The sequence below is a fragment of the Coregonus clupeaformis genome, chromosome 4 (assembly GCF_020615455.1).
Source record: "Coregonus clupeaformis isolate EN_2021a chromosome 4, ASM2061545v1, whole genome shotgun sequence".
Classification (NCBI taxonomy): Eukaryota; Metazoa; Chordata; class Actinopteri; order Salmoniformes; family Salmonidae; genus Coregonus; species Coregonus clupeaformis.
The window spans coordinates 23459608-23603786 of NC_059195.1; the positions used below are offsets into that span (position 1 = coordinate 23459608).

Consider the following 144179-nt stretch of genomic DNA (forward strand, 5'->3'; position numbering starts at 1 on the left):
GAACCGGCGCAGGATATACTGGACCGTGGAGGCGCACTGGAGGTCTGGAGCGTAAAGCTGGCACAACCCGTCCTGGCTGGATGCCCACTTTCGCACGGCACGTGCGGGGCGCTGGCACAGGGCGCACTGGGCTGTGAATGCGCACTGGCGACACAGTGCGTAGGGCTGGCGCAGGATATACTGGACCGAGGAGGCGTACTGGAGACCAGGAGCGTTGACCCGGCACAACCCGTCCTGGCTGGATGCCCACTTTCGCACGGCACGTGCGGGGCGCTGGCACAGGACGCACTGGGCTGTGAAGGCGCACTGGCGACACAGTGCGTATCTCCGCATAACCTGGTTCCTCAATGAACACACGCTCCTTACAGCGAGTGCGGGTAGTTGGCTCTGGTCTGCCCCCTGGCTCCGCCAACCACCCTGTGTGCCCCCCAAATTTTTTTTCTTGTGGCTGTCTCTCGGGCTTCCTTCGCCGTTGGCACCGTTGATCCTCTCCTGCCTGGGCTTCTTCCTTCGCCCAGGGTCCTTTACCAGCAAAAATCTCCTCCCAAGACCAAAGTGTCTTCCCCACCTGTGTCCAGGGTGTTTGCTCCTCCTGGGCACACTGCTTGGTCCGTTGGTGGTGGGATCTTCTGTCACGTTCGTTGATAGAAGGATCAGACCAAGGTGCAGCGTGGTATGTGTACATGTTTAATTAAATAATAAACACTTGACAAAATAATGAAAGCAACGTAACGTGAAGTTCTAAAGGCTACACATCAAACAAGCCTAAACAGAAACAAGATCCCACAACTAAAGGTAGGCAAAATGACAACGATCTACAGCTGCCTCTGATTGGGAACCACACCCGGCCAACATAGAAATACAATAACTAGAATGTCAACATTCACACCCTGACCAAACTACCTAGAGAATAACAGGGTTCTCAAGGTCAGGGCGTGACATGTTCAATCCATGTCGTCAATGAGCTGAGCGGTTGGAAAAACGACTGTGGGCTAAATGTGAATCATGTAAAGAGGTTATAATGCATTGTAATTATACTTTATCATAATTACACAACTTGACTCTGTGTTGGCCTACAGTAATAATATATACAGTTTAGAGAAGAAAAGATGCACTGCCAAAGTCTCAGAGCCTAAATTTACCACAGCTTTCAGTTCTTAAATGACCCAAGTCCATCCAACTTTAATGCACTGCTTATTTATTATGCTACCATTTGGAACAAGTCCTGCATGGGGAAAGCACCAGCTATTTTAGAACATTTCAAAGGGAATGGATGTTGTGGGCAAGGGGAGGGAAATATAAGCTGTTCCTCATTAGAGTTTATGGGAGGAACTTGACTTTGAGATTCGCTATGGAAATCAAGTGATCCTCCATTGTTGGGATGGTGGAAGGATCAAATGCATTATTATTAGAATATTGAAAGGGTATGGGAGACAGAGAAGGGAAGAGTGGCACAGTTTGAGGTCATGTGGAATAGAGTCATGCAGGCGCTGGAGATGGAGGTGGTGGGAGCATGTGGGTCTGGGCAGGGGTGATGTCATTGATGTTTGTGTGGGTCTGTCTTTTGTCTGTGTATGTTAATATTGTTTGGAAAAATTTAATAAAATCATACCAAAACAAATAAATAGTTTCTCTATGGTCCGTTCGCTTCCCAGAGAGCTCTCTCCAGCGGGGTTGCCAGTTGTGGTGAAGTCCCCAACTTTAAATTGAATTACATTTATCAGTAAATGTAAACATAATTCATAAATTAGAAAATGCCTTTTGTGTATCATTTGGTGTTTTATAAAAGCTGTTTTTTTTCACTAAGGATTTCCCAAAAGACTAAAAGAAAGACTGCAACATTTCCAGTGAGAGGAATTAATGTTGCTAATGGCAACCAGGTGTCCAGGGGCTGGTCCTGTATAGCCAACCTGGACTCAGGGGTAGATGTAACATTGTAAAGGTAAATCCGGAACACTACTTTGAGTATGATATGTTACGTTTCGTATGGTATGTAGCAATTTGTGGATGTCCATCATCCATTTCGTATGATATGTTACTAATTACAATTTTTACAATATGTTACGAATTGCAATTCGTACAATGTTACAATTTTGAAAAATGTATGATATTGTAATGACCCAGCTGGGTCATAAAGTAAAAGAGAGACGGGCACCAGGTGTACAGGCAGAACACAGGTTTATTCCTGAATGGGCTATTGTTCAGGCCACAGCCCACGTCGCTAAACCTCGAACGTACACAAATATAACATGTCAAGTTAAGGGTCCCGAACAGAAGAGAGAGAGATGAGACCGTAACCCCTATTTAAGCATTCCAAAACCCCGCGGGATTACCCATCATACCCCCCCAACCTTTCCATCTGTCCTGGCATATTTAACCCCTGCTAGCACCCATGAGAACGATAACACACCCACGAACACAGAACACAATACCGGGTCGTTACATAGCCCCCCCCTTTCTAAACCCTAGCCCCTAGGGTTACAAAACAAAATCCTTAAAACGACCCGGAGGTCGCATCAGTCTCTTGTGCCTCCCCTTGACTCGCACTGGTGGACCCCCAGAACACTCATCTGCCCCAATGTCATTTCCAGCGCCCTCCGAAGAGGCAGCCCCCGTCCCAGGCTCAGGTTGCGCTAGAGTCTCCTCGCTAGACTGTCCCTGTGTGCTCACATCAGAGTCCTCACTTCCATTCCCTACCTTTTTCCTCCCTTTGTAGGGCGCCACCACCTTCCTGCTCCGTGGGGGAACCTCCACCCGGTACGTCACCTCCCCCACTCTCTCTATCACCAGGCACGGCCCCACCCAGGCACTGTCCAGCTTTGGGCACCGCCCCTTCTTGCGCGTGGGGTTGTGAAGCCACACGCATTCTCCCGCTCCAAAGTGCCTCCCCCTAGCGCGTGAGTCATAGTGGCGCTTTTGGCGCATTCCTGCATTCTCGAGTTGCTCTCTTGCGAAGGTGTGAGACGCTTCTAACCGGTTCTGCAGACGACGAACATAGTTCGGGCCAGGCAAAACCCCGTCGTCGTTATCAGGAGGGTGGCCAAACATCAGTTCGGCTGGGGTGCGCAACTCACGACCTAACATTAGTAGCGCTGGGGAGCACGCAGTCGATTCTTGAACAGCCGACCTACATGCCATAAGAATAAACGGTAAGTGGGTGTCCCAATCTCTCTGGTGTTTTGAGGTAACGATAGCCATCTGTTGTGCTAATGTTCTGTTAAATCTTTCCACCAGCCCATCACTCTGGGGGTGAAGCGGAGTAGTGCGCGTCTTCTCCGCGCCTAACCGTCTACACAACTCTGAGAACACCCGTGACTCAAAGTTTCTCCCCTGGTCGCTGTGTATAGACTGTGGCACCCCAAGCCGACTGATTATTCCCCCTACCAACGCATCAGCTACTGTTTCTGCCTCCTGGTCTGGGAGAGCGTAAGCCTCTGGCCACCTGTTACCGCTGTCTGTGGTTGGAAACGGTCCAACTATGTCTACCCCCAGTCTCTCCATGGGCTCCCCTACTGGGAATTGTTGTAGGAGGGCGTGTGACTGACCTGGAGGTCCTTTCTTAGCAGCACACTCGTCGCACTGCCTGCAAAAGTCCTCCACATCCCTCCTGTGCCTGGCCCAATAGAAGCCTTTACGTACGCGCTTTAACGTTTTGGAGACCCCAAAATGCCCTGCGCCTACTCCCCCGTGAAGCTGCTGTAACACGCTCCCTTGCAGCCTTTTGGGAACCACTACCTGCCACGTAATTTCTCCAGTAGCTGGCTTTTTCCACCCCCTCTGGAGCACTCCCTCAGCCACTCTAAGGACTGAGAATTTAGCCCACAGTCCTTTGGTGACTGGTGATAGAGGGGCTACTTCCCCCACGGCGGTCGTCTTTCTCCTTCCACCCACCCCAGCACAGGACGCAGCTCTGCGTCCTCCTCCTGGCGACGCCTCCACTCCCCGACGTCCACAGCCTCAAGCTCAGGGCACTCTGTCACCCTCAGCTGACTCACCGTGGCGGTGACTCCCTCCTCCATGCACAGTTCCCTCTCTCGCTCCACCCGTTTGGCGCAGTACCCACAGCCGTCCTCAGCACACGGGCGGCGGGACAAGGCGTCTGCATTGCTGTGGCGAAGGCCGGCCCTGTGCTCCACCTGGAAGTCGTAGGGTTGCAGCTCCTCCAACCAGCGGCCGATCTGACCCTCTGGCTCCTTGAAGGAGAGAAGCCACTGCAAGGCGGAGTGATCCGTCCGCACCACAAACGGCAGGCCCCCCAGGTAGTACTTGAAATGGCGTACTGCTGCCACGACAGCCAAAAGCTCTCCTTGTCACGCAGTAGCGTTTTTCAGCCTTATCAAAAGTTCTGCTGTAATAAGCTACTATGTGCTCCCCGTCAGAACCACGCTGAGCCAGCACAGCCCCCAAGCCCTCATTGGTTGCGTCTGTGTCCAGGATAAACGGACGGTTCGGGTCTGGTGAGGACAGGACAGGGGCCTCCACCAGGGCACGTTTGAGGGCCTCAAACGCCCGCTGGTGCTCTTCGGTCCACTGAAAAACAGTGTCCTTCTTGAGAAGGTGGTTCAAAGGAGCTGCTATCCCCGCAAACCCTTTCACAAACCTACGATAGTAGGATGCCAGACCCAGGAAGCTCTTAACCTATTTTTTCCCCCTTGGAACTGGCCACCCCCTCAGGCGAGAGGGGCACCTGCCAGTAGCCACTACGCAGATCAAGGGAAGAGAACCACGAGGACCCTCTGACGTGGTCTAGCGACTCATCGATCCTCGGTATGGGGTAAGAGTCTTTAGTGGTGACAGAATTTAGGCCCCTGTGGTCCGCACAAAACCTAAGTTTACCCCCTTTCTTAGGCACCATGACGACCGGCGCGGACCATGGGCTATCTGACGGCTCAATGAAATCAGCCCGCAACATGTCAGCAATAGCTGTGGCTGCTGCTTCCCTCTTGGCAAGGGGAATGCGACGGGGCCGAATTTTAATGGGTTGGTTGTCCCCAGTGTCGATGTCGTGCTGAACCAGGTGCGTTTGCCCTACCTCATCTTCCCCCCAAGTGAAGCTATCTTTAAAGTCAAACAGCAGCTGCTTTAACTGTCTCTGTTGTCTCTCATCCAGACCTTGACAGTTTTTCAGCCACACAGCCTCAACGGCGTCGATAACTTCCTCCTTCCTTCCATCGGGCTGATGGGGTGAAGGAGCCAGTGTGTTTTGGGCTACTGGGCTGCCTGTGCTTGCACCATTATGGGGAGTGAAGGTCGTTGCCGCCGGAGACAGCTGCTGGGATGGCACAACGACCAAGGGAGCAGCCGGGACGACCAGTGGAGTTTTGGCAAGCTTGGAGGAAGACGGAGGGACAGCCCTGCCCCCTGCTGGCCCTCCCGAAGGCGACATTCCCACTGTGGCCCCCCCCCCCGACAGCCTCAAAGTGCCCGAAGCTAAATCCAACTGAGACCCACAGTTTTTCAAAAAGTCCATTCCCAGTATACAGGGGTCCTGTACCGCTGCTACCCACACCGGACACCCCACAGTTCTCCCCCCCACAGTCACAGACAACCGACACTTCCCTAACATGGGGCTAGCTCTCCTGTGACAGTCCGTAGCTGGACAAGGGTCGGCTCCACCCGCACCCCAACAGGTAGTATGTCTGGTCTCACCAGGGTTACTGTAGAGCCCGTGTCGACCAGGGCCAAACATTCCACCCCCTCTACCTTGACGATGACATTGCAGAAGTCCCCAATGGTGGTACGTCCCACCACAACTACCGGACTAGGAAACACGGTGGCAGCTACACCCTGGGGAAGCAGGTCCCCACCCTCTTGCCTGCGCTGGTGGGTACCTCTTCTGCTTACTGTGGGTTCGGGGGCGGAAGGGTGGGCCTGCACTGCCCCCTGCGCGAGAACCCGCTGTCGTTTCCCTGGTGATGGGAGAATCTGCCACACTCCCGCTGAATGTGGCCAGGCTGGCCACAACCCCAGCAGACAATGGGAGTTGAGCTGACACTGCGATGTTGTCTGGATCCCCTCTCAATGACAAGCGAAGCGGTCTTGACTAACCCGCCCAACTCGTCGACCCACTCTGGTTTGGTAACCCCCGGCAACCCGGCCGCCGCTGCTCTCACCTCTGGTTGACTGGCAACCTCCACTCTCACTCCCTCACCCCAGATCAGCTCCCTCTTCCTGGCTATCTCCACTGCAGCCCGCAGAGATGCTGGGTCCGACATCTGAACATGCTTACCCAGTTCGGTTGGGGAGAGCGTTCTAATAAAACTGTCCCGTGCCAGCTCGTCTTGCACCCCAATCAGCATAGTTGCATAAGCCCGCCTGGTCAGGCTCAGAATACCACTTGCCAATGGCTTTAATGATTCCCCCTGAAGTCTCTTTTTGTTACTCAGTTCAATCCGCAGCATGTTGGGCTGTGCATCGCTGCCGAAACGGCCCCCCAATGCCTCCACTAGCGCACCGTAGTCGCCCCTCTCGTCGGGGCTAGGCGTTGCAGGCATTCCGACGCCTCCTCTGCCAGGCTCAGGGCAAGCTGTAACCCTTTCGTCTCGTCAGACCACCTCCCGGCTCTAGCCAACAACTCGAATTGAGTGAAAAAATCGTCCCATTTACCTTGTCCATTGAAGTTTGGAAGTTTAGCCGCTACCGTGGCTAATGGCAATAGGGCGCTGCCATCTCTGTTTACATAAGGAGGCCCAGCCATTTCCGCACGCGGTGACGTCGATATCTCCGTCGCCGTGACGTCTGTTCTGGTCGAGCGGTTTGAAGGAAAACCCGCCCGTTCTGCCATCTTGCTGACTGACAATTTAACTTCCGCCATGTGGCTCTCCAGCTCTTCTACCGCCGTCGTCGCCTGACCCTCCCGACCGGGTACACCCGAGCCCACAACGGACACTTTGTCCGACTCTTCCTTAATTTTCCGCCTCGCCCCGATCATCATGACCGTAGATGCGAATCACGCTAAAGCTAACCACGGCCTATACTGAAACAGCTAACTCGCCTAATCTCGATCTATCCCGTCGTTCGAAAGCCCTTCTGACACCAATGTAATGACCCAGCTGGGTCATAAAGTAAAAGAGAGACGGGCACCAGGTGTACAGGCAGAACACAGGTTTATTCCTGAATGGGCTATTGTTCAGGCCACAGCCCACGCCGCTAAACCTCGAACGTACACAAATATAACATGTCAAGTTAAGGGTCCCGAACAGAAGAGAGAGAGATGAGACCGTAACCCCTATTTAAGCATTCCAAAACCCAGCGGGATTACCCATCATACCCCCCCAACCTTTCCATCTGTCCTGGCATATTTAACCTATGCTAGCACCCATGAGAACGATAACACACCCACGAACACAGAACACAATACCGGGTCGTTACAATATGTTACAATTCCAATTTGTTGTGACTAATGTTAGCTAGGTGGCTAACGTTAGCTAGGCTAGGGGTTAGGGGTTAGGGTTCAGGTTAGGAGTTAGGTTAAATGGTTAAGGTAAGGGGAAGGGTTAGCTAACATGCTAAGTAGTTTCAACGTAGCTAAAAAGTAGTAAGTAGTTGAAAAGTTACTAATGAGCAAAAATGCTAAAGTTGTCCATGATGAGATTCAAACACATTTACATGTACATTTACGTCATTTAGCAGATGCTCTTATCCAGAGCGACTTACAAATTGGTTAATTCACCTTATAGCCAGTGGGATAACCACTTTACAATGTTTTTTTATTTTTTTTATTTTTTTTTGGGTGGGGTGGGGTAAGGGGGGGTAGAAGGATTACTTTATCCTATCCCAGGTATTCCTTAAAGAGGTGGGGTTTCAAATGTCTCCGGAAGGTGGTGAGTGACTCCGCTGTCCTGGCGTCGCAACCTTTAGATTGTTAGATGTTCATGTTATATGCTCTGACTAACCACTCTCCTTTCGTGTTTGCCTTATGTCTTATGTAACCATACCAAACATAACATATTATAGAAATGTATTTTCTCGTAGATTTACATTTACTATGTTACGTCTAGTCTATGAGACCAGGCTGGTATAGCGCCACTGGGCCAGCGAGGAGAGTCGGAGTCAGGGCAGGGTAAAGGTGTCAACATTACTGGGATAGCTTCTGTAGTTTAGTTTGGGGAATCGGGAGAAGGGAGAGGGAGACGCATTTCCCATACAGAAGAGCCACTCTGTGCAGGTTTTCCTCTTGAATCCGGAGGAGGCTTGCTATGCGTAAAACTCTCTACTTTTTAGTTTGATTATTTTGATAGTTGGAATTAACTATCTTTTTAAACAATGGTCAGGTTCGAGAATAAAATAACACGGATTTATTTTCGAGATAGTGCTGTATATCTGTTAACTTGTGGATGTTAAAATGCCGCGTACACTTGGAGTTTATAAATGGTATGAATTTTTTTTCCAGAAGGGGCAAAGTCAGCGTCTTTTCCTAATTTGTGTTGTGATTTGGAGTGCTGAAGTTTGGAAATTTGGAATAACGGTTTCTAAATACTCGGAATGTTTTTCAGGAATTGCTGACTCCGTCAATGGGTGCCTGGTTTGGATATTTTAGAACCTCTCTGGTGAGTCTCTCATGCGGTTCTCAGGTTGATAGCAGGCTGGTGAAGTGGGGTTTGGGTTTGGCTGGTGTTCCACTGCGAAAAGTAAAGGCATGCTTTGAAACACAATAATAAACTGTTGGCCTCTCTCGTGCATTCTCTTTTTTACTGCGCTGGACTTTATTTCTTATTTATTGAAAATAAATGCTCTAAAGACGCACACAGGTCCCATGTCCACTATTGGATATTCTTCTCTCTTTCGGGTTGTTTATTGTAACTAACAGTTTACCATAATGCGGGGAGCGTTTGTCCTGGGTCTGTCCCTGCTCTGTCTGCTAGCGTGGGCAGGACACGCCGACAAACAGGCCCACCTCATACGGTTGCCCTTGCGCGGACGCACCAGACTCAATACTGGGCGCCTGCAGCTCAGCGCAGCGGGCAGAGACCGCACCGTCGGCGTGGGAGGAACCCGCCCAGGAGCCGGCTCCCCCTCCGTGCCATCCGGGCTCAGCGCCAGGCGCGGGGAGGACATGCAGGCAGACCAGGTCTCTGTTCCTCAGGCCAGGACTGGGTCTGGACAGGGCAGGAGAGGCGGAGCACTGGCAGCAGGGAGGAGGGTAGCTGGGCAGATGGCTCCCCTCCAGTCTGGCATGTTTCAGGATGAAGCCACTCCCGGGGCGAGGGCCAGACAGACTCGCATGCCAAGCAGCGCAGGCTCACCTAACCTCCTGGCGAGCTTTGCGGGGAAAAACCGTGTCCTGGTGATTTCTGCCCCGCACGACTCAGATGGTTACTACCGGCTGATGATGACACTGCTGAAGCCAGACGTGTACTGTGAACTGGCAGAGCGGCACGTGCAGCAGATCGTGATATTCCACCAGGAGGGGGAGATGGGTGGGAAGGTGAGGCGGATCACCAGCGAGGGGAAGGTGATGGAGGAACCTTTGGACACAATGCTTATCCCCCGCCTCATGACCTTCCTCAAACTGGAGAAAGGTAGGCTTGGCCCATCTGGAAACATTCCTTAGCCCTACTCCTTCAGTGTTAGCAGATCTGAGAGAATCCCTGTGGGGGGCTAGATTGAACCATCACCATGTTGGTTGCACCTGTCCTAGCCCATTCAGATCTGTCAACACCTGCTTGGTGTTAGGAATGGGGGTTATGGGGGTGCATGGTGTGATGTTGGCTATTTGCATGTTTGCTGCATGTTTTATGCTGACAAAGCAGTGAAAATGAATTTGTGAGGGCAATAACATCAATCTGAGTCTTTACAGGTAAGTTTGGGATGCTTACAGCATGCTTGGTGAGTTTGTCTCCTTTCTGCATGTTGCTTGTGGCCAAAGCCATATTAGCTAGTCTACTTTACTCAGTAAATTAAATCTGTCACCCTGTCCTGTCCAGGTAAGTTCGGGATGGTGCTCCTGAGGAAAACCCTGCAAGTGGAGGAGAGGTACCCCTATCCAGTCAGGCTGGAGGCCATGTACGAGGTCATCGACCAGGCACCAATGAGGAAGCTGGAGAAGATCCGACAGAAGGGATTCGTCCAGAAGTGTAAAGGGGCGGGAGTAGAGGGCCAGGTGGATGAGGGGGGCGGAGACTCAGGGATGGAAGTTGAAACAGGTGGACAGGTAGACCCGCCCCCAGAGAGGAAGCCGCAGGCGAGGAAGCCAATGAGGAGACCCACGACAACCACCACCATTGCCACGAGGTCGACGACAACGAGGCCAACGACAACTACCACAACGACAACTTCGATAACAACAAGACCCACAACGACCACGACAAAAGCCACCACGGCAACAACGAAAGCGACAACCACACCAAAGCCCACAATGACCACGACTAGACGGACTACAACAACCACAACTAAACGTCCTATGACCACACGACAGACCACCACCACTACCACCAGAACCCAGAGACCCACAAAAGCCCACACCACCCCTCACTGGCTGCCTGCCACTAGGACCACGCCTGAGGCCTATAACCGCAGAGACAAGGAGAGAGACAGGGTGAGGTACCCACCCAAGACCACCACGTCTGGGGACAACCGAACAGACAAGGAGGGGAAGGATTACAATGGCCGTAAGCAGGCCGGAGTGATACCCACCCAGCACAAACCCACCAAGGGCAAACCTACCAAGAGGAAGAATGGGAAGGTATGCAGTTGACTTATTACATTTCACTTATTACATTGATGTTTAGACAGAATGTTGCTGTATGTTGTTCTCTGTTGAATCTGTTGCATCAGGCTTGATTTTGGTGTTCAATAAAGTCCTCTCCTCTCCTATTCTCTCCTTTTCTCTTTCCTCCCCTCCCCTCCTCTCTTCTCTTCTCTTCTATTCTCTTCTCTTCTCTTCTCTTCTCTTCTCTTCTCTTCTCTTCTCTTCTCTTCTCTTCTCTTCTCTTCTCTTCTCTTCTCTTCTCTTCTCTTCTCTTCTCTTCTCTTCTCTTCTCTTCTCTTCTCTTCTCTTCTCTTCTCTCCTCTCTCCAGGTGTTGAATAATGAGTATGAGGAGAATTATGAATCAAGCCGGCCCACCGCCAGCAACCCAGAGACACAGACAGAGGTCAACACAGAGGTCAGCCCAGCCAAGAGGGGCAAGGGAAAACACGACAACACTGAGAAGAAAAAGAAAAAGAACGGCAAACTGGAAAAGGCCACCAAGAGGGACAAGGCAGAGAGGAGAGGAGCGAAGGTGGGGAAGGAGGGAAAAAACAACGGGAAGAAGAACGGAAAGAAGGTGTCGAAGAATCACAAGAAAGAGGAGTACCACAAACCCACCAAGAAGCCTCCACCTCCTAAGGGTTCCCTGGCTTCCTTTCTGGACTACTTTGAGAACAGGAGACGACTTGTGGTAAGTACCAGTGTTTTGCAGCCTGTCTAGATTCTTATCATAGCAGTGTTACCGAGGCCGGGGGGTGTAATACAGACCTCATCCTCTCCCTCCCCGCTGTCTAATGTAAACACAATCTCCACAGCAGTGTGTGTGAGTGTGTGTGTGTAACCCAGTCTAACCCAGTCTCTCTCTGTGTGTGTGTCTCCAGATCATAACGGCCCCCAGTGAGGAGAGCACTATGTATGTGCAGCAGAGGGATGAGTACCTGGAGACGGTGTGTGAGATGGCCATCAGGAAAGTCTCCATCATCACCATCTTTGGCTCTCTCACCAACTCCACAATGAAGATAGACCACTACCAGCTGGGTATGTACATATCTCTACTAACACACTATTACAGGAAAAGGTTAAGTGACTTTGGGTCCTTGAAAAGCTCTATATAAATATAATGTATTATTATTATTATTATTATTATTATTATTATTATTATTACTACACGTAGCCTGTGCAGGACAGAACAGGGTTAACACTACCAGCAGGGTATATACACTGTCACAGGATTTCCCAAAGGATGGGTTGGGAACGGGCTCCACTGGGTCAGTCAAGGCCACATAGATTTCTCATGTACATACAGGTCCTCGCACAAATGAGTTAGGGCTCGATTCAGTCCATATCAGCTATAGCACACTTGAAATTAAAAGGTAATTTCTGATTCAGCCTACATATGGATCGTTTACCGTAAATGCAGTGTCCGAGAAGGCGGGAACATTGCCTTTAGATTTCAATCACGCTATAGCACTGAACTTCGGCGATACGGATTGAACAGAGCCCTTAAGGTACAGTAGGTGTCCTGTATTGCTGTTACTGTCCTGTCCTGATTTTACCCCTGCTGTCCTAAACTCCTCTGATAGAACAGAAGGCTAGCAGGTGTCTGTAGTGAGTCTGCAGCAAACAATAAGAGAGGCTCAAACAATAACACTGTGAACACTGTGAATATGATGACACTACCATTGCCAAAGACACACATTGGTGAGACACAATGTGGTGACAGTGCCAAAGCCAGACATGAAAGTTAATGGTGCACAAAGGCTTTCACTATAACACACAGATTACCGTGAGGATGGTGACATTCAGTAGTGACAATTCAACGGCTCAGACACGAGACGTATGTGGCAGGGTCTACAGACAATCACGGACTACAAAAAGAAAACCAGCCACGTCGCCGACACCGACGTCTCGCTTCCAAACAAGCTAAACACCTTCTTCGCCCGCTTTGAGGATAACACAGTGCCACTGACGAGGCCCACTACCAAGGGCTGTGGCCTCTCCTTCTCCATGGCCGATGTGATTAAGACATTTAAGCATGTTAACCCCCGCAAGGTTGCCGGCCCAGACGGCATCCCTAGCCGCATCCTCAGAGCATGCTCAGACCAGCTGGCTGGTGTGTTTATGGACATATTCAATCTCTCCCTTTCCCAGTCTGCTGTTCCCACATGCTTCAAGATGGCCACCATTGTTCCTATATCCAAGAAAGCAAAGGTAACTGAACTAAATGACTATCGCCCTGTAGCACTCACCTCTGTCATCATGAAGTGCTTTGAGAGACTAGTTGAGGACCATATCACCTCTACCTTACCTGTCACCCTAGACCCACTTCAATTTGCTTACCGCCCCAATAGATCCACAGACGATGCAATCACCATCACACTGCACACTGCCCTATCCCATCTGGACAAGTAAGAATGCTGTTCATTGACTATAGCTCAGTATTCAACACCATAGTACCCTCCAAGCTCATCATTAAGCTCGAGGCCCTGGGTCTGAACCTCGCCCTGTGCAACTGGCTCCTGGACTTCCTGGTGAGTACAGCCCCCTCCTGTACTCCCTGTTAACCCATGACTGCGTGGCCAAGCACGCCTCCAACTCAATCATCAAGTTTGCAGACAACACAACAGTAGTAGGCTTGATTACCAACAATGACGAGACCGCCTACAGGGAGGAGGTGAGGGCTCTGGGAGTGTGGTGCCAGGAAAATAACCTCTCACTCAATATAAACAAAACAAAGGAGATGATCGTGGACTTCAGGAAACAGCAGAGGGTGCACCCCCCTATCCACATCGACAGGACCGCAGTGTAGAAGGTGGAAAGCTTCAAGTTCCTTGGCGTACACATCACCGACAAACTGAAATGGTCCACCCACGCAGACAGTGTGGTGAAGAGGGCGCAACAGAGCCTCTTCAACCTCAGGAGGCTGAAAAAATTCGGCTTGGCACCTAAAACCCTCACAAACTTTTACAGATGCACAATTGAGAGCATCCTGTCGGGCTGTATCACCACCTGGTACGGCAACTGCACCGCCCACAACCACAGGACTCTCCAGAGGGTGGTGCAGTCTGCACAACGCATTACCGGGGGCAAACTACCCGCCCTCCAAGACACATTCAGCACCCGATGTCACAGGAAGGCCAAAAAGATCATCAAGGACATCAACCACCCGAGCCACTGCCTGTTCACCCCGCTATCATCCAGAATGCGAGGTCAGTACAGGTGCATCAAAGCTGGGACCTAGAGAATGAAAAACAGCTTCTATCTCAAGGCCATCAGACTGTTAAATAGCCATCACTAGCACATTAGAGGCTGCTGCTGCCTATTGAAATTACTGGCCACTTTAAGAAATGGAACACTAGTCACTTTAATAATAGTTTACATATCTTGCACTACATTTTAGTCATTTAGTCACTACTCATCTCATATGTGTATAATGCATTCTATTCTATAATATTCTACTGTATCTTAGTCCATGCCGCTCTGTCATTGCTTGTCCATATATGTATATATTCTTAAATCCCATTCCTTACTAGTTTTGTGTGCATTGGGTATATGTTGTGAAATTGTTAGATATTACTTGTTAGATATTACTGCACTGTCGGAGCTAGAAGCACAAGCATTTCGCTACACCCGCTATAACATCTGCTAAACACGTGTATATGACAAATACAATTTGAATTTATTTGATTTGACACTGCCAATAAATATGGGGAGTTGGGGACACAGTGCCAAAGACCGAGAAGGCAGGTCCTCACAGATGAAGGTTAGCAAGGTTTACAAAACATAAAAGCTAACTTACTGCCCTTCTCTAGAGCTCAGCTGGTGTTTTGTCTGAACGGGGTTGTGTTCAAAAAACGGAAAACGTGAAGGAGGTGCTTAAACTGCTTTGCCACGAGTGCTTTGCGCATGTGCCCACACGGATCGGAAGAGGGGCTTTGTGTTCATGAGAGTCTTTCCATAGAGGGGTCATATTCATTTATAGGCCAAACCGTTCGGACGCTACAGACGTTTTCATGAGAAGACCGATTTTCGAGATGTCTCCTGGTCTGAGAAACACCGCTGTAGGTTTGCCACCTTCCACCGCCGATGCGGAAGGCCGACACCGGGGGATGCGGAAGGCCGACACCGGGGGATGCGGAAGGCCGACACCGGGGGATGCGGAAGGCCGACACCGGGGGATGCGGAAGGCCGACACCGGGGGATGCGGAAGGCCGACACCGGGGGATGCGGAAGGCCGACACCGGGGGATGCGGAAGGCCGACACCGGGGGATGCGGAAGGCCGACACCGGGGGATGCGGTGGATTAAGACGCAGCCCATGCATATCTCTAACGTAAACATACAGATTTTGATGTGGATTTATTTATGTATTATGCCTCGAGCGAAGCGTGGGGGGGCCTCAAGCAGAGAAATAATTGTAATATTTTATATATTTTTTTACGCCCAGCTCATGAGGCCCCTTGATAATGTGAGGCCTGAGGCAATTGCCTCTTCTGCCTGATGGTTAGTCCGCCAGTGTGTGTGTGTATGGTGGGGGGTGATCCCGGCTGAATATCTTCCTTGTTTATCATCGTAGAAATGGCGAAAGTCTGCTTCCTCTGTAGCTAATGTGTAAGCTGGAGAGAGTTAGGTCACCTCTCTCTCTCTCACACACACACACACAAACACACAGCTCACCTCACATGGCTTATCTTCAAGAGGAATTAGAGACTCCCTTTTGTTGATTTTCTTCGAAGCTACTTATTCAGATGGCTCAAGATTACAAATGCGTGTTATGAGATTTGTGTTGTAAATTGGGCTTGGCGAGCGACAATATTTGTAGAGTTTTATGGAGATTTGAATCCTAACCTCCAGCCTGTAGTTAGGATGTGCTAATGTCAGCCCTACTGTATAAAACTTTATTAGTCTCTCTGATTCTACACAACGACAGGGTTCCACAGACAGAATGCCAGAAAGAGTTTTGAGGTGATGTCACACCCCACCCACGTTACGAACCAGACGGTAGTTAGTCTTATGTTCCGAGCATTGCTCCAAGGGTTAATGTGTGTGTGTTCGTGTGTGCGTGTGTGTGCTTGCGTGTATAAATGGTCCTTTCACAGCTGTATGCTGGAAAAAGGTTCCCGTGTTGGATGATATCATCCTTACCTTTGAGTGTAATGCAGACTTTGAGGCATTGGTCAGTTTGTGTGTGTGTGTTTGTGTACAGGGTGCTGTGATTAAGGGCTATAACTGTGGGCTGTGTAAGTGGTAGCTACAGCCCCAGCTAGCACATAATGTTCTAAGAACCATATGTTTCTTAGAGTGTGGTTATCCTATAGTTATTTTGCATACAACCTTGCCACAATGTTCTGGGAATGGTGCAGGATACTCAGCTAGCACATAACGTTTCTTAGGTGGGAATTTCAGTACTTCAGCATAAGGTTTCCTACAAGTTTCATCATGGTTCTATTTAAAGTAATGTTCTCAAATTGTTTAAAGAATGTTAGGAAACAACATTCTTCTGTGTGAATTTCAGTACTTCAGCATAACTTTTTTATGCAGGTTTCCTCATGGTTCTATTTAAAGTCATGTTCTCAGAACATTAAGAAAACTTTCCATAAAAACCACAAGAAAACATTAGTAACATTCAAAGAACATTCTAAGAATGTTATTTAAAAACATATACCTGTACATTCCGTTCTAAGTGTCAACAAAACTCTCTCTATAATAATATGCCATTTAGCAGACGCTTTTATCCAAAGCGACTTACAGTCATGCGTGCATACATTTTTACGTATGGGTGGTCCCGGGGATTGAACCCACTACCCTGGCATTACAAGCACCATGCTCTACCAATTGAGCTACAGAGGACCAACACATGGCCTTCTCCCCCATTGAAGCTTGTGCTTCGTTTTCGTGAAGATCTCAGCTAACCAGTCTATAAAGTAAATAATAAATAGTAACGAATAAAGAATAAATATTTTATTTGCCATTTTATTCAAATAAAGTACGATAAAAAATAAAAATCAACTAGAAAAATACATTGGTTATTTTATTACATTGGAGTAGATTCAGACTACCTCGCTGTGTGTGTGATTGCATGTGTGATTGCATTGCATGCATCCTCGTCTGACCATGTGTTCTCGCATACCCCGAGAGCATCTGGTCAGAGGGGTGGTGGCACAGGAATCCTCATCTCTCCCAAGTGGACATTCTCAATTTTTCCCCTAACCCATCTGTCTATCTCCTCATTTGAATTCCATGCTGTCACAGTCACTAGCCCATTTAAGCTTAATATCCTTGTCATCTATCGCCCTCCAGGTTCCCTTGGAGAGTTCATCAATGAGCTTGACGCCTTGATAAGTTCCTTTCCTGAGGATGGCTCACCCCTCACAGTTTTGGGGGATTTCAACCTCCCTACGTCTACATTTGACTCATTTCTCTCTGCCTCCTTCTTTCCACTCCTCTCCTCTTTTGACCTCACCCTCTCACCATCCCCCCCTACTCACAAGGCAGGCAATACGCTTGACCTCATCTTTACTAGATGCTGCTCTTCTACTAATCTCACTGCAACTCCCCTTCATGTCTCCGACCACTACTTTGTTTCCTTTTCTCTCTCGCTCTCCTCCAACACTACTCACTCTGCCCCTACACAGATGGTAATGCGCCGCCGCAACCTTCGCTCTCTCTCTCCCACTACTCTCTCCTCTTCCATTCTATCATCTCTTCCCTCTGCTCAATCCTTCTCCCTCCAATCTCCTGATTCTGCCTCCTCAACCCTCCTCTCCTCCCTTTCTGCATCCTTTGACTCTCTGTGTCCCCTATCCTCCCGGCCGGCTCGGTCCTCCCCCTCCAGCTCCGTGGCTTGATGACTCATTGCGAGCTCACAGAACAGAGCTCCGGGCAGCGGAGCGGAAATGGAAGAAAACTAAACTCCCTGCCGACCTGGCATCTTTTCACTCCCTCCTCTCTACATTTTCTTCATCTGTTTCTGCTGCTAAGGCCACTTTCTACCACTCTAAATTCCAAGCATCTGCCTCTAACCCTAGGAAGCTCTTTGCCACATTCTCCTCCCTGCTGAATCCTCCCCCACCCACCCCCTCTCTCTCTGTGGATGACTTCGGTCAACCACTTTGAAAAGAAGGTTGACGACATCCGATCCTCGTTTGTTAAGTCTAATGACACTGCTGGTCCTACTCACACTGCCCTACCCTATGCTTTGACTTCTTTCTCCCCTCTCTCTTCAGATAAAATCCTGCGACTTGTGACTGCAGGCCGCCCAACAACCTGCCCGCTTGACCCCATCCCCTCCTCTCTTCTCCAGACCATCTCCGGTGACCTTCTCCCCTACCTCACCTCGCTGATCAACTCATCCTTGACCGCTGGCTATGTCCCTTCCGTCTTCAAGAGAGCGAGAGTTGCACCCCTTCTCAAAAAACCAACACTCGATCCCACTGATGTCAACAACTACAGACCAGTATCCCTTCTTTCTTTTCTTTCCAAAACTATTGAGCGTGCCGTCTTTAGCCAACTCTCTTGCTATCTCTCTCAGAATGACCTTCTTGATCCAAACCAGTCAGGTTTCAGGACTGGTCATTCAACTGAGACTGCTCTTCTCTGTGTCACGGAGGCTCTCCGCACTGCTAAAGCTAACTCTCTCTCCTCTGCTCTTGTCCTTCTAGACCTGTCTGCTGCCTTTGATACTGTGAACCATCAGATCCTCCTCTCCACCCTCTCCGAGCTGGGCATCTCCGGCGCGGCTCACTCCTGGATTGCGTCCTACCTGACCGGTCGCTCCTACCAAGTGGCGTGGCGAGAAGCTGTCTCCGCACCACGTGCTCTCACCACTGGTGTCCCCCAGGGCTCAGTTCTAGGCCCTCTCCTATTCTCCCTATACACCAAGTCACTTGGCTCTGTCATATCCTCACATGGCCTCTCCTATCATTGCTACGCTGACGATACACAACTAATCTTCTCCTTTCCCCCCTTCTGATAACCAGGTGGCGAATCGCATCTCTGCATGTCTGGCAGACATATCAGTATGGATGACGGATCACCACCTCAAGCTGAACCCTGGCAAGACGGAGCTGCTCTTCCTCCCGGGGAAGGACTGCCCGTTCCATGATCTCGCCATCACGGTTGACAACTCCGTTGTGTCCTCCTCCCAGAGTGCGAAGAGCCTTGGCGTGACCCTGGACAACACCCTGTCGTTCTCCGCTAACATCAAGGCGGTGACCCGATCCTGCAGGTTCATGCTCTACAACATTCGGAGAGTACGACCCTGCCTTACACAGGAAGCGGCACAGGTCCTAATCCAGGCACTTGTCATCTCCCGTCTGGATTACTGCAACTCGCTGTTGGCTGGGCTCACTGCCTGTGCCATTAAACCCCTACAACTCATCCAGAATGCCGCAGCCCGTCTGGTGTTCAACCTTCCCAAGTTCTCTCACGTCACCCCGCTCCTCCGCACACTCCACTGGCTTCCAGTTGAAGTTCGCATCTGTTACAAGACCATGGTGCTTGCCTATGGAGCTGTGAGGGGATCGGCACCTCTGTACCTTCAGGCTCTGATCAGTCCCTACACCCAAACGAGGGCATTGCGTTCATCTACCTCTGGCCTGCTGGCTCCCCTTCCTCTGCGGAAGCATAGTTCCCGCTCAGCCCAGTCAAAACTGTTCGCTGCTCTGGCACCCCAATGGTGGAACAAGCTCCCTCACGACGCCAGGACAGCGGAGTCACTCACCACCTTCCGGAGACATTTGAAACCCCACCTCTTTAAGGAATACCTGGGATAGGATAAAGTAATCCTTCTACCCCCAAAAAAAAAAAAAAACTATATAAAAAAAAAAAAAAAAAAAAAAACTATTGTAAGGTGGTTTTCCCACTGGCTATAGGGTGAATGCACCAATTTGTAAGTCGCTCTGGATAAGAGCGTCTGCTAAATGACGTAAATGTAAATGTAATGTGTCTCTGTCTGTCTCATCTCTTGAGGTCCTGCTTTATAGTTCTCTATCCTCGATGTATCTTGTTAAGTGTGTCCAGGTTTGTTGGCCGTGCCCACTAATTGTCCACAGCTGATCTTAATGAGTTCTTCTTTCCTTTGAAATTGGATCCGTTTGAATAGACAAAAATTAACAGCTTTGTATGAGTTAAAGAAACATGGCATGCTAGCTCCATCCTGGTGGCGCAGTGGACTATTTCCATAGACAGAGAACAGAAGATCATAGGTTTGAATCTCACTGATGCTTTGCCTCAATAAAATAGAAATGTGTTTGCCTGATTAATGCATTTCCATGTGTCCTATCTGTGCTTGGAGTTCAAAACAGTTAACCTAAGCTAGGAGTGTTATTAAAAGTCTTATTGAAACATGTTCTCAGAACATCATTTGAATTACCTTCAAATAACCTATAATTTTCGTCCTCAGAACGGTAAGAAAACTTCCCAAGAAAACGTTCAGGGAACCATAGTGAAATGTTCTCAGAACCTCCCTGCATCCTAAAAAGTCAGGAAACTTATGGCTTCATTCCCAGTACCAATGGGAAAACAAAAACGTACGTTCCCACAACTTCCAAGGAACCAAATGTGCTAGCTTGGGTAGCTCCTCTTAGCCATGTGATCAAGCCATCTCCCTGCCTGAGTATATTCCTGTTCAGGATAGATAGATGGATCACCGCTTTGCCTTAGAAACCATGGAGCTAGATACAGTATATGTAATCCATAGGAAGACACCATTTGTTTTCTGTAGAAAGGGGGATAGATGTAGATTGAAAACATCTTCAAATATATTGCTGTATGCTTTCAAAGGGTTACCAGTTCTGTTTATATTATAAAGCAGTAACATACTGTATTTCAGACATTTGGAGTCCCTATCATCTCTATAAAATCAGGAAACATTCGTTTTAAAAAACCTCCTTGGTGTGGAGACTGATGGGTTTCCAGTCAAAACATACAGTAAGTCAACAAATGGCCTCCGTCATTCCCTCATGTTGAAGAGAGCTGTGGTCTTTTGGGTGGGATTCCAGTCAAAACAAAAGAAAACAGAGAGAGATCTGGAATGTAGTCAGAGATGCAAACAGGACTGCCTCAACAAACATTTTTTTTTTTAGAAGGAATAACCATGTTGAAAGGGAGCAAGACATTCTGAAGATTTGAAGGAAATAAAAATAAAACAAACAATCTAGATTGGCTTCTTCCGCCTCACTCCGTTTGAGACAGAATATTGCCAATGTTTTGTAATAGAGAGGGCCTCAGTGTGTGTGTGTGTGTGCGTAAGCCTAGGGTAAACACACCATTGCCCTCCTTTTGGGTGTTAGATCTCTGCCTGGAGGTTATTTTACCTCAGAGATGCTCATCCAAAATCAACCCCTAGTCCCTTCCCCTAGTAGTCCCCTCCTTACCCTACCTCTATGTTTGCAGAGCTGAAAAGACAGGGATAGGTGTAACCAATAATAGCTAATAAGGCCATGACTCCACCTTTCCAAATATTATGAGGGAAACACACCTTCTGGTCAGTCATGTGTCAACCCATCCAGCCTCTGGTAGGAAGTGGGATGTCCAATCCCTGTTTCCCCATGGCTCTGGTTGTACTATGTGGTTGTTTCAGCTTCCTTATCTGAAAATCCACTCATTATTGTAAGTTGCTCTGGATAAGAGTCTGTTAAATTGTACTAAACTAAACTAAATTGTAAATGGTTGTCTCTTTCTCAATTATCTCTCTCTCTTCCTTCACCCCTCTCTCTTCCTTCCCACCTCTCTCTTTCCCCTTCCTCCCCTCTCTTTCTCTCCACCTCCCAGAGAACGACAAGCCTATGACGGGTCTTCGTCAGGAGGACCTGGTGAACCAGGATCTGATCACAGAGCTAAGGAAGGAGTTCTATATGACATTTAACAACTTCTACATGGTTCTCACTGACACTGACATGAGAGCCAAGGTGGGTTTCGTCTCTCTCTCTCTCCCTTTTTCTCTGTCTCTCTGAAATTCTTACTAGGTGTGTATTATTTAGCTAATCTGGCACACCAGAGTCCGCACTTTTTGGACTATTCCATTTAGAACTAAAGTCTACTACTTGACCCAACCATCTTGCCAAGTGAGCTAAATGGAGCACATACACCTAACCTCTCTGTTTGGCCCATTAGACCCAGACTCATGATGGCTGACCTGCCTTCACCATACTGTAAACATCCTCCCGTCATTAAACACTGGTTTAATTCACACAACATGACGTCCACCCAACAGCTGTGTTTGTGTGTGTGTGTATCTGTGTGTGTGTGTGTGTGTGTAAATCACCAGGCTGTTTTCAGACGGATTAAACAAAGACGCCAGTGTGCAAGCAACCTTCTAATGCTTTCAGTACAGACAGGAAATTCTATTAACATTACAGGGCACATGGTGTGGGTAAGAGAGAGAGAGAGAGAGAGAGAGAGAGAGAGAGAGAGAGAGAGAGAATGTGAAAAACATTGAGGGAGACTGTAGCCATGGCAGCAGACCCTCACCTGATCCATTAGAAAGTTTATGTGCATGTGTTTATGCCTGCGTGTGTGCGTGCCTGTGCTTTTGTGAGTGTGTATTTTCATAAACTGTGCCCTATAAAATAATATTTTCATGCTGGGATCACTGCGATTCCTAAAAAATATGCTTCATTGGGAAATATCACATTCTAAACCGAGCAAATTCGAACACCCACAGTGTTAAATGTAACACATTCTTACTTTTTAGTCATTTAGCAGACGCTCTTATCCAGAGCGACTTACAGTTAGTGCATACATTTTTTCATACTGGCTCCCCGTGGGAATCGAACCCACAACCCTGGCGTTGCAAGCACCATGCAGTGGGTCACATATACACGTGTGTATATGTGACCCACTGAATTAGTGTTAAACTAACACTTTTCAAAGTGTTGATAAACTAACACCCCAAGAGTGTTGGGTCTCCTAACACTGTGGGAGTTGCAAATTCCGACTTAAATTAACACTTTATTATGGCTGATGCTGTTACACTTCCTCAATGTTAGGGAATTAACACTTGTGGTGTTACAGTAACTCGTTTTTGGGTGCATATTTATTTGATGCAACTCAAGTTAATTTTAGAGGTACCTGTACCACCCATGACTGTGTTTGTTAGTGACAGAGACATGATTGTTGCATTCGATGGCTTTAGTCCCGTAGCGTTCTGTGAGTGCCTAAATGAATATTTTATTATCAAAATATAATTATTTATCACAATAAATTACTTTTTTTGACAATACCATACTTCAACAGCCTAGTTTTACCCTAACACAGTTGTCTGAAACTCCTGGTTTGCTGGCCACATCAACAAGTCATATTATGCTGGCTTCCAAAGTGTTACATAATTTCTATTCAAATCCAGCCATAGGATATTGAAGAATTTTAACTTTTAATCACCTGCAATCTGCAGTTAGAATGACTGCCATGTTAGGAAAGGTTGATAAATGAGACTACCTAAACCATCTCAATAACGGGTTAAATAAATCCAACCACTTACAGATTGGATTAGTATAGAAACATTTGTGTAGTATAAGATCAATTAATCAATCATTGTGCATGCAGAAACATAGATATTAAAACTATTCCAAAAAGCAACCTGCAACAAAGCATGCTGGGAAATATGATAATGTAGCCCCTCCCATGTCTTTTTCACTCTGAGTTCACGGAAATTAACTCAACAGTCGAGTACCACCATCACCTGGTTAACACTTCATTTATTCACCGCAGGTGGTGTCAATTTCAATCCCACTGGTGTTAACCCTACTAGAATTAGATATAACACTCACAACACTTGAGTCTGAGTCTCTTCGAACACATGGCTCAGTGTCTTATTTCATTTGCATACCGATTTTTCAGGAATACAGGATTTTCTAGGAATACTGGGATGGGTATCACAAAGGAATAGCATTGTAACGTTTTTCTCCTGACCACTTGAAGAATTGAATAGTTGTTGTACACTCAAATACTCCAATGCTTATCTTTTTGGTTCACTGTCTTTTTTCTGTCTTGATGATGTGTGTTTGTCCCTCTAACAGCAATCCTTCGAGGTCCCCATCGCCATGAAGGCTGTGTTTGATTACATCGACACCTTCTCAACTCGCATCAGAGAGATGGAACAGCAGAAGAGAGACGGAGTGGTCTGCAAGAAGGAGGACAAACCCAGATCACTGGAGAACTTCCTCTCGAGGTAGTGTGTGTGCGTGGCTCTTGCTGATGGCTGTGGCAGTGGCTGGAATTTTAAACAGTCATTGGCTCCATAGCCAGTGGGAATATTGTCTCAAACCAGGCAGGGGTCTGGTTGAGGAGGCTGTGGTCAGAATTTATAGTCAACATGTATATTCACACTATATCACCTGGACCACAAATTCAACTGTTCTTTATGAGCTAAACTTGGCTCTGATGGTGGACAGTGTGCGCGAGCTTGTACTTCTAGTACTCTACGCTAACACCATTGTCTTGGATTGATTGACTATGGTCCTATATTTCTGTCTTCAACAGATTGACTGTGGTTTGTTGCCATAGAGACTCAATTCCAGTCTGATGACAGTGAGCAAAGGGTCTGGATTTTGGACAGAAAGTGTATTAATCTTCCTACATCTTTCATCCTAGTTCCGTCTTTGGGTTCTCAGGTTCCGTTGGAGGCGTCGCCTGTTTGTAATCTCCGCCCCCAACGATGAGGAATGGGCCTATCAGCAGCAGCTCTACGCCCTGACCAGCCAAGCCTGCAACCTGGGTGAGTATAAGACGGAATTGTTAAGTTATTATCATATTCCTTAAACAATATTTATCCCATCTACAGGAAGTGCCTAATCTAGTGCCTAGGGGTTGTTACACACACACACACACACCCACCCACCCCCCCCCCCACCACCCCCCTGCATTCAGCCTCCATTCAGACCTGATCTCATACGGAATAACATTAGGCTCTCTATCCATTTGTTGCATTTTAGATTGATAGGTAAACGCATATACTTTAGTAGTCATAATAAAAGTGTTGGCAGTCGCTGAGATTGAGGAGGACCATGATAATTGTTTCTCGCAGACATGTTCATACACATTCAGGGACAGAGACACGCACACACGCACGCCCCTTAGAAAAGGGTGGATGATAATCAAAGCGTAACATCATCCTCCTCTACCATTCCTGATCTGATCCCCTGCTTAGCTCAACAGTATACCCAGACCAAAGACTGTGTTCCCCTTCTCTGTTTCTGGTGGCTATGAGACGTCAAAGTGTGTTTCAAAAATCATCAAAGAGTAATTATTTTAACCTAAAGCATTTAATAAAGACATTTATAGTACAATATTATGGGAAATGGGAATGAGAGGGCTACTTACACAGTGTTGGGAAGGGATCACAGCAGTGATTGAATGAGGGTATGAGGCATGAGTTGAGGTGTTCAGAGGCTTGACTTCAGTGCAGGACAGGATTTGACTGGGAAGACAAAAAACAATAACACAACACAGACAAAAGAGCTAAGAATGAGTTCGTCTAAGCAAGGAGCAAAATCGTTGACGTGTAATAATGGGATTGTGTTTGTGTATGTGATTGACTCTACATACAGTAATGAGAGAAAATTGATAGGGGTACTCACAGTGCTTGGAGAGGAAACATTCAATGTGCCAGTAGAAGAGCGGGCACATGAGACGTGGCTTCAGTTCATGTCAGGAGAGAGTTGACAATGGTAGTGGAGTGGAGCTGTCTTCACCTCTTAATCAGGGAACAGGAGGGGATTTAGGCCTAGCTGTAAATACAAATAGCAGATACATTCCATTACAGCTGCGCCATCGTAGGTTGAACAACAAGTTTCTCCATGAAGTTAAACACAGACTGCGCATCTCGCCCACTTCACACATCAAAGTAGCTCAAGAAACGTTCCTGAATAAAGTCCTGATCATCCACATACCTGACAATAACTGACAACTGCAAGCAGACTGGTGGCACCATAGGTCCCAGAGTGGGGGGGCAATCTTTACCCCCTGGGGCCCTGAGTTTTTCCTTATCTGTTAACCTAACCAGGAAAACTCTGGACCCTATAAGGTATGACAGTGATTAATCAGTTGTAAAAAGGTTTTATAAGGGCTATGATGGGACCAGTTTTTCCTAATCAGGTCACATGGTTTTTAAAAAACTGAAAAAAACTCCTGGCCCTGGGGGGAGGTGGGGGGGGATGAAAACCCAGTCAAACTCCAGCAACCTTATACTTGTTCATATTAAATCTATTTAGACTAGATTAGGGGGGGATTTCCTCTACCCGGACACAGAGACAACAAAATATAGACATTTAAATTTTTGTCATTTAGCAGACGCTCTTATCCAGAGCGACTTACATCCAGTGAGTGCATACATTTGGCAGCCCTGTGAGCTTGCTTTATGCATGTTTGCATCATGCAGGCCTATGCAACTGTAGGCCTTATAAAAAATTAACTCAGGTCTGTCATTACTATTATGTTGATTGATTAATTCCAGTTAATACATTTGGATTGAAAACGTATAGGACGCCTAGCCAGCCCAATTTTGAATATAAACCAAATTTGATCACATTCACATGTTCTCCTGACACACCAATGGACTATAAATACCTAACATTACCAATTAGTTACCCTGACCAAATGGACAGCGCACATAGGCTGTATGCATCTGCTCTTATTAGTAGCCTACAATTGATCAGACTGAAAAATTGTCTCGTTTTCATCCCATACAGCATGTCTGATCCAGTGGCGGCTCCTGAAAAAATTCTCAGGGGGGGCAATTTTTCTGATGATTTAGGTGACCTACACACATTTTAAAAAAGATATGTCCAGCAACAACATGAAGACAGGGGCAGCATATAAGTCAATACTGATATACACATTACTTGCTTCAAAAAGGCCTCATGGTTGAATTGGAAATATGTGCACCTGAGCATAATTCACAACAAGCAAGCATGAGCTTTTGATAGAGGCTACTGAAAACATTGATGCAAGTTATTGGTAATAAGAAATGTTTATAGACTTCCATATTCTGCCCTCTTGTATAGATTTGTGAAAATGAACAGTGATAGACATTTTGCCTGAAAACAGAATTTGAAAATAATTTCTAGAAAAGGTAAACACAGCTATCTGTATGGCTTTGTAAAAATGAACAACCATATTCTGGCCAATTGTATAGATTTGTAAATATGAACAACCATATTCTGGCCAATTGTATAGATTTGTAAAAATGAACATGAACAGATTTTTTTTTTTTTTACTTTAAAAAAAATGAAAAATAACTATTTTAAACAACATCAACTGTGAACTGATTTGGGCGTGTGTGTGTTAAAGAGACAGACAGGGAGGGACAAAGAGAGAGAGGGCTACATTACTTGTACTGAAACTGTTCTAGCTTGCTGCATGATCAAATTCAGCTGATGCGCATAGCAATGCACGTAATGGGCATTCTTGAAATGCTCACGCACCTTTTGCTGCACACCAGCCTTCTCTCCCCTCATCACACTGGCTCCATCGTAAGCTTGCGCAATGAGTTTGACTTTCTCGTCAAGTCGGCAAAAAGACCGTTCAGTCTCTCCAAAAGCACACTGGCGATTGAGACTGAGGTTGATTCCGAGATGGGAAGGAACTCAAAAAAGCGCTCCTGCACTTTGTGGTTGCTATCTATGTACCTCAGCACAAGCACCAGCTGTGTCTGTGTAGAAACGTCCGTGGTCTCGTCAGCTTGGATAGCTACGAAGTTCGCCGACTTCACCTCCTCCACAATATGTTCCCTCATGACCGCTAGCATACACTCCAGTAGCTCGTTTTGAATGGTCTTTGATGTGCCCTTGAAAACTTTAGCATTTTTAAGATGGTCATCAAACACCTCATCTAATTGTGCCACAAAGTTGACAAGTCCAAGAAAAATACCAGGGTTGGTGGAGCCCTCAGTTTCATCTTTGCCTCGCAAAGCTAGCCATCTTGACAGTAGTACGTGAATTGATTGACGCTGCTACCCGCTCTTTTCTTAGTTATGTTCATGGTTACTTATGTTACGTATGACGAAGCGCATAAGTGCAAGCCCTCCCCGGAACCCATAGAGATTGTATTGAAAGCTCTGATATTTGAAAAAAAAAGATTTTACATGAGAGTCTATGAGAGACTCCTGGGCGATTTTCAACCTGACTGAAATCGCCCCAAAAGGGGCGGGGCCATTTGAAGCACGACTTTAGCCTGATTGGACATTTAGTGGCAGATCAGACGTCTAGATTAGAACACTGATAACTACTGTTGCCGTGATATAATTGATTAGAAAAAAAATCCCTTCCTTTTCCCGTTTGGCAGTGCGTCGCCCATATCGCCCTAATGAACACACCGCCCCTGGTCTGATCTCTAATGTTAAGGTGTAGCCTAGGCTGCTGCAACATGTATGTAATTAGTTTTTGCTTGTGTCTGTCCGAAGTGATTGTGTTATCTATCATCTTTGCTAAATAAATACAGAAGGAAAGTGGAAAGCCTACTTGAGCGTGCACGAAAAAATGCGCTGCGTTAACCTTTCTCTTTAATCTAACTTTTAATGGATGATGCGATGGAAGCTATCAAATCATTCTGAATTGATTTCGACATCCCAGAAAAGACAGTACAAAGTTCCATATGTTCAGCAAGTAAAGTATCGTAACGTGCAATTACCGCTGCAAGTTCCTTGTAGTTGCACTTGTTAGTGGAACTTTCCCTCTCGCCGTGTCCTCTAAAAGCCAATTATTGCATGCACAAAAACACAGTGGTGTTGATAAGCCACTTGAGAACATCCCTGTTTCTTCTTACTTTCTCGTTGTGTTGCGCAGTTTGAATACGCAGACCTTCGTCATTCAAGCTTCAATCTGATGTGGGAATGTATATGCTCCCTGCTTTTGTTTTGCCGTTTAACTGAACGATCGATGTTCTTCAGGTCACTGTACCCCTCTTTCGCCCAAGGCTCAGACTTTCCAAAAAGCAGGCAAGGCCAGCAATACATGCGGCTTGATAAAAGGCTCCCTGTTAACCAGCTATACTTTTGATACCAATTGTTATTGAACGCCCTCACCTTTTCATCCTTCTTCATGAAACTGATCTCAGGTAGAGGTCGACCCTCGTTTTTAATTCTCACCTTTTCCGTGTACCCCGGAGAATGAAAGGGGTTCTTCAACAAAAAGTAAACAACATTTGCTGTTTGCGTTGGCGGCGAAAGTTGCACACTCAAGCTGGTAGAGCTAGCTACTGCTACTTGCTAATGAAGTTAGCAAGGCAAATTGAAATAAATTGCACTAACTGGACACAAAAATTAAGTTATAAAACCAATTTATAATCTACCTCCTCCATCTCCTGTAATTTGAAGAAACTAATTTGAATGGAATAATATCAAAAAAATGCTCAACTATCACTTTTCAATCTCTATCCAATAATGTCACCAAGCTTCTGAACACATTGAATTCTCCCATAATGCTCTGCGGCACAACCCCAATACAACACACTAGGTTCATTCTCTGATCCTAATCCTATGATTGGATGGACAACATGTCAGTTCATACTGAAAAAGCTTTGATTGGTTGGAGGACATCCTCCAGAAGTGGTCATAATTACCATGTAGGTCTATGGAAGGGGGTGAGGCCTACGAGCCTCCTAGGTTTTGTATTGAAGTCATTGTACCCAGAGGAGGACAGAAGCTAGCTGTCCTCCGGCTACACCATGGTGCTACCCCAGAGAGTGATGTTGAAGTTACTATAGATCTTCATTGCAAAACATTGTGTTTTAGTCAATTATTTGGTGACATATTAATATATTTAGTATAGTTTTATCTAAAAAGGATAACATTTTTTAGTGTTTCACTATTTTTATTTTAATGAAATTTCACTGAGGAGGATGGTCCTCCCCTTCCTCCTCTGAGGAGCCTCCACTGGTGCGCACACACGAGTGTGTGTGTGTGTTCAAACCTGGCCTCTCTCTGTTAAACAAAGCCTTCTCCTAGCTGCCTACTCTGCTTTGGGTTCTTAACGCGATATTCAGCTCTTGGCTCTCACCTTGTAGAGATCAGCGTTTTCATGTGGTTACTGTGCATTTTCTGTCTTCAGAGGAACCAGCTGTCTGGCTCAGCAGGACTCAAGTCCTTCACATTGCCTCTCTATTATCACAGCTAACTCACGGATGGTTCTGATCAGGAACGACCGCATCCACATATTGAATAAATACATTTAGAGATTAATATGTTTTTTTGACCTGACGAAGATCCGTTTCGGATCGAAATGTAGTCAATAAAGCGGTGAATTGGGAGCTTAAAGAGTCTTTCTTGTTCTTTACTAGAGATTAATATGAAACAGGTGATTGACTTAGAGCAGGTTTTAGGGGAGTCTCCAACTCTGATCCTGCACTCTTAGAAAAAAGGGTTTCAAAAAGGTTATTTGCAGAGGGATAGGGTTCTACCTAGAACCTTTAACATCATAAGGACCGTTTTTGGAAGAAAGGGTTCTTTGATGATTCTTTGGAAGGCAAGAAGGATTATTTGGAAGGCAAGAAGGGTTCTACATAGAACCCTTCTGAATATTAATAAGCTTTTTTATTGTAAATATTTTTTTCTTTTAAATAGTGCCTGAGCATTAGTCTTTACCTCAGTGTTTAAACTTTAACATCAGGAGTTTGAGTCATCTTAAAAGATAGGCGTGAGGGGCTCCCAAGTGGTGCAGCAGTCTTTTATCGCTTGGGTGTCACTACAGACCCTGGTTTGTTCCCGGGCTGTATCACAACCGGCCGTGATCGGGAGTCCCATAGGGTGGCGCAGAATTGACCCAGCGTCGTCCGTGTTAGGGGAGGGTTTGGCCGGGGGGGCTTTACTTGGCTCATCGCGCTCTAGCAACTCCTTGTGGCGGGCCGGGCGCCTGCAGGCTGACCTCGGTCGTCAGGTGAACAGTGTTTCCTCTGACACGTTGATGCGGCTGGCTTCCAGGTTAAGCAGGCGGGTGTTAAGAAGTGTGGTTTGGCGGGTCATGTTTCGGAGGACGCATGACTCGACCTTCGCCTCCCGAGCCTGTTAGGGAGTTGCAGCAATGAGACAAGATCGAAATTGGGGAGAAAAAAAATAGATAGGTGTGAGAACGTTTGAAACTGTACCTATATGGGAATATTATGCATGTATTCCCTTAATTATTTTACATATACAGTACTAACATAGTTGCTAACTTTGCCATGATTTCTGATTTCTCAGTATTTTCAGTGATTTTACTGTGCAGAGAGTAGGAGAATATAATGGAGTATGAGTGAACCAGCAGTGCATTGTATGGTACACAGCAAATTGGCCAGTTTTACCTAGTGTTGATTTTTCAGTGTAACATTTCTAGTGTTGATTCAGAAGTTAAATTAACTTAGGCCTAGATTCAATCAGATCCAGCGTTAACCGGCGATAGCAGATACCAACATAGCAGATATTTTGGCACTGTCAGAGGAGTAACTGTGTTGGAATTACGTGTCATGAAGCCACAACCGCCCCACTCACGTTAGAAGTTCAGAACGAGAAAGTGTAGGCTGTATAGAAGTAATTACGCTCAAATTGAAAAATCATTAAACTAAATAATAAGGATTTCTATCATCCTAATCGAGGTATAGATTACATTTCACATTCCAGTGTTCGAACTTGTCAATAAGGCTGCATGGGATTCCTGTTAATGCGACTTGTGGATTTGACAGCTATAAAGCAGTTCCACCTCCGACACGTTAAAACAACTGCTATGCAGATGTCGGCTAAAGCAGATCTGATTGAATATAGCCCTTTGCATTTTTTTATCGCTTGGGTACAATTTTCACAAGTATGTGGTACATTTTCACAACTCTTAATACAAAAAATAGGTCAGACTAAAAAAGGCAGTTGTTTCTAAAACTCTAGGCACATTTTCAATTGACTAAGTACAACAACCAAAATCATAGTCACTTTTTCACCACACTTAATCAGTGTTTCATCTAGAAATAAATATTTCACATTACACATTTTTTGGGGGTTTGTATCATTTGATTTACACAACATGCCTACCACTTTGAAACAACCAAGAAATAAGACAGAAAAACAGAAAACTTGAGCGTGCATAACTATTCACCCACCCAAAGTCAATACTTTGCAAGTCTCTTGGGGTATGTCTCTATAAGCTTGGCACATCTAGCCACTAGGATTTTTGCCCATTCTTCAAGGCAAAAGTGCTACAGCTCCTTCAAGTTGGATGGGTTCCGCTGGTGTACAGCAATCTTTAAGTCATACCACAGATTCTCAATTGGATTGAGGTCTGGGCTTTGACTAGGCCATTCCAAGACATTTAAATGTTTCCCCTTAAACCACTCAAGTGTTGCTTTAGCAGTATGCTTAGGGTCATTGTCCTGCTGGAAGGTGAACCTCCGTCCCAGTCTCAAATCTCTGGAAGACTGAAACAGATCTCCCTCAAGAATTTCCCTGTATTTAGCGCCATCCATCATTCCTTCAATTCTGACCAGTTTCCCAGTCCCTGCCGATGAAAAGCATCCCCACAGCATGATGCTGCCACCACCATGCTTCACTGTGGGGATGGTGTTCTCGGGGTGATGAGAGGTGTTGGGTTTGCGCCAGACATAGCGTTTTCCTTGATGGTCAAAAAGCTCAATTTTAGTCTCATCTGACCAGAGTACCTTCTTCCATATGTTTGGGGAGTCTCCCACATGCCTTTTGGCGAACACCAAACGTGTTTGCTTATTTTGTTCTTTAAGCAATGGCTTTTTTTCTGGCCACTCTTCCGTAAAGCCCAGCTCTGTGGAGTGTACAGCTTAAAGTGGTCCTATGGACAGCTATTCAAATCTCCGCTGTGGAGCTTTGCAGCTCCTTCAGGGTTATCTTTGGTCTCTTTGTTGCCTCTCTGATTAATGCCCTCCTTGCCTAGTCCGTGAATTTTGGTGGACGGCCCTCTCTTGGCAGGTTTGTTGTGGTGCCATATCCTTTCCATTTTTTTTATAATGGATTTAATGGTGCTCCGTGGGATGTTCAAAGTTTCAGATATTATTTTATAACCCAACCCTGATCTGTACTTCTCCACAACTTTGTCCCTGACCTGTTTGGAGAGCTCCTTGGTCTTCATGGTGCCGCTTGCTTGGTGGTGCCGCTTGCTTAGTGGTGTTGCAGACTCTGGGGCCTTTCAGAACAGGTGTATATATACTGAGATCATGTGACAGATCATGTGACACTTAGACTGCACACAGGTGGACTTTATTTAACTAATTATGTGACTTCTGAAGGTAATTGGTTGCACCAGATCTTATTTAGGGGCTTCATAGCAACGGGGGTGAATATGCACGCACCACTTTTCTGTTATTTATTTCTTAGAATTTTTTGAAACAAGTTATTTTTTTAATTTCACTTCACCAATTTGGACTATTTTGTGTATGTCCATTACATGAAATCCAAATAAAAATCCATTTAAATTACAGGTTGTAATGCAACAAAATAGGAACTGTAAGCGTACCATCCTCCTTCAGGCCATGGATGAGGCATGCAAAGATTTCAATCCAGACCTATTTCAGGCTAGGAATCGCCATGCCAAAAGGTTTTTCCGGGATGCACGAACAATGATATTTACTGCGATTTCGATGAGAACCTATCGCCAAATGCTCAGTTGGTAGAGCATGGCGCTTGCAACGCCAGGGTTGTGGGTTTGTTTCCCACGGGGGGCCAGTATGAAAATGTATGCATTCACTAACTGTAAATCGCTCTGGATAAGAGCGTCTGCTAAATGACTAAAATGTAAAATGTAAGACAGGCTTGATAGAAACGAATGCGTGCTAAACATTGTTTCTTTCCTTTCTGTCATTTGATTACATTGTGAAAGATCTCTTCAATGATTACACCTTTGATCACACATGGGATAGAAATGATATGATGTTGAGTAAATTGTAATGGGTAGTGCAAGTGTATTGCCTAATGTGAAAACAGTGTAATGTACTGTAATTTAATGTGCTGTAGCATACGACATTCAAAAAGGCAATTTTGAAACGTGTCTTAAATTTGTTGCTATTGGATTAACTGGTTGTTAAAATAACTAAATTGAGAAGATGTCATTATGTTGTGTTTTGGTGATTAAACCAATGTACTCATTATATTTCACAGTAAACATATTTTTGATTAATGGTTGTGGGGTGAAAGATGTCTGCAAACAAAATGAATGCACAATGAAAGGTTTTGAATGTAAGACTGGCTGCATTACCAGTTTGGAGTTTTGTTCTAAGAGTTTTGAAAATTCACCACATGAAAATAGCACCAAAGCGCAAAAAAAAAACCCCGAACAATCAGTGGTGTACGAGAACTTCAGTGTTGGTGTTAATAACTCGAGTAAAACACTTAAAACCATATGCCCATCATTATCATATTTCCCAGCATGCTCTATTGCAGGTTGATTTTCAGAATTGTGTGTTTCAATATCTGTGTTTTTGCATGTATATTGATTGGTGGATTAATCTTATACTACACCAAGATAAATAACATAAATTTTTCTAAACTAATCCAGTCTGTTAGTAGTTGGACTTATTGCACATGTTACTGAAATGTCTGTTCCAGTTCAGATGATTTTGGTAGTCTTGGTTATAAATTGTCCCTACCATGTTTGATATCCTCTTGCTGGATTCCAATATGAATTACATATCACTTTACAAGCCAGCATAATGTGACTTGCAGGCCTAATGTGGCCTGTATACCTGGAGTTTCCTAACACCACTGTGTTAGGGTATAACTAGGCCCTCAAAGAAAGGCCTTAGTTATGTTATGGGAAATGTATTGTCATAAAGAGTTTAATTTTAAAGGCTAATGAGGCTGGTGGAACTGTTCATAGAGGGTTCTAGGAAGAACCTTTAGATTATAAAAGGGTTCATGGTAGAACCATTATACAGGGTTCTAGAAAGAACCCTTCATATAGGGTTCTAGGTAGAACTATTTATCTGCAAAGGGTTCTACCTAGCACCAAAAAGGATTCCCCTATGGGGACAAACCGAAGAACCTTATATGGTTCTACTTTTCTAAGAGTGTGGAGACCTACTGGGTGTGCAGGTTTTCAATCCAGACCTGCAATAACACACCTGACAACTGAAATATTCTCTCTGGACCATACTTAGTTGAATCAGGTATGTGTTACTGCAAGGCTTGCTCAAAACTCAGTAGCTCTACAGGTTTCTCTCTTACTAAAGAGCACCTTCAATCAACGAAGATCTACAATTTAATCCTAGCAGTGCTTCCCTTCCTTATCTTTTCCACAGGTTGAAGAACCCTGACTTAGGTGCTCGGTTGGACACCTTTGACTTGATGTTGCAGGTTGTTGTTGTTGTTGGGTATTTTGTTGTTCTAATGTCCTATTATGTCCTCTCTGCTGTGTGTTTGTCTGTGTGGTGGTGGTTTCCATGGTGACCCAGGCCTGAGACACATCTCCATCCTGAAGCTGGTCGGTATGGAGGCAGTGGACCAGGGAGGAGTCCTAGAGCTCTATCCAATCAACGGTAAGAACCCTGTTGTCTCCGCACCACCTATGTGTATCATCCTGCATATGGGAAATGGCTGCATGAAGATGAAACAAAACAAAACAAAACAAGTGGAAGGTCAATGGGGCTGTGTGTGTGTTATGTTTTGTTTCATCTTCAGTTCATACAGCCATGATGTTGAATTTCTGATGTTGTTTTATTGACACAGCAGGTAGGTAGCCCAGCCTCAGCCCTAACTCCTGCTGTCTCCCCCAGTCCAAGTCCCTATAGCCCAGCTGCTTCTTCTGTAAATTATCTCCATGCTACCTCTCCATGCAACCTGTTTGATGTATCCTCTGTGGTAGGGGACCCAACCTAAAAAAACATGCTGATGCTGCTGCCTACACCACACACACGGCCCTCTATCCATACACTCCTCACAGCTGCACATGCACGCAGACAGCTCCTGTGGCCGGAGTGTTATGGAGGAAATATGTAAACCCTCCCTTTAATTTCTCTAGCCTGCCAAATAGTATTCCTATGTGCTCTTTGGGGACTTTTCCTTTAGTGTTGGGTCGTTCGCGAACGAACAGCTCTTTTTGAACTGATCTTTTTGTTGAACGTCGGGAACCGAATTGCATCTGTGAAAGAGCCATTCAATTGGCTCCCTCATTTACACACTATTACCACTGGTTTTTGAGCTCCCGACAACAATTATCTGCAGATACATTATAAAAAAATTCTCTGAAGATTGTAATTCCTCACTGCAGTAAAAATTGATAGTGAGGAGAGAGCCTCATTCTGGTCCATACGTATTTTTGCAGTGCATTCCATTTTTTTATTCATTTCTTTGCAGTTCATCTAATAATTTGGTCAGGTAGAAATGATCAGGTAAAAATTGTACTTGCATATCACGATGTGACATAATTGCAGGCAACATTTTAGGCTTTACGTATTGGATTTGGTATTTTGAAGCACTACTGAACAAAGAGCTATTTGGGAGCCAAATTAAGGTCTCTTAGCTGAACGGAGTCAAATGATCCGGCTCACCGAAAAGACTCGGAATACCCATCACTACTTTCCTTGAGTGAAGTGGTAGTTTTGCAGGGGAAGATGATGGGGCCAAGGGCTGGAGCAGAGGTGTTGAATTGAGCAGAACCTTCAAAAGACAACAAAATGAATCCACACACACTTTCACATCAAATGGATAATATTAAATACAATTATTCCATAGCCGTATTAACACAATCTAATCCTTTCTAACTCTAGAGATGCAGCTTGGCCGTGGAGCGAGAATGCCTTCGCCTCTTTAGTCAAAGAAATCAAACATACAAAAGCCTATTGACTGACTCTCTCCATCGCTCTCTCCCTCTTCCAGGCAGTGCCACTGTGGAGCGTGAGGGCCTCTCAGCCGCCCTGGTCAAAGACATCCGCAACTACTTCCAGATCAGCCCAGAGTACTTCTCCATGCTGCTGGTGGGCAAGGACGGCAACGTCAAGTCGTGGTACCCGAGCCCCATGTGGTCCATGGCCAACATCTATGACCTGGTGGACTCCATGCAGCTCCGCAGGCAGGAGATGGCCATCCAGCAGTCGCTGGGAATGCGCTGCCCCGAAGACGAGTACGGGGGCTACGGGTACCATCACAATGGCTATGACGGTTACCAGGACGCTTATCACCAGGGATACGGTTACTAAAGGGGGCGGGGAGAGGGTGTCAATAGTCAATAGTCTATCAGCAATGATATGGCTTCTAAAGGGTATGTTGCCTAATCTCGTAGATGCTTCTTGATGGCCCTTTGTAGATTTGAATGGATCAGATAGGTGTACGCAAGCCCTCTGGTAGTCTAGATGGGATTTCCACCATGTTGCTTGAATCAGATCTACAAGTTAGCAGTAAGTATCTAGGGGTAGGGGAAAGGAATTTCATTAAAATTGGGCGTGTGTGTGTGTGTGACGGGCATGAGTATAAACTTTGTCTCGCCTCCTTATTAGTGGATTGTGTTTTCAGGAAGTTTATGCACAGGGTTAAAGGGTCAGGGGTTAGCTCTGTACTTCCTGGTTTTGAACTAGAAGGAAATAAAGGATTGGATAGTGATGTCATCAATCTCAATCTCTCTTTATATCAGTCTTGTTGTTGTGTATTAAGAATTACAATCAACAGTTTTTCAACATTTCAAATTTTCTTTGTCTACTTCAATTCCATTCCTGACCAAATTTTCATTTAGACTTCCACAGTCTGGACCTTATTGTAGATACAAGCGTAAAGATAAGTCAAAACGTTTGTATTTATTGGATTTTCTATTTGAGGAAGTTTTATTTGAGGCTATATCAGAGCTATAACTGTCCGTTTCTAAGATTATTTTCAACTTTATTTCTCTTTTGTAAAGTTTCCTGTTGCTACATACTGTTCATATTTATACTCCATTGTGCTTTACAAATAAAACTTTGTTTACTATCAACAGTTTCTCTGAGGTAATACACATCTCAGTACTTTGTATAAGCGTCTAGTCAAAAGTTATCTATGCACACAGTAAACATATATTATGCTACACCTCCCCCTGTTGGTTCAATTTGAACATGACAACTCAGATCAACAGAATGGGAAAATACAGTCAGTACCCTAGACAAATTATGTTATTTTTGGCAGTAGTTTTTAATGTTCATTTGGTAATCTGTTGACTGTTTTGTGTTAGAAAAATAGTAATTATGCACTGTATCATAAGAATGGTCATGTAAGGAACCAGGTGTAAATTGCCTTAAATGTATACAACATAATTCTACTGATTTCATAAACTTAACTCCACAATAAACTTTTTTGAATACAAGGTAGAAGTGTAAATTATATGGCACAATAAGCATGCATAGGAGAGGAGTAACACAGTTGAACACATGTAAACCACTAGAGAAGGCAGTTATTTTTCAGTGTGTAATGTAAAACACAATCTTACATGTTTTACCATCAGATTTTCTGAACATAACATGGACTGAGACCAGAGCAAATCACATGGTCCTTGTGCTGGTACTGTATGGTATTTGTAAGCGCTTAATAATGATAAGACAAACTGAGTGGTTGGCCATCAGAAAGACAAATTAATTTAGCTCTCAACGGTCCAACAGCCTGGAGTAGATTTCTTATTAGCCACCAACATAACGCAAAAAACAACAACTCTGCTTTTGAAAAAAAGAGACAAAATAAGATCATAACCGGCAGATATTAACTTCTCAATATATGACAGCTTTGCCAGTGTGTCAATAACAGCAATAGCATTATTTTAAATACAATAACATATACAAAATTGTATATTTAGCATTTCTTCCATTACAATATTATTTGTATAACATATTCATACACAAACAAGCATATTTTTTAATAGATGCGGTAAAGAGGACCATGGAACGCAGCCCATGGGGGATAGAAGGACGCCGGATTAGCGCACATTCAACAAATCTGATCTAACAAAGTGGATAAATGTGAACAGGCACACAATTTGGTTACAAAAATTTGATTTTGATATATTTGGCTGTTTTCGCAGCATAACATTTAGAAGTTGTTTCTTTTCAGGTTTAAAAGAAGTGACTGCTAAATGCTAACTCCCGTTCGTATAAGCTGGTAGCATAGCTAGCATACAGAAATCGCATGTGGTAGTCAAAGTCGTTTTTTAACTGCAATGCAGTTGATTGGTGACGATGACATAAACATGTATTGGGGTTAACATCCATACAAGCATTATACTCAGATTTTTACCTCAACATAGTTTGAAATACACATATAAACAATAGCCTAAATGTAGGAAACATTTTCTGGGGGTCAGTCAGGATATTCAGGATCTTTTCCCCACGCGTTTCCATGGCATTTCCCTTGTTTCTGTTTAGTTCCATTGACCTCTTTACCGCATCTATGATGTACAATCAATTATTATGACATCATAATCACAGTAGGCCAACAAAATCACAGGCCAAGCAACTCTGATGTCATAATACACAGCCACAGTATGTCCATTCTGATGTCACAGGCTGATGATGTCACAGGCCAGGTTACAGAAAAGTCATAATTCAGGACTGACAGTTTGTCCATTGTGATGTCACAGAGCCAGGCATTCTGATGACCTCACAGGGTTGAGCCATTATGAGGTCTTAATGGGTGGCTAGAGAGACTCCTCCTCTGATTCACTGTCTGTGTTGGGCTTGGTCAGCCTCTCCAGCTCCTCCCCATCCTACACAAACACAAAAGGAAGCATGGTGGAGATTAGAGAGGAATAACACCAGAAAGACGAACTTCTGAAAGCAGTGGGTGGATGCGGTATGGTTAGCGTTTACCTGCTCGGTGTCGGTGAACAACAGCGATTAAAAACATGTAGAATCTAGGGATGGGCATTTGACATTATTTCACTATTCAAATAATATCAGGACATTTCTGGGGATATCCGGATAGTCAGATTATTTTTTTTTTGACCAATCAGAATGACGCAAATGCAGAGGTAAACAGCGGAAGGCTGCTTTTCTCCGTAGTTTTGGGCTAAAAGCAACAGTGAAAGAGATGATAACATTTTAACATTTAAGTCATTTAGCAGACGCTCTTATCCAGAGCGACTTACAAATTGGTGCATTCAACTTAGTGGTACAACCAGTGGTACAGCCAGTGGGACAACCACTCCTTTTTATTTTTTTTATTACATTTACATTTTTGTCATTTAGCAGACGCTCTTATCCAGAGCGACTTACAGTTAGTGAACACATATATATATATTTTTTTATACTGGCCCCCCGTGGGAATCGAACCCACAACCCTGGCGTTGCAAACGCCATGCTCTATCAACTGAGCTACATCCCTGCCGGCCATTCCCTCCCCTACCCTGGACGACGCTGGGCCAATTGTGCGCCGCCCATGAATCTCCCGGTCGCGGCCGGCTGCGACAGAGCCTGGATTCGAACCAGGATCTCTAGTGGCACAGTTAGCACTGCGATGCAGTGCCTTAGACTACTGCGCCACTCAGGAGTAATGTGGATATTGATGTTGTATTATACAGGGCACATTTGTAAAAGAGACCTAGGTCTCAGTATGTCTTCCCTATTAAAATAAAGGTTAAAATAAAATAATATACATCAAATACCCACGCAGTGAAGCTCAGAATCAATAGCCAGCTGTATGAAATGGCCATTAGGGTAAAATATGACTAAACAGAGCTGTATGCTTTTAATATCCTGGAAACCGCTGACCACAAAATGTTTAAAGTACTGATGTGATGTACAGTAATGGATTGAGGGAGCTAAGGTCCTTGCCTCCATCTACATTAGTTGTTTAGTGATGATGTAGTGCAGATAAAGTTAGTGTGTCAGCGATAGGAGAGTAGAGTAGGCCTTTATGTAGATACATCATGGAGATGCACTCCTAGTTGCGGTAATGTATGTCCTATGTCCCCTCTGCTCTGCCCAGACCCTCAGTCCTAAGCGCTAAAGAGTTCCAGGGGGACCCACCCAGCCCCAGTCTGTGGTGGACAGACAGACCAAGCAGCCCAATGGCTCTCTCTCTCCCTGCTTCCTCTCTCTCCCTGCCTCCTCTCTCTCTCTCCCTGCCTCCTCTTTCTCTCTTGCTCCCTGCCTCCTCTCTCTTGCTCTCTCCCTCCTCTCTCTCTCCCTGCCTCCTCTCTCTCTCTCTCCCTCCTCTCTCTCTTTCTGATCAGGTGAATGAGCTCTAACAGTGGGCCCTGAGTAGTGTGATAATAGAACTATACTGACTATCTCTGAGTAAAGCTGCCAGGTCACCCATGATACAAGTCAGTATTCCAAAGGTTGCAAGTTTGAATCCAGCGATAGAAATTTACATTTGACATTTTAGTCATTTAGCAGACGCTCTTATCCAGAGCGACTTACAGGAGCAATTAGGGTTAAGTGCGTTGTTCAAGGGCTCATTGACAGATTTTTCACCTAGTGGGCTCGGGGATTCGCCCAACGATCTTAAACGCTAGGCTACTTGATATTTTTGTTTTAAGCCTATCCCAAACCTTAACCCTTATCTTAACCATTCGGAGTTAATGCCTAAACTTAACCCTAACCTTAAAAATGTGGAGTTAATGCCTAAACTTAATCTTAAACACGTCAAAATGTGACATTTGAAAACATGGATTAACGTCTAATTCTGACATGAGACTGTGAGAGCTAGTTGTCAGAGTGTGTAAAAAATATATAAAAGCAACGATCCCGCAGGTGAAGAAGCCAGATGTGGAGGTCCTGGGCTGGCGTGGTTACACATGGTCTGCGGTTGTGAGGCCGGTTGGATGTCTTGCCAAATTCTCTAAAACAACGTTGGAGGCGGCTTATGGTAGATCAATTAACATTGAATTCTCTGGCAACAGCTCTGGTGGACATTCCTGCAGTCAGCATGCCAATTGCATGCTCCTTTAAAAACTTGAGACATCTGTTTCGTTGTGTTGTGTGACAAAACTGCACATTTTAGAGTGGCCTTTTATTGTCCGCAGCACAAGGTGCACCTGTGTAATGACCATGCTGTTTAATCAGCTTCTTGATATGCCACACCTGTCAGGTGGATGGATTATCTTGGCAAATGAGAAATGCTCACTAACAGCGATGTAAACAAATGTGTGCACAAAATCTGAGAGAAATAAGCTTTTTGTGCGTATGGAAAACTTCTGGGATCTTTTATTTCAGCTCATGAAACATTCCATGTTGCGTTTATATTTTTGTTCAGTATATATTTATACTCTGGACTCTGGATTTGTGTGTATTGTTGTGAATTGTTAGATATTACTGCACTGTTGGCGCTAGGAACACAAGCATTTCGCTACACCCGCAATAACATCTTCTAAATATGTGTATACAACCAATCAAATGTGATTTGATTTGGTGTTCTGTACAGGTACTGTTCTGTTCCACACCCCATGGCTGGTGTTCTGTAGAGGTACTGTTCTGTTCCACAACCCATGGATGGTATTCTGTAGAGGTATTGTTCTGTTCCACACCCCATGGCTGGTGTTCTTTTAAGCCCTCTGCCCTCTCTCCTCTCTGGCTCTGGGCCGTCACCAGTCTTCATGCCTGCCTGCCCTGCAGCCTATTGGGCATCAAGCCTGGCACTCGCAGACCAGACGAGAAGGGAGGGAGGGAGGACGGGATAGAGGGAGGACGGGATAGAGGGAGTGAGGTAGGGATAGAGGGATAGAGGGAGGTAGGGATAGAGGGACAGAGGAGAGGGGGACAGGGGCTGAGGACACCCTAATAACCCTAATACACATAGCCTGAGGACAGACATGCGGTCCACCCATCTCCCTAAATAGAAGCGACTGCTATTTCAGATTCTCTGAAGGCATGCGGTCTATCCATCTCGCTCTCCCTACAAACAATCCCTGCTACTTCATACAACCCCTGCTGGCTTCACCCGATCACCCTCTTCTCTAGACACATGCAGTTACAGTTACCACCCCCCCCCCAATGGGTTTCCTAGGATAACATGTAATCTCTTAAACGTGTAGGCCTTTCGTTACAGTTACCAACCCCAATGAGTTTCCTGGGGGTGACATGTAATCTCTTAAACGTGGGTTTCATTAGGTCAAATGCAACATTCTGGAACATGAATAAATAACCAGGCCTTGAATCTACCACCCATGAAGGGTTATCTGAGGTATAGTGTAACGGGTTCCAGTCTACCACCCATGAAGGGTTATCTGAGGTATAGTGTAATGTGTTCCAGTCTACCACCCATGGAGGGATATCTGAGGTATAGTGTAATGTGTTCCAGTCTACCACCCATGGAGGGATATCTGAGGTATAGTGTAATGTGTTCCAGTCTACCACCCATGGAGGGATATCTGAAGTACTGTGTAATGGGTTACAGTCTACCACCCATGAAGGGTTATCTGAGGTATAGTGTAAGGTGTTCCAGTCTACCACCCATGGAGGGATATCTGAGGTATTGTGCTAGGGCAGGGGCCACCAACCGGTCGATCGTGATCCTAGTCGATCACCAAACATTTCTGTAAAAAGACCAACGATAAAGTCTTGTGTTCCTATTTTTGTATTAGTTTGATAGAACTGATTCTGTTACAAAAAGGTTTTCTGGTGAGTGTTTTGCATTGATCTGTGTCAGGTCTTGTGGAAACTATGTCAGGGTCTCGCCAGTAATTGTTATTTGAAGTGGAGAAAATAGCATACCCATGTCAGGGCAGACCGGAGGGCTTAATGCACAGCAGTAGCTCAACGGCAACACACAGTTATAAAAACAACATTCAAAAGTTTGTTGTTCTATTAAATTAAGTGTTTAAAATCACATGGTATATCCTTGTAGGTAACAATGTCACAAGGATAATCTAATTTAATTTATGAACACTCATTCAAGTAATCGAATGCTAACGTCCGTTTGGATATCCTGATTTTCGATTAACCGTGCCCATCCCTAGTATAAATCGACAGCAAATGAACTGAAATTGATGGCCAGAGGTGGTGTTCTGCGGTCAGAGACGATAGGATGGCCACACACTGTTTTTCAGTACACTAACCGTCCGTTGCTCTGGTGTGCTTCCTGTCTTAGGGGGGATTCTCACAACACAGTCTATGTAATGTCACTACCCTTTCACATTTCTGACTGTGTTTACCTAATAGCCATTTGCACCTTAAGGATTTGGGGAAGGTTTGCTGATCCTAGATCTATGTCTACAGGCAACTTCCACACAGAGCGTGTCCTCACAAAGCCTCCATAGATCGAGAACCTCCCATTGATCATCATACTCTAACCAACCCAATTAAAAAAAATCTAATGCAGTTACCCAGGGCTAAGGCTGTGGTGGGAATCTAAACTCTGTTCATTACACAGAATCACATTAGTTTCCCCACAGTCTAAATCATATTACACACAAATGTGAATCATGGCTGCCCTCACATAGAGCAGTCTCTGTGTGTATGTGTGTTTGCCTGTGTCGCACTGTATATGTGTGAGAGTGGGTTGTGTTTATGTTTGAGTGCCTGTGTGTATAGATTTCCGTGTGTGTGTGTGTGTGTGTGTGATCATCATACTCTAAGTGCATTCGGAAAGTATTCAGACCCCTTGACTTTTTTTCCACTTTGTTACGTTAAAGCCTTATTCTAAAATTGATTAAATAAAACATTTTCCTCATCAATCAACACACAATACCCCAAAATGAACGCAAAAACAGGTTTAGATTTTATTTGCAAATGTATTAAAAAATATATATATACACCTTATTCACATAAGTATTACAACCCTTTGCTATGAGACTCGAAATGAGCTCAGGTGCATCCTGTTTCCATTGATCATCCTTGAGATGTTTCTACAACTTGATTGGAGTCCACTTGTGGTCAATTCAATTGATTGGACATTATTTGGAAAGGCACACACCTGTCTATATAAGGTCCCACAATTGACAGTGCATGTCAGAACAAAAAACAAGCCCTGAGGTCGAAGGAATTGTCCGTAGTGCTCCGAGACAGGATTGTGTCGAGGCACATATCTGGGGAAGGGTACCAAAAAATGTCTGCAGCATTGAAGGTCCCCAAGAACACAGTGGCCTCCATCATTCTTAAATGGAAGAAGTTTGGAACCACCAAGACTCTTCCTAGAGCTGGCCACTCGGCCAAACTGAGCAATCGGGGGAGAAGGGCCTTGGTCAGGGAGGTGACCAAGAATCCGATGGTCACTCTGACAGAGCTCTAGAGTTCCTCTGTGGAGATGGGAGAACCTTCCTGTAGGACAATCATCTCTGCAGCGCTCCACCAATCAGGCCTTTATGGTAGAGTGGCCAGATGGAAGGCACTCCTCAGTAAAAAGGAACATGACAGCCTGCTTGGAGTTTGCCAAAAGGCAGCTAAAGGACTCACAGGCCATGAGAAACAAGATCCTCTGGTCTGATGAAACCAAGATTGAACTCTTTGGCCTGAAGCGTCACGTCTGGAGGAAACCTGGTACCATCCTTAAGGTGAAGCATGGTGGTGGCAGCATCATGGTGTGGGGATGTTTTCCAGCGGCAGGGACTGGGAGACTAGTCAGGATCGAGGGAAAGATGAACGGAGCAAAGTACAGAGAGATCCTTGACGGAAACCTGCTCCAGAGCGCTCAGGACCTCAGACTGGGGCGAAGGTTCACCTTCCAACAGGACAATGACCCTAAGCGCACAGCCAAGACAACGCAGGAGTGGCTTCGGGACAAGTCTCTGAATGTCCTTGAGTGTCCCAGCCAGAGCCCGGACTTGAACCCGATCGAACATCTCTGGAGAGACCTGAAAATAGCTGTGCAGCAACGCTGCCCATCCAACCTGACAGAGCTTGAGAGGATCTGCAGAGAAGAATGGGAGAAACTCCCCAAATACAGGTGTGCCAAGCCTGTAGCATCATACCCAAGAAGACTTGAGGCTGTAATCGCTGCCAAAGGTGCTTCAACAAAGTACTGAGTAAAGGGTCTGAATAATTTTGTAAATTAATACATTTGCAAAAATGTCTAAAAACCTGTTTTTGCTTCGTCATTATGGGGTATTGTGCGTAGACTGATGAGGGGGAGAAAAAAACAATTTAATGAATTTTAGAATACGGCTGTAACGTAACCAAATTTGGAAAAAGTCAAGGGGTCTGAATGCTTTCCGAATGCACTGTATACATTCAAGCATGTCCTCACCCCTCGCGACCTCTGCAGCACCTCTCCGTTTATGACACGTAGCTTCTCACGCTGTAGGCCGTACTCAGGATCTTTGGGCCGGCTGGCGTTGTAGACAAAGATGGCGAGCAGCACCACGGGTGCCTGCAGGAAGAAGTCCAGCGAGGGGTGGAAGTCAAAGAGGAAAAGGGACAGGGCCGTGACCAGGACTGTAGTGATCTGGCCTGTCAGCACGTGGAACATGTTGTCTCTGAACTTCAGGATGAACGCCACCGACAGGCCCAGGGCAGCTAGGGATAAAACATTTGATATATTAATAATGTATATACTGATAATGATATATCAATAATAATGCATTTACAATAATCAACCTCAGGATGAACGCCACTGACAGGCCCAGGGCAGCTACTGATAAATTATGTAATGTATTAATAATAATGTTTATATTGATAATGATGTATCAATAATAATGCATTCCTAATAATCAGCCTCAGGATGAATGCCACCAACAGGCCCTAACTGTCAGGAATAATGGATCAATATATTAGTCATGAATAGTGTATCAATAATAATGCATATATTATATACACAGTATATACTGTACCTATTCATGCTAATGAATGAACCAGTCCATTGCAATGTATGGGATTAATTCAGTGTGTATGTGTGGCCTACCAGTGACCAGCACCAGTGCAAGTGAGTAGACGTTGTGACCGTAGAAGAGGCCACAGTGGATGGTTAGACCCCTCGCCTCGCCCCCTAGACCCAGAGTCAGACCGTTGAACAGCATGCCAAACATGTACCTGCAACCACATACATAGATTTTAGACTGAGATGGGGTGTGGGTGGGTGTGTTTTTGTTTGTGTGTAGTTGGTGGTTATTGGGATGTTTGGAAGCTATGTGCATATGTGAGTGTGTCATATGTCTGCATTCATGCATGTGTGTGCCAACATTCACATGAGTTCTTACAGTTTGCTGTTCTGGATGAAGATGCTCTCTTGGAGCTGGTCTCCCTCCTTGAGGATCTTCTCGTTGTAGATGTTGGCCATAGAGGAGATAAAACACTGGAGCACCAGGAGGACGTGACCCATGCCCAGGGAGCGCAGGGTCCTCATCAGCCTCCCCCGCCACGCCTCAGCCTGCCCCGGCAGCACTGAGCTCCATGTGCTGGAGTTACTGGAAGGGAGGGAGAGGAGACAGCAGGAACACTGACTTAGACTGACTTATTGACAGGGAAAGAAGACTTGTGGTGTCATGTAGGATGTGTGAAGATGTCCTAATACGGACACTGTACAGAGGAGTGCTGAATTCCACAGACTGCCTCCCTTCCTCCTTCCCTCCCATCCAGCCCTCTGCCAACCTGTCGTTCCTTCGTTGCTCCTCTAGCTGTGTGTAGAGCAGGCAGCTGTTGGTGGGTGGGGAGAGGGGGCTGGGGTGGAGGCCCGGCATCGCTATGGCCAGTTGGCTGCCTCCCGACCCCATCGTCAAGGAGACAATGGACAGGAAGAGGATGACCAGGGAGGCCCACTGCACCCAGGACAGGCGTCTCCTAGGGGAGAGGAGGGGAATGGCAGCAGTCAGAGATGAGCCCATCGAAATAGGCTGACCCTAAATGCTGATCTGAAATCTGTTTAAGATTTTTCCTCCATAATGGTTCAAGCTGTTATTGTTTTTGTTTTGTTTAATGTAACGGAAGAGTGGAGCATCCAGTTTTGTGGTAAAAAAACAAAACAGTATTTGTTGTTTGAAATAACTTTTGTTGTAATATCGCAAACGGTCGTGCCAGTTTCACAAAGTACGGATTCCAGCTTGACCAGTGCTGTCAAAAACACAATTTTCCTGTGTTTTATATACATTTCCACACTACAAGGTTGGAATAATACTGTGAAAATGATAATGCCCTTTTAGTGTAAGAGCTGTTTGAAAAGACCGCCTGAAATTTCAGCCAGTTGTGGTGGGATGTAGTTTTGAACTGTCTAGTGACATCACAAGGAGGTAAATGTGTTAATAGACCAATAAGAAAGAGTACCAAACCTCTCTACCAATAACAGCTAGTTTTCCCCTCACCACTCCCAGACAGTCCTAGCTAAATTGCTCCTTGCTGAGAAGCTATTTTTGTTTCTTTTTGACCATTTTAATAGAAAACAATCACAGTAAGGTACTTAATTGTTACCCAGAAATGATTTGATAGTGAGATAAAAACATCTGCATTGGTTAGGGTTGTGGCAGGGTAAGCTGATCCTAGACCGGTCATTAGGGGAAACTTATACCTCGAGTGCCACTATCAGCTATGTAAACAAACATATAGGCCCAGTACAGAACACCATGTCCAGAACAAAACTGTGACTTACTTCAGCACAACTCTGAACAGGATGGCTGTGGTCAGGATGACAAAGTTGGAGAACAACACTGCCATGGCCTGAGGGGGAAAGGAATCAGAGACAACTGAGGCTTTAACATGGGCATTTAGGACACTGCAGTGTGTTATTAATAAACTCACAGGCTGTAGGTAGGTCATGACGTAGAAGATGATGAGGTTATCCAGAAAGTAAAGGAAGGCGGGAATGGACCACTTCATGAAACTCAGGAAGGCAGAGCCCGAGGAGCAGCCCAGCTCTCGACATGAACGACCCTCTGGAATACATACACTTTCATCTCTAATTTCCCTTCTCTCATGTACTTTCTTGCTCGACAACAACAATTCTAAACATGCTGAATTAGGACATTGGACAAGATGGTGTCATCTCCCTCAGTGCCCATCTCTTACCTCTGACCATGACTCTGAGAGACATGCCAAGACAGAAGAGCAGCTTGAGCCCCTCCGCCAGCAGGTTGACAGACGCAGGGAGGAAGTCATACTTGTTCTCTACAGGTCAAAGAAGAGAAAAAACAGTTACATAAAAACATTGATTCAAACTGAAGTCCATAAATGACAATGTAGTACTAACGTGCGTTGACAGAGAACTTGAGCAGCAGGATGCGGGAGGAGCCCAGGGTGACGAAGCCCAAGCCCAGGGCCAGAGTGTACGCTGAGGAGCGGGAGCACAGGCTGGGACACAGTCTGGAGCTGAGCCGGCAGCACGCCATGGCTGAGGCTGGGGTCACACACACGCAGGGCTCCTGGCTCACTGAAACACACACAACAAAACAATACCACTGTAAGCTGGTATATGAGTGCAGGCCAAGAGCCGACATGTAGGCAGAGCACGCAGAGGTGGGAAATAAGAAACAAAAGAAGAAAAACAGTAAGAGCAGAGAAAACAAAGACAACAGCAGTAAGCTAGGCCTTCACTGTCCGCAGCACACACCCCAGTGCTGAGAGAAACTGTTCACAGCCTAACCCACCCTATCTAACCCTGCTAGTTTCAGGTCACTCTCCATACAGTTGACTACAGCAGTACATTTAGGCCTAGATAGTAGCCACATTTAACTCCTCCCACTCTCCCTCTACTAACACAACATCCCAAACAGGTCTAGCTATTCTGCTCCTCTCTCAAGCCACAGGACATCACCTAGGCTATATACAGTAACTAGTGTTGTCCTTAAAGTAGCCACGGTTATCACCTCTCCGCAGAGTCTTCCTGTTTGTCAAGCTGATTAGAAGCATGTGAGAGCCATGAACAGACAAAGACAGGGCCAAACACAAGAGACACACACAGAGGATTTTCTTCCAGAGTACAGGAACACAGTTCAACTGCAGTTATTATTACATTAGCTGAAATGGTTGCTAAAGTAATGTTCAGTGTTTACAAAAACAACAAATGGACAAAAGGTTACATTGTGGTTATTTTAAATTATGAATAGAGGTCATGCTAAATTTGCATGAAACACCCTGTTATAGGACAAGTTGTATATGAAGACTAATGTGTGCATGGCATGTTTGCATATAGCCTAATGCAAAGGCAATGGCAATATGTAATGGCAATAGGCTTACTGTACTTTAAGACAATCTGTTAACAGTTCATGCAGGCAGAGCTATACTAGCTAATGCAGGTGTATGGGCACGTCATCAAACGCCTATCACAAACTAAAAGGGATAGTTAGTTAGCCTAGAAGTCATACATTTATCAAGCTATATTGTGATTGTTCACATAAACTGTCAGTCCCCACAATAGCAATTAGCTAGTACAGCTAGATACATTAGTTAGCTAACTAGCTTCATTTCCAGCTGCTTGATCGCATGGTGGTGTCTCAATAATGTAAACATCGCACACAGCACTGTGTAGTGTCGAGCACTGCCAGTGTCACTCCCTCGAATCTGTCCACAAAAACTAGAGTTTCTCTATGAAGAGTAGGCTACGACATCCTGGTGTTAAAATTCAACAAAAACTAAGAGTTAATACTTAGCTAATAGAAATCGTACCTTTTCTACAGCTCTCTGTCTACACATTGTAGATCATCAACCTACTTCGTGTTTGCTTCCTGGTAGCCCTGGACGCGCGCAAGCGCAATGGGTATGAAACGGGGATTGGCGAAGTCATCTTTTAAGGTCTTTAAAATATGCACTATTCAGAAATCACTCCGCCATTTTCTGGTTGGTAAAATTATAATAGTTCGCCTAATTTCAGTTTATGTGACAAAACAAGCAAGTATAGTGTATAGAATCATTGTATAATCTAAAGCGCTGTGAAACATATTTTCCATAACCAAAAATATTGTATTTTCAGTTGTTTGAAGCTGGTGTACAAAACCGAAAGTTAAAGATGCAAAACCGAAACTTAAAAACGGGAAGCATAGAAATAGCGCACATAGAACAGATCTACCGCTTTTCACACTTGCTTTCAATGAGAATGACATATCTATAACTAAATTTATGTTTGTTGTTTGTTTCAAGCAAAAATGTATGTATTGCAGCTTAATTGCATACTATGATTGGCATACTGAATTAAAATTCAGACTAATGTCTGTGATTATGCAATCCCTTGCCAACAATTTGTGCAGGTAGTAACACAGGTTCTGGGTATAACACAGATATGACAACCGGGGAGAAATCTCAGGTTGCCTTTTAATTTCATTTTGACCTGGTTCCCTACACTTACCATTCTTCCCATGCAGCTCAGTTGGTAGAGCATGGTGTTTGCAATGCCAGGGTTGTGGGTTCGATTCCCACGGGGGGAAATGTGAAAAATGTATGCACTCACTAACTGTAAGTTGCTCTGGATAAGAGTGTCTGCTAAATAACTATTTATTTTATTTTCCCTTTTTCTCCAACCATTGTTGTGCATGGGCTATTGCTGAACTATCTGTCCCTGGTGATGAGTGAACAGGACCAGGCTTATCATGGAAACTTTTGGGGAAAGCATCTGTGGGACACCCATGATGCACAGTAAGGAATTAGCCTGAGGTCTGGAACAGTTATGAATAAATATCAAAACAAGAGTGTCATCTCCAGTGCATAGTAACATGTGTGAAGGAAATTACTTCACTGGGAGTGACTAACAGTAAATCACATGGTTTCAATTAACAAGATTTAAAAAAAATATTTTGGAACACTGCGCAATGCCCTGGCTGGGACTTGTGTGTGTGTGTGTGTGTGTGTGTCTCTGTGTGCTCTTGTTTCTGTGTCCTGTGATAAAGCACAGAGTGGACTCTTCTTGTCAGATCACAGTTTCCTGCCATCCAGAACAGACAGACTGTCCACACCTGGAGTTCCAACCCCAGATATGAGGCTTCATTCCTGGGAAGGGACTCACCGTCTCCTGCCTCTCCTGGTGCTCTTCTCGGTTCTCTTGTCCCACACTACAGCAGAGCAGCACTCAGACAGGAAGAGATACTACTATATTGCTGCAGTGAACATAGATTGGGACTACACATCTAATGGACCACACAGGTAAAACTAAAACAACATATTTCAATAGTTTTATATGAGATTTCCTATATTCCTTTTTTTTTCTGTGACCTTTTTTCTTTGTGTTGGGTCCTGCATGTGAAGTTGACACTCTTTGGCCTCGCTAAGAGTAGTGTTAATTCAAGTGTTTGGCACATGCTGTTGACTACATGACAGATTTACTGAGTTGATCTGGCTCTTGTCTTCTTGGAGGGTGTACCGTGTAATTGTTTGATCTGGTGTATAGGTCATGATAGCACCACAGTGCTCTCTCACTTTTGTTCCACTGAATGGAACATGGGACAAAATGAAACCTTACTGTTCTTTCTTTATATCATTGTGTATATGTCAAGTATCTCTATCAATTATGTGAAGATTACAGTCTGGTTAGAAGGCAATATTGTCCTCATTGGAAAAAGTTAGGCTTTAATAATTATGTTTTATGTTTTAACGTAAACTCAATACATTTACAATCTCCAGTCAATTCATTTTGACAAGTTCTTGATTATTATCACCTTTATGATGTGAACCGAGATTGTGGAATATGAAAGGATGTACATCATAATTATGTATTTAACTTACTGAATTATGTGTAGAATTTGTCTTTCTATATCATCCACTGTGTGTTTATCATTGGGTCCTTTTCTGTTCATTCACTATTTGTGTTTTTCCATTGTTGTCTAGGTCTGGCCCCTCCTATAAGAAAGTGGTTTACAGGGAGTATGAGGAGGGATTCAAGCAGGCCAAGACCCATCCTTCCTGGTTAGGTAAATTATGTTTATGCTTTGGCGTTTTCACCGTTGTCGGGTAAATGATGTGTAGGGTCAGGGCTATCCCACATACAGTCTGTCTTTCATTAGTGAATGTTCCTGTTTCCCCATACAGTCACAACCCCACCTCAAGTTCCATCATGACTGATAAACACAATAAACATGGAAAGATAGATTTACTCCTTTCTGCATGTACTGTATGTGTGTCTTTCGGAGTGGTTGGAATAAAGAGGAACTTACATTTCCGTTGGACCTTCTTCTCCATCTTCTTTTCTGACCGAATGACAATGTATCATGTTGAATGATGAATTTAATTTCTGTTATAGCATCAATGGTGTGAATTTAACTCTGAAAGTGTAAAATGTACACTATTGTCAATGAACATATGAGTCCCACTGAACTGGTATTAAAATAATAATTTTGAAAGTGTTAAAGATTTAACTCTGTTGCAGTGTTTCCCATTTTACTTTTAAAATGTTCATAACACTTGATTTGGTGTAAACTGGACTCCCTTTGCTTACTGCTGACTCTGTTACACTTTCTCAGTGTAAGGAATTAACACCTGTAGTTTTACAGTAAATCATTTTTGGGTGTTGTTTAAAAACTGTATGGTGTAAAGTCTAATTTTCATATTTCCCAGGATGCCTTTTCTTTTTGAGTAAATTGTAGAGTTAACACCCATGACTGTATTTGTTAGTGACAGAGACATGGTTGATTAATTATTTCCTATGGTTTTCACCAAGTGAGTTCCTGGGCAAATGTTATCATTAAAATGTAACTATAACAATACATTACATATATCATAAGGCCTTACTTATTGGCCTACTTGATGGCCTAGTTTTACCCCAACACAGTGGTGTTAGGAAACTTCGGGTTTACAGGCCACAGCAGGCCTGCACGTCACATTATGCTGGCTTGCAAAGTGATATTTAATACCTATTGGAATCCAGCCAGAGTTAAGATATCCAACAGTTGGAATTTGTATTCACCTGCGCCCTGCATTCAGAATGACTTTCAGGATTAAGAGATTTCATGAAAAACACTACCTAAACCATTTATACTGGAACAACCATTTCAGTAACAGGCACAATACATCTAACTGATTGGATTAGTTTAGATTTTTTTTATTATTATTTATCTTTGTGTAGCATAAGATTAAGCACAGATATATATATATATATATTTTTAAAAAAACTGCAGTAGCATTTTGGGAAATATGATAATGATAGGTGTGGTTTTGATGGGACTGTTTAAATCTCCACAGTATAAAACAATATCTCTGGTTATTAACACCAACACTGAGTGTTAGTGTCACTCTTACAGTGTGAATTTAACTCCCGAATCAACAGTATACATTTTATACTGAAAAATAAACACTGGCCAATTTGCTGTGTGTTATAGCGCCTTTAGTCGCAAAGTGCTTTGCATTGTATGGGATAATATGGAGTCCACCACCACTAAATTGTAGAAAAAGTACTTTTTCTTCCATGACTAACTACCAGGAAGTTCAAAGGACCGGCTGAGTGGGTGGGGAGCTATTATTCATGAGCTCTTTGAAACACCTATGTCAAGCAACTTGGATGCAGTGAGTAGTGTTGCAGTAAAATCATCATGTACATTTGGTGATACACAAAGCAACTCAAACATTGCAATTGCATAATTTTTTTTATACATCTCCCATTTGGCATGTTTCTTGCGATGTGGTTCACAGAAGCACTGACGTATGTGTTGACTTGACAACTGCGTCAGAGTTTTGAACTACCCTTCCCTCCCTTTTGTTCCAAGTTGGCTGAAGACTAGCAAACACAGTAACTAGCAAACACCAAACACAGATGAAACGGGAAACATATAAGTATCTTTGCCATAGATGAACAGGGTAAACTTTTATTTTGCTGACACCCTACAGTCAAATTTTGACACCAGTAGAGTAGCTATAGAGCTATATAAACCACTCCCCTCTGCAAAGACGCTTTCTCTGATGTTGGTTACAAGGTGTTTGACATAGGGGAGGGGACCAGTAACTTTTACATCAAACTTTATCAATGTAGAAGCAACAGTCATTTTCCATACTTTGTTCATCATACTTGATGATAAAGCGATTGTGGGGGCTGTTTTGTTAGACTTCAGTGTGGCTTTGACATTATCGATCATAGTCTGTTGCTGGAAAAACTTATGTGTTATGGCTTTACACCCTCTGCTATATTGTGGATAAAAGACTTACCTGTCTAACAGAACACAGAGGCTGTTCTTTAATGGAAGCCTCTCCAACAAAATCCAAGTAGAATCAGGAATTCCCCAGGGTAGCTGTCTAGGCCCCTTACTTTTTTCAATCTTTACTAACGACATGCCACTGTCTATGTATGCGGATGACTCAACACTATACATGTCAGCTCCCACAGCAACAGAAATGACTGCAACACTTAACAAAGAGCTGCAATTAGTTTCAGAATGGGTGGCAAGGAATAAGTTAGTCCTAAATATTTCAAAAACTAAAAGCATTGTTTTTGGGACAAATCATTCACTAAACCCTAAACCTCAACTAAATCTTGTAATGAATAATGTGGTAATTGAGCAAGTTGAGGAGACTAAACTCCTAGGAGTAACCCTGGATTGTAAACTGTCATGGTCAAAACATATTGATACAACAGTAGCTAGGATGGGGAGAAGTCTGTCCATAATAAAGCTCTGTTCAGCATTCTTAACAGCATTATCAACAAGGAAGGTCCTACAGGCCCTAGTTTTGTCACACCTGGACTACTGTTCAGTCGTGTGGTCAGGTGTCACAAAGAGGGTCTTAAGAAAATTGCAACTGGCACAGAACAGGACAGCACGGCTGGCCCTCAGATGTACACAGAGAGCTAACATGAATAATATGCATGTCAATCTCTCCTGGCTCAAAGTGGAGGAGAGATTGACTTCATCACTACTTGTATTTGTGAGAAGTATTGACATGTTGAGTGCACCGAGCTGTCTGTTTGAACTACTGGCACACAGCTCGAACACCCATGCATACCCCACAAGACATGCCACCAGAGGTCTCTTCACAGTCCCCAAGTCCAGAACAGACTATGGGAGGCGCACAGTACTACATAGAGCCATGACTACATGGAACTCTATTCCACATCAAGTAACCCATGCAAGCAGTAAAATTAGATTTAAAAAACAGATAAAAATACACCTTATGGAACAGCAGGGACTGTGAAGCAACACAAACATAGGCACAGACACATGCATGCAAACACACGATAACATACGCACTATACACATTCGTACACATGGATTTTGGGTTGTAGATATTTGGTAGTAGAGTAGGGGCCTGAGGGCACACACTTAATATGTTGTGAAATCTGTTGTAAATGTATTTCATGTTTTTAAAAAATTTATAACTGCCTTAATTTTGCTGGACCCCAGGAAGAGTAGCCTTGGCAGCAGCTAATGGGGATCCATAATAAATACAAATACAAATAAATACAAATACTTTGATCTGGTTTCATCCAAATGTCATCATATTTCATGAAAAACATGATTTTGACTGTTCAGAAAAGTAACAGAATTTAAGAAAAGTAACCAAATTAGCAGCAAGGACATCCCTCTCAACCAATATGTTTTTGTTGTTGTTGTGTTTTGCAGGGCTCCTTGGGCCCACCATCCGTGGTCAAGAGGGAGAGACCATCGTGGTCATGTTCAAGAACATGGCGGATAGCCCTTACAGCCTCCACGCCCACGGGATCGCTTACGGGAAGCAGTCAGAGGGTGGGTACCAACCAATGATGTCATCTGTATTAACTGGCCTATCAGAGCTCAGTGGTGGCTACTTTTAAATTGGGATTTATTTGACAGGTATTCCCACTAAATGTTCTCTTCCAGAATTCTACAGATATCATTTATTAAAATCTGTCGGAAATGTCCAACAACTTACAGGGTTAGCCATGGTTGGTGTCATCATGGCTGTGGTAGCTATGTGGTAACAGTGAGGTATCCTATCCCAGACAGATTCACCCATCCTGTGGCCTAGACAGCCATTGATGTGGTTGGAAAAGGGGACTTGGATGTTATTCATTCAGTTAAGTACACATGTTAGGCAGTTAAGTACACATGTTAGGCAACACAAGCAGCTGTGTTTGGCCTTTTCATTAATATTAACCAGGACAGACAGATTAACATACCAGACAGTACTAAAGTCCAAAAGGATACTCTCTAAAACCTGTGGAAATCCATGATTTCCCCTAATACAGCTTTGGGGGGGTTGAGAGATGAGTTTTGTAAGTGCACAGGATGTAGAATTATTACTCTTTAATTAATGCTTAACTCAAAATTAATTGTGACATTGCAAGGTTATGTAATATTGTAACAAGATGGCAGTAAATAGACCTCTTAAATTCCCCAGATTTTCCCTGATTCTACTATTTTTTATTAAGATGGTTTGCATATTTTGGAGATCAGTCATTTGTTAAATGTTAACTGGGGTCACTGTAAATTGTAAATGTATTTAGAGTATATGTGCATCAGGCCAGGTGACCAAGTTTTAACCTTGTACAACATCAAGACAAATTCTGATCATTGAATGGCAATAAAGTTATTTCTCTTTCTGCTTTATTTCAGTATTATGAACCAAACATGTCTCCCTTTAGGCTCCCTGTACTTTGACAACACGTCTCAGTTTGAGAAGGAAGATGATGCGGTGCCCCCTGGAGGTGAACACACATACTACTGGGAGGTGACATCAGACGTGGTCCCCCGGGCCGCAGACCCCTCCTGTCTTACCTACACCTACCTCTCCCACTTTGACATTGTCCAGGATTACAACTCAGGACTGATCGGCACCCTGCTCATCTGTAAAGCAGGTATGTAAATGTTAATGTAAAATGTATGAGACATATTCCTGATTTTTTTTGCTTCAAGTACCAAAACATCCATGTCAGTAAGTAACCAGAAAGAAATCAACTGAACTACCCTTTGTACCTCCCTCCAGGTAGCCTTGACGTGTCTGGAGAACAGGTGTTGTTCCACCAGGAATACGTCTTCCTCATGGGGGTGTTGGATGAGAGTAGGAGCAGGTACAAGCCAAAGATGGACAGTGCCACTGCCACTCAAAGCCACATCAAACACACCATCAATGGATACACAAATGGATCAGTGCCAGGTCAGTCAATCAGATCTCATCATTCTGAGTTCTGCTGATATCTGCAGATAAGGGTTGTTGTGCTTTAAGTAGTTTAGGTTGTCTGCTTTAGTTGTTCCATCCCAGCTGGTTATTTGTTGGAACTATTGCTTCCACCTAATCCTTACTCAGATTCTATAGTTATAGGGCGTGTAGAGGGCTCATTCCTGGTATTTCAAAGTCTGTCCCCCTCCCCCTCCCCGTCTTCTCTCCATCTCCTCCTCCTGTCTCTCCCTTCCCCCCAGGTCTGACTGTCTGCGCCCACACCTCTGTCAGCCTGCACCTGGTGGGGATGAGTTCGGAGCCTGAGCTGTTCTCAGTGCACATCAACGGGCAGGTCCTGCAGCAGGCCGGACATCGGGTCTCCTCAGTGGGCCTGATCGCTGGCACCGCCACCAGCGCCAACATGACCGCCGTCAACACGGGCCGCTGGCTCCTCTCCTCACACACCAGCAAGCACCTGGAGGGTACGTGTCAATGGCTTTACGTCAAAGGGTGCCAAAACAGTTATTCGGCTGTCCCAATAGAATAACCCTTTTTGGTTCCAGGTAGAACTCCCTTGGGTTCCATGTAGAACGCTCTGTGGAAAGGATTTTACATAGAACCGAAAAGAGTTCTACCTGGAACCAAAACATTTTTATTTAAAGGGTTCTCCTTTGGGGACATCCGAAGAACCGTTTTAGGTTCTAGATAGCACATTTTCTTCTAAGAGTGTAGCTAGTATTATATTTGGTTATGGGTTCTGAGAATGTGTATGGTGTGAGATTTACTGTGATGGACCGCAGAGCAGATTTACGTTTATTCAGATGTATTGTAGTGTATTGACATTTTCAAATGCACTTTGAATCAAGTTTGATTGATTGAATGTTTAATGTTCTATTCCCAACATGTTAAATCAACATGACCCTCCTGAACAAACAAACTTCTCTGCTGTTGTAGCTGGTATGCATGGCTTTGTGGAAGTGAGGAGCTGCGAGGGCTTTAACCCTCCCAAACGTAAACTGACCCTCAAGCAGAAACGAGAGAGCCAGGAGTGGACCTATTATATCGCAGCTGAGGAGGTTGTCTGGGACTACGCACCAAACATGCCAGAATACATTGATGGGTAAACAGCTATACAGATATTTATTGACTTACTCATTTCACTTCACTTTAGCCCACAATTATTTATATATCTAAACTTAATTCAGCCAATTTAGAATTGGGAACAAATTCAGCCTAATACAGTAACAGATAATACCATCGTTGTATTTGTGACATGCTCGCCACTTTGACATTCTCCATTAATCTGTTGACTAGTCTCAGTGTGACCTGACTTGCTGTGACATCACATCCTCTTCTCTTACTGTTCCTCTCAGGGACTTCAAGTTCAAGTACCTGAAGCAAAGCCCGGAGCGTATAGGCCAGAAGTATAAGAAGGCAGTGTACACGCAGTACAAAAATGCCAGGTTCACTGAGAGGGCAGAGAACAAACAGAGGAAGATGGAGGAGGGCATCATTGGCCCTGTCATCAGGGCGCAGATCCATGATGTCATTAAGGTGAGACACAAATGTTCTATTTTCATATGCCCACTTTTTTCATGTGCCCAATTCTTAAGTTGTGTAAGATGTGTATTCTACCTTCTTCTCCATGTATGAACACTACACTGTGTGTCCACAAGTGTCTTTTGCCAGTGCCCTCTCAAGCATCTTTTCCCCACATTCACAGATTGTCTTTAAGAACATGGCCACACGACCGTACAGCATCTACCCACACGGACTGACCATCGACAAGGCAGCAGAGGGGGCCAACTACCCAGCAGGAGGTAACCAGACCCATGGGGTTCAGCCTGGTGAGACGCATATCTATGTGTGGGAGGTGATCGAGGAGAATGAACCTTTGGCAGGCGACTCGCAATGCCTGACACGTATGTACCACAGTGCAGTGAACACACCCCGAGACATCGCCTCAGGCCTAGTAGGACCTCTGCTCATCTGCAAGAGCCAGTCCCTCGACAAGAGGAATGTGCAGGTACTACACTGATACTACTTCTACTCAATTACTAATACATTACTTCTAAGGACCATGCAGGTACTATACTATACTACTGCTACTTCATTACTACTACTGCACTACTAGAACATTTTACTTCTACTACATATGTACTGGAACTGGCCTCTCTTCTCTACTAATTTAATTCAATGTACTTTTACAGATTTTGATGTACAGTGTTAAATGAAGCTTTGTCTCTGCAGCTGAAATCAGACAAAGAACAGCATGCCATGTTTGCTGTTTTTGACGAGAATAAGAGCTGGTATCTAGATGACAACATTGCATCGTACAGTGAAACAGCAAAGGTCAAGAAAGAAGACCCAGACTTCTATAAATCAAACATTATGCATAGTGAGTATCACTCCCCTTCACCAATAAAATTCATACGTTAGAGACAGCAATGGTCTGGTACAGCCAGAAGAGTATTGAAATTGAAAAAACTGATCATATACTAAATCTTTCCTCCTATCTGGAATGCACTCCACATAGAAGATTCACATTCATAAAAATCAACTGCCTATAACTGTCAAAAACTGTGCTTCATATACAGAATAATAATTTTCTCAAATTTGACCACTTCCTTTATTGACTTAAATGGTACCATTTCCTCCCCCAGCGATTAACGGTTACGTGTTCGAGAGTGGTCAGCTGCTGGGCTTCTGCAATGGTGAGATCGTGACATGGCACGTGTCCAGTGTTGGAGTGCAGGACTACATCCAGACTGCAACCTTCTACGGTCACACTTTCGACTTGAACGATCACACTGAGGACTTCCTCAGCCTGTTCCCCATGACTGGAGAGACCATCACCATGAACATGGATAACATTGGTGAGTCAGCGGTTAATGGGTTAACTGACCATACACTCAACTCCCAAACCTCTAACCTCTAACCCTTGATTCTACAAGATACAATAGATAGGTTAGTGGTGGAAATTGCATTGCAAGCACAATACAGGATGAAGATGATGTATTGTGTATCTTTTTGTTAGGATTCAAAGACTAAATGTGGTCTGTTCCTATGTTAGGTATTTGGCTGCTTGCTTCCCTGAACTCCCATGAGACCACCAAGGGGATGCGTGTGAAGTTCAGAGACGTGGAGTGCTACCGAGACTACGTCTATGAATACGAAGACGAGACGGGGATGGAGACGGAGACAGAGACGGGCAGAGACGGGACGAAGGGCAGTGCTGTCTTCTCCATCTGGAAACCCATGGATATCAACAAGGCCAAAGAGGAGGATAAGAAGGATGAGGTGATAGAGAAAAAGAAAAAGGTGGAGATTGACGATTATACAGCGGGCTGGGCTGATTTGCTGGATCTTAGGTCAATCAAGAAAAAGACAAATGAGACGGACGTGGAGATGTTGGATTTCTCTATGTTCAACTACGATAGCGTTGATGTGCCCGATCCCGATGGAGACGCGAACGCAAACCCCACCTCATCCTCTTATGATGCACCGACTAACACATCATTGGCTGAGAGGGAGCCGATTGATGGAGGCAACTTTACGAACAAGAGCATCATTGAGAATGCAACAGAAGCGCTGAACTTTACTACAGATCAGTTAGACTCAAGTCTTAACAGCTCCTCAATGGCTGAGACAGAAGCAAAGAACATAACAGTTCTTAACAACAGTTTATCAATTACAGACTTCAACATCATTTCAGGAAGTACCAATAGTACAGCAGTTACAGCAACCGAAGCCTCACCAGGTCCGTTCAACAATAGCTCAAAGGCTGAGAGAGAGAGAGTGATACAAATCAGAGGTGATTGGACCACTGTGAATAGCACCTCAAAAGTTGAAGCATTAGTGGAAGAGTTAGAGGAAAGGATTACTCGAGGCGATGTCTTCTCTTACTCTGTGCCTCTTTCCGACCCCTCTTTCATCAGTACAGAAGAGAACAGGGGGACTGATGGCAAGGATATTGTACTCCTGGGCAGAGAGCCTACAACTGCTTCAGCCAATGAAAACGGTAAAGCTTCAAATTCATCTCTAAATATAACCAACCAATCGGAGAGTGTGATGAGTGCTGAAGTTGCAGAGTTAATTTTTATCCTAGTGGAAGAACACAACATGACCAACTTTGACTTTGAAACTGAGGAAAGTGGTAACATAACTGTGAACGGTTCATTGCACACCAACACCACCACTGAGCAAGGAAATGGTACCTATTTATTTGAAGCCACTTCTACAACTGACAACTCCAGCAGTGGGGTGCCACAAAATGGCAAACAACCATCAGACATTGAAACATTCTCTGACATAGTGCCCAAACAAAATGGTACAGCAAACACTTCTGGTTTGAACCACTGGAATTCATCAGAGGAGACTAGTTCTGAGAGTAAAAATAACGTTACTGTGCCAGATGTCGTGGTAGAGTTGTCCTCAGAAAGCTCAGAATTCTCTAATGAGACTACTGATGCTAATCCTGGTGCGGCCAACCTGTCACTGTCAACCAATCAGCAGCCAGACAGCAGCTTGGAGGAGATTCTATCCCAGAGTTCCGAGAGCTCTAAGGAGGAAGTGGTAATCTACCTGAGAAACAACAGGAGTGAGTTCATCCGCACCATCTCCGTTGACCTGCAGGGGGAGCACTGGGGCTATGAGGGGACACTCGAGATGGTCCCCATGGAGATGCCAGATCACATTACGAAATATGTTGGAAACGAGCTCCTAGATCCGCCAAATACATTGGAACCAAGCCCAAATCCAGAAACGCGGAAACCCAACATCAAGGTCGTCCACCGCAGACAAAGACCCCGTAAGGGCTATGCCATGAAAACCAAGAAGAAGAAGGAGTACAAGCCCCAGCGTCCAAGAGGCCGCAGTTTCTCCCCCAGGGGGTTCAAACCCCCTCCCATCACCGGTATAACCCCCAGAGGGACCCGACCCATTTCCAGCGAGGAGGACTTCTCAAACAAAGCCATTGTGATCGGCGTGCCACGACCCGACTTCAGCGACTATGAGATTTATGTCCTGAATGAGGGCGGTGATGACCCGGATGCCGTCCTAGACATGGCAGCGGTTAGTGCTGCAGAGGAGTATGAGTACGTCGACTACATTGACCCATACAAAGAGAAGGAGGACATGCAGGACCTAACTCTGGATGAGAATGCAAAATATTTCCTAAAAATGGCGGGAGATAACGTGAGGACATACTTTATTACCGCAGAGGAGGTGCAGTGGGACTACGGGGGCTACGGACAAAGGTAAGGACAAAATAGGGGATAGGGCTGAGGTCAGGGATGTATTGGGCAAATGTAATGTCTCTTGTTTATTGTTCTATGTGCTCAAATTAGAATTTTCTGACTGGAATTATGCATACCTTCTTTTTTGTTCAATAAAACCTTTGTCTTTCGTCTCTCCCACAACAGGAGGCATGATAAGCCAGAGAAAACCGACAGGCCTACAAGATTCTCCAAGGTAGTGTTCCGAGGTTACCTGGACAGCACGTTTAGCACGCCGGACATCCGAGGAGAGATGGACGAACACCTGGGCATCCTGGGGCCAGTCATCAAGGCAGAGGTTGGACAGACCATAATGGTAAGACAGGAAACCCTGAGGGCAGAAAACCTAACTACCTTTTGCTAACTTTTGCATGAATCTACTGTAGGTGAGTTGTGCCCATGATCATGAATAATGGACCATCTAATCAAACTGATGTTACTGGTCTGTAGGTATGAAGGTATTTTTCAGGAAATTAAATGTGTGTCCTTGGTCTGTAGGTATTTTTCAGGAACCTGGCCAGCCGCCCGTACTCCTTGCACGCCAATGGGGTTTCCTACACCAAGCAGACAGAGGGGTTGTCCTACGAGGACGAGTCCAAGCACTGGTACAAGTATGACAACGAGGTCCAGCCCAACACAACATACACGTACCTCTGGAAGGTCAACGCCAATGTCGGGCCCACCGGAGACGAGTCTGACTGTCGCACCTGGGCCTACTACTCTGGGGTTAACCCTGTGAGTAAACACTTACCTTCTCAAATCAAATCAAATTTTATTGGCCACATGCGCCGAAACAACAGGTGCAGACATTACAGTGAAATGCTTACTTACAGCCCTTAACCAACAGTGCATTTATTTTTAATAAAACAGTAAAATAAAACAACAACAAAAAAGTGTTGAGAAAAAAAAGAGCAGAAGTAAAATACAATTACAGTAGGGAGGTTATATATACAGGGGGGTACCGGTGCAGTCAATGTGCGGGGGCACCGGCTAGTTGAGGTAGTTGAAGTAATATGTACTGTTCTGATGGTTTAGTTAACATAGCTGATACAACATCACTATTTTCTATGTATAGTCCCTTTTGTGCTTCTAAGATATTTCATGTGACAACTCTGTGTTGACATGTGATGTCTTGTCCTCTGAGGTACCTCCTACACTAACCTGGTGTGTCCTTGTGATCTGTTGAGAGATATTCCAATAATCTAGTGTTTGATTGTTTGTTATTGCTCATCTCATTCAGGAGAAAGATATAAACTCTGGTCTGATTGGGCCATTGCTGGTGTGTCGTAAGGGCACTCTTAGCAGGAAGGCAGTGGACATGAGGGAGTTCATGCTCCTCTTCATGACCTTCGATGAGTCCAAGAGCTGGTACTACGAGAAGAACCATGAGATAGTGCAGAGGAAGAACAAACGAGCCAGGGTGATGGAACCTGACTTCAGAGATAACCTCAAATTCAGCGGTAGGCACCTTCTAATCTAACAAAAATGTGACTAAATGATTTGTGATGGTAGGATAACTGACTAGTGGGTCATGGCTGGTCCCTCCTGGATCAAGTCTTGATTTTAGATTTTTTGTTGTAAAATCAAGGTATGAGTAATGAACAACAGAGACAAAATAACAAAACAGAGATTGTTTAATCATACATTTCTTGTGGGGTTGTGTGTATGTGTGGGGGGCAGCCATCAACGGAATCATCTTCAGTCTGAAGGGTCTGAGGATGTACACTAACCAGACGGTCCGCTGGCACCTCTTCAACATGGGCTCTCCCAGAGACCTCCACAGTGTCCACTTCCACGGCCAGACCTTCCTCCACAAACAGACCAGGGACCACACCCAGGCTGTCTACCCACTGCTGCCTGGTGAGAATTTTACTGAATGGATGGATGGATGGTTTACATGTTTTGTCACATTTATGTGACCCATCCCTACTGTTGGGGCAAAATGGTTCTAATGCTATGTAAATGCTTGAGTTGAAAAGTATTATATGTACTGTATGTATTTGAGTGGAAAAACACTGTTGTTTAACTTAGTCACGTAGGCTGTGAGAACTGATTAGAACCTGTTCTTGTTTGTACAATGCTTTAAAGAAGTGGAGCCAAGTCGGCTCTCTCGTGTAAACACGAGAGATAGAGAGAGCCAAGTCGGCTCTCTCTATCTCTCGTGTAAACTTGCCTCCCCATAGGAGAGGCAAGCAGCTTTTTGTATAGAATAAGTATATAATGACAGTGTGACTGTATCCTTTGAGTTCCTCTCCGGTTTATCCTGAGTGTGATCCTTGCAATTGCTTGAATAAACTCTTATTAACTGGATAATGACCCCTACCTGATCCTTGGAAAGAGTTTTCCTCAACACTACTAATCTGCTCTGGTTTTGTTTCCCAGGGGGCTTTGCGACTCTGGAGATGTTGCCGTCCAAGCCTGGGCTGTGGCAGCTGGAGTCAGAGGTTGGACTCTCCCAACAGAGGGGGATGCAGACCCTCTTCCTGGTTCTAGATAATAGTACGACCCACTCAAAAGCACTTATGCTTATGGTACCACTTTCTCAATGCCACATGTTACATCAAAGGTGTGATGTCCATCTCAACTCCTAGAGAGTCATTTTTACTGCTAGTGTCAATGCTTTTTGAGTGAATTGATTCAAGCCAAGTCATATCAATAGTCATTATCCCAAAGAATCAATCCCATAATAAAATCTATTTTTGTGTGTTTTCCAGAGTGTTACCATCCACTGGGTCTAATTTCTGGGAGCGTCAAAGACAACCAGATCACAGCGAACGACAAAAGAGGTATCCCTCCACTCAGTATCCCTCTGTCCCGCATACCTCCACTCTGTATCCCTCCACCCACCAGATGTTGACTGTAAGTCGCTTTGGATAAAAGCGTCTGCTAAATGGCATATTAATTAATTATTAATTAATCAGAAATAATACTGCCAACTGACATTTGATTATTGACTTTAACTAGCTTCCCAAGCTAGATGTCCTTCCGCAATGCTTTTACTTTTACTGCTGAAAAGCAACATCCCAAGTATAAATACAGGAAAGTACACACACTAAAGGATAAAAATGTAACGATCCCGGCAGTCTGAGTCGGGTCCTGTCTGGTGACTAGTTTTTCCTGTTCGTGATCTCCAGTTTCCCGAGGGTTCGGGAACGCTCCGGGGAGCTCTCTTGTTTTCCGCACCTGCATCCCATCAGCAATCTGCACACCTGGTCCTGATTATCACCCTTCTTAGGCTCTGGCCAAACATCCAGTTCCTGCCGGATCGTTAGCCATGAACATCTCTCACCCGGAACCTTCACCCAACCTCTGCCTGATGGTCGGCGGCTGCCGAGCCATGTCTGGACCTACCCCTGCACCCTCAACAACCCATCCACGCCACCCGCTCTGTCCCTGGATTATTCAGCCTCACTCGGGAGTCAATTAATAAACACTCACCTTTTCCTCTAAGTACCTTGTCCTGGTCTGCTTCTGGGTTCTGGCGTAATATACCGTGACAGAACGATCCGGCCAGTTATGAACCCAGCGGACCTGGACTCTGTTCGCCATGCCATTACCCATCAGGAGAAGATGTTGGGCCATCATAGCACGGTACTACAGGAGATCGCGTTGTCAGTTCGGAACCTTTCTACCGGTCTGACGGAGGTCCAGAACCAACGCAAGTTTCCGGTGGAGGATCCACTACCGGTTTCCCCCATCTCGCCTGCCGCTTCGGGAGCTGTGTCCTTCCGTGAGCCCGAGGTTCCGGCGCCGGATAGATATGAGGGGGAGCTGGGAAGATGCCGTTCCTTCCTTATGCAGTGTGGATTAGTGTTCGATCTACAGCCCTACTCTTATGCCACAGACAAGGCTAGGATAGCCTTTGTGATTGCGTTGCTGCGTGGTCGAGCGCTGGAGTGGGCTTCAGCCGTTTGGGAACGACAAGACCCCTGCATGGCTTCATACCAGGGGGTTCACGGCCGAGATGAGGAAGCTCTTCGACCATTCCGTCCGAGGGAGGGACGCAGCTAGGCGCCTGTTTTCGCTTCACCAAGGAACTCGCAGCGTGGCCGACTTCGTGATCGAGTTCAAGACGTTGGCTGTGGAGAGTGGGTGGAACGAGGAGTCTCTGCAAGCGGCCTTTTACCAGGGTCTGTCGGAGCAGCTCAAGGATGAGTTGATCTCCTATCCGGAGCCTAGTGACCTGGACAGCTTGGTAGCCTTGTCTATTCGGGTGGATAATCGAGTCCGAGAGCGAAGGAGGGAGAAGCAATGGGGTCCGTCCAATCGATCAGCTTCTCAGTTCCCAGTCGGGTCGGGTGGTGGACCAGAACACGTCGATCATTCTCCTCCACAATGGATTAGTGGAGAGGTCCTCTCTCCCGATTCTGAACCCATGCAAGTGGGGCGGCACGGGTTAACCAAGGAGGAGCGTCAACATAGACGTCAGACCAACTGCTGCCTCTACTGTGGTAGCTCGGGACATTACATCTCCACCTGTTCCCGGCGGTCGTCAAACTGCCCGGCTCGCTAAAGTTGGGAGGACTTTTAGCGAGCCAGTTTCAACCTCTCAGTACCTCTGTCAGACCCCGTTTCCCGGCTACCCTTGTGAACAGGAATCAGAGCTTAGCGCTTAACGCTTTTATCGATTCAGGTGCCGATGGAAGCTTTCTTGATGCCGAGTTGGTGGAACAGCTGGGGCTTTCCAAGGAGCAATTGCCGGAAGCCATTGAAGCGACCACTCTGAACGGCAGTAGTCTGGCACGTATCACGATGAGGACTGAACCGGTTAAGATGCGGTTGTCGGGGAATCATTCTGAGATGATTTCATTCTTCATTCTGCCGTCTTCCCATGTTCCTCTGGTCCTTGGATACCCCTGGCTGAAGGAACACAATCCCACGTTCGATTGGGTGACGGGCAAGGTAACGAGTTGGAGCCTTGATTGTCATGCTAACTGTCTCAAGACTGCCTGCCCCCATTCGGTTCCCAGTCAGGTGATTGAGGCTAAACCCCCAGATTTGTCCCTGGTTCCCGAGACATATCACGATTTGGGGAAGTTTTCAGTAAGCAGAAGGCTCTGTCACTCCCTCCCCACCGACCATATGATTGTGCCATCAACCTGGTCCCTGGAGCTGTCTACCCCAAGGGAAGGTTATACAGTATCTCCCGACCTGAACGTGAGGCGTTGGAGACCTACATCAAGGAGTCCCTAGCTGCTGGTCTCGTTGCCCCTCGTCATCACCCCTGGGGGCAGGATTCTTCTTTGTGGGTAAGAAGGATGGCTCTCTTCGACCGTGTATTGATTATCGGGGTTGAATGACATCACGATCAAGAACAAGTATCCCCTGCCCTTGATGAGTTCTGCCTTCGACTCCTTACAGGGTGCTACGGTGTTCACCAAGCTAGACCTACGCAATGCGTATCACCTGGTCCGGATCAGAGAGGGGGACGAGTGGTTGACGGGTTTCAATACACCGATGGGTCACTTCGAGTATCAGGTGATGCCGTTTGGACTGACCAATGCTCCAGCGGTATTCCAGAGTATGGTGAACGACGTCCTGAGAGATATGATCGGTCTCTTTGTGTTTGTTTACCTGGATGACATTCTGATCTTCTCGAAGGAACCTTCCGACCACGTCCAGCATGTCCGGCAGGTTCTGCAGCGATTGTTGGAGAATCGCCTGTTCGTGAAGGCCGAGAAGTGCGAGTTTCACGCCCACACGACATCCTTTCTCGGGTACATCATCTCCAGGGGAGAGATTAGGATGGACCAGGAGAAGGTTAGAGCGGTTCTGGAATGGGTCCAGCCCGGTACGAGATTGCAGCTCCAGAGATTTTTGGGGTTTGCGAATTTCTACCGCAGATTCATCCGGGATTACAGCCGTGTGGCCGCTCCGTTAACTGCCTTGACTTCCAGTATCAGGACCTTCAAGTGGAATCCGGAGGCGGATCGAGCGTTTCTGGATTTGAAGAGGCGATTCACCAACGCACCGATTCTCTCTCAACCGGACACGGCCCGTCAGTTCGTCGTTGAAGTGGACGCGTCTGATGTGGGAGTTGGCGCCATCCTGTCGCAGCGATGCTCCACGGACAGTAAACTCCATCCCTGCGCCTACTACTCTCGTCGCCTTTCGCCTGCGGAGAGGAATTACGATGTGGGTAACCGGGAGCTTCTCGCGGTGAAACTTGCCTTGGAGGAGTGGCGCCACTGGTTGGAGGGGGCGGAGCAACCGTTTATTGTCTGGACTGACCACAAGAATCTTGCTTACGTGCAATCGGCTAAACGTCTCAACTCCCGTCAGGCCAGGTGGGCGTTGTTTTTCGGACGATTCAAGTTTGCCCTGACGTTCCGACCTGGATCTAAGAACGGCAAGGCGGACGCCTTGTCCCGGATGTTCTCCAAGACGGAGGAGAGTGGGTCCAAGACCGAGACAATCCTCCCCCGGAACTGCGTCGTGGGAGCAGTTATGTGGAAGATTGAGGAGGAGGTGCTGGCGGCCCTTCGGACTCAGCCCGGTCCGGTAACGGTCCACCCGGTCGGTTGTTTGTGCCTGAGTCGGTTCGTCCTGCTGTCCTCAAATGGTCCCACGCCAGCAAGATGGCTTGTCACCCTGGCGTGGCTCGGACAATGGCGTTTCTTCGCAGACGTTTTGGTGGCCTGCCATGGCCGAGGATACTCGGGGGTTTTGTTGCTGCCTGTCCAGTGTGTGCGCAGAATAAGAGTACCAATCGGCCCAGCTCTGGACTACTTCACCCCCCTTCCTATTCCCGGCGACCATGGTCGCATCTGGCCCTGGACTTCGTCACGGGGTTGCCCGCTTCTGAGGGGAACACGGTCGTTCTGACGATCGTGGACAGATTCAGCAAGTTCGCCCACTTTGTGCCTATTGCCAAGCTTCCCTCTGCCTCGGAGACGTCCGAGATCCTGGTTAGGGAGGTTTTCAGGGTCCACGGGTTGCCCAGTGATATCGTTTCCGACCGTGGCCCTCAGTTTACCTCTGCTGTCTGGAAGTCCTTCTGTTTGGCCATTGGAGCTACAGTCAGTCTCACATCTGGTTTCCACCCCCAATCCAATGGTCAGGCGGAGAGAGCCAACCAGAAGATGGAATCCACGCTACGCTGTCTGGTCTCTTCCAACCCCACCTCCTGGGTCTCTCAGTTGCCTTGGGTTGAGTATGCCCACAATACTCTCCCTACATCTGCCACTGGGATGTCTCCCTTCCAGTGCCTGTATGGCTACCAACCTCCCTTGTTCCCTTCTCAGGAGAAGGAGCTCTCAGTGCCTTCTGTTCAGGCCCATATTCGTCGTTGCCACCGGACCTGGCATCGGGCCAGAAAGGCACTCCTTAGAGTTTCGGACCGGTATCAGCTCCAGGCGAATCGTCGCCGGATTCCCGCTCCCACCTACACCATCGGAGATAGGGTCTGGTTGGCCACACGGGATCTTCCTTTACGGACTGAGTCTAGGAAGTTGTTACCGAAGTTCATTGGTCCGTTTGTGGTGGAGAAGGTGATCAATCCAGTGGCAGTTCGACTCAAACTACCGAGGACGCTCAGAGTCCATCCCACCTTTCATGTCTCCTGCCTCAAGCCTGTCTTCCTCAGTCCTCTGTTGCCTCCTCCGCCTCCTCCTCCTCCTCCTCGGATGATCGGAGGTGGTCCTGCCTACACGGTGCGTCGCATCATGGATTCCAGACGGCGGGGCCGGGGTTTCCAGTATCTCGTGGACTGGGAGGGGTATGGTCCTGAAGAGAGGAGTTGGATTCCGCGGCGACAGGTCCTAGATGCTGACCTCATCAGTGATTTCTACCGCCTCCATCCTGGCGCTCCGGGAGGTCCGCCCGGTGGCGTTCAGTCGGAGGGGGGTACTGTAACGATCCCGGCAGTCTGAGTCGGGTCCTGTCTGGTGACTAGTTTTTCCTGTTCGTGATCTCCAGTTTCCCGAGGGTTCGGGGAACGCTCCGGGGAGCTCTCTTGTTTTCCGCACCTGCATCCCATCAGCAATCTGCACACCTGGTCCTGATTATCACCCTTCTTAGGCTCTGGCCAAACATCCAGTTCCTGCCGGATCGTTAGCCATGAACATCTCTCACCCGGAACCTTCACCCAACCTCTGCCTGATGGTCGGCGGCTGCCGAGCCATGTCTGGACCTACCCCTGCACCCTCAACAACCCATCCACGCCACCCGCTCTGTCCCTGGATTATTCAGCCTCACTCGGGAGTCAATTAATAAACACTCACCTTTTCCTCTAAGTACCTTGTCCTGGTCTGCTTCTGGGTTCTGGCGTAATATACCGTGACAAAAAAAATGTTTTGAACAAAATAGTGTTTTTTAGACACAACTGCAAACTACTTTGAAACAAAAGTGAACATCTCACACACATGGTTATGGGCTTAAAAAGAAGAAGATGTCAAATATGGAGTTGAAATGCATAACATTTTGAGTTTGCATCCCAATATTACACTTGATATACATCACATAAGACTGAAATGTAACAAAACCGTTTGAAACAGAAACACCAGATTTTCTGCGTTTTATTTTATTTTATGTTTATTAATGATGAAATTATGAAAAATATTAATAACATTCCACCCATGAGGCCACTAGGTCATTTGACTGCAGGAAAGGGCTACGTGAGGTGAAAAGGAGACTGGAGTGCCACTTTAACAGTTGCAGTGTTTTACCCAGAGGATGCTGGTTGGAGGAGCTATAGGAGGATGGACTCATTGTAATGGCTGGAATGGAATAAATGGAATGGTATCAAAAACATAAAACATATGGAAACCACGTTTGACTCCGTTCCATTCATTCAATTCCAGACATTACAATGAGCCTATCCTCCTATAGCTCCTCCCACCAGCATCCTCTGGTTTCACTCTCTAACTAACTTATTTCTCCTTATGCAGGCTACTGGGAGCCCCATCTGGCCAGACTGAACAACCAAGGCAAATACAATGCATGGAGTACAGACAAGACAGGCAGCTGGATACAGGTACATAACCTCACCTGCCAGGGAATACATGTGGTGTCTGCAATATTATGTAGCTGGTGAGCAGTGAGAATGTATTCCTCAAAGTTGCCTACAGGTGGGAGCATAATCATATCATTACAGCGTCTTTGTGGGGATACCCTCTGTTGATGGCGCCGGAGAAATGGCGCCGGAGAGGATGGCTGCCGTTTTACAGCCCTCTAACCAATTGTACTATTATGTGTGTTTTTTCGCGTTATTTGTAATTTATTCTGTACATAATGTTTCTGCCATCGTCTCTTATAACCAAAAAGAGCTTCTGGATATCAGGACAGCGATTACTCACCTCGTATTGGACGAAGATTTTTTCTTCAACGAGTCGGACGCGAAGGATATCCTACAGACACCCGACAAGGCCCAAATCCCCGTCATTCACAGGAGAAAGATACGGAGATATCGTGGACGTAGGTCAGGGTGCCTTGTAAGGATCCGACGGCGAGCGAGTAAACTGCCTCTTCCATCAATCCTATTAGCCAATGTTCAATCATTTGAAAATAAATTAGATGACCTAAGATCACGGTTATCTTACCAACGGGACATTAAAAACTGTTATATCTTATGTTTCACCGAGTTGTGGCTGAACGACAACATGGACAACATACAGCTGACGGGATATACGCTACATTGGCAGGATAGAACGGCTGACTCCGGTAAGACAAGGGGTGGGGTCTGTGTATATTTGTAAACAACAGCTGTTGCACAAAATCAAATACTAAGGAAGTCTCGAGGTTTTGCTCGCCTGAGGTAGAGTATCTGTAAGCTGTAGACCACACTATTTACCAAGAGAGTTTTCATCTATATTTTTCATAGCTGTCTATTTACCACCACAAACCAATGCTGTCATTAAGATTGCAGTCAATGAGCTGTATAAGGCCATAAGTACATAGGAAAACGCTCATCCAGATGCAGCGCTCCTAGTGGCCGGGGACTTTAATGCAGGGAAACTTAAATCCGTTCTACCTAATTTCTACCAGTATGTTAAATGTGCAACCAGAGGAAAAAAAACTCTAGACCACCTTTGCTCCACACACAGAGACGCATACAAAGCTCTCCCTCGCCCTCCATTTGGCAAATCTGACCATAACTCTATCGTCCTGATTCCTGATTATAAGCAAAAACTAAAGCAGGAAGCACCAGTGACTCGGTTAATAAAAAAGTGGTCAGATGATGCAGATGCTAAGCTACAGGACTGTTTTGCTAGCACAGACTGGAACATGTTCTGGGATTCTTCAGATAGCATTGAGGAGTACACCACATCAGTCAATGGCTTCATCAATAAGTGCATCGATGACATCGTCCCCACAGTGACAGGACGTACATACCCCAACCAGAAGCCATGGATTACAGGCAACATCCGCACTGAGCTAAAGGGGTATAGCTGCCGCTTTCAAGGAGCGGGACTCTGACCCGGACGCTTATAAGAAATCTCGCTATGCCCTCCGACGAACCATCAAACAGGCAAAGAGTCAATACAGGACTAAGATTGAATGGTACTACACCGGCTCTGACGCTCGTCGGATGTGGCAGGGCTTTAAAACTATTACAGACTACAAATGGAAGCACAGCCGTGAGCTGCCCAGTGACACAAGCCTACCAGACAAGCTAAACCACTTCTATGCTCGCTTCGAGGCAAGCAACACTGAAGCATGCATGAGAGCACCAGCTGTTCCGGATGACTATGTGATCACGCGCCCCGTAGCCAATGTGAGTAAGACTTTTAAGCAGGTCAACATTCACAAGGCCGCAGGGCCAGACGGATTACCAGGACGTGTACATGTGCTGACCAACTGGCAAGTGTCTTCACTGACATTTTCAACATGTCCCTGACTGAGTCTGTAATACCAACATGTTTCAAGCAGACCACCATAGTCCCCGTGCCCAAGGACACTAAGATAACCAGCCTAAATGACTACCGACCCGTAGCACTGACGTCTGTATCCATGAAGTGCTTTGAAAGGCTGGTCATAGCTCACATCAACATCATTATCCCAGAAACCCTAGATCCACTCCAATTTGCATACCACCCCAACAGATCCACAGATGATGCAATCTCTATTGCACTCCACACTGCCCTTTCCCACCTGGACAAGAGTGACACCTACGTGAGAATGCTATTCATTGACTACAGCTCAGCGTTCAACACCATAGTGCCCTCAAAGCTCATCACTAAGCTAAGGATCCTGGGACTAAACACCTCCCTCTGCAACTGGATCCTGGACTTCCTGACGGGCCGCCCCCAGGTGGTAAGGGTAGGTAACAACACATCTGCCATGCTGATCCTCAACACGGGGGCCCCTCAGGGGTGTGTGCTCAGTCCCCTCCTGTACTCCCTGTTCACCCATGACTGCATGGCCAGGCACGACTCCAACACCATCATTAAGTTTGCCGACGACACAACAGTGGTAGGCCTGATCACCGACAACGATGAGACAGCCTATAGGGAGGAGGTCAGAGACCTGGCCGTGTGGTGCCAGGATAACAATCTCTCCCTCAACGTGATCAAGACAAAGGAGATGATTGTGGACTACAGGGAAAAAAAAAGAGGACTGAGCACGCCCCCATTCTCATCGACGGGGCTGTAGTGGAACAGGTTGAGAGCTTCAAGTTCCTTGGTGTCCACATCACCAACAAACTATCATGGTCCAAACACACCAAGACAGTCGTGAAGAGGGCACGACAAAGCCTATTCCCCCTCAGGAGACTGAAAAGATTTGGCATGGGTCCTCAGATCCTCAAAACGTTATACAGCTGCACCATCGAGAGCATCCTGACTGGTTGCATCACCACCTGGTATGGCAACTGCTCGGCCTCCGACCGCAAGGTACTACAGAGGGTAGTGCGTACGGCCCAGTACATCACTGGGGTCAAGCTTCCTGCCATCCAGGACCTCTATACCAGGCGGTGTCAGAGGATGGCCCTCAAAAGTGTCAAAGACTCCAGCCACCCTAGCTTCTCAACAGCTTCTGCCCCCAAGCCATAAGACAACTGAACAGCTAATCATTGCTACCCGGACTATTTGCACTGCCCCCCCCCACCCCCACCCCACCTTTTTACGCTGCTGCTACTCTGTTAATTATTTATGCATAGTCACTTTAACTCTACCCACATGTACATATTACCTCAACTAACCGGTACCCCCCTGTATATAGCCTCCCTACTGTTCTTTTATTTTACTTCTGCTCTTTTTTTCTCAACACTTTTTTGTTGTTGTTGTTTTATTTTACTTTTTTATTAAAAAATAAATGCATTGTTGGTTAAGGGCTGTAAGTAAGGATTTCACGGTAATGTCTACACCTGTTGTATTTGGCGCATGTGGCAAATAACATTTGATTAGATTAGATTTGATGTGGGGTCACATGAGTGTCATGCCTTGGGCCCTGAGTATTTCCTGACCCTGTAAACCTGATAGGCGAGGTTTATGTGTCTCAACTTATGCCTGGGTGGTGATACCCATTTGGTGACACCTGTAGTGATGCCTACTGTGACAATTGACCTGTAGGTAGACTTCCAGAGGCCCGTGGTGATCAGTCAGGTAGCGACACAAGGCGCCAAACAGATGTTCTCCTCCCACTACATGGTCAACTACACCATATCCTACAGCACGGACAAGAAGAAGTGGATCTACTACAAGGGAGACAGCAACGAGTTTAGGATGGTGAGGAGTACACCTATAGAACAGCAGGGTTGGAGAGCAATGGAATACATGTAACGGGATTATGTATTTTCATTCTAACATTGCTGTTATTATAGTTATATGTATTGCGTTATATTTACATTTTCAAAAATCAGAGATACTTCTGGTAATATTAAATTATACTTTTGATAGATACTTTCAAATGTGTTCATTGCTATGACTGCTAAATATACAGAGAAACAGTACATATGACTATAAATGTATTTAATCCAAATGTTGTTCTTCCATTCTCCAGACGTTCACCGGTAACAAGGAAGCTCATCAGGTGAAGGTCAACACCTTCTTCCCTCCCCTGATTGGTCGGTTTATCAGACTTCACCCTCTCCACTCGTACAACTCGCCCATGGTCCGCATGGAGTACTATGGCTGTGAGCTGGACGGTGAGCGATGATGATGATGTTGTAGTCTCCCGAGTGGCGCAGTGGTCTAAGGCACTGCATCGCAGTGCTAGCTGTGCCACTAGAGATCCTGGTTTGAATCCAGGCTCTGTCGTACCCGGCCGCGACCGGGAGACCCATGGGGCGGTGCACAATTGGCCCAGGGTAGGGGAGGGAATGGCCGGCAGGGATGTAACTCAGTTGGTAGAGCATGGCGTTTGCAACGCCAGGGTTGTGGGTTCGATTCCCACGGGGGGCCAGTATGAAATTAAAAAATATATATAATAATAATAATGTATGCACTCACTAACTGTAAATCGCTCTGGATAAGAACGCCTGCTAAATGACGTAAATGTAAAATGTAAATGTTGTTGATAATGATGATGGGTAGCATTCCTACTGTTTAATGTTTGAGCACAAATATTTTCCAATAAACTTACAATAAAGTGAATGTAATCTAATTCCCTCCATCAGGTTGCTCAGTGCCCCTGGGTATGGAGAGCAGGCGGATAGAGGACCATCGTATCACTGCCAGCTCTACAGCCTCCAGCTGGTACTCTGGTTCCTGGCAAGCGTCACTGGCACGACTCAACACACAGGGCACCATCAACGCATGGCAGGCCAAGGTACGATAACACACACAGATCCACGTAGGCACATGTGCACACACACACATATGGACAAACTAATGTGGGCACACTCACCATTCCAGGTCAGTCATCCCTCTGTCCCCCCCTGTCCCTCCCCAGAATAACAACATGAACCAGTGGCTGCAGGTGGAGCTGGCCCAGGTAAAGAAGATCACAGGTATCATAACGCAGGGGGCCAAGTCCCTGAGCAAGGAGATGTACGTCATCTCCTACACTCTGGAGTACAGCGATGATGGACTATACTGGATCAAGTACACTGATTTTGATGACAACGTGTCAAAGGTAGGATTGTCAGGCAAAAGGGTTATGCGATGGTATTAAGAGTTGGTATAGAGGGTTATTTTACAGTCCTGCTGTTAATTCTTTATCCAAGCTATGTTATTGCTAATAAGTATTAATCTGATATTATTATTACATGAAGATTTCAAAATACTGACTGTCTTCCACTCACCCAGCAGAATTTCCCCGGCAACACGGATAACAACAGCCATGTGAAGAACTACATCTATCCTCCCATCTTCTCTCGTTTTATCAGAGTCATCCCTCAGAGCTGGAAGAACTCCATCACTCTCAGGATAGAACTGCTGGGTTGTGACTTTGAATGAGGGACACACACATCCAAGATGCAAGAATCTTGGGTGTGTGTGCAAGAATCAAATTTCTACTTTCACGCACATCCAAATGTCAGGTGCGTGCAGTAACCCAAACTATCACATAAATTATGAATTGATGTCAAAGGGAAATTTGAGGGAAATTTGAGTTATGTGCACATTTCTCAGATTGGGATTCAGCGCTTGGCTCATATAGGATACAGACAATAATACTGCTTTATACATAAGAAAGTTGCATAAAGCTCAGCAGATAGTAAAATACATATTGCAGTATGTCATCTTTATACTTTGTATTTTGTATCATAATTGAACATGAATGTAATGTAAATAATGTAAGTAGTACTCAGAGTATTTAATTAGTTTTTGCCAATAAAAAAATATATTGTTGCTCATATTTTGTCAGTCACTGTGCCTCATTCTAGGATTGTGGCACGTTGTATGAAACTGTGGAAGCATAAAACATACAGTACCTCCTATATAACAAACATACTTATTCCAATGCTTCTACCATGCTGTCATTTGGTCAAATTCTGAATTGACCCCAACCCTGAGTGAGTGAGCAGACAGAGAGAAAAGACCCCCTGTCATTGTAGGTGTGTGAACAGGAGAGATGTCCCAGCCCGTGGGGTGAAGGTGTCACCTTTTGCACCTCTGATAATCCCCTCTGTGGATCCCCTCGGAGCCCCAGAGTCAACAGCCAAGTGCAACTGCAAAAACAGGCCCTGTTTGTCCATTTGCCTGCCTGCTAAAAGAGACACCAGAGCTGTGAAAGTCTCAGCAATAGCTGGGTCTTCAAAAGAACCAGACAGGAGAGAGCTTTGAAACTGTCAAAATCAAATCAAATTTTATTCGTCACATGCTTCATAAACAACAGACGTAGACTAACAGTGAAATGCTTACTTACAGGCCCTTCCCAACAATGCACAGAGAAAGAAAATAGAGAAATAATATAAAAGTGATAATAAATACACAATGCAGTAACGATAACTTGGCTATATACACGGGGTACCAGTACCGCGGCAATGTGCAGGGGTATGAGGTAATTGAAGTAGATATGTACATATAACTAGGAATAGAGTGACTTACGGAAAAAACACATGATTTCACATGTGGAAAATCACATGATTTCACGTGACATTTCCATATGTTTTGTACATGTGGAATCATGTGAAACCATGTGGGGTTTTTTAACAATTCACGTGATTATGTCGATTTTCACATGTGAAATCATGTGAACAATGTGTTTTTGGAATACTTTGCATGTGATATTTCACATGAAGTTTCACATGTTGATAAAAACATGAGATTTCACAGGTGATACCCTGCAAACAAAAATCTGTTATGATACACACAGTGCTTTTAACATACAGTGTTTTCAACTTGGATTTGAACTCACAACTCCGTAGTTCACAAATTAGTAAGTTGAAAATCAATGTCAATGTAAAATTCACAGGAATTGTTGCTATTCACTCACTTAGCTGATGGTCGGGTAGGGAAGGGAGTATTATAGTGACTAGCTACAAATGAAATATGTTTTCACATGTGCTCACGTTGTCAAGTGTGTCATTTTATATTATCACATGTTGCTTCACATGTTGTCACGTTGTCACATGTTATCACATTAACTTCACATTAAATCACATGATCACATGAGATCACATGAGATCATGTCTTCACATGTGAAATTCATGGTTTTTCCATAAGGGATGAGGCAAAGATGTTAGTGCAAAAAGGGTCAATGAAGATAGTTAAATAGCTAACCAAATAGCTACCCAGACTAACTATTTAGTAGTCTTATGGCTTAGGGGTAGAAGCTGTTCAGGGTGTTAATGGTTCCAGACTTGGTGCATCTGTTCCACTTGCCGTGCAGTAGCAGAGAGAACATTCTATGACTTGGGTGGCTGGAGTACTTGACCATTTTTAGGGTCTTCCTCTGACACCGCCTGGTATAGAAGTCTTGGATGGCAGGGAGCTCGGCCCCAGTTATGTACTGGGCCATACACACTACCCTCTGTAGCGCCTTGCGGTCGGATGCCAAGCCGTTGCCATATCAAGTGGTGATGCAGCCAGTCAATATGTTCTCAATGGTGCAGTTGTAGAACTTTTCGAGGATCTGAGGGCCCATGCCAAATCTTTTCAGCCTCCTGAGGGGAAGAGGTGTTGTCGTACCCTCTTCATGACTGTGTTGGTGTGTGGGGACCATGACAAGTCCTTAGTGATGTGGACACAGAGGAAATTGAAGCTCTCGACCCGCTTTACTACAGCCCTGTCAACGTGAATGGGGGCATGCTTGGCCCTCCGTTTCCTGTATTCCACGATCAACTCCTTTGTCTTGCTGACGTTGAGGGAGAGGTTGTTGTCCTGGCACCACACTGCCAAGTCTCTGACCTCCTCCCTATAGGCTATCTCATCGTCGTTAGTGATCAGCCCTACCACCGTTGTGTCGTCAGCAAACTTAAGTCGTGGTTGAACAGGGAGTACATGAGGGTACTAAGCACGCACCCTTGAGTGGCCCCCGTGTTGAGGGTCAGCGTGGCGGATTTGTTGTTGCCTACCCTCACCACCTGGGGGCAGCCCATCAGGAAGTCCAGTTGCAGAGGGAGGTGTTCAGTCCCAGGGTCCTTGGCTTAGTGATGAGTTTGGAGAGCACTATGGTGTTGAATGCTGAGCTGTAGTCAATGAACAGCATTCCCACATAGGTGTTCCTCTTGTCCAGGTGGTAGAGGGCAGTGTGGAGTGCAATAGAGATTGTGTCATCTGTGGATATGTTGGGGCGGTATGCGAATTGGAGTGGGCCCAGGGTGTCTGGGATGATAGTGTTGTTGTGAGCTATGACAAGCCTTTCAAAGCATTTCATGGCTACAGATGTGAGTGCAATGGGGCGATTGTCATTTAGACAGGTTATCTTGGTGTTCTTGGGCACAGGGAATATGGTGGTCTGCTTGAAACATGTAGGTATTACAGACTGGGTCAGGGAGAGGTTGTAAATGTCAGTGGCGACACTTTCCAGCTGGTCAGCGCATGCTCTGAGTACATGTCCTTGTAATCCATTTGGTCCTTCAGCCTTTGAATGTTAACCTGTTTAAAGATCTTACTCACATCGGCTATGGAGAGCGTGATCACACAGTCATCCGGAACAGCTGGTGCTCTCAAGCATGGTTCAGTGTTGCTTGCTTCGAAGAGAGCATAGAAGGCATTTAGTTCGTCTGGTAGGCTTGCGTCACTGGGCAGCTCACGGCTGGATTTCCCTTTGTAATCCGTGATAGTTTGCAAGCCCTGCCACATCCGACGAGCGTCAGAGCCGGCATCGTATGATTAGATTTTAGTCCTGTATTGATGCTTTGCTTGTTTGACGTCGGAGGTCGTATAGGGATTTCTTATAAGCGTCTGAAAGCGGCAGCTCTATCCTTTAGCTCAGTGCGGATGTTGCCTGTAATACATGGCTTCTGGTTGGGATATGTACAGTTGAAGTCGGAAGTTTAAATATACTTAGGTTGGAGTCATTAAAACTCGTTTTTCAACCACTCTACACATTTCTTGTTAACAAACTATAGTTTTGTCAAATCGGTTAGGACATCTACTTTGTGCATGACACAAGTAATTTTTCCAACAATTGTTTACAGACAGATTATTTCACTTATAATTCACTGTATCACCATTCCAGTCGGTCAGAAGTTTACATACACTAAGTTGACGGTGCCATGGCTATAAGTCATGGTGTCACGATCGTCTGACGAAGGAGCAGACCAATACGCAGCGCGTTGAGTGAACATGATGACTTTAATGATAAAGCACGTAAATACAAAACAAAAGACGATAGTGAAGTCCAACAGTGACTATGACTGAAACGGAACAAAAACCCACAAACACACAGTGAAACCACAACAGTTTAAATATGGCTCCCAATCAGAGATAACGAGCCGACAGCTGTCACTCGTTACCTCCGATTGGGAGTCACATGAATAATCAAGAACCACCACAACATAGAAATGCACAACTAGAAATCCCAACATAGAAATACACCCAAATGAAAATGAACAACCCTGGCTCCATAAATCAGAGTCCCTGGAGCCAGAGTGTCACAGTACCCCCCTAAAGGTGCGAACTCCGGGCGCACCAGCATACAGTCTAGGGGAGGGTCTGGGTGGGCGTCTGTCCATGGTGGCGGCTCTGGCACTGGTCGTGGTCCCCACCCCACCATAGTCACTACCCGCTTACGTAGCCTCCTCCAAATGACCACCCTCCAATATAACCCCACTGGATTAAGGGGCAGCACCGGACTAAGAGGCAGCACCGGACTAAGGGGGCAACACCGGACTAAGGGACAGCACCAGGAGAAGGGGCAGCACCAGGATAAGGGGCAGCACCAGACTAGGGGCAGCACCAGACTAAGGGGCAGCACCAGACTAAGGGGCAGCACCGGACTAAGGGGCAGCACCAGGATAAGGGGCAGCACCAGGATAAGGGGCAGCACCAGGATAAGGGGCAGCACCAGGATAAGGGACAGCACAGGGCTAAGGGGCAGTACCGGACTAAATGGCGGATCCTGGCTGGACGGCTCTGGCGGATCCTTGCTGGACGGCTCTGGCGGATCCTGGCTGGACGGCTCTGGCGGATCCTGGCTGGACGGCTCTGGCGGATCCTGGCTGGACGGCTCTGGCGGATCCATTCTGGCGGAAGGCTCTAGCGGCTCCTGTCTGGCGGAAGGCTCTAGCGGCTCCGATCTGGCGGACGGCTCTGAAGGCTCATGGCAGACGGGCGGCTTTGCAGGCTCAGTACAGACGGGCGGCTTTAGCGCCGTAGGGCAGACGGGTAGTTCAAGCGCCGTTGGGCAGACGGGCAGTTCAGGCACCGTTGGGCAGACGGGCAGTTCAGGCGCCGTTGGGCAGACGGGCAGTTCAGGCCCCGTTGGGCAGACGGCAGATTCTGGCCGTCTGAGGCGCACCGTAGGCCTGGTGCGTGGTGCCGGAACTGGAGGTACCGGGCTGAGGACACGCATCTCAGGGCTAGTGCGGGGAGAAGGAACAGGGCATGCTGGGCCCTGGGGACGCACCGTAGGCCTGATGCGTGGTGCCGGAACTGGTGGTCCCAGGCTGAGGACACGCATCTCAGGGCTTTTTATGGTGCGTGGAGCAGGAACAGGCCGGGCTGGGCTGGCGGCGCGCACCGTATCCCTGGTGCGAGTGGCCGGAACAGGCCGGGCCGGGCTGGCGAAGCGCACCGTATCCCTGGTGCGTGGAGCAGGAACAGGCCGGGCTGGGCTGGCGACGCGCACCGTATCCCTGGTGCGAGTGGCCGGAACAGGCCGGGCCGGGCTGGCGAAGCGCACCATATCCCTGGTGCGTGGAGCAGGAACAGGCCGGGCTGGGCTGGCGACGCGCACCGTATCCCTGGTGCGAGTGGCCGGAACAGGCCGGGCCGGGCTGGCGAAGCGCACCATATCCCTGGTGCGTGGAGCAGGAACAGGCCGAGCTGGGCTGGCGACGCACATCGTGGACCTGGTGCGTGGAGTAGGAACAGGCCGGTCCGTACCGGGAACACACACCACTGGCCTTAACTGGGGATCAGGAACGGGCCGGACCGGACTGGTAACACACTTCAGTCTCTCACGCCGTGCCACAACAACTTCCCTCCCTCTACTCGCCAATGGCTCCCGTAATCCGATAGCCTTCTCTCCATATCTCCCTGTGGCAGCCTCCTGCTGCCCAGCCACCCAAGCCATGTGCCCCCCCAAAAAATTTTTTTGGGGTTGCCTCTCGTCCTTCCAACGATGGACCTGCTGACGCCGTTGCTCCTCTCTCGCCAGGGCCTTGATCCTCCCCCAAGGTCCCTTGCCCCCGAGCATGTCCTCCCAGGACCACGATTTGCCCACCTGGGCCATCGCCAGCCTCTCGATCTCCTTACCCGGCGCCTCCTCCCATGTCCAGCTGTCTTGCTCCTGGACACGCTGCTTGGTCCTTTTATGGTGGGTTTTTCTGTCACGATCGTCTGACGAAGGAGCAGACCAATACGCAGCGCGTTGAGTGAACATGATGACTTTAATGATAAAGCACGTAAATACAAAACAAAAGACGATAGTGAAGTCCAACAGTGACTATGACTGAAACGGAACAAAAACCCACAAACACACAGTGAAACCACAACAGTTTAAATATGGCTCCCAATCAGAGATAACGAGCCGACAGCTGTCACTCGTTACCTCCGATTGGGAGTCACATGAATAATCAAGAACCACCACAACATAGAAATGCACAACTAGAAATCCCAACATAGAAATACACCCAAATGAAAATGAACAACCCTGGCTCCATAAATCAGAGTCCCTGGAGCCAGAGTGTCACACATGGCTTTAGAAGTCATGGCTTTAGAAGCTTCTGATAGGCTAATTGACATAATTTGAGTCAATTGGAGGTGTACCTGTGGATGTATTTCAAGGCCTACCTTCAAACTCAGTGCCTCTTTGCTTGACATCATGGGAAAATCTAAAGAAATCAGCCAAGACCTAAAATTGTAGACTTCCACAAGTCTGGTTCATCCTTGGGAGCAATTTCCAAACGCCTGAAGTTACCACGTTCATCTGTACAAATGATAGTACGCAAGTATAAACACCATGGGACCATGCAGCCGCCATACCGCTCAGGAAGGAGACGCGTTCTGTCTCCTAGAGATGAACGTACTTTGGTGCGAAAAGTGCAAATCAATCCCAGAACAACAGCAAAGGACCTAGTGAAGATGCTGGAGGAAACAGGTACAAAAGTATCTATATCCACAGTAAAACGAGTCCTATATCTACATAAGCTGAAAGGCCGCTCAGCAAGGAAGAAGCCACTGCTCCAAAACCGCCATAAAAAAGCCAGACTACGGTTTGCAACTGCACATGGGGACAAAGATTGTACTTTTTGGAGAAATGTCCTCTGGTCTGATTAAACAAAAATAGAACTGTTTGGCCTTAATGACCATCGTTATGTTTGGAGGAAAAAGGGGGTGCTTGCAAGCCGAAGATCACCATCCCAATCGTGAAGAACGGGGGTGGCAGCATTCATGCTGTGGGGGTGCTTTGCTGCAGGAGGGTGTACTTCACAAAATAGATGGCATCATGAAGAAGGAAAATGATGTGGATATATTGAAGCAACATCTCAAGACATCAGTCAGGAAGTTAAAGCTTGGTCGCAAATGGGTCTTCCAAATGAACAATGACCCCAAGCATACTTTCAAAGTTGTGGCAAAATGGCTTAAGGACAACAAAGTCAAGGTATTGGAATGGCCATCACAAAGCCCTGACCTCAATCCTATAGAAAATGTGTGGGCAGAACTGAAAAAGTGTGTGCGAGCAAGGAGGCCTACAAACCTGACTCAGTTACACCAGCTCTGTCAGGAGGAATGTGCCAAAATTCACCCAACTTATTGTGGGAAGCTTGTGGAAGGCTACCCGAAACGTTTGACCCAAGTTAAACAATTTAAAGGCAATGCTACCAAATACTAATTAAGTGTATGTAAACTTCTGACCCACTGGGAATGTGATGAAAGAAATAAAAGCTGAAATAAATAATTATCTGTACTATTATTCTGACATGTCACATTCTTAAAATAAAGCAGTGATCCTAACTGACCTAAGACAGGGAATTTTTACTAGGATTAAATGTCAGGAATTGTGAGAAACTGAGTTTAAATGTATTTGGCTAAGGTGTATGTAAATTTCCGACTTCAACTGTACGTACGGTCACTGTGGGGACGACGTCGTCAATGCACTTATTAATGTAGCCAGTGACTGATATCCTGTAGCTTAGCATCCGCTTCATCGGACCACTTCCGTATTGAGCGCGTCACTGGTACTTTTTGTTTAGTTTTTGCTTGTAAGCAGGAATCAATCAGGAGGATAAAGTTATGGTTAGATTTGCCAAATGGACGGCGAGGAAGAGCTTTGTATGCATTTCTGTGTGTGGAGTAAAGGTGATCTGGAGTTTTGTCTCTTCTAGTTGCACATGTGACATGCTGGTAGAAATTAGGTAAGACGGAGTTCAGTTTCCCTACATTAAAATCACGGGCCACTAGGAGAGCCGCCTCTGGATGAGCATTTCCTTGTTTGCTTATGGCCCTATACAGCTTGTTGAGTGCGGTCTTAGTGCCAGCATCGGTTTGAGGTGGTAAATAGACAGCTATGTAAAATATAGATGAAAACTCTCTTGGTAAATAGTATGGTCTACAGCAGGGTTCTTAAATTCCGGTCCTGGAGGGCCGAAACACCTCTGTTTTTCATCCTCTCCTTCTAATCAGGGGCTAATTCAGACCTGGGACACCAGGTGAGTGCAATTAACTACCAGGTAGAAATAAAAAACAGAAGTGTTTCGGCCCACCAGGACCGGAATTGAAGAATCCTGGTCTACAGCTTATCATTAAGTATTCTAACTCAGGCGAGCAGAACCTCGAGACATCCTTAAAGTACCAGCTGTTGTTAACAAAGAGACACACACCTCCCCCATTGAGCTTACCCGATGCTGTCGTTCGAGCCTGCCGATGCATAGCAAAAACCAGCTAGACGTATATTAGCCATGTCCTTGTTCATCCACAACACAGAGAAACATATTACAGTTCTTCAGGTCCGGTTGATAGGATAGTCTCGAACAGAGCTTGTCCAGTTTGTTCTCCAGTGATTGTACATTTGCCAATAGAACGGAGGGTAGAGTCTGATTATTTATTCGCCGGTGTAATTTCATTAGGGTAACCACACGTCGGCCTCTCTTACGCCGTCTTTTCCTTTTCCGAGTTTCGGGGATTAGGGCCTGGTGAGCAGTGTCCTGCACCGCCGACTCATTAAAGTAGAGGTTAGTGATCGCTGTTCTGATGTCTAGAAGCTATTTTCGGTCATAGGAAACGACGGCGGAACCATTATGTACAAAAAAAGTTACGATCATCGCAAAAAACACACAAAATAGCAGAATTGGTCAGGAGCCTGTAAAACAGCTGCTATCCATTGCAGCGACATTCTATATACAAGCCTCAGGAGCGGACTGGGACCTGAAATCTTCAAGAGAGCGAGAGTTGCTCCCCTTCTCAAAAAACCAACACTCGACCCCACTGATGTCAACAACTACAGACCAGTATCCCTTCTTTCTTTTCTTTCCAAAACTATTGAGCGTGCCGTCTTTAGCCAACTCTCTTGCTATCTCTCTCAGAATGACCTTCTTGATCCAAACCAATCAGGTTTCAGGACTGGTCATTCAACTGAGACTGCTCTTCTCTGTGTCACGGAGACTCTCCGCACTGCTAAAGCTAACTCTCTCTCCTCTGCTCTTGTCCTTCTAGACCTGTCTGCTGCCTTTGATACTGTGAACCATCAGATCCTCCTCTCCACCCTCTCCGAGCTGGGCATCTCCGGCGCGGCTCACTCCTGGATTGCGTCCTACCTGACCGGTCGCTCCTACCAAGTGGCGTGGCGAGAAGCTGTCTCCGCACCACGTGCTCTCACCACTGGTGTCCCCCAGGGCTCAGTTCTAGGCCCTCTCCTTTTCTCCCTATACACCAAGTCACTTGGCTCTGTCATATCCTCACATGGCCTTTCCTATCATTGCTACGCTGACGATACACAACTAATCTTCTCCTTTCCCCCTTCTGATAACCAGGTGGCGAATCGCATCTCTGCATGTCTGGCAGACATATCAGTATGGATGACGGATCACCACCTCAAGCTGAACCCTGGCAAGACGGAGCTGCTCTTCCTCCCGGGGAAGGACTGCCCGTTCCATGATCTCGCCATCACGGTTGACAACTCCGCTGTGTCCTCCTCCCAGAGTGCGAAGAGCCTAGGCGTGACCCTGGACAACACCCTGTCGTTCTCCGCCAACATCAAGGCGGTGACCCGCTCCTGCAGGTTCATGCTCTACAACATTCGGAGAGTACGACCCTGCCTTACACAGGACCTAATCCAGGCACTTATCATCTCCCGTCTGGACTACTGCAACTCGCTGTTGGCTGGCCGGGCCTCCCTGCCTGTGCCATTAAACCCCTACAACTCATCCAGAATGCCGCAGCCCGTCTGGTGTTCAACCTTCCCAAGTTCTCTCACGTCACCCCCCTCCTCCGCACACTCCACTGGCTTCCAGTTGAAGCTCGCATCCGCTACAAGACCATGGTGCTTGCCTATGGAGCAGTGAGGGGAACGGCACCTCTGTACCTTCAGGCTCTGATCAGTCCCTACACCCAAACGAGGGCATTGCGTTCATCCACCTCTGGCCTGCTGGCTCCCTTCCTCTGCGGAAGCATAGCTCCCGCTCAGCCCAGTCAAAACTGTTCGCTGCTCTGGCACCCCAATGGTGGAACAAGCTCCCTCACGACGCCAGGACAGCGGAGTCACTCACCACCTTCCGGAGACATTTGAAACCCCACCTCTTTAAGGAATACCTGGGATAGGATAAAGTAATCCTTCTAACCCCCCCAAATTGTAAAGTGGTTATCCCACTGGCTATAGGGTGAACGCACCAATTTGTGAGTCGCTCTGGCTAAGAGCGTCTGCTAAATGACGTTAATGTGCCCTTGAGCAAGGCACTTAACCCTAATTGCTCCTGTAAGTCGCTCTGGATAAGAGCGTCTGCTAAATGACTAAAATGTAAATGTAAATGTAAATGAAATCGTCTCTGGCATTTCTATTACACCGGATCTTTTTTTTTCCTTGAGGCCCCACAATGGCCCATGTTTTTCTCGATGCCCCCACACAAGCCAATTTTATTCCTTGAGGCCCCCATTATTAGCCAGTTAATGATCATTTCGCAAAAAAATCCAAGTAAGACAGGCCCACTAGGCTAGAAATGGACCAGCCTATCTGGTATTTCGGGCAAAGGAATGGACCAGCCCATAGCTAGAAATGGACCACCCCATCTGGCATTTGCCCAAAATGCCAGATGGCCAATCTGCCCCGGTCAGCCTGTAGATGACAGGGAGTTACTATTGCACAGCTGTCTAGTTTTCATGGCTTGGGACTGGGCACTAGGCCAGATGGTGACATAATTTCCTTAGGCCAGATGGTGACATATTTTCCTTAAAAGCTCTCAGAAATAATTTGACATTAAATGGCAATGGGATCAAATCAAACAGTGATCCAAAACATAAGAAACCAGACAGGAGAGTTTTGGCAAAATGAGAGAGCCTAATTTAACAAAATAATAGCTTGACACACTAAATAAGTTAATAGGTAGGCAGAACATATTTTTTCTCCTAGAAAAAGTATCATAATTTAAATCCCTAATTGTGTTTGAGAAACAGTTTATTGCAGACTTTTCCAAGGACCGCATATACTAGGCCTTCACCAAGAAAGTGCAAGTCTGTAAGGCTTAGTGAAAGTGAAAGTGTGCAAGATTATTTGAGAGTTGCCCTAGAAGCATACAAGCGCGCAGAAAAAGTATTGAACACGTTCAGAACCATGGTAAAACTGTGTTTCTTTTTTCTTTTGCTTTCATTTTACACCATTGTAAACACAGGTAAGATTCACTTTTTATTCTCTCTCATATCTCATTTAGTATAAATCTTGATTCTAGGAGCAGCGTGAGCACCAGCCTAGGTAGTGTTTAGTACCAGACTGCAGCCAAAACTCATAGGAAAACCGAGTCAAATATTTTCAGAAGCTTTTCAGACATAACCATTGTAAACAATATTCACTGATCTTATTTTCAGGATCTCATTCTCTGTGGGCATTTGCAACTTGTATCTCAGGAGAAACACCTTTCCCTGAGTGTAGTGTTGTGTTGATGCAGGATGACATTCAAGTTGGCTACTTTGACTCCAACATTGAGCAGTTCATCCACAAGGGACATAACGCCCCAGACAAAACAGAGGTTGATGTAGCTCAAGACGCAGCTTATGTGTTTGGACGCATGTTCCTCAGCATGAAAAGGCAACTGTCAATCCTGAGGTATCGCTTTAATTCCACAGGGAATATAGATGTTAAGCAGAGAATGACTGGCTGTGAGATGTTGGATAATGGTGAACCCGGCCTTATTCTGTCCACGGATGCTTTCAATGCAATTTTTGCAGATTTAATATATTACAACATGACACATTATTCATAGAATTCTGGATACCTACTGTCGCCATGGAGTGAGGTGCATCAAACATATGCAAAATGGCGTTATCAGACCATTTACCTACCAATTTGCATAAAAACATTGAAGATATTTCTGGAGAGAGAGAAGAACTTTGTGATGCCAGAGTCAGGCTCATACAGAAAGCCATGTCTGGAGGGGCACGTGTGAGCTGTCTGGCATTTGGTTTTTACCCCGCCACATCAACCTGACCCTGCTGAGAGATGGCCAGCCAATAGTAGAACAGGAGTTGACTGGGGGCCAGCTGCTGCCCAATGGAGATGGGACCTACCAGCTGAGAAAGAGTCTAGAGGTCAATACAGAGGAGCTGAGAGAGAGACACAACTACACCTGCACCGCCACCCACCTCAGTCTGGACAACAAGCTGGATGTCAGCTGGGTACCTGAGTCTGGGACAGACAGAGTGGGTCTATATGCCATTTCAGTTCCACTGGCCATGGTGGCCATAATTATTCTACTCAGCATTTTTGTTTGTGTAAGGAGGAGAAACACGGCTGGCTCCCAGACATTGTCACAGCTCTCCAACGCTGATTATGCACAAGTGGCCGAGCAAATTAGCCTGTCTTTACATTCTGAGTCCTGATATATTTGCTGCTGCCACTCATGCAAAGACTTTCTCAATTCAGCTCAATTCAAAGAGAAAAGTCAATAAAATGTAGGCTGATCCATAATATACAGTATGTAGCCTAATAAAGACAAGTATTTGTATGATGCAGTGGTGCATTAGCAAATCGAAAATGTGTACTGATAGTGCTATGACATATGTATTGATTTTATATGTAAAAAAGTGTTTTGTCCTGCATTAAAGTTCCATCAAAACCATCATGACACAAAAAGATCATTGGAGTTTGGTTAATTACCAATGAGGAGCAGGAAATCTTACCACAGAAGAAAAACGGAATATCAGAAATACTGTTTATCCTATTTATCACAACGTCTTTCACATCAGATACCATAGGATATGAATATTCAGTCAGATTCTTGATGTACTGTATTTTATTAGAGGGGCAGCAGACATCAGCCAGCTGTGGGGGCTGCAACTCTACTTCACACCACAAGGTGTCGCTCCAAACTAAAAGTAGGCTACTACCAGAAACTCAATTAGGTTGCTGGATTTATGTTTAATTCCAGTTCCAGTAAATTCTAACATAGACCACACAAATATATTGAAAGGGATATTGCCCAGAGACTGTAGCCTATTTTAGGAAGTTACATTTAATGCTGTGATAGGCTACAAGGTTCAACATTTTCCTATTTTTCTTATTTTTTTACTAATGAATGAGACAACTAACAAATCTTGAATAAGATCGCCATTGTCCACATTTCAAATAATACACTGTTAAATAAATTGTTCATTAGTTTAATTAGTTTACAATGTTTTACCCCATTCTGTTCAAAAACTGCCCAGTGATAGAAGATGGAAAGCTCAGGGTCAGGGATATAAATAAAACGTAAAAGTATTACATGTATGCCCGGTAAGCATTACATCTCTGACCGCTCAGTGACACACGAGTTGTTTACAAACACATAGTTACAGGGGATGGAATAGAAAACCGTCACGGATAGGCCTATACCGGTTAAATCATGCATAGTGCGTTTTCTCTCTCCCTTTCCCTCTCTCTCCGCCCTCTCTCTCTCCCGCCTCCTCCGAGTCACCACCCCTACCGTGTGTAGGGGAGAGTTTAAAACCAGTCTTAAGACGCAGGACACTTGTCAGAGGGACAGCGCTTTGCTTTCGCGGACTAGTAGTGGACAGGTGCAAGAACGTTGTTATTGGAAAAACCCGCGGAGTTTACTTCGTCCCGATCAAGTTAATTATATTGGATACTTTTGAGATTCACAAGACAAGAAAAATGAAGTCTCCAAAGTTGAAGTCTCAAGGCAAATGTAAGTTAGACCATCTCATTTGTTGTTCTTTCGACTTCCACTGGACAATGCATTGAACACTGAGCATTGCATTACGTTATTGAACCTTTCAGAAAGGGAGCCATAAAGTTATGTGAAATAGTGCAAGTGTGGTTCTTATTCAACAGCTGTTACAATGTAACAATGTTTCAATGTAACGTGTGTTGCACATATTTTAACGACACAAAAACATAGACTATCGATAGGTTGCATGGGATAGGCTAAATTAATAGAGAGCAAATTAAATTATATTTTGAATGAGAATGGTTGTGGGATAGGCACACCAGTCCAGTAAAGTAACACATGCTTCTTCCCTCCGTTATTTCAGCTAATTTCCTTGAGGAGGATGATCTGTCTGACGTGCTGTGTGAGTTCGACGCGGTGATCGAGGATTTCACTTCCCCGGTGGAGAAGAGACACTTCCGGTACGACGAGCACCTGAAGACTGTGAAGAGACGGAGCAGCGCCAGCGTCAGTGACAGTGGCATCAGCGACTCAGAAAGTAAGTGAACCACACGCACACACACACATACACACACACACACACACACACACACAGTTGTCCTAATATCGAAAGACAGTGTAGCAATTGTGCGGTGATGCCTGAAACAGGGTTTGAACCAACGACCTTGCAGCTACAGGGCAAGCACACTCCTGTGCCATAAAGGTACAGACCTCCTGACAGAGCCTACAATTACATAGCCAACAGGGGGGCAACAGTAGTAGTACAAACACTCTCAAGTAGTGAAAGGAGCTATCAGTAGCCTAGATATGTTACTGTTTGCACTTTGAGGCTCACAATACCTGCTACTCAGTATAGTGCCAGACAGAATTGCCATTTGTGCTAGATTATATCTTATCATGTGTCCCATAAGTGCTCTTCCCGGTCTGCTGAAGAACTATAGCAGGCGGACACACACTCCCTGCCACCACTGATGATAAGCATCAATGTTTGGAAACCTTCAATTTCTCAGTACTACTGAATGAGTGGTCTCTCTCTCTCTCTCTCTCTCTCTCTCTCTCTCTCTCTCTCTCTCTCTCTCTCTCTCTCTCTCTCTCTCTCTCGCTCTCTCTCGCTCTCGCTCTCGCTCTCTCTCCCCCAGAGTGTCTGCCAGCCTCTCCTCATGTTCAGACTGCCAGTGCTGTTATTGTTGCCCACACTGGGGTGCAGCTCTCTTTCAGCCATGCAGCCATCCATCAGTCCTTACACACAATAGCCCTCCCATGCATGAGACAGATCACTCTTCAATAGAGTACCATGGAGAGGACAGGACCCACACAGGAATCCTAGTCCTAATGTTTTTACACTTGTCTGTAGATAACATGTTTAGGTAACTCTTCACATTAGGTTCCTCTTAAAATCTGTGTACAGTAGTTATGCTATAATAATTACATTATTACATACTCTTTTAGTTGTTACTAAAACAGATAAATGAAATAGTAACTCTCTCTGTGAATGCCGGGCCCCCGGTCTTAAACATGCAAACTGGACACTACCCTTCCTAACTCGTTCTGCAGACGTGGAGTTTGTAGAACACACTACAGAGCACCATGATGTTATCCTTTCACATCTTCCCTCAGAAACCCCAACCCACTCACTTGTGGTTGGGAAATTAAATCAATGTCCACTGGGGGAGTGGGAGCATATTTCTGTCTGTGTGTAACTGTGTGAGGCTATCACATTTGGATTAGGGCCCGAGGCGTAGCACACACACACACACACACACACACACACACACACACACACACACACACACACACACACACACACACACACAAACACCCCGTATGGTAATGCACAGCTTGACGTCTGGGAGACTGCATAGCTGCTTATGACAATAAAATCTAAGAGCGTATAGGCTACCACAGAGACAAGGCTGAGTTGGAATATGGGGGCTTGTGTGCCAAATATGCAGCAGTAGCTCAATCTAAATCCAAGATCTCTGGACCTAGATCAAGGTTTGTGTGTGTGTGTGTGTGTGTGCGTACTTGCATGTGGTGCTGAGAGGTGGAGGTCAGGGGTTACTCTAGGTATGTGCTGTACATCAGAGCCACTCTGTCAGGGTCCAGTGGAACTCTTGAGTGAGGAGAGAAAGAGAGAGAGAGGAGACAGGAGAGAGAGAGAGCGAGAGAGAGGAGAGAGAGAAAGAGAGAGAGATGTTTTGAGGTTTGCACGTTAAGCTGCTTATGCTGTAGTAGTTAGCCTCATACTCCTAGTCAGACCTGTCAAGAGGGTTAATAGAAGGATTAAGTAGCAGACCAGCAGACCTCAATCTAAGCAGGAGTTGAGAAAGGAGTTCCATTACCTTTGGATTGGAGACAGCACAGTGAACTGAATGCATTTCTGTTGAAAATGACCATAGTAAAACAACTCGTTTTTGGGACAGTCCCTCCATCTACAGTACCCACCCTGACTTTATAACATACTTCATAGTCGGACAAAATTGAGCTGTTTAGAATTGGAATGAATTCCACTATACTGCCCATTTCTATATTTTACTGAGGAGAAACAACAGTTATCTTACTCTCTCCTTCTCCCACCACCATTCCTTTCCCGGAAAAAAACAAACGGTGAAACAGACCTGTCGTGTTCTGTGGCCGGTTGAAATATCTACTGGCGGAATCAATGTGTTCATTATGTCACTTATGCAATCACACAGTCAACGCTTTGACCAGTTTTACCACTGTGGGGGAATGCAGGATGGAGAGTGCTAACGTGTGTGTGTGTGTACTAGACGTGGCAGAGTTAAATCAAGCACACACTATTTATCACACAGGAGAAATATGTCCCTCTCTGAGTTAGGGTTAGGGCTACATCTCAATAGTTGAAGAGAGAGCTAGAGAAAGAGAGAAAGCGAGAGAGAGCCCAGCTGTTAAATAGTGGCATTTTGTTTTGACTTCCCACCACCCTCTACTAATTTCCCCTGCCATGACCCTTTCACACTAACCTCACTGACGTCTGTCAAGTTATGAGTTAGGGAACTAACAGTCAGTCTGCTAGTGTGTGTGCGTGTGTGTGTGTGCGTACGTGCTTGCGAGCAAGTGTGTGTGTGTGAACAAAACATATGGATGTGTTAATAGGCCCTACAGCAGCTTTGGGCATACAGAAAGGTGAACAGTCTTTTAATCTCTCTCCCCTCTCTCTCTCTCTCTCGCTCTCTCCCCCTCTCTCTCCCTCTCTTTCTCTCTCTCTCTCAGGTGCTGAGTCGCTGAACAGGAACAGCTTCAGTTTCAGTGATGAGAGACTGAACTCTCCCACCATCTTCTCTCCCTCTCCCACCTCCCCCCCACCTCTCACATCACCCAAAGGTGAGCCTCGACACACACACATGCACGCACACACATTTGCACACACAGAAATGCACGCATGCACACACACAACCGTCAACATTCTCACCTTTACACACACACGTCATTCTGACTATAACTTTTCTATACTGTATGCAAACAGGAGGCGTTTGTTTAGACAGAAAGATAGAGGCAGGATTAAACATGATGTGTGTTTTAGGAGAAGTCAAATGTTATGATAGGCAGACCTATTGCCTTATGCTTAGAACACTTCAGCTATCCTCAGCTATTCCAATAGGTCACCTATTAACTAAGTAGCGTTCAAGTGACTCATTCTTCTTGTTTAGTATTGTAGTAGGTATGTGTATATTTGTAGTAGATAATGCCATGTAATGGTCGATTCACATAATACATGATACTTGTTAAAATGAGGTTATGCAATTGCAGGTGGACAATACCGTTCTACTCTGTTCTATTCTATTACCTGACCCTCTCGCTATGTTGTTTACAGCCAAACTGGGAGACACTAAAGAACTGGAAGACTTCATTGCTGACCTTGACAAGACATTAGCGAGTAAGTGCTATTAGCTTACACCATTCACAGTACACTGTAAAAAGTAACTGCCTAACTCATTCAAGAAATTGAGTAGTGGCAACTCAAACATCTCCAATAGTCAGTAGAACTCAAATCATAAAAGTAGTACTAACTCAGATGTCAATAAGATTTCTTATCACTTAATGTTTTTGAGTACTGTTAACAAATATTAGGTTATTGAGAAAATATAACTGTATTTATTTATGTTCTGCTAATCTAGTTATTGCATTTTTAGAAGTTATTGTGATTTAATATTTTAAAGTCAATATAACATTTATTAAAAACTGTAAGTTGTTCTTACTTGATTCTATTATGTTTTACGTCTTTACTTAAAATAATAAAGTACATTTACGTCATGTAGTAGTCAGACACATTGATATTTGAGTAAAAACTTATGAATACTTTTAGTGCCACTTGGCTCTGTTTTTAGAGGATTTATGATACTTGTACACAATGTTGTAGGCACGTTCAAAGAAAGAAAAGTATATTTCTAGTATATAGTATTAAGCAGTTTGTTGTGCTATGAGGTGTAATTGATCATGATGAACAGATATCAAAACCGTCGGACAAATTGATGTTCAATAATGAGACAAGCCATTCCCACCATTAACAAGGTAATGTGCACCACTCTCAATGACAGAGGCTAATGCAGCATCCTATAATGTTTACAGCTCTATCTCCAGTTCCTGCTAGAGGATTGAGCACTGTGCTCAACAATGCCTGTTAAGGTGGGTTAAAATGACAAATCGTCAAATACATAAAACAATGTTAAACATTAAGACACGACCACTGAAAATTACTAATCAGAATTACTTACACTTGAATTTTTTGTAATGAAGGTTCATCATTTAAGTAAAAGGGACCCTACATTTTAATGTTAACTACAACAAATATTAATGTTCAAGTAACTTCAAGCATTATAATTCAGAATACATAATACAATTGAAGGTCAAAAAGTTCATAAAACACAAAAAAATTAAAAAGATAACAATATGGGTGGTGATGATGTCACTTTATTACTTTATGTATTGAACACTGAAATACTTTGAATTGGTTTTAGGCAACAGGTTTCCACCCGAAAAATGTGTTAGCAGAACTAATTACTTTTTTACAGTGTACTCAGTCAGTCTTCTCTATGCTAACTATGTTAGCTATGCTAACCATATAGCTACATGACTGTCACGCCTCTCTGTTTTTCCGAAACAATAAGCTCTTAGCGTTCAGTTCTAAACAGGGTTGGGGTATGGGGATGTATGAGGATGTATGAGGATGTATGGGGATGTATGGGGATGTATGGGGATGTATGAGGATGTATGGGGATGTATGAGGATGTATGGATAGGCCATGTAAGGCCTCGAGGGAAAGGGAAGATATCCCTTTCAGCTGTCACTCATGTCATTATGCCTTGACACACACAAATGCATGCACGCGCACACACACACACGCACGCACACACACACACACACACACACACGCACACATACACACACACACACACACGCAGCAGCCTATGGCAGCCTATGTAAGAATGTAACCCGAGAGAGAGTCTAGTTTATGTGGCGGGTACAGACCAACATAGCTCAGTTTATTTGTTTTGGACCGATCCTTTACTACAGAAGTCCAGAGTGTTGGAACTTGCATCAGGGCGGTTACATTGGAATGTGCCCGTGTAAAACCTGGGGTGGAATGGGAACTATAAATGTCAGCTTCGGAATTGGAATTACCAATGGAAGTGTTCCGGTGCTTTTCTTAACACTTACTGGACAGAGAAGGCCAGGCGGTTAGAGTACTGAATGTTCCTCATTCAAACCAATGGGACGGTTAGTCATTCAGTCACATTAAACAATGGGAAAGCAAGTCACATAAAGTAAAGGGACAGTCAGTTATTTGTCATTCAGGTTAAGCAGAGCCTGGCATTTTTATTAGGGTCTACAGTGTTAATGATGGCTGCCCAGTAAAACTGCCCCCTCCTAACTAAGAATAGTGTTGGACTGCCAAGGAGCCAGAGGCTATTGCTAAGCACTGTGTGTGAATCTGTTTGTCCGTCTTTCCTGAGGCACGTAGAGGAGTCTACAGTCCATTACTAATCAAACGTCTGTCTGTCTCTCCTTAGGCATGTGACACGGAGCTGAAGAGAAGTGGCAGAGACCCTTTTTGGAGAGTAGCCATCGAGAGGAGGGGACACCTTGTCCAGCACCCCAGAACACACACACACCGGGAGTGCTGTGAACATGGCACAGGAACAGTCACAGTGACCGTCAGACTTGCTGAACAACTTCATCTCAAGGCTGTGTCCCAATAGTATGAGACAGCTTCATCTCCTTGTCTCCTTTCCTTCTCCTCATCTCCTTTCCCTCATTATCTGATCTGATTGGACTGGACTGGATAGGTTTTTCTAGGTTTGTACAGTAAGAATGGGCAAATCTGAATTGGCACCTCATGCTATATGGCATAGGGTGATATTTCGTACGAAGCCCCAGTTTAAAAGCTATTAGCAGTCATGGAAGAGAGGAGACTAGGGGAGGAAATTAGGAAGGAGACAAGGAAAGGAAGCTTTATAAAAGTATTGGGACACTGTTAGACAGACAAACACCATCTCACATACATGGGGCAGTCTGTGCGTCCTTTATACAAAACTTGAGCTGGAAGATTATTTAAGAAATAGCTTTTTACAATAGAAGTATATTTGTCATTTTATAGAGCTGGTCATTGTAAATGTATCAATAATACCTTTTTGTGAAATATATTTTTGTATCTATGTGTAAATAATAATTGTTTCAAATTCTATTGCCTTGGTATTAAAAAGCGTATATGATAAGTTTAAGGTTTGGCACTTGTTGACTGAAGTTGAGATGTTTGATGCTTCTAACGAATGCGAAGTAAAATCTGGATTAACTCTGAAAAACTGGAATGCAACAAAATGTATTGAATACAGCTAATGTCAATTGCCTACCAGAGAATATTAAAATGAAATATTGTTGTTTTAAAATATCTCTTCTCGTTTTTACCCCTGGCTTGCTTTATTGGTCTCCCTTTTAACAGGGCTATATTGTGGGGGGTGGGGGGGGTGTTTGAGTGACAGCTGGTCACGGGCCACCGCCTTGGCACTTAAGGACTGTGTCCCTCTGTGTCCCTGTCTCTATGACTTCTATGAGAGGTAGTCAGTGACCTGCTGTTGGTGTTTGTGCAGCTCTGTGCACAGCTCTATGGGGCTGAGACAGACACACTGAATTAGACATTCCAAATTCCAGGGCTCTTGTGATCATTACTCATCTCTTCAACAAAGCTAGTGGTTATGAAACTATGGCTATTTATAGACTGAGGTTGGGATATATTAGGGTGGGACTCTCTGTTGCTGAATGGCAGGTGGGGTTAGGAGGTGTCTATAAGGGATATTCTGTTGGTCAGGGTCAAAGGTCGTTGAGAGAAGACAGACTTCCCCCTAGCGGCTTCACAGTAACATTACAGCTAGTGATGATGAGGAGTTCACCTCTTTCTACTGCGATCTTTCGGATAATTTTGTTTTCAAATAAAAGGATTCAAGAAAGACCACAGTTATAGAGTTTGGAGACTCTCCTCTGACTGTCATCCCTATCTGCATGTGACTCTGAAGCAGCCAGATATCTGCCAGTCTGTGTTACTGCAACCATGGGGGCAGGAAGCTGGCAGAGACCCACCCTCCATTTTGTTTCTTTAGTACAGTTGGCACAGGGCAGAGCAGAGCCCACTGCAGCCCAGCTGCAGTCCACCTGATGGCATTGTCCTGTGCCAGGGAGAAACTGGGTCCGGGCAGACGTGTTGACACAACACATGATCCCTCTGGGCCCAATGGTCCCTTGGCATCTAAAACAACGCATCCCGTCGGCAGTTCCGGGCGCCTTTTTGGCACTGCCAGCACATTGGGAATGGCGCTGCATGGGCTTGGCAGTTGGCAGTGGACCCAGCCTCTAGATCCCAGAGAGATGCCAGCCACATCCAGGGGCACTGGGCTGGAAGTGTGGGAAAGACGAGGGACATGGATCAGGTAAGGGGGCAGAGGACTGGATGGCAAAGTGTGGACGTTGGGCAAGCAGGGGTAGTAGTTGGGTAGAGGTATCGGAGGTCTATTCAATGGGGGATGGTGGTTAAATGGGTAGGAGGAGGAGAAGCCATTATTTTGGCTTTAACAGTTCCTACAGAGATAATGATGCATGGGGAAGCATCAGTTGGTTTGGACTGAACTGAGAAGTCGGTACCATTCACCTTATGATTATGCAATGGTAAAGTGGTTTCAATGCAGCTGTCAAAGCCAGTTGGGTCATAGATGTTTCACTATGAATATGCACGCACACACACACGCGCACACACACACGCGCACACACATTGTTTTCATCAGAAGAGAAGAGGTTGCAAATGTGTTCAATGTTTCCGGCAATCAGTAAATAATACTGACAAAATTGTACAGTTGAAGTCGGAAGTTTACATACACCTTTGCCAAATACATTTAAACTCAGTTTTTCACAAATCCTGACATTTAATCCTAGTAAAAATTCCCTGTCTTAGGTCAGTTAGGACCACCACTTTATTTTAAGAACGTGAAATGTCAGAATAATAGTAGAGAGAATGATTTATTTCAGCTTTTTTTTCTTTCATCACATTCCCAGCGGGTCAGAAGTTTACATACACTCAATTAGTATTTTGTAGCATTGTCTTTAAATTGTTTAACTTGGGTCAAATGTTTCGGGTAGCCTTCCACAAGCTTCCCACAATAAGTTGGGTGAATTTTGGCCCATTCCTCCTGACAGAGTTGGTGTAACTGAGTCAGGTTTGTAAGCCTCCTTGCTCGCACACACTTTTTCAGTTCTGCCCACACATTTTCTATAGGATTGAGGTCAGGGCTTTGTGATAGCCACTCCAATACCTTGACTTTGTTGTCATTAAGCCATTTTGCCACAACTTTGGAAGTATGCTTGGGTTCATTGTCCATTTGGAAGACCATTTGCAACCAAGCTTTAACTTCCTGACTGATGTCTTGAGATGTTGCTTCAATATATCCACATAATTTTCCTTCCTCATGATGCCATCTATTTTGTGAAGTGCACCAGTCCCTCCTGCAGCAAAGCACCCCTACAGCATGATGCTGCCACCCCCATGCTTCACGGTTGGGATGGTGTTCTTCGGCTTGCAAGCCACCCCCCTTTTTCCTCCAAACATAATGATGGTTATTATGGCCAAACAGTTCTATTTTTGTTTCATCAGACCAGAGGACATTTCTCAAAAAAGTACGATCTTTGTCCCCATGTGCAGTTGCAAACCGTAGTCTGGCTTTTTTATGGCGGTTTTGGAGCAGTGGCTTCTTCCATGCTGAGCGGCCTTTCAGGTTATGTCGATATAGGACTCGTTTTACTGTGGATATAGACACTTTTGTACCTGTTTCCTCCAGCATCTTCACAAGGTCCTTTGCTGTTGTTTTGGGATTGATTTGCACTTTTCGCACCAAAGTACATTAATCTCTAGGAGACAGAACCCGTCTCCTTCCTGAGTGGTATTACGGCTGCGTGGTCCCATGGTGTTTATACTTGCGTACTATTGTTTGTACAGATGAACGTGGTACCTTCAGGCGTTTGGAAATTGCTCCCAAGGATGAACCAGACCTGTGAAGGTCTACAAAGGTCTTGGCTGATTTCTTTTGATTTTCCCATGATGTCAAGCAAAGAGGCACTGACTTTGAAGGTAGGCCTTGAAATACATCCACAGGTACACCTCCAATTTACTCAAATGATGTCAATTAGCCTATCAGAAGCTTCTAACGCCATGACATCATTTTCTGGAATTTTCCAAGCTGTTTAAAAGCACAGTCAACTTAGTGTATGTAAACTTCTGACCCACTGGAATTGTGATACAGTGAATTATAAGTGAAATAATCTGTCTGTAAACAATTGTTGGAAAAATTACTTGTGTCATGCACAAAGTAGATGTCCTAACCGACTTGCCAAAACTATAGTTTGTTAACAAGAAATTTGTAGAGTGGTTGAAAAACAAGTTTTAATGACTCCAACCTAAGTGTATGTAAACTTCCGACTTCAACTGTATATGCTACAATTATGCTCTACACTAGACATTGGGTAAATCCATTTGAATTCAATCACTTTTGAGTGTATGTAAACTTCCGATTTCAACTGTCTATAGCTTTATCAGTAGTCAATCATGTACAATATAGGGAAAGATCTAGGCAACAGGGACTGTCAAATCCTTATTAATTTTTACAACATTGTGGGCATGCAGAGATGCAGATAATGAAGTTGGGTTACTTCTAAGTAACTTTGGGTTACTCCTAAGTCATCATCTCCAACATTTTGACCTTACATTATAGCGCTTTGCTTTGGTGTGGATTGAGGCCTATACATCAGTTGTGTTACTCCACTGTATTCACTTTTCCTTATTTCTACTGGGGATTGTGTTTCTGCTTACTGATGGAAAGTCTACAAACCTATGAGACAAGTCTTTGTAATGAATACATGGAATTGGAGTGTGATGATACCGATGAATGAATCCTGCACACAACGTGCTTATTTTCCATTTTCTTTTTGATCAGGAATTATAATTGATTTATTGTATGAAATTCTTTGGTGAAATATGCATAAAATGAGAGTCATTTCCCATAATTCTGTGCCTTTTGATAGTTGTATTTCATCATGATTTAGTGACTGCAAAGAAAATCTATTGATCAACTGGAATATTTTTAAATACTAACTTTCCGTTTTGTCTGCTTGGACTCAAGAGAAATGTATGTTTGTGTTAATCTTTTTGCAGATAGACGTGTTCTTGTGATGAATGTATTTGCAATTTTGACGGTCTCATACAGTTTTGATGAATGTATTTATGTTTTGAGATGGCAACTACATTTTGAAAATGCATTTACTGTTTTGCAAAAGGCCACAGAGTTCTGTGTCTTGAGAACACTGTTTTGAAAATCGACAACATTGTTCCAATAAATGTTTGTATGTGATTGAGGAAAAACTGTAACAAGCTTTCTACAGATGACAGATGCAAAGCAGTTCTTTCTACAGTTATTCAGTTATCGTGTCCTACTGTGTAGTTTCTCAAGTTTCACATTCATTATGATGAAGACATGTTATTTTTAATCAATTTGAAAGACCTATGACCTAACCAAACATCTGTGTGACTATGCTGACTCACTCTGCTATGAGGAAATGATGATGCAGACAACTACTGCTATGTTTGGTCTAAAATGGACAAATAGCCAAAGATTCACCTCGTATTTGTCTACGAATGGGTATTAGTCAGCATAGCAAGAGATGGAGAATACTCCAATGATGGGAACCCACCCACATCTCCAAACTGATTTCACACAACCCCAAGACTCCCATGACCTCTCACACACACACACACACACGCATGCGCACACACACACACGCAAACATGCACACACACACGTATGTCTTACTATACATGTGAGGACATTTTGGGGACCAACAATTGATTACCATTCAAAATCCTATTTTCCTTAACCTCTAACCCTAACCCTAAACCTAAACCCAACTCCTAACCCCTAACCCTAACCCTAAACCTAACCCCTAAGCTTAAAATAGCATTTTTACAAGTGAGGACCTGCAAAATGCCATCACTTTTCTGAATTTTAGATGGTTTACTATTCTTGTGAGGACTTCTGGTACATCGATAGGTTTAGGCTACTACATGATACTCGAATTGTCCCTGTACCCATCATGAGGTTGCTACAACCTAGCCTATGAATGAAAGTTTACAACGCAGGTGCACATGTCGAGAGAATTTTGAGTAATCAAGGTGACAGACAGTGACATTCAATACTGCCTTGCACACTCTTGCCTGCATCTAGCTGATCTAGCGTGTAATCATTAGTCCAACATTTGCAAACGAGAGTTTCTATTGGACAAATTCAGGTATGTTTATACCCGTTTTGTTCCATTTGCTCCCGTTTAAGAAACGTTTTTCACTCTCATAACAGCCACGTTGTATTCCTTCTCTTCCCTTCGTTTATGGACTTCAATGCACAACACATCAGCTGTATGTGACCAGGCGAAAAAACCTTTCCAAGCCAAACCGCTACACACAGCCTACATCGTTGTCACCATTTATACAACGGGTGGGTCTAATCCTGAATGCTGATTGGTTAAAAGTTGCCACCGGCTAAATCTATTATGTTAAAATGCCCATTTACTCTGTTCCATCTGACTGCGCAATCCACTGTCTCATCAGCCCAGCCAGGCAATTTTTAAACCTGATCTCCACTATAAAAAGCATCTAGACATTATCTCACATTTATTTTATAAACCTTGATGTCTCTCTCCGACATTTGCAACATTGTTTCAATATTCAAATTCGATCTCCTGCTGTCCCATAATAATGAACGTGTCGGGAGTCGGGACGAGACAGACAGACAGGCAGCCTTTCTCAGCCAGTCGAAATCATGAATCAGCTGGCATCATTTTTATGGATATATACCAAAAAATGTCCATTGAAAAAAGGTACAACGAAATGCAGCTAATTTGCAGTCTTTCCAGCTTCAGTTTGAAGTGATTGTGTTACTGTAGCTGTGTTGTTGGCTAGCTCCTCTGAACAACAGTGTCCTGATGAGTGAGCACATTTTCTATGCCAGGCGAAATCGCGCCTCATTAGCTCATTGTTATGGATGTATCCAAATAAATGTCACTAGAAAACAGTTTAAACAAATGCAAATGCGGCTACTTTGCCGATATTCTGGCTGCACTTTTTGAAGTGACTGTAAATTAGCCATAGTTGGCTAGCTAGCAAGCAAGGGATAAGAATGTTGCCAGCCAGTATGGCAATGGAACATTTAGAACGAACGACTGGATCGAGTCCATAGATACAGAACAAAAAGACTGATCGACTGGGTCGCGTCTCTGGCAACCGAACCAATAGAACGAATGACCAACTGGCTTGGGTAGCAACCCTAGATTTGTATCGGGACTATATCTTGTGGAAGGATGAAATAGTTTGAATAAATTAATCAAAATAACGTTTTTAATGAAAATATGTCAATCATTATTTGAATATGTTGGTAACCCCTAAGATAAAAGTGATAATGCCCTCGAAGCCGGCTTATCGGGTATTATCACTTAAATTAGCTAAAGTAATGTCATAGTCAGCATAGCTAATATAACTAACCCGTTAGTAAATCCGCTACAATCATGCAGTAACGTTAGTGTACAGTCAGTAATCAAATCAAATCAAATCAAATTTTATTGGTCACATGCGCCGAATACAACAGGTGCAGACATTACAGTGAAATGCTTACTTACAGCCCTTAACCAACAGTGCATTTATTTTAAACAAAAAAGTAAGAATAAAACAACAACAAAAAAGTGTTGAGAAAAAAAGAGCAGAAGTAAAATAAAGTGACAGTAGGGAGGCTATATATACAGTAAAATAAAGTGACAGTAGGGAGGCTATATATACAGGGGGGTACCGTTGCATAGTCAATGTGCGGGGGCACCGGCTAGTTGAGGTAGTTGAGGTAATATGTACATGTGGGTAGAGTTAAAGCAGTAAGCAGTAAACAGTTAAACCGTAAGCAGTAAGCAGTAAGCAGTTAAACCGGCGGGCCATGGTGGCAATAAATTAGTAATACCAAAAGCTTACCTTGACTTGGAAGAGTTCCTGTGTTGTGTTGGAAAGTCATAGCCAGCTAGCTAACATAGCATCCCTCTGTTTGAGCAGGGTGTTTTCATTAGGCTAAACTAGATAGCTGCATTTTCTAGCTAAGTAAGTGCAACTGAAAGTGAAATAAAATGACGAAATCTCTCTCTCTCTCTCTCTCTCTCTCTCTCTCTCTCTCTCTCTCTCTCTCTCTCTCTCTCTCTCTATTGCTCTCTTGCTTCTCCTTCATTTTGGAAGAAATTAATTTGTTCAAAACTGTTCAACTATTGTCTTTCTCTCTCTTTGAATCAACTATTCACCACATTTTATACACTAAAGTGCTAGCTAGCTGTAGTTTATGCTTTCAGTACTAGATTATTTCTCTGATCCTTTGATTGGGTGGACAACATGTCAGTTCATGCTACAAGAACTCTGATAGGCTGGAGGACATCCTCCGGAAGTTCTCATAATTAGTGTGTAAGTCTATGGAAGGGGGTGAGAACCATGAGCCTCCTAGGTTTTGTATTGAAGTCAATGTACCCAGAGGAGGACGGAAGCTAGATGTCCTTCGGCTACACCATGGTGCTACCCTACAGAGTGCTGTTGAGGCTACTGTAGACCTTCTTTGAAAAAATAGTGTGTTTTAATCAATTATTTGGTGATGTGATTATATTTAGAATAGTTTTATCTAAAAAGTAGAACTTTTTAAATGTTTTAAAATTTGTATTTTTATGAAATTCACTGAGGAGGATGGTCCTCTCCTTCCTCCTCTGAGGAGCCTCCACTGATATCATTTGTCTCGCAAATATCTACGCGCTCTCCTCCTCTCACCTTTTCCCTTTGCTTGTGGACTTCAGTGCACAACACATCAGCTGTCTGTGACCAAGCGAGAAAACCTTTCCAAGCCAAACCTTCATATCTTGACCGCTAACTGCTACACACAGCCTACATCGTTGTCACGTCATAGTCAACTAGAAGTACTAGAACTAACGAATTAGTAAACCCGCTATACTCATGCAGTACAGTGTACTGTCAGAAAGCAGTTTTGCAGTTACACCGGTGGGCCCCGGTGGCAATAAATTAATAAAACCAAAAGCTTACCTTGACTTGGAAGAGGTCCAGTGTTGGATAGCCATAGCCAGCTAGCTAACATAGCATCTCTCTCTGTTTGAGCCGGGTGTTTGAGTAGACTAAACTCTCTCGCTTCTCCTTCATTTTGAAAGAAATGAATTTCTTCAAAACTGTTCAACTATTGTCTTTCTCTCTCTTTGAGTAACCTACTCACCACATGTTATGCACTGCAGTGCTGCTAACTGCAGCTTATGCTTTCAGTACTAGATTCATTATCTGATCCTCTTCCAGAAGTTCTCATAATTACTGTGTAAGTCTGTGGAAGGGGATGAAAACCATGAGCCTCCTAGGTTTTGTATTGAAGTCAATGTACCCAGAGGAGGACAGAAGCTAGCTGTCCTCCGGCTACACCATGCTGCTACCCTACAAAGTGCTGCTGAGGCTACTGTAGACCTTCATTGCAAAACAGTGTGTTTTAATCAATTATTTGGTGACGTGAATATATTTAGTACAGTTTTATCTAAAAAGGATAACTTTTAGCTTAGCCTTTATTATGTGTCACCTGCTAGTCTCAAAGTGTTGCAGGTCAGCAGGTGTATCAAAGTTATTTTGCTGAAAGGGCCATTTCCCTAGGGCCGCATTGGCGGACCCCAAAAACATCATTTCAGACACTAACAGTAAAGTAAAGATAGTTCTCTCTCCCGCTCTTTCACAAGCCATACATTTGGCTTGTGAAACTAGTCTGAAGATTTGGCCCATACTTAGCCCTATCCCCCTCTGAGCCCCAGTGTCATTAATGACCTCTCACTCAAAACCGCCAGTCCAGCACAGGGGGATAGGGCTAAGTATGGGCCAAATCTTCAGACTAGTTTCACAAGCCAAATGTATGGCAGTAGTGTATCCTCCTTATCTATATTCAGACAGTACGTACAGCTCTTATCTATCTCCAGCTTCACAGGCCAGGGCGAAAGCCAGTTATGAAGACTCACATCATTATACCAGATGGCTCTATGCTGTGGTGACCACTCCTCTCATATTGTCAGCCAGGACTGTCTGTCTGGATTCCATCTGTTGCTTCTGCTGCCTTCTGTATAGAGGATGTCCACCTCTCCAATCATGAATCTCTCTCTCCATCACTCGATCTCTCAGTGGCTTGGAGATAGCCCTGGTCCTGTCCTGTCTCCTTTACACTAGTGCCACAAACCTGGGCTATGGGAGTTAGAATAGATTCGAATATACTTTTAAGTGTGAGATTAGGCAGGTCAGTAGGTTATGAGGAGTGAGGTTGCATTGTTTTAATGCATTGTTTAGATGCATTGTTTAGATGGGTTATAGGAGCTGAGCTCTGAGGGAAAGTGAAAGAAGGGATGCAAATGTGAGTCCCGAGAACTGAGACTAGAGATAAGCCCCTTTAGCCGATGCTTACCTGAGAGAGAGAGGGAGAGATAGAGATTGAGATAAAGAGAGACAGAAAGAGACAACTATACATGTTGAATCAGCACCGTTCGCCAATACCCAGCAGGTGATCGCTAACGCACCACGGCCACCCAATGCTTTTAACAATTTGTTGGCACCTCGTGTTTTGTCTTTTACATCAGTGACCAAAGTCTGTGACATGAAGGGGTCTTAGTTTACTTCTAAATTTAGCAGCCCATAGGCCTGCCTGCCACAGAAAGAGAAGATGTTCTCTGCACATGTGTTTTTAACTGTGTATATCCCACCCCAGTCTCAGCTCCTAACCCCACTCCTCATATGGCAGAACAGATAGCCTCTTTTATTACTGGTAAAGAACCAAGTCTATAACTCATACACTGACAAGGGTGTGTGTGAGAGAGGGTGTGAGAGAAGGTGTGAGAGCTTGAGAGAAAGAGAGAGAATGAGTGAGAAAAAGAAGACGAGAGAGATGTGAAAAACACGTCAAACCAAACTGTTCCCCACATTAAAACCCCCAACAGAATGTGAAATATGCAGCCTAGTAATTGAGTAAATAGCATTGGTGAGTGTAAAATTGCTGTGTAATCTCTTCAAGGGTAGATAAATGTGTTGTGATGTGTGTGTAATGCGAATGAGATGTGAAAAATGTAGCTAGACTAATTCAACTAATAGCTTGTGTTCACTACTGTCAAATGTTACATGTTTTGTGCCTTTCAAGTGAGAAAGAAAATAGTGTGTTGAAATGTGAATAAGGGTACTGAGAGTCTGTCCAAGTCACTTATGCAAACATGCTTTAAAATGAATTCTGCTGCAAGTTTGACATTTCCTGTCAATTTAAGAGCATATTTTAGGTGACTAATTACATTTTTCAAAGCACAGGGCACTAAATGTGACCAAAATGTGCTAATTCAATTAAAGTTTAAAGACATTCTTTTTAACTACAGATTTATGTGGGACATACAGCTACTTGGTCAGACACACGGTGATGGACCTCCATTCCACTCCGTTCTCCCTCCATTTAATGTGCCAATGCCAAAACCTGTCTGCAAAAGTTTGGGGAATGGGCACTAGTTTACCATCCTCCGAACCCTCTGAGCACCCCAAGGAGCCTCTTTCACGTCATCTTTCATCCTGACAGAGCTGCAGGGCGGGTATAAATGACCCTGTCTAATTGCTGCTCAAACACAGTCAGTGAAAACAGGCCAAGTGGTGTCTCTCTTTCAGACAAAGGAGAGAGAGTTTAGGGTCCTTTGTCACTGATGTGTTTGTGTTGTTCCAGAACCCGTAGTTTCCTGCGTGACTACGTCCATACTTGTCCAGAAGTGATGTTTTCTCAAACATAAATGAATACAGGGAGGGAGAGAGGAGATATGGGTGTGTGAACCTCCTGTGATTAAAACATACAACAACAATATTGCTGTGTGTGTGAGTGTTGGGCACGAAGGAAATACGATTTGAAACGTGTGTCTTCTAGCTCAGTCTCTCCTGGCCCCTTGGACATATTCATTAGGGCATGCAACGGAAAACCTTATAAAGCGCTTAGCAACAGAGACAGAAATTCAATGTTTCTTATTGGACAAGTCCAGGTAGTCCCTCACTGTTTAAGTCAATTTTCTTCCATTTGGTGCCTAATGAACCCTCTCCACTACCCCCCTTTTACTATGTTTTGTTTGCTCTTTATCAAGTATGTTCAATCTAATGTGCATGTTTCACATTATTACCCCCTTATTTTGGTTGTGTGTTTTTACTCTGGTATAAAATGCACTTCAAATAAACCTTGATAGATTGTCCTCTCCTCCTCCTCCTCCGCTGAATGAACACACAGAGAAAAAAGAAAAGGCCTGTCCCTGTCAGAAACATCATCCTTCCTCCCTCCTTCTCTGTGGACCCAAACAAGACGCTGCAGGTTCCAGGATCATGCCTTTAGAGTTGACGTAAGAGATCTACAGCTCACCTGAACACAACACAATGCTGAGGGCTGCATGGGGAGAGCCCTCAGAATAGACAGATTAAGTCTATCTATCAATCTGTAACATAGGTCAAAGAGAACTAAGGCCACTGACAGTGCCGTGTGTTAGAAGAATACAGTTTGCTCTTATTTCTCATAATACCTAGATCTTCTAAAGGAACCTAGATGGCAAAGTTGGTCTAAAAACAAAAAGTAAAAGCTGCCCTTGCCATATATTGAAATACAAGTGCAGATCCTAATTTCAGCAAAACAATGTGGACTACAAGCTACCACAGCAGAGGTAGACGCATGGTGGTAGCGTTTGGTGGTGTTTTGATCCAAACAGAGAGGCACTCCTCAGGCCCCTTGTTCCAGACTCAGGTATGAGTGAATTAGCTCTATCCAGCCACAGACACAGTAATGACTTAACGAGCTACTGTAACCAGCCACTCAGATATACAGGAATGACTAAACTACGGGAAGATGCACCCATGCACAAGCGCATGCACACACACACGTCCACACACACACACACACACACATTTTGTAAGGACCATTATGTCTATTAGCTCTAAGTCTTGGGCTGTAGTTACATCCAGACTGAATGAAATGAGTCATTGAGGATCTCTGCCACCAACACTGCTGCTGTAACATTGGCCAAAGAGGAAACGTGTGTTTGTATTGAGTTTGATTTGATTAAAGGTCCCCTGTGTAATTTCATGGACTATAAGCCAGTGAAATAATATTATCAATTGTGATTAGAGGAGAGGAAGCCATGTGGCTTCTATAGATCTGATTATAGTGGTGGAACCATTTCCAGGGAACGAAGGAAGGAGGAGGAAAGGAAAAACGTCTTCCCTTTTTCCAAAACAGGTGCAGTTCAGCTCACTAAGCCTCGAGTGCACTTCCTGGTCACGTGTGTGAAAGTTCATGACACACACACACACACTCTAGCACACACACATACACACTTCACATTTTCCAGTCCTGTGGTGTTTCTCTGGGAGGCGGTGTTTGGAGGAATGTGGACAGTGGGTATGACAATCGGGGAGTGTGTGTATCTGTGTGTCTACCTCTTACTGATAGATAGATAGATAGATAGATAGATAGATAGATAGATAGATAGATAGATAGATAGATAGATAGATAGATAGATAGATAGATAGATAGATAGATAGATAGATAGATAGATAGATAGATAGATAGATAGATAGATAGATAGATAGATAGATAGATAGATAGATAGATAGATAGATAGATAGATAGATAGATAGATAGATAGAAAGATAGATAGATAGATAGATAGATAGATGAGATAGATAGATAGATAGATAGATAGATAGATAGATGATAGATAGATAGATAGATAGATAGATAGATAGATAGATAGATAGATAGATAGATAGATAGATAGATAGATAGATAGATAGATAGATAGATAGATAGATAGATAGATAGATAGATAGATATAGAGATAAATGCTGACAGACATTCCTATTACTTACACACACAACCCACTAGGCACAGACGTCAATTCAACGTCTATTCCACATTAGTTCAACGTAATTATGTTGAAATGACGTGGAAACAACGTTGCTTCAACCAGTATGTGCCCAGTGGGAAACCACTGCAACGCTTACCTCGGCACTAACCTCTGCTACTCCATCAGTCATGTAAACACAGCGACCTCTTTACCTCTCCCTAAATTACCTGCATTATCCTTCTCTTTCTCAATGGCGTTGGAGGTTGGGGTTGGCTAAGGTAGATGTTGGTATGTTATAATGGGAGAAATATGTTACTGTCTAACAATGTTCAACCATTTGAAAAGCTGTAGTACACACACACCTGGGGGGGAAACAAAGAATTACAGACAGACAGACCGGGAAGCAGGCAGACAGACAGACCGACAGAGGAGCATGTTTGCGTGGCTTTCTGGCTTAACAGGACTGAGCAGAGTCCTGTGTTATCACATCAGAGGAATGCATAAAGGGTGAACAGTGATTTCTATTAGACAGCACAGTCAGCACTATCCTTGATTGAAAACTGGAATACAGCTGGCTGTCCTGGAGCACAAGGCTGGCTGGGGAGAGAGGGAGAGAGGGAGGGTGGGAGGGAGGTCTGGTCAGGCCAGCTGGACATGGGGGTGTGAGAGAGAAAGAGAGGGAGGAGAAAAATTGTGAGGAAGGGGAGAAAGGAGGAGGGGAAAACAGAACGGAAGAACCTGCTAAACAGATGTGTTGTCACGGTTTCGGCCGAGGCAGCTCCTCCTCCTTGTTCGGGCAGGTTTCGCCGGTCGTCGTCTCCGGAGTACTAGCTGCCACCGCTCTATGTTTTCTGTTTGACTAGTTTTGTCTGTTAGCCACACCTGTCTTGTGTTATGTCTAATTAAGCACCCTATTTAGTTTCCTTGTTGTTAGTGTAGTGTTGTGTGTAATTGTTTCGTGTTAGGTGTCATTTCGTACCTGTGTTTGGTACGCCTCTACTGTATTGCTTACTTCTCGGTTGAGAAGAGTTTTGCGCGCCTGTTTATGCGCGCTTGTATTTTACGCCTGTGTGCGTTTTGCCTCTGGCTGGTTTTGGATTATTGCCTCGCACTTTCCAGTAAAGATTATTGGACTATCAATCTGCTTCTGCACCTGATTCCACACCACACCATTTCTACACGGCCCTGACAGAATTACACACCACTTCGATGGAATCAGCAGGAGCACAAGTCGACAGCGTGGAGGATCGTCTCCAGGGACAGGAACATCGCATCAATCGGATCGGGCACGCGTTGGAGGGCGCATGGACACTCTTCGGCGCTGGGAGATCAGCGGTGTTCCTACAGCCCCACCGGTCGCTCCATCACCACCAGAGAACCTGCCTACTCATCCACCGGAACCCAGTGGGATTCGGCTCTCGCTCCCGAGGGCGACGACGGCTCCGCTGCCGGGTGTCAGGGTTTCCTTTTTGCAAGTGGAGCTCTACCTGGCCACTATACACCCGGCGCCCTCGGGATACGAGAGCGTTTCCGCCCTCATCTCCTGTCTCACCGGCAAGGCGTTGGAGTGGGCCAACGCCGAATGGAGGGGAATAGACTCCGCCACAGTCACCTATGCGGAGTTCTCCCGCCGCTTTCGTGCGGTCTTTGACCATCCACCAGAGGGAAGAGCGGCGGGGGAACGTCTATTCCACCTCCGACAGGGGATGAGGAGCGCTCAAGAATTCGCACTGGAGTTCCGGACTCTAGCGGCTGACGCGGGGTGGAAATGAGAGGGCCCTCATAGACCATTTTAGGTGTAGCCTTAGGGAGGACGTCCGCAGGGAGTTAGCGTGTAGGGACGCTACTTTAACTTTTGACCAGCTTGTGGACATGGCTATTCGTCTGGACAACCTACTCACGACCCGCGGGCGTCCCAGATGGGGGCCTCCCATTCCACCCTCCAGCACCTCCGAGCCGAGTCCGATGGAGCTCGGAGGGGCTGGCGCTAGAACGAAAAGAGGAAGGAACCCGAGGGGAGCAGTCTCCTGCACCAAGTGTGGCCGCGGAGGGCACACCGCGGCTAGGTGCTGGGGAGGGTTCCCTGAGGAGGGAGATGGCAGGCCATACAGTGGGGAGTTCTCCCCAGGTGAGTAGGCGCCTACTTACCCAGAGAGCTTTCTGTCGTCCACTTTACATTACCTGTTTGTTTTCCACAGGTTGCACCTCGTTCCCAGCATAAGGCGCTAGTCGATTCAGGCGCAGCTGGGAATTTTATAGATCGTAAATTCTGTGTTAAGTTAGGGATTCCCTTCCTTCCAGTCGATAAGCCTTTCCCGTACATGCCTTAGATAGTCGGTCCGTTAGGATCTGGGTGGATTGGGGAGCTCACAGCGCCACTTAGGATGATGACGCAGGGGGTCATGAGGAGATGATTCAACTCTATCTGATTGACTCTCCTGCGTATCCGGTGGTACTGGGGCTTCCCTGGTTGACTACCCATGATCCTACTATTTCATGGCGAGAGAAGGCTCTTAAAGGGTGGTCTGCTCAGTGTGAGGGGTTATGTCTGGGTGTTTCCGTGAGGGGCGACCTCGGTGGAAAGTCCGAACCAGATGTCCGCACTGCACATTCCTCCTGAGTATGAGGATTTGGCACTCGTGTTTAGTAAAACCCGAGCGGCACGATTGCCACCTCATAGACAGGGGGATTGTGCGATAGACCTCCAGACAGGAGCCGCGCTTCGCGGAGCCATGTGTATCCTTTGTCACAGGAGGAGAAAAGGGCAATGGAAACTTACATTGCCGAGTCTCTGAGACAGGGATACATACGGACCTCTACTTCTCCCGCGTCCTCAAGCTTCTTTTTGTGAAGAAGAAGGATGGAGGTCTGCGTCCGTGTATTGACTACCGCGGTCTCAATCAGGTGACTGTTAAATATAGTTATCCACTTCCGCTGATTGGGACTATGACGGAGTCATTGCACGGGGCACGGTTCTTCACAAAATTGGACCTCAGGAGCGCATATAATTTGGTGCGCATTAGGGAGGGCGATGAGTGGAAGACAGCATTTAGTACTACCTCCGGCCATTACGAGTATCTCGTCATGCCATATGGGTTAATGAATGCTCCATCAGTCTTCCAATCGTTTGTAGATGAAATTTTTCCGGGACATGCAGGCGCAGGGAGTGGTGGTGTACATCGATGATATTCTGGTGTACAGCCCTACTCGGGCCGAGCATGTAGCCCTGGTGCGCAGGGTATTGAGGAGACTGTTGGAGCATGACCTGTATGTCAAGGCTGAGAAATGCCTGTTCTTCCAGGAGTCAGTTTCCTTTTTGGGTTACCAGTTGTCTGCGTCAGGGGTGAGAATGGAGGTGGACCGAGGTGTCCGCCGTGCGTAATTGGCAAACCCCAACGACGGTTAAAGAGGTGCCAGCGGTTTTTGGGTTTTGCGAATTACTACCGGAGGTTTATCCGGGGGTTTTGGACAGGTGGCAGCTCCCATTACGTCTCTTCTGAAGGGGGTCGGTGCGCTTGCAGTGGCTACTGTATCAATCAATCAATCAATCAATCAATCAATAAATCAGTTATTCATTAGTTCATGTCATCACATAGCATACAAATCATTCATGCTTTGAAATGCCATCAAGTGTTTTCGTTTTTAAATGAAATAACAAAGGGAGCTTTGAATAATTAGCCTAAACAATAAATAAACCGCAATTTACGAATGCATGCAACTGTTTTTAGTCTTTGCTTTAATAAAGGCTTTATATACAGTGGGGAGAATAAGTATTTGATACACTGCCGATTTTGCAGGTTTTCCTACTTACAAAGCATGTAGAGGTCTGTAATTTGATCACCTACCAACCAGTAAGAATTCCGGCTCTCACAGACCTGTTCGTTTTTCTTTAAGAAGCCATCCTGTTCTCCACTCATTACCTGTATTAACTGCACCTGTTTGAACTCGTTACCTGTATAAAAGACACCTGTCCACACACTCAATCAAACAGACTCCAACCTCTCCACAATGGCCAAGACCAGAGAGCTGTGTAAGGACATCAGGGATAAATTGTAGACCTGCACAAGGCTGGGATGGGCTACAGGACAATAGGCAAGCAGCTTGGTGAGAAGGCAACAACTGTTGGCGCAATTATTAGAAAATGGAAGAAGTTCAAAATGACGGTCAATCACCCTCGATCTGGGGCTCCATGCAAGATCTCACCTTGTGGGGCATCAATGATCATGAGGAAGGTGAGGGATCAGCCCAGAACTACACGGCAGGACCTGGTCAATGACCTGAAGAGAGCTGGGACCACAGTCTCAAAGAAAACCATTAGTAACACACTACGCCGTCATGGATTAAAATCCTGCAGTGCACACAAGGTCCCCCTGCTCAAGCCAGCGCATGTCCAGGCCCATCTGAAGTTTGCCAACGACCATCTGGATGATCCAGAGGAGGAATGGGAGAAGGTCATGTGGTCTGATGAGACAAAAATAGAGCTTTTTGGTCTAAACTCCACTCGCCGTGTTTGGAGGAAGAAGAAGGATGAGTACAACCCCAAGAACACCATCCTAACCGTGAAGCATGGAGGTGGAAACATCATTCTTTGGGGATGCTTTTCTGCAAAGGGGACAGGACGACTGCACCGTATTGAGGGGAGGATGGATGGAGCCATGTATCGCAAGATCTTGGCCAACAACCTCCTTCCCTCAGTAAGAGCATTGAAGATGGGTCATGGCTGGGAATTCCAGCATGACAACGACCCGAAACACACAGCCAGGGCAACTAAGAAGTGGCTCCGTAAGAAGCATCTCAAGGTCCTGGAGTGGCCTAGCCAGTCTCCAGACCTGAACCCAATAGAAAATCTTTGGAGAGAGCTGAAAGTCCGTATTGCCCAGCGACAGCCCCGAAACCTGAAGGATCTGAAGAAGGTCTGTATGGAGGAGTGGGCCAAAATCCCTGCTGCAGTGTGTGCAAACCTGGTCAAGACCTACAGGAAACGTATGATCTCTGTAATTGCAAACAAAGGTTTCTGTACTAAATATTAAGTTCTGCTTTTCTGATGTATAAAATACTTATGTCATGCAATAAAATGAAAATTAATTACTTACAAATCATACAATGTGATTTTCTGGATTTTTGTCTCTCACAGTTAAGTGTACATATGATAAAAATTACAGACCTCTACATGCTTTGTAAGTAGGAAAACCTGCAAAATCGGCAGTGTATCAAATACTTGTTCTCCCCCACTGTATATTATTTTATTGTTAGAACAAATTCTCTGGTACAGTTATAGTTTATTTAGTGTTGTTTACACTGTTCCAAATGGTCAGAAAATATAATCATATTGTAATCAGCACCTCTTTGGCACACATAATACTCACACAATTTGAGCCAGTTTGCTACAGCACACAGCACATTTGTGGGTGTTAAAATCTCAGTGTTGAGGTAAAAAGTGTTGTGAGTGTTACATCTGAGTGTTGATTCTAGTGGCGTTAACAATAGTGGGATTGAAAGTGACACCACCTGCAGTGAATAAATTAAGTGTTATTTAAATAAAGTGCAATCCCCACTGCGTGGTGTTGTTGTTACTCGACTGTGTTGAGTTCATTTTCATTAACTCTCTCCGAGTAAAAAAGGCATGGGAGGGGCCTCATTATTATATTTCCCAGCATGCTTTGTTGCAGGTTGCTTTTTAGAATAGTTTGTTTTAATATCTATGTTTCTGCATACACATTGATTAATTGATCTTATAATACACAAAGATAAATAACCTACATTTTTCTAAAGTAATTCAATCTGTAAGTGGTTGGATTTATTTAACCCGTTATTGAAATTATTGTTCCAGTTTAGATGGTTTAGGTAGTCTCATTTATCATTCTTCCCATCCTTGGCAGTCGTTCTGACTGCAGTTGCTGGTGACTAAAAGTTCCAATTGTTAGCGATCCTAACTCTGGCTGGATTCCAATAGGAATTATATAACACTTTCCAAGCCAGCATAATGTGACTTGCTGATGTGCCAATGTAAGTTTCAGACCACTGTGTTAGGTTAAAAGGAGGCTGTCGAAGTATGATATTGTCAAAACAAGTTATATATTGTCATAAATAATAACATTTTTATTATAAAAATGTTAACTTAGTGAAGGCAACAGGACTGAAAACCATAGAACATAGAAATCTTCTCATCTTTTGTCGCTGAGTGAGAGACTTGTCTATACAAGCAAGAGAAACAATGTTATAACAACAATGTTATGATGTTGGCTAGGACTATCACATCATTTTAGATAGACCTGTTGCAAAACTAATATTGGAAATGTTACAAAAACAGCACGCTTAGTGATGAAAGATTAATTTATGCAAGCATGCAGAGATGTCAAGCTATTTTGATGTTGTCAAGGACAAAGTATTATCAACACATAGTAACACTGTTTGTTCTGATGTTTAAAATAACAGTTGTCATATTGTCAGGGACTTCTCTATTATCAAATCATTACATCATCTGACGCTTTTAAGATTGTCACTTTGCGCTATTACGAAACTGACAGGGATATGATAATTGCACAGTTTTGCACAGAGATATAAGGTTGTTTGATATCGTCAGGGACAACGGCCCTATCTAATCCACACAGTGGAGGAACCCCAGAAACACAGGGGCAAACCACATCCCCTGGATGATGTAAGAGACATTCCAGCAACAGGAACAATATGCTACACTTCTACAGGCACTTCAAAGGTCAAATAGGGGGTGCTTATATTTGTCCTGTTTCACTGCATGTACAAGTGTGTAACCTGTACGAGTTTGAGGTGTGAAATGGAAATGTATTTCTTGCATATCCAAACTCCCCGAGACACCCTCAGAGAGTGGGGTCACAGCCAGGGATTTATCCTGTTTGAGTCGCTCTTATACTAAAGTTCAGCATATGATAAGTCAATACACACTGATAAGGTTGCGTAAATGACACATACTGTTAGGATGCTTAATTTATAAATCAGCAGTATGGCACACACAGACACACAAGCTTCCCCCCCACACACACAATGCTACAGGGTCAAACTCTGCGTGCGTGTGCCTTCTCCTCTCCTCACTAATGTTTTGTATGTTCCAGATCTGCTAACCACCAAGGTTACTGAGTAACCACAGCAGGTCACACAATGACTTTTCCATAGGGTGTTATACAGTGAGGGAAAAAAGTATTTGATCCCCTGCTGATTTTGTACGTTTTCCCACTGACAAAGAAATTATCAGTCTATAATTTTAATGGTAGATTTATTTGAACAGTGAGAGACAGAATAACAACAATAAAATCCAGAAAAACGCATGTCAAAAATGTTATAAATTGATTTGCATTTTAATGAGGGAAATAAATATTTGACCCCCTCTCAATCAGAAAGAGTTCTGGCTCCCAGGTGTCTTTTATACAGGTAACGAGCTGAGATTAGGAGCACACTCTTAAAGGGAGTGCTCCTAATCTCAGCTTGATACCTGTATAAAAGACACCTTTCCACAGAAGCAATCAATCAATCAGATTCCAAACTCTCCACCATGGCCAAGACCAAAGAGCTCTCCAAGGATGTCAGGGACAAGATTGTAGACCTACACAAGGCTGGAATGGGCTACAAGACCATCGCCAAGCAGCTTGGTGAGAAGGTGACAACAGTTGGTGCGATTATTCGCAAATGGAAGAAACACAAATGAACTGTCAATCTCCCTCGGCCTGGGGCTCCATGCAAGATCTCACCTCGTGGAGTTGCAATGATCATGAGAACGGTGAGGAATCATCCCAGAACTACACGGGAGGATCTTGTCAATGATCTCAAGGCAGCTGGGACCATAGTCACCAAGAAAACAATTGGTAACACACTACACCGTGAAGGAATGAAATCCTGCAGCGCCCGCAAGGTCCCCCTGCTCAAGAAAGCACATATACAGGGCCGTCTGAAGTTTGCCAATGAACATCTGAATGATTCAGAGGAGAACTGGGTGAAAGTGTTGTGGTCAGATGAGACCAAAATTGAGCTCTTTGGCATCAACTCAACTCGCCATGTTTGGAGGAGGAGGAATGCTGCCTATGACCCCAAGAACACCATCCCCACCGTCAAACATGGAAGTGGAAACATTATGCTTTGGGGGTGTTTTTCTGCTAAGGGGACAGGACAACTTCACCGCATCAAAGGGGACGATGGACGGGGCCATGTACCGTCAAATCTTGGGTGAGAACCTCCTTCCCTCAGCCAGGGCATTGAAAATGGGTTGTGGATGGGTATTCCAGCATGACAATGACCCAAAACACACGGCCAAGGCAACAAAGGAGTAGCTTAGAAGAAGCACATTAAGGTCCTGGAGTGGCCTAGCCAGTCTCCAGACCTTAATCCCATAGAACATCTGTGGAGGGAGCTGAAGGTTCGAGTTGCCAAACGTCAGCCTCGAAACCTTAATGACTTGGATAAGATCTGCAAAGAGGAGTGGAACAAAATCCCTCCTGAGATGTGTGCAAACCTGGTGGCCAACTACAAGAAACGTCTGACCTCTGTGATTGCCATCAAGGGTTTTGCCACCAAGTACTAAGTCATGTTTTGCAGACGGGTCAAATACTTATCTCACTCATTAAAATGCAAATCAATTTATAACAAAATGAAGTGTGAAGTGCGCGTGTGCAATAACTCAATTTGCCCTCGCAAACAACACAATATTTAGAAACCTTGGCAAAGGGTCACGTCTATAAAACTTAGTGTACTCTGTTCGTAACAGATTTTAGTTTTGGGAATAGAAAACTGTATTAAGATCTGGCTTTTCTTCGATGAGAAAATCAGCAGTATGTTGGCCCAATTCCAGCTCGCACCATCTTCTCCCACTGTCGGCCACTGGGCTTCCTCTCATCACCATATTTGGTGAGGAGTGGAAATTCCAACCAGATGCTTCAGATTTATACATCCAGTGAAACATCTGGTTCCTTCTTATATCTGTGGTATAGGGTTATATCATCAGTAGGCTACATGGTTGGTAGGTTAGGGGATCTGAGGGATGTGCTGAAACCTGATCTGATAATCTGCTTACTAAGGTGGTCAGTCTGTTAGCAGTCTGTCAGTAATAGTCTGTCTGTCTGTCTTTAGGCCAGTCTGTCTGTCAACAGTGTGGTTCATTAGATTCTCCTCAGGCTGTACTGTAAGGTCTCTCTCTCAGTCTGTGTGTGTGTGACTTCACAGTAAGGTGACGTTCTCAAAGACAGTCTGTCAGAGGCAGGTGTCAGGTGGGCTGTGTGTCTTACCTGGCTTAGTGTGTGTGTAAGTGTGTGTGTATTCTCACAATGAAGTTTACTGTACATCTCAATGAGTCTTTCAGACATCAAGCCACCTGCATGTGAGATCATCAGCCAGTGCCAGGTGTCAGCCACCCCCTTCCATCCGTCAGTCTACATGGTGGGGTCCCAGCAGCAAACCCAGGTGGTGAATAGTGAGGACTGTTATAGCAGAGCTGTCATTACTGCCTAATGAAGCAGCCATAAAACACTGGGGCTGCTGCCTCCTGTCTACACGGCCTGTGCAATGATCAGTAATAAAGTTGCCCCGTCTCCTGTCTGTGTTCACAACTGCAGGGCAGTGAAAGCCTTTATGGGTCTCTGTGTGTATCTGCATTAGAAGAAGTGTTTTCACAAAAGTTTTCCCAGAATCCCGTGCTTGCACCTCTGTGCCCTGGCATGTGTTATTGTTTGTGAATTTTTTTTTTTTGGGGGTGGGAATGGATCAGCTTAATATTGCAGATAGATTGTATCTTCTATCAATGTAATTGTCTGCATCACTTCCAATCCCCCATGTGTTTTAAAAATATATATACTCCCCTTTATTACTTTTCAACCCCACCATCCTTTCCCTACTTGGAGTAAATTAGTGAACAACAATGCCCAGGCCTCTACTTCCGGTCTATACTTACTATCTACACCTTATGGACAGAGTTAATTTTACAATAGTTCTATTATATATACAGTGGGGAAAAAAAGTATTTAGTCAGCCACCAATTGTGCAAGTTCTCCCACTTAAAAAGATGAGAGAGGCCTGTAATTTTCATCATAGGTACACGTCAACTATGACAGACAAAATGAGAATTTTTTTTCCAGAAAATCACATTGTAGGATTTTTAATGAATTTATTTGCAAATTATGGTGGAAAATAAGTATTTGGTCAATAACAAAAGTTTCTCAATACTTTGTTATATACCCTTTGTTGGCAATGACACAGGTCAAACGTTTTCTGTAAGTCTTCACAAGGTTTTCACACACTGTTGCTGGTATTTTGGCCCATTCCTCCATGCAGATCTCCCTCTAGAGCAGTGATGTTTTGGGGCTGTCGCTGGGCAACATGGACTTTCAACTCCCTCCAAAGATTTTCTATGGGGTTGAGATCTGGAGACTGGCTAGGCCACTCCAGGACCTTGAAATGCTTCTTACGAAGCCACTCCTTCGTTGCCCGGGCGGTGTGTTTGGGATCATTGTCATGCTGAAAGACCCAGCCACGTTTCATCTTCAATGCCCTTGCTGATGGAAGGAGGTTTTCACTCAAAATCTCACGATACATGGCCCCATTCATTCTTTCCTTTACACGGATCAGTCGACCTGGTCCCTTTGCAGAAAAAACAGCCCCAAAGCATGATGTTTCCACCCCATGCTTCACAGTAGGTATGGTGCTTTGTCCTCCAAACACGACGAGTTGAGTTTTTACCAAAAAAGTTCTATTTTGGTTTCATCTGACCATATGACATTCTCCCAATCCTTTTCTGGATCATCCAAATGCACTCTAGCAAACTTCAGACGGGCCTGGACATGTACTGGCTTAAGCAGGGGACACGTCTGGCACAGCAGGATTTGAGTCCCTGGCGGCGTAGTGTGTTACTGATGGTAGGCTTTGTTACTTTGGTCCCAGCTCTCTGCAGGTCATTCACTAGGTCCCCCGCAGTGGTTCTGGGATTTTTGCTCACCGTTCTTGTGATCATTTTGACCCCATGGGGTGAGATCTTGCGTGGAGCCCCAGATCAAGGGAGATTATCAGTGGTCTTGTATGTCTTCCATTTCCTAATAATTGCTCCCACAGTTGATTTCTTCAAACCAAGCTGCTTACCTATTGCAGATTCAGTCTTCCCAGCCTGGTGCAGGTCTACAATTTTGTTTCTGGTGTCCTTTGACAGCTCTTTGGTCTTGGCCATACTGGAGTTTGGAGTGTGACTGTTTGAGGTTGTGGACAGGTGTCTTTTATACTGATAACAAGTTCAAACAGGTGCCATTAATACAGGTAACGAGTGGAGGACAGAGGAGCCTCTTAAAGAAGAAGTTACAGGTCTGTGAGAGCCAGAAATCTTGCTTGTTTGTAGGTGACCAAATACTTATTTTCCACCATAATTTGCAAATAAATTCATTAAAATCCTACAATGTGATTTTTCTGGATTGTTCTTTCTCAATTTGTCTGTCATAGTTGACGTGTACCTATGATGAAAATTACAGGCCTCTCTCATCTTTTTTAAGTGGGAGAACTTGCACAATTGGTGGCTGACTAAATACTTTTTTTTCCCCACTGTATATATATATATATATATATTTTGCTCCTGAACTTCTTCTACTCTCAACCTCTCCGATCATTTTCATGATGTCCATCCGGTTTGCTTCTATATGCCATATCTTTCTAACTGTGCTCTTTCCCAAAAGCTCCCAACATACAACCTATATACTTATTATGGACACAGTATGCTTACATTATTAGCTATCTTTGTTATTATTTGTTGTTATTTGTTATTAGTCCCATCCTTCAACTCTATTCAATACCTCCCATCTATCTCTTGACACCATCCATATAGGATTTCTATTTGCCATATATATTTCAACCGTACTGTGATGTTTTACAAAAGTTCTGAACCTTTCTATTCTCATTGCTTCTACAGATTGTGAATTAAAAATAAACATTTTTGCTAAAAGTATTATTATATTATTGATTGATTGACTATGACTTTTCAGATCACCCAGTAATGCTATCTGCAAGGTTAGCTCCAGGTAAATATTGCAATCCTTTAGCCATTCCTGGACCTGTGTCCAAAAACAAGCTACAAATGGACAGAACCAAAACAAAGGATCTAATGATTCTGTCTCTTCACAGCAAAATCTGCAGAGCTGGGAAGATTGTATCCCCATATAAATAACATTCTATTGGTAGCAAGAATTTTATATAATAATTTAAATTGAAAGATTCTAATTTTGAATCCGGTGTCGTTTTGCGTGTCAGTTCATAAACACTATGCCATGGGATCGGTACGTCAAAGATCTCTTCCCAACTATTTTGCAATCTATATGGGACGGCTGTCAATCCTTTGGTCCTTAAGTGAAACTGATATACTTTTTTATTTATCACAGTTTTCCTTAACCAATTATGTTCTTTAATGCAAGGCCGACAGACAAGCTCCTTACTTTCTCCCCCTTCCACTTTCTTCTTCCACTTTTGCGGTAAGGCTGCAATTATTTGGTTGTAATTTTGGGTAGAGCAGACATTTCCATATGTTTTTGTTAGCTGCATGTGCGCCATAACTCCACCAGTCCTACCGATGATATCATTTACGAAGATTATACCTTTTTTAAACATTCTGTCAAAAAATAAAGTTTTTTTGTCAATTAGTATATTTGAATTTAACCACAATATTTGTTGCATTATTTGTTCTGTCGTTTCTGGAGGATTAAATTGAAATTGCAACCAACTTTCTATGGCTTGTTTTAGAAATAGTGATATTTGGGAGATTATTTCCTTTTCAAATAACTGAAAATTAGTTGTTGTAATCTGAATAAAGGGAAAAAGGCCTTTCTTGAACATTGGGTGAGACAATCTTACTAATTTGCTTGAGAACCAGTTCAGATTTAAGTATAACTTTTGTATGACTGAAGCTTTTAGTGATAGGTCTAATGCTTTAATATTGAATAATTTCTGTCCTCCGAATTCATATTCATTATATAAATATGCCCTTTTAATTTTGTCTGGCTTGCCGTTCCAAATAAAATTGAATATTTTTTTCTCATATAATTTAAAAAACTGTTCGCTAGGCGTAGGCAAGACCATAAGCAAATAGGTAAACTGGGATAATACTAAAGAGTTAATCAGGGTGATTTTCCCACAAATTGACAGGTATTTTCCTTTCCATGGTAGTAAGATCTTATCTATTTTTGCTAACTTTCTATTAAAATGTATTGAAGTGAGATCATTTATTTCCTTTGGGATATGTATTCTGAGTATATCCACATCACCATCAGACCATTTTATTGGTAAACTACATGGTAATGTAAAAATTGTATTTTTTAGTGATCCAATACGTAATATAGTACATTTGTCATAATGTGGTTGTAATCCAGAGAGGTTAGAAAATGTATCTAAATCCTCTATGAGGCTGTGGAGGGATTCTAGTTGTGGATTTAAAAGAAAACATGAATCATCAGCGTACAATAACACCTTTGTTTTTAAGCCCTGTATTTCTAATCCTCTGATATTATTATTGGATCTGATTTTAATAGCTAACATCTCGATGGCCACAATAAATAGATATGCCGATATTGGACAACCTTGTTTCACTCCTCTTGACAGTTTAAAACTTTCGGAGAAATAGCCATTATTTACTATTTTACACCTAGGGTTACTATACATGATTTTGACCCATTTTATAAGAGATTCTCCTAAATTGAAATGCTCCAGGTATTTATATATAAACCCCAGTCAAACTTTATCAAATGCCTTTTCGAAGTCTGCTATGAATAGCAGGCCTGGTTTCCCATATTTTCCATAGTGTTCTATTGTTTCCAATACTTGCCTTATATTATCTCCAATGTATCTTCCATGTAAAAAGCCTGTCTGATTAGAATGAATAATATCCGACAATACCTTTTTAATTCTATGCGCTATACATTTTGCTAGGATTTTTGCATCACAACACTGAAGTGTAAGGGGCCTCCAATTTTGTAAATGGACTGGATCTTTATATTTTCCACTTGTATCCTGTTTCAGTAATAATGAGATCAGACCTTCTTCTTGAGTGTCAGATAATCTACCATTTACATAGGAGTGGTTAAAACATGCTAATAACGGTCCTCTTAGTATATCAAAAAAGGTTTGGTATACCTCCACTGGTATGCCATCCAACCCTGGAGTTTTCCTGGACTTAAAGTCTTTAATTGCATCCAGAAGTTCCTCCTCTGTAATTTCACCTTCACATGAGTCTTTCTGTGTGGCTGTTAATTTGACATTATCAATAGAAAAAAATTCTCTACAATTAGCTTCAGTTAGAGGAGATGGAGGCGACTGAAAAGAAAACATATGCTTAAAGTACTTTGTTTCTTCCTTCAAAATATCATTTGGTGAATTATGGGTGACTCCGTCAATTGTAACCAGTTTCATTAAGTTATTTTTGGTAGCATTCCTATGTTGAAGATTAAAAAAGAATTTTGTGCATTTTTCCCCATATTCCATCCAGTTTGCTTTATTTTTATAATATATTACACTTGATCTTTCTTGAATAAGTTTCTCCATTTCTTTTTGTTTTTCCTCTAATATATTCTGAGCCTCTATGTTACAGTTTTTATTGCCATCTATCTGTTCTGTTAGACTTTCTATTTCCTTTCTTAGTATAAACTCTTTTGACCTAAATTGCTTTTGTTTTCGATATGAGTACTGAATTGCATGGCCTCTAAAGGCACATTTAAAGGTGTCCCATACAATAAGGGGATTCGCTGTACCTATGTTATGTTGGAAAAAGTCAGTTATAAATTCCTTTGTTCTAATTATAAATAAATTATCATCCAATAGGCTTTGATTAAATTTCCAATATCCTTGCCCACGTGGAAATTCAGTAAGAGTAATGTATATGCCTATTATATGATGGTCCGACCGCATTCTGTCCCCTATCAACACTTTTTTTTTTACTTTTGGTGCCAACGAGAATGAGATAAGAAAGAAGTCAAGACGACTAGCTTGATTCAGTCTCCGCTATGTATATCTCACTAGATCAGTATATTTAAGCCTCCATATATCTACTAGTTCTAATGTATCCATGACATTCACAATTTCCTTAAGAGCATGTGGGTGATTGTTTGTGGTGTGATTTCCTTTACGGTCCATTGAGCTATTTAAAACAGTATTATAATCCCCCACCATAATAATATTGTCTTGAGTTGCTTGCAGGCTTGATAATGTATTATATATATTGTCAAAGAATTGTGGATCATCATCATTTGGTCCGTAAAGGTTAATGAGCCTGTCACGCCCTGGCTCTGGGGACTCTTAAATGTTGAGCCAGGGTGTGGATTTTCTATGTTTAGTTTTCTATGTTTTTTGTTCTAGATCGTTTAGTTCTATGTTGGCCAGGATGGTTCCCAATCAGAGACAGCTGTAGCTCGTTGTCTCTGATTGGGGACAATACTTAGGCAGCCTGTTGGCACCAGTTAGGTTGTGGGATCTTGTTCCGTAAAGGTTTGTGTTGTTGTAACCTCAGGACTTCACGTATCGTTCGTTTTGTTGTTTTGTTCGTGTGTTGTGTACTAAATAAAATGTACGCTTATCACGCTGCGCCTTGGTTCCACGAGTCATCAGTCAACGTTCGTGACAGAAGATCCCACCTAAAGAGGACCAAGCAGCGTGTCCAGGAACAGACAGCCTGGACTTGGGAGGAGATCCTGGACGGGAAGGGATCCTGGACTTGGGAAGAGATTCAGGCCGGAATGGATCGCCGTCCTTGGGAGGAGACTGTGGAGGCGCGCTACAGAGAGGAGCAGCGGCAACGCAGAGGGTACCGGCCGAGGAGGAAGCCCGAGAGACAGCCCCAAGATTTTTTTTTGGGGGCTAAAAGGGTGGTTGGCGGAGCCTAGAGTTAGAGCAGAGCCAACTCCCCGTACTCAGGCTAGGAAGCGTGAGACTGGGCAGGCTCCGTGTTATGCGGAGCCACATACTGTGCCGTGAGTGTTCCGGCACAGTCCTGTACGTCCGGTGCTAGCACCACGCACGTGTCGTGCTAAGATGGGCATGCAGCCAGGACGGGGTGTGCCGGCTCAACGCTCGTGGCCTCCAGTACACCTCCTCGGTCCCGTATATCCTGCGCCAGTGCCACGTGCTGTAGCGCCAGTAAGAGTGCACAGCCCTGTACGTCCTGTGCTGATGCCTCACACATATTGTGTGGAAATAGGCATTCAGCCAGGACGGGTTGTGTCAGCTCTCCGCTCCAGACCTCCAGTCCACCTCCACAGTCCGGCCCGGCCCGTTCCGGCTCCCCGCACCAAGCCAGTGGTGCGTGTTCCCAGTCCAGCCCGGCCTGTTCCTGCTCCCCGCACCAAGCCAGTGGTGCGTGTTCCCAATCCAGCCCGGCCTGTTCCTGTCCCTCGCACCAAGCCAGTGGTGCGCGTCGCCAGCCCGGTCCGGCCTGTTCCTGTCCCTCGCACCAAGCCAGTGGTGCGCGTCGCCAGCCCGGTCCGGCCTGTTCCTGTCCCCCGCACCAAGCCAGTGGTGCGCGTCGCCAGCCCGGTCCGGCCCGTTCCTGCTCCCCGCACCAAGCCAGTGGTGCGTGTGTCCAGTCCGGCACGGCCCGTGCCTGTTCCACCGGTGCCTGGTCCGCACCGGTCAGCTGCTCCACTCGAGTCAGAGCAATCCGCTCCACCGGGGTCCGGTCCAACTCCAGTCAGCGGATCCACTCCGAGCCAGAGCAATCCGCTCCACCGGTGTCCAGTCCAGCTCGGCCAGCGGCTCCAGTCCGGAGCCGGTAAGGTCTGGTCCACCGTCGTCGGGTCCAGCTCCAGTCAGCGGGACCAGACCAGGGGCGCAACGGGGAGGTGGAGAAAAGGTGGTGGTCACGCCCGGAGCCGGATCCGCCTCCAAGGCGGAATGCCCACCCGGCCCCTACCCTCTTGTGTTTGTGTGGCGCGGTCGCAGTCCGCGCCTTTGGGGGGGGGGGGGTACTGTCACGCCCTGGCTCTGGGGACTCTTAAATGTTGAGCCAGGGTGTGGATTTTCTATGTTTAGTTTTCTATGTTTTTTGTTCTAGATCGTTTAGTTCTATGTTGGCCAGGGTGGTTCCCAATCAGAGACAGCTGTAGCTCGTTGTCTCTGATTGGGGACCATACTTAGGCAGCCTGTTGGCACCAGTTAGGTTGTGGGATCTTGTTCCGTAAAGGTTTGTGTTGTTGTAACCTCAGGACTTAACGTATCGTTCGTTTTATTGTTTTGTTCGTGTGTTGTGTCCTAAATAAAATGTACGCTTATCACGCTGCGCCTTGGTTCCACGAGTCATCAGTCAACGTTCGTGACAGAGCCATATCTGTTTATGGTCCAATAACATATTTAAAAGAATCCATCTACCTTGCGTATCTATTTGGATAATTTGCACATTCGGATCGAAATTACTATTAATTAATATCATCACCCCTTTTGAATTTCTTTGCCCATGGGAGAAGTATAATTCCCCCCCCCGTTCTTTTTTTCAGGCTACTTCATCTCGAATTGTTGAATGAGTTTCCTGTATACAATAGATATTATATTCCTTCTCTTTGAGCCATGTAAATATTGTTCTTCTTTTGTTATTATCAGCTAAGCCATTACAATTATAACTGGCTATACTTATTTCACCATACACCATAATGAGATACAAGTTTCAAGTCTATTTATCATTATATATGTTTGTAAATTTACCAATAAAAAATAGCGTAATGATTGAGTGTCCATATAGCTGTACCGTGATATTTGCATTGCTATGGAGTAACCCTTCAATTGTTCTCCACTAATTCCCCCGCTAAAGCCCCTCCCCATCCCAAGTTGAGCCGTCATCCCAGTGATCAGCATCCCACCCACGTCCCTCCGTATCCCTAAGGCCCCGAGAGGCCAGGACCCATCCATCGAAAACAGCACACAGTGCCACCCACAAAACAGAAGCAGATTAACCGCCAAAAGCATTTCCAATGCTTTCACCTCTATTTATATATCTATATAAATATTTTCTTTAAATTATGCATATCCTATTTTCCATCATTATTAATTAATATGCGTAATAATGTCGGCAGTTCACGCGTAGGATTCTAACATATAACCCGGATTGCCATTGTATTACATTTAATTAATTGACAAGTAATTATTATCCTAGCAAATAATTCCTGTGGTCCATCCCATACCCCCCCTCCCCCCCAACATCCCCACCCCCCCCACAACAGATGCCAGACAAGCACATACGCACATACTCACATACTCCAACACACTCAACCCCCCTCCTCCACAATCCACCATAAAATCAGATACTCAACGGCTGTTATATCCCAGAGCCCAACTCGAGAAATAACTTGATTTACGAGTGCACATACAGTTAAAGCTGATTGAGAAAGCATGCAGATTGAGCAGAAATTGATAACAATGTGAGATTTGATTAATCTACTTAATCTATGTCAAGTCCTAGGTGATGGAGATCAGATCCACCCTCTTCACCTGAGACACAAACACTCTGATCCCCTGTTGTAACCATTTTCCCAAGCATCTCCATGCGGTCAGACCTTTGATTATTTTGTGCCACCTGGGCCACAATGATAAACCCCCTCTCTGATTGTCCGAGTGTGACCCCCTCCCCATGGGTTACTGCAGCCAGTGTTGCCAGCACTGCCACTACCTGGGTGGGCGTACCCCACCGGAATCCCCACCGGCTAGGTAAAAGGTCGTCAAGGTTCTCATTAGCAGCTTTGAGAATTTCCTTGTATATTATGCTCTCCCATCAGGGGCTCTGGCTTTGTAGGACCAACCCTGCCAGGCAGGCTCAGAATCTTGAGGGGGCGGTGCTGCTCAAGTAGGTCTCTGACCGCATTTATTTCTCTGTTTAGGCTGCATATTCACAGCAGGTCCATAAAAGAGATGGGAACTTCTCTTTGGTGTATGGGTCGCTCAGGTGGGTGTCCAGGTTATAGGGTTAGGGATCTTTCCATCATGATAGGACAATGAAAAATTAGATTAGATGTATACTATATTTAAAAATGTATATCCCTCATCTACACAAAATTGAATGCTCTCTCTCACTACCCCTGCTCATAGACCCCCGGTCGGCTCTGGGATATGCAACCATTTCCCCTCTCACTCACTTAACGCCACACCTTTTCAAACACAAAAATGCACACCACATGGTTGACTGCGGAAGAAATGGGCAGAGCGTGCAAACGCACCCGCATCCACATCTGCCGCAAGGGGGAAAGGACGCCAGAGAGAACACAGGTGTCACGATCGTCGGATACAGAGGACCAAGGCGCAGCGTGGAAGGCGAACATACTTTTATTTATTAGAATAATCACCCGAACAAAACAACAAATCGATACGTGACGTCCTCGGTTCAAACACAAACCTACACTGGAACAAGATCCCACACCAAACAATGCCAAACGGCTACCTAAGTATGGCTCCCAATCAGAGACAACGAGCTACAGCCGTCTCCGATTGGGAGCCACCCTGGCCAACATAGAAATACTAAACTAGAACAAAACCCAATGAAAACTCACACCCTGGCTCAACATACTAGAGTCCCCAGAGCCAGGGCGTGACAACAGGACCAACCACAACAACCATCCGCCAAAACAACAACCTCCCGCCAAAACAGCCATGTTCTAATTATTTGTATTTAAAGATGTATTATTCTGCTTGTTATATCGTTTTATCCTTTTATAAAATACTATACTTACTATAATTGTTATTTAATATTACAATCCCTATCATTGCTAGTATCAGGTGCTCCAATATTTGACTCCTCTATTACAACTTTTAGAATAGCCATGGAGTAGTCTTTGTGTCTCTGAACATTTGGTTGTCAATATATAATTTATCCACCACTAGTGCAACACGTTTCCCTTTTAATCTGTTTTCCTTGAAGATTGGATACAGAACTTTGCGCCTTTCTACAATCTCCCTCGGGAACTGATCATTCATGCCTGTTTTCGTGCCAGCAAGTCTTTTTCCTAGGCTTTTCACCATAGCTTTATCCTTAAAAAAAGCAAATTTGGCAACGATTGGGCGCTCATATTTCTGTCCTCTTTTTCCGAAACAATGTACACGTTCGAGTTGGATTTTATCGACAGCCTCGAGTGGGATTTGTAGCGCTGTATGCAGGAAGTCCTTCATAATATTCTCTGTTATTTCTCCCTCCTTTTCCTGAATACCCGTAAGTACTAGATTTTCCCTCATCGATCTAGTTTGGATGTCTAGTAAGGCTTCTCTCAGAAGGTTGTTCTCCTTTTTTAGTTCCCTAACGTCCGTTTCCATTTTAGAGACTGTCACTTTTAATTCTTTGGTTTCTTTCTCCATTACCAAAGCTTTTTCGTCACTCATTTGAAGACTCGCTTTCAACTCTTTTACGTCTTTACTGACCAATTCTAGTATGCCCAATTTGTCATTTATCGACTTCAACAGGTCGCTTTCCACACTTACCATACCCAGTGGTGAAAAGCATATATCATCTGTATCAGTCGATGAGTCGCGTTTCCTTTTGGGGATCGGCTCTCCACGCTTGTCTTCAGTCATGTTTGGGTGTTGCGTGTTGTTGTAATATTTGTTGATATATTTCTCTAGCCTTATGATCTGTTTTGTGTTATTATCCAGATTGAATGATATTAACTGCGAATATATGAAATGCTAATATTTAGTCTAACTTACTGATTTTGAATATTATGTTTTTATCTTGAGGTGTTTTGTACCGATTCCTATTCAATATGCCATCTTGTCTACGCGTGCCCCTTACTAGAGAACTAGTTTTCCCAGAATCCCGTGCTTGCACCTCTGTGCCCTGGCATGTGTTATTGTTTGACATCATCACTTCCTCTCCATTACGAGCTTCCTGTTCCCCTGGTTTACTAACACTCATTACCATCAGGAAATACGCACGCACGCCCTCATATTTTCATGTGAGACATTTTTCCACTCTGGTGGACTAACAATTAACTGTCAATCTAGCTCTCCTATCCCACCCGCTGGGTCTCCATGGTAACCAGTGATCAATCAATCAATTAACCACCCTGACCAATCATTCCTGATTCCTGATCAATGGCACTGCACGTTCACACCGGTGTAGAGTCCATAGAATATAGGTCACACTGTGTGTGTTTGTTCCAGGACTATACTGATTAATGTCATTTGAGCCCTGGAGTATAGAGAGCTCACAACAACAGAGATCAGACTATGTAACTAACTGTTCCAGTTCTAGAACAGATTCAGGTCAAATAGTCACGCTATCTAAGAGCAACTCCACTACAATCTATGAGTGTTAAGTGATAGAATATTATATAGTGTATCTCTATGGACTAAATTACCCTCAGACACGGAACCCTGACTCAAACAGTGACGTGTGTTCGTGTGTGTGTTTTAGGGGAAGCACCTAAAGACCTAAACAGTAGTCTGAATGGCATCTCATACACAAACAAACACAGCTATCAGCGATTGACTCACAGAACATCCCACGCATCTAGACAACTTATCTCGCCATTGCAATCTGGGAGAGGGGTAAAAATTAAAGGACCAGGTGTATATTACAATAGTGTGTGTGTTAGTCATTCAAAGTAAATTTGTCATTGTTCCACCAGCGAGGGTGATAAACAGCGGGTCTATAAAACAGCTTGTAAAGGAAGCAGACAGGGCCATATGTCATTACAAACAACACACTCATTTTACATTAACATTTTAGTCATTTAGCAGACGCTCTTATCCAGAGCGACTTACAGTTAATGAGTGCATACATTTTTTTTCATATACTCCAGGGAGATTACTCCACTATAGGTAGAAGTTCACCCTAATCACTGATTCAGGGTCAGATTTATGTTCACCCCCTTAACGGTTAGTTATGATATGGGGTAGGGTGATCTGATCCTAGATCTGTTGTCGCTATCTTAATTCCAGAAGCAGAGAGTGGGATGCGGTAAGCCTTGGCCTGAGGCTGGGGAAGCTGGGTTACCCTAAGGAGAGACAAGGGTTTTCTTGTACAAGGCTAATAAGGATTGTAACAGTGCATGGAAAAAGTGACCAGAGAGGAAAACACAAAAAAGATGCAAAGACAGCTGGTGACACACACACACACACACACACACACACACACACACTGTCATGGAAGCATTGACACATGACACATTACCCACCAAAGCCAAAAACAAACACGGCACAGGACATGATTGATCATTTATGAGTTTATTCCAACTTTATACATATTTACACCATTTTATTCCATTATAATCAATGACAAACAAATCAACAAAGGAAACAAATGGATCAAATACAGCAGCAATGTTAGGAATTACTAGAATCATAATGGAAGAGATCTGATATACAGAAGTGTTTAGAAAGGCCACAATTCAATCATGCCACATCAGTTAGGTCTGTAGTCAATCTAGTCAGACACATCCAACACACAGATAGCATAACACACACACCAACAACCAACCCTACAAGAGAGAGAGCAACAGAGTCAGAGTGAAAACAGGGCACTATCCCTCCATCATGCCAGAGCAAGAGAGAAAGAGAAAGAGAGAGAGATCAGGCTACTGAGTGAACAGATAAGGAGTTTGCACATGTGCACTGTGCTGACCAACACTGGTAAGGCAAACTTAGGAGAAATGATCCTTTGATAGTTGAGGAGACATTCTCCCTCTACCTCTCCTCATTAACCCCCTCTCTCTTTCTCAGTAGTTGTTTTCTCCTTCCCTCCCTCCTGTTCCTCCATCCCCTCTACAGAATCCCTTTGAATCCTCCAAGTGCTTCTATTAATCATACATTTCCCCCAGCAACACACATCACTATGTGTGTGTGTGGCAGTGTTGGTGTGTGGGTGGGGGTGCTGTAATGAAAGCTCAGATTCCTGGGGGGGGCTGAGAAGAGCAGAGTGGGCATCACAAGGAACACACCACACACTGAGTTGAGGGTGTTGCTCAACATTTAACTGAGTGTGTGTAGTCAGATGGGAAATTCCCCCCCTCATAGTCCCGGCATTCCACAGGCGCCAAGTCAGTGCTGGACACCCTGTGTGTGTCTCTGTGTGTATGTCAGGTCAAAGGGCACAAGACACAGGAAGTCCAAAAACAGAGACGCTCTCTCAAGTTCACCTCCGACCGACACCGGACAAACACGACTGTGTGTGTTTGTGTGTACCAGGGCACCAGCATCTGCCCAAAACACCCTAAAACAACATCCTGGACCTCACTGTCTTGACCTTAGTCTAGGGGCCTAAGAAATATTCATAAGCAGCAATGTCACTCTTATGTCACTGTAATGTCACTTCAATGTACAGTTATAATGCAGGGCTATGAGCTGTGGCAAAACACAACTCAACATTCATACATTTACATTTTAGTCATTTAACAGACACTCTTATCCAGAGCAACTTACATGAGTAATTAGGGTTAAGTGCTCAAGGGCACATCGACAGATTTTTCAACTAGTCAGCTTGGGGATTCGAACCAGCGACCTTTCAGTTACTGGCCCAACGCTCTTAACCGCTAGGCCACCTGCCGCCCTACATATTAGACATTCATAAAATCATACATAAAAAAAAAACATACAGATAGATGTCTACTGCTCTATCAGTAGGACATTCTAACGGATAGTACTGACAGTCCATTCACTGTGTGGCCCTGTAGTCCTGTACACAGCAATCTGAAGGCCATTATCATTATACTTCACATACTGTCCTGATAAGCTAAAAATGATGTGGTGTCACTGAGTTGGCGCTAAAGCATGTGTGTGTGTGTGTGTCTCACTCTCAGGCACTGGACAGCATGGTGGAGGTGAAGATCTGTTGCAGGATCTGAGGGATGTGCTTGGTGTCCATGGCAACGAAGGACCGCCCAGCCGGCAATGTTCTCTGGAGCCTGGAGAGAGAGAGAGAGAGAGAGAGAGAGAGAGAGAGAGAGAGAGAGAGAGAGAGAGAGAGAGAGAGAGAGAGAGAGAGAGAGAGAGAGAGAGAGAGAGAGAGAGAGAGAGAGAGAGAGAGAGAGAGAGAGAGAGAGAGAGAGAGAGATAGTGACCTTCTACTGTCAAATTTCTGAACAGAAATAGATGACAAGATTCAACCCACAGTGTGTTCAGTAGCTGAATGTGGACACTCCATTGAGAAAGAGACCCCACTTTGTGAGGACAAATGATCCAGATGTTTCCTGAGCCAATGAATGAATGCGAGACAATAGCTGTCATTGACAGACAGAACTGACTTGATCCCCTTCTCTCTCTCTCTCTCTTCCCATGGTTAGCTGCCTCCCTCAACCCCCCCCATCCTTTTTCTTTTTATTCCGGTCGTTATGTCATGATCACTGCTTTTTAGGCCATGGCAGTGACCAGCTTAGAGACACCACAGCCACAACCTTAGCCACAGAAACAGGGAGGAATGTACTGCCACATATAACTCTCTGTCTTCTTTCCCCCTTGCTCTCTCACTCTCTCTAACTTGGTCCTAAGCTATACTGAGAGACTGAGACGGAGGTTAAAGCTACTCATTGACATTCTCCAGCCTGAGGCCGGGACAGAACGACAAACAATATGGCCCACACCGTTCAGACTTCAAAGGACACGCGACGCGAACCACACAAGCCATAACACAGGCCAGACAACACTGTATGTGTGTATGTGTCAGGGGCAGAGAGAGAAGGATAATTAGGTTTAAGAGAGCACTTATCCTTCTTGGTCCTGTATTTAGAATCTCTTTAAACTGGGATTTCATTGAGAACAAAGACTACAAAGGACTACTGAGCAGCAGGCAGCACACTGTGTGGGTAGGATAAAGTACTGGTCAAACTATACTGTTATATCCTCCAGTAAGTGCTTGATGTAGGAGCCTACTTACTTGAGTCACCTGTTACGATAAACAATCATCACGGCTTGACACACACACTATCTCCTTCCACCATCTTCTCACCTGTCGGCCTGGTCGCCCAGCGAGCCGATGAAGATGGCAAAGGCGTTGACCTGGGGGTCCGAGGTCAGGGCGCGGGCAAAGCGTTCGGGCGTGATTCCGTAGCGCTCCAGGTTGGCGTCGCTCAGCACCACCACGAAGCGCTCGTCAGCGTCCTCGCGTGCCAGCTCCCTGATGCCAGCCTCTGTGCTCTCCAGGGTGTAGTCTCCACTCATACAAAACTGGGAGTGGGCATGCATGTTCTGGAGAGGGCAGAGAGAGAGGTGAGGACACACACACAGTGGAAGAGAGGACAGGAGATGAGAATTGGTAGGGTAGAATGGGTAGAATAGGTAGAATGAGGTTGAGTGGGGTAAAGTGAGATATATAGTAGGGTAGTGTGGGGTAGAGTAGGGTTGAGTGAGGTTAGGTAGGGTAGAGTAGAGTGAAGTTGAGTGGGGTAGTGTGAGGTTGAGTGGGGTTGAGTGGGGTAGTGTGAGGTTGAGTGGGGTAGTGTGAGGTAGAGTGGAGTAGTGTGAGGTTGAGTGGGGTTGAGTGGGGTAGTGTGAAGTTGAGTGGGGTAGTGTGAGGTAGAGTTAGGTTGAGTGGGGTAAAGTGAGATATAGAGTAGTGTAGTGTGGGGTAGAGTGAGGTTGAGTGGGGTAGTGTGAGGTTGAGAGGGGTAGTGTGAAGTTGAGTGGGGTAGTGTGAGGTTGAGTGGAGCAGTGTGGGGTAGAGTGGGGTAGAGAGGTTGAGTGGGGTAGTGTGAGGTTGAGTGGGGTAGAGTGGGGTAGTGTGAGGTTGAGTGGGGTAGAATAGGTAGAATGAGGTTGAGTGGGGTAAAGTGAGATATATAGTAGGGTAGTGTGGGGTAGAGTAGGGTTGAGTGAGGTTAGGTAGGGTAGAGTAGAGTGAGGTTGAGTGGTATAGTGTGAGGTTGAGTGGGGTTGAGTGGGGTAGAGTGAGGTTGAGTGGGGTAGTGTGAGGTTGAGTGGGGTAGTGTGAGGTTGAGTGGGTAGTGTGAGGTTGAGTGGGGTAGTGTGAGGTTGAGTGGGGTAGTGTGAGGTTGAGTGGAGCAGTGTGGGGTAGAGTGGGGTAGAGAGGTTGAGTGGGGTAGTGTGAGGTTGAGTGAGGTAGAGTGTGGTAGTGTGAGGTTGAGTGGGGTAGTGTGAGGTAGAGTGAGTTTGAGTGGGGTAGTGTGAAGTTGAATGGAGTAGTGTGAGGTAGAGTGAGGTTGAGTGGGGTAATGTGAGGTTGAGTGAGGTAGTGTGAGGTTGAGTGGGGTAGTGTGAGGTAGAGTGGAGTTGTGTGGGGTTGAGTGGGGTAGAGTGAGATTGAGTGGGGTAGAGTGAGATTGAGTGGGGTAGTGTGAGGTTGAGTGGGGTAGTGTGAGGTTGAGTGGGGTAGTGTGAAGTTGAGTGGGGTAGTGTGAGATTGAGTGGGGTAGTGTGAGGTAGAGTGAGGTTGAGTGGGGTAGTGTGAGGTTGAGTGGGGTAGTGTGAGGTTGAGTGGGGTAGTGTGAAGTTGAGTGGGGTAGTGTGAGGTTGAGTGAGGTTAAGTGGGGTAGTGTGAGGTTGAGTGGGGTAGTGTGAGGTTGAGTGGGGTAGTGTGAGGTAGGGTGGAGTTGTGTGGGGTAGAGTGGGATTGAGTGGGGTAGAGTGAGATAGAGTGGGGTAGTGTGAGGTGGAGTGAGGTTGAGTGGGGTAGTGAGAGGTTGTGTGAGGTAGAGTGAGGTTGAGTGGGGTAGTGTGAGGTTGAGTGTGATAGTGTGAGGTTGAGTGGGGAAGTGTGAGGTTGAGTGGGATAGTGTGAGGTTGAGTGAGGTAGAGTGAGGTTGAGTGGGGTAGAGTGAGGTTGAGCGGGATAGTGTGGGGTAGAGGCAGAGTGAGGTAGAGTCAGTGGAGTAGAGTGAGATATAGAGTAGGCTAGTGTTCGGTAGAGTGGGGTAGAGTGAAGTGGAGTTGGGTCCATACCTTGAGGACCTTCAGTCTCTGTTTGTTGTTCTTGGGGACCTTGTCTGTTCTGACCAGCTCTATGTCATAACCATCACCAGAATGACCCACAATGTCATACTGGAGAAAAGAGAGAAAGCTGAGGTAAAACAACTTATGACCTATACGTAGCAAGTCCTACAGCTGCACCATTGACAGCATCTTGACTGGCTGCATCACCGCTTGGTATGGCAACTGGTTGAACCAGTACAGCACCATCCAGGACCTCTATACCAGGCGGTGTCAGAGGAAGGCCCTAAAAATTGTCCAAGACTCCAGCCACCCCCTTTTTATTTGCACGTACTCTCTTGTACCGGCTCTATGCACACCCACTGGACTCTACCCACACACTTACACACACACACGCATGCATATTGACGCCACACATACACACACTTTCACACTCTTCACATACCTGTACACTGCTGCTACTCTGTTTATTATCTATCCTGATTACCTAGTTACTTTTACCCCTACCTACATGTACATATTACCTCAACTACCTCGTACCCCTTCACATTGACTCGGTATTGGTACTCCTTGTATATAGTCTCGTTATTGTTATTTTATTGTGTACTATTTCCTTTTTTGCACATTTGTCTTACTTTTGAACTCTGAATTGTTGGGAAAGGGCTCGTAAGTAAGCATTTCACGGTAAAGTCTACACCTGTTGTATTCGGCACATGTGACATGGTTTTGCATATTTTCAGCCTTGTGAATAAAAAGGAGCATACAACATCATGCAATACATCTCCAACCCTGGTTCTCAACCTATCACCACTGCCTAGAAAGCAAAGCCAAGCATTCCCCCCTGCTGCTATGTTGGTCCACTGCTATAGCCGGGGATGGCACTGATGATCCAGTGATATTAGGGCTCATATTTATGGAGGGTCAAGGGTATTCTGTCTCTGCCAGAGCCCAGTATGTCAGCCTAGTCACACACTTCTGCCATCAATCATCTTTTAAAACCTAGTTTTCACATAACCCAGAGTCAGATAAAGTGTCCTACAGTGGAACTCCCCATATCTAGTGTCACATGGCATCACTCCTGTCTCACTGTTACGTGTGTGTGCAGGCACGTGCACAGATAGGGATCTACCTGTGCCCGAGCACCTGCCCCTTTGCCCTCCCACTCGCCAAGTGCCCATTTGGGTGTTTTTTTGTATACCGTTTTTGTCATTGTTGTTCTGAAGCCACTGCCCCAAAGTCGTCGTGACGTCGTCAAGTTCGTCATCCCTCTAACCCTACCCCGTCCGTTGGTCTACCCTGTACGGAGCTCACGTGCGCCTGGTTGTGCCTTTTTCCCAGTCTGCCCTGTACAGAGATAGCGTGCGCCCGGTATCCAAAAATGCATGGCGAGATGCGATCACCGTGTGTAGCAAGCTACCTATTTTAAATATCAACAGTGCTGCCACAGCAGCATAACATTTGATTAACACTTGATTTACATCATCATCAATATTTGGTCTGGTTGGCTACGGCAGCAGCACTTCATCATTTATTTCCTCATAGAATCATAGCCACGGGAAGGGTGCTGGAGGTGCTGCAGCACCCCTGATACATTTAAATAAATGTGTCAAAGTTACAGTATTATTGCTGTCTGTTCAGAAATAAATGAAATAATTCAGAAAAGCCTACTACACCATAAGTAGGCCTATAATTTAGCCACAGAGGAAGGATCAACAGCTTCTTTAAAACAAGTCTAGCTGTGGATTGTGTGTTGCCCAATAAGAAGGCATAGCCTACAGGCGGGAACGCGCAGCAAATCTGTCAGTGAACAGCATGAATTCAAAACAGGCCTTTCTCAATATTTCAAATACAATCTTGAGAAAACACTGGTTGGAAAGCAAATGGCTCCTGCTGAAAATAAAATACTCTAATCTGTCTGATGTAGGCTATCAAAATATTTTATCAACTTCCAAATAGGCATATTGAGCGAACATTGTTTTACAAAGTAAAATAAGAGAGAGATATAGGCTTTTGGCACGAGCGCATCGGCCATCGCCGGAGAGTAAGCTGCGCATAATTTCCTCCTCATATTGTACAATATGTGTCTCCACACACCTAGACCTAGGCTATTGATGGATTCAAGATGAGGTCGTTTTTATTGATCTCAGATTCTCAGTTTGTCAGTGTCAAAGTAGTCTGTCATTTAAAAAAGATTCTGTCAAAGTCTCCAGTCATGTAAAATGATGTAGAATTGCATGAAATGCGTGTATATAAGGCCACATTTTCTCCCGGACCCTAGGCTACAAAAAATCAGCTGATAGCCTACCCTCGTTTCCCGCTTGTTTCAAATTGATGATGAGTGTGTTGTTGCAGAAATAAATAGGCCTATGCTAAAAATGCATTTTTCTCTACAGAGGCATTTAGTGGGTGCCCTTTTTTATATTTTGAACACCTGCCCCCTGAAAGGTCTATGCATGGCCCTGTGTGTGTGTGTGTGTGTGTATGTATGTACAGTACCAGTCAAAAGTTTGGACACACCTACTCATTCAATGTGTTTTGTATGTGTGTGTGTATGAACCCTGTTGACTAAACATGGGCTTAGCTTCTTCTAAACATGACTTTATGATGCTCTGGAATGCAACACTGAAGTCGTCTAGTTTCCTCTCTTTTATAACTTGCATACAGGCTGGTGTGTGTGTTAGTATACAGTGCCTTGCAAAAGTATTCATCCCCCTTGGCGTTTTTCCTATTTTGTTGCATTACAACCTGTAATTTAAATGGATTTTTATTTGGATTTCATGTAATGGACATACACAAAATAGTCCAAATTGGTGAAGTGGAAAAATTCAAAACAATTAATAACGGAAAAGTGGTGCGTGCATATGTATTCACCCCCTTTGCTATGAAGCACCTAAATAAGATCTGGTGCAACCAATTACCTTCAGAAGTCACATAATTAGTTAAATAAAGTTCACCAGTGTGCAATCTGTCACATGATCTCAGTATATATACACCTGTTCTGAAAGGCCCCAGAGTCTGCAACACCACTAAGCAAGGGGCACCACCAAGCAAGCAGCACCATGAAGACCAAGGAGCTCTCCAAACAGGTCAGGGACAAAGTTGTGGAGAAGTACAGATCAGGGTTGGGTTAGAAAAAAATATCAGAAACTTTGAACATCCCACGGAGCACCATTAAATCCATTATTAAAAAATTGAAAGAATATGGCACCACAACAAACCTGCCAAGAGAGGGCCGCCCACCAAAACGCATGGACCAGGCAAGAAGGGCATTAATCAGAGAGGCAGCAAAGAGACCAAAGATAACCCTGAAGGAGCTGCAAAGCTCCACAGCGGAGATTGGAGTATCTGTCCATAGAACCACTTTAAGCCGTACACTCCACAGAGCTGGGCTTTACGGAAGATTGGCCAGAAAAAAATAAGCAAACACGTTTGGTGTTCGCCAAAATATGGAAGAAGGTACTCTGGTCAGATGAGACTAAAATTGTGCTTTTTGGCCATCAAGGAAAACGCTATGTCTGGCGCAAACCCAACACCTCTCATCACTCCGAGAACACGATCCCCACAGTGAAGCATGATGGTGGCAGCATCATGCAGTGGGGATGTTTTTCATCAGCAGGGACTGGAAAACTGGTCAGAATTGAAGGAATGATGGATGGCGCTAAATACAGGGAAATTCTTGAGGGAAACCTGTTTCAGTTTTCCAGAGATTTGAAACTGAGACGGAGGTTCACCTTCCAGCAGGACAATGACCCTAAGCATACTGCTAAAGCAACACTCGAGTGGTTTAAGGGGAAACATTTAAATGTCTTGGAATGGCCTAGTCAAAGGCCAGACCTCAATCCAATTGAGAATCTGTGGTATGACTTAAAGATTGCTGTACACCAGCGGAACCCATCCAACTTAAAGGAGCTGGAGCAGTTTTGCCTTGAAGTATGGACAAAAATCCCAGTGGCTAGATGTGCCAAGCTTATAAAGACATACCACAAGAGACTTGCAGCTGTAATTGTTCCAAAAGGTGGCTCTACAAAGTATTGACTTTGGGGGGGTGAATAGTTATGCACGCTCAAGTTTTCAGTTTTTTTGTCTTATTTCTTGTTTGTTTCACAATAAACATATTTTGCATCTTCCAAGTGGTAGGCATGTTGTGTAAATCAAATGATACAAACCCCCCAAAAATCTATTTTAATTCCAGGTTGTAAGGCAACAAAACAGGAAAAATGACAAGGGGGGTGAATACTTTCGCAAGCCTCTGTATGTGTGTGCGTGTGTCTCTGTGTGTGTGCGTGTGTCTGCACATCTTATCTTAGATGTATATGAGCAGGTGGCACCTGTCAGATTGTAGAGCACAGGTGTGTGTGTGTTTTATCAGATGCAGGTGTGTTACGCAAGTGTGTGTAACACTGATATGTGAGCAGTAGGTCAGGTGGTGTAGGGGAAAACGCTGTGGGGCCATGAAGTCTGCCACTTCACCCTCCTCTCCACTCCTCACACACGTCTGACATGGACACTATCCCTCCCTCCCTCTCACCACCCATTTATCACTCTACCCCTCGCACTCCCCCTTTCCCTCTCTCCTCCCCTTTCCTCTCTTTGACCCTCTCTCTCGCACTCTCTCTCCTGTGAAAGGTGACTATACTTCACAGATATTACAGTCTGGACAAACCAACACATATTCTGTCTAAAGAATACTTTAGCTGATCCTAGTTTTGTACCGACGGGAAACTACTGCATGTGCATATGTGTGTATCTCACCTTGATCTTCTGTTCGTAGCTCTCCAGGGCTTCCATCACCATACACACAGCTTCCATGGATCTCTCCAGCCTGCCGTCCACCCCGTTGAAACGGTACATGCTCCCCGACACGTCAGCTAACACACGCAGACGCTTTGGCTTCTGCTGCGGGCTGCCCAACTATACACACACACACACACACACACACACACACACACACACACACACACACACACACACACACACACACACACACACACACACACACACACACACACAGAGACATACAGACAGACACACACAGAAACAGAGGATTAAACAGATAGTACACACAGACTTCCCTGCAGGATGGAATATTACAGGGGAACTGGTACTGTATAGAACTGGAACACAATCATATTAGAAACAAAAAACTATGTTTTAAGTGAGAATCCCTACTATAATATTCTGGAAAAGAACGTTTTCACAGAGACAAGCTGAGACACATTATCTTAATCACTCTACTTAACATCAGCAAATAAAAGCTAGGGGAAACTCATTCATTCAGAAAACTGGTCATCACTTCAAGTGGATATCCATGGAAAAAGGCACTGCTCAATTGCATTACCTAGAAATAACTGACTTAATAGTGGGAGAAACATTTTCTTTTGTTTCTCCTTTATATCTCTTAAGTGGGTGTTTATTATGTTACCATAGACGGGTGGCCTCTCTAGACGGACCAAAAATATTTGACGCTTGGAGCTAAGTGAGATTAAAACGTGTGTGTATTTTGGTTAGTGAGTTTGTGTTTGTTTGGGTACACGTGCGTATGGGGGGGATGTGTTAATGTGGGAACATTGTGTTTGTGTGTGTGGTTAATGGCTAGTTAAGTGTGGGAACCTGGGAGAATGTGTGTGATCCGAGACCATAGATTTGCAATAATAATAATAATCACACACACCACAGGAATCCAACTACACACACACACACACACACACACAGATATGCGCGCATGCACAACACACCTACCTCTGGATCCACCTCTCCTCTGCGTTTGTAGATAGCCTTCTCTCCCGTCAGTCCGTCTATGATCTTAGCATCGTCCAGCTCTCCCAGTGACTGGTTCTTCAACCACTGACGCTCCTTACCTTTGGCCTGGGGACACAGACAGAGAAATACTGTCAACATATCACCCACTAATCAACTCTGATTGGGATAGACTAATTCCCAAACAATCAGAACAATCTAAGGGCCAGTCTCCTTAACCCAAATTAAGCATACTCCTGAACTTAAGAGCATGGAGGATCTTTGAAAGTGTTTGTAGTCCAGGAATAAGCTTAGTCTGGGTTTGGGAAACTGACCCTCAGTGATCAGAAGGCTCAGAGTGTTTCATCACTACTGTTTAGGAGAAGACTTAAAAACAATATTTTCATGGAACCACAAATACAAATCTTTCTCTGGGCATTTGACAGGGCAAACAAAGAAAGATTGATTAAGTATGACAGGCAGAAAAAGTATGATAACCAGAAAAAGGTTATATTGATTACCGGTCGATAGTTGCCTAAACGGTCCATAATATGTAACAGCTGGACAGGGTTATGGTGGCTAGACGGGTCACTGTTCACACATTCTACACAGACATGACAAGCTCTAGTAGACACAGTAGAGGATATTATCAGCTAATACTACTACACAGTCGTGCACACATATGCGCAACACACACACACACACACACACACACACACACACACACACACACACACACACACACACACACACACACACACACACACACACACACACACACACACACACAGAGATAAGAGATACAGTATGAGATATCACATAATGCACAGTAAGTAGCCTATGCACACCCCAGCCCACCCCACCCCAGTCCACCACAGCCCACCCCAGTCCAGTCCAGCCCAGACCAGTCCACCCCAGCCCACCCCACCCCAGGGTTATGTCACAACAGCCCACTGCTATTGTATCTGGATCTGATACACCCTTAAAAACAGAACTAGGATCAGCTGACTGACAAAATCCTAACCATTACAGAGAATAAGACAAAACCGGGGTCTCCCCAGAGTGAGAAAATATGGAT

At 44.9% G+C, this 144179-nt stretch overlaps 5 protein-coding genes and 1 pseudogene across 8 annotated transcripts in view; 4 read left to right on the forward strand and 2 right to left on the reverse strand.

Annotated features, from left to right (window-relative positions):
* Window positions 1–8121: 8121 nt before the first annotated feature.
* Window positions 8122–38301, forward strand: ccdc80 (coiled-coil domain containing 80). The gene is made up of 9 exons (XM_041868498.2): window positions 8122–9521; window positions 9927–10684; window positions 11020–11382; window positions 11573–11729; window positions 21464–21600; window positions 23710–23861; window positions 24304–24407; window positions 35066–35149; window positions 36489–38301. The coding sequence occupies exons 1-9, from the start codon at window positions 8819–8821 to the stop codon at window positions 36806–36808; spliced, it is 2778 nt and encodes a 925-aa protein (XP_041724432.2). The 5' UTR covers window positions 8122–8818; the 3' UTR covers window positions 36809–38301.
* On the reverse strand, window positions 37991–50168 carry slc35a5 (solute carrier family 35 member A5). Of its 2 annotated transcripts, XM_041868499.2 has the most exons (10): window positions 50090–50168; window positions 48675–48854; window positions 48494–48592; window positions 48227–48360; window positions 48078–48145; window positions 47087–47275; window positions 46696–46902; window positions 46401–46528; window positions 45747–46015; window positions 37991–39327 (listed from the first exon to the last, which is right to left on the reverse strand). In XM_041868499.2, the coding sequence occupies exons 2-10, from the start codon at window positions 48811–48813 to the stop codon at window positions 39259–39261; spliced, it is 1302 nt and encodes a 433-aa protein (XP_041724433.1). In that variant the 5' UTR covers window positions 48814–48854; window positions 50090–50168; the 3' UTR covers window positions 37991–39258. The 2 variants fall into 2 exon arrangements, with proteins under 2 accessions (XP_041724433.1, XP_041724434.1); XM_041868500.2 differs by lacking the exons at window positions 48227–48360; window positions 50090–50168 and having other exon boundaries at window positions 48675–48760.
* A 1155-nt stretch (window positions 50169–51323) lies between these two features.
* Window positions 51324–77481, forward strand: f5 (coagulation factor V). 2 transcript variants are annotated; one of them, XM_041868501.2, is made up of 24 exons: window positions 51324–51556; window positions 52238–52320; window positions 55954–56076; window positions 56955–57167; window positions 57296–57466; window positions 57730–57951; window positions 58424–58589; window positions 58843–59023; window positions 59193–59495; window positions 59720–59867; window positions 60133–60345; window positions 60543–62727; window positions 62893–63061; window positions 63244–63480; window positions 63986–64205; window positions 64426–64605; window positions 65128–65244; window positions 65460–65531; window positions 71634–71719; window positions 75255–75410; window positions 75685–75829; window positions 76301–76452; window positions 76576–76758; window positions 76932–77481. In XM_041868501.2, exons 1-24 carry the CDS (start codon window positions 51390–51392, stop codon window positions 77079–77081), a joined length of 6042 nt encoding a protein of 2013 aa, XP_041724435.2. In that variant the 5' UTR covers window positions 51324–51389; the 3' UTR covers window positions 77082–77481. The 2 variants fall into 2 exon arrangements, with proteins under 2 accessions (XP_041724435.2, XP_041724436.2); XM_041868502.2 differs by having other exon boundaries at window positions 76935–77481.
* A 10164-nt stretch (window positions 77482–87645) lies between these two features.
* Window positions 87646–90001, forward strand: LOC121554825 (annotated as a pseudogene).
* An 882-nt stretch (window positions 90002–90883) lies between these two features.
* On the forward strand, window positions 90884–97956 carry rgcc (regulator of cell cycle). 2 transcript variants are annotated; one of them, XM_041868521.2, is made up of 6 exons: window positions 90884–91066; window positions 91413–91586; window positions 94283–94393; window positions 94884–94946; window positions 95639–95695; window positions 97081–97956. In XM_041868521.2, exons 1-5 carry the CDS (start codon window positions 91033–91035, stop codon window positions 95692–95694), a joined length of 438 nt encoding a protein of 145 aa, XP_041724455.1. In that variant the 5' UTR covers window positions 90884–91032; the 3' UTR covers window position 95695; window positions 97081–97956. The 2 variants fall into 2 exon arrangements, with proteins under 2 accessions (XP_041724455.1, XP_041724465.1); XM_041868531.2 differs by lacking the exon at window positions 95639–95695 and having other exon boundaries at window positions 90888–91066.
* A 35993-nt stretch (window positions 97957–133949) lies between these two features.
* Window positions 133950–144179, reverse strand: part of vwa8 (von Willebrand factor A domain containing 8) — an 85167-nt gene continuing 74937 nt past the window's right edge. Inside the window, exons 41-45 of the mRNA XM_041868544.2 lie at window positions 143105–143230; window positions 142118–142276; window positions 137378–137476; window positions 135429–135667; window positions 133950–134388 (exon numbers count right to left, since the gene is read on the reverse strand). Coding sequence (XP_041724478.2) covers window positions 134280–134388; window positions 135429–135667; window positions 137378–137476; window positions 142118–142276; window positions 143105–143230 — 732 coding nt within the window. The 3' untranslated portion in view covers window positions 133950–134279. The remainder of the gene's footprint in view (window positions 134389–135428; window positions 135668–137377; window positions 137477–142117; window positions 142277–143104; window positions 143231–144179) is intronic.

What these genes read in the sequence shown, in the direction of transcription:
- f5 (XM_041868501.2), top strand. Translation starts at nt 51,390, where the DNA reads ATGAGGCTTCATTCCTGGGAAGGGACTCACCGTCTCCTGCCTCTCCTG. An exon ending in CCTGCTCATCTGTAAAGCAG is followed by an intron (nt 57,168 to 57,295) that starts GTATGTAAATGT and finishes ACCTCCCTCCAG; the next exon opens with GTAGCCTTGACGTGTCTGGA. An exon ending in CTTCCTGGTTCTAGATAATA is followed by an intron (nt 65,245 to 65,459) that starts GTACGACCCACT and finishes TGTGTTTTCCAG; the next exon opens with AGTGTTACCATCCACTGGGT.
- ccdc80 (XM_041868498.2), top strand. Translation starts at nt 8,819, where the DNA reads ATGCGGGGAGCGTTTGTCCTGGGTCTGTCCCTGCTCTGTCTGCTAGCG. An exon ending in ACACTGACATGAGAGCCAAG is followed by an intron (nt 21,601 to 23,709) that starts GTGGGTTTCGTC and finishes TCCCTCTAACAG; the next exon opens with CAATCCTTCGAGGTCCCCAT. An exon ending in AGAGCTCTATCCAATCAACG is followed by an intron (nt 35,150 to 36,488) that starts GTAAGAACCCTG and finishes TCCCTCTTCCAG; the next exon opens with GCAGTGCCACTGTGGAGCGT.
- rgcc (XM_041868521.2), top strand. Translation starts at nt 91,033, where the DNA reads ATGAAGTCTCCAAAGTTGAAGTCTCAAGGCAAAT. An exon ending in GTTGAAGTCTCAAGGCAAAT is followed by an intron (nt 91,067 to 91,412) that starts GTAAGTTAGACC and finishes CCGTTATTTCAG; the next exon opens with CTAATTTCCTTGAGGAGGAT. An exon ending in ACCTCTCACATCACCCAAAG is followed by an intron (nt 94,394 to 94,883) that starts GTGAGCCTCGAC and finishes TGTTGTTTACAG; the next exon opens with CCAAACTGGGAGACACTAAA.
- slc35a5 (XM_041868499.2), bottom strand. Translation starts at nt 48,813, where the DNA reads ATGGCGTGCTGCCGGCTCAGCTCCAGACTGTGTCCCAGCCTGTGCTCC. An exon ending in TCATGACCTACCTACAGCCT is followed by an intron (nt 48,146 to 48,226) that starts GTGAGTTTATTA and finishes TTTCCCCCTCAG; the next exon opens with GCCATGGCAGTGTTGTTCTC. An exon ending in TTCATCCAGAACAGCAAACT is followed by an intron (nt 46,529 to 46,695) that starts GTAAGAACTCAT and finishes ATGTGGTTGCAG; the next exon opens with GTACATGTTTGGCATGCTGT.